This window comes from Scardinius erythrophthalmus, assembly GCF_964197995.2.
Source record: "Scardinius erythrophthalmus genome assembly, chromosome: 2".
In the NCBI taxonomy this organism is placed as follows: domain Eukaryota; kingdom Metazoa; phylum Chordata; class Actinopteri; order Cypriniformes; family Leuciscidae; genus Scardinius; species Scardinius erythrophthalmus.
The window spans coordinates 58,211,498-58,355,676 of NC_138222.1; the positions used below are offsets into that span (position 1 = coordinate 58,211,498).

Consider the following 144,179-nt stretch of genomic DNA (forward strand, 5'->3'; position numbering starts at 1 on the left):
TCAAGGTGCTGGAAAAAACACTGTTGGAAATGTCATCTTTAGGGAAAAAGTCTTTACATTCTGGACATCTTATAAAAGTGATTACGTCAAGGAGACTCGTACAGTATCAGGAACACGGATTCATCTGGCTCGCACTCCAGGCTGGAAAGGAGAGTTGCATAGATCAGAGACAACCAGAAGGGAAATTGTTCACTGTGTGCAGTCCTTATACAATACTGGCCCTCACGCAGTCCTCTTTGCTCTTAAAGTGAACTCTGAACTGCCAGAGTCGACCATCAGCACCCTAGAAAGACTTTTTACTGATGAGCTGTGGAATCATACTATAGTGATCTTTACACATGCGGAAAGACTGGGACATTGCAACATTAAGGATTATATCAGAAGTATGCAGCTTCAGTCTTTAATTGAAAAGTGTGGACAAAGATATTTTGATATCCGAAAAAATGATGGAAAACAGATTACTGACAAAATTGAAGAGCTCATTATCAGGAAGAGCTCACCAATTTGTTTTAAACTTTCTGAGAGAGAGGGCGATGAACTTAAGGCTAAATTGTCAGACTGTCAATATCTTGCTAAGAGGATCAAATCTAAAATCGCCTCTATCTCAGCCTTCAAGGAAAAGTTGCTGTCAAATCCAGAAAAACAAAATAAGGACAAAAAAAAGCTATTCAATTCAAAGGATGAAGATTTAAGGAGACTAAAAACTATTCTTGAAGAAAAAGAGGGGGAGATAAAGAGGCTACAGTCAGTGATAACTCAAGATCAACAAGATCTAATGGAAAAGGATACTGAGATAAAAACATTAAAACAAAAATTAAAGGAGCAGGATACTGAGAATGAAACACTGAAAAAAAAAATAAAGGAGAAGGATACTGAGACGGAAACACTGAAAAAAAAAGTAAAGGAGAAGGATGAAACACTGAACAAAAAATTAAAGGAGAAGGATACTAAAATTGAAGAATTGACAAAAGAGATACAAATATTGCGAGAAAAAGCTAGATATCAGAGGCCACATGCAGTCTATCGTGGTAAACTCGGACAAGACGTCACAACGGTGAACTCAAGAAAGGCCAAAATACAGTTAGAAGTTCCTTCAAATGGTAAGTACAAGTACAAGGTTCAAATTAAATTGTTGAAAATTTGTTCATTGGGTGCAGTAATCATGCATGATTAATGCATAAAGAAGAGGTAGTGTGGAAATTTATTCCCATTAAAGCAACAACATGGAACTTTTCCTCTGCGGTCGCCCTACAGGTTGGAAGCGGAATTGTCCATTCCCGCTGTCGTAAAATGATTTACGGTTACTGTATATGAAGCATGCAGGTTTTTTTTCATATGGGCAATGATAATATTATTAATCTTCCCCCTTTCATAATTTATACATGTTTAGTAGACTAAACATTTTAACTCAAACATTTGCGATTTGCATGTCGATTGCAATGCTCAAATCTGAACGAGAATGATAGCGATAGCATCCTAACCATCTAAAACTACCATGTTAGTGTTTACTAGCTACCAGATTGATAATTCGCTCATCTACTAGCTGATTCATGAAGATAAATAAATGGAGGACCAGATAGTTTCCATAACGTAGCCAGGCAGACAACAGATTAGAAAAACTAAAGATAGTATGCAAGCAATTTACAGTTACTTACTAGTTCAACAGCATGACGGCCAAGTCAGCATCGGTCTGGTAACACTCCTCCATTAGCTCACGCCAGCGAGCAAACGCTCGACCCATATTGATCCTCGTCCTGCCTTTCAGTTTATCACTCTCCCTTTTCCTCTTCCGACTCTACTCCGACAAAACCTTGGACTTCTTACGTTTCGCTGCTGCTTCAGCCATGACGAAAACAGACGTACGAAAACAAACGCGCTGGTTGGCCACATTTGAGGAAGTGTTGGGCAAAGTGACGTATGCCGTAAAGCAGTCGAATTTTGTAGTTCTTTTTGAGCGCTGGTTACTACCCGCACCCCGAAGTTACATAGTGCCAGTAAAAGCGATACAGACCCCGTCAGGCTCTGGCAGACGTCTCATTCAACCTATTGTAAGTCGATGTACTATCACAAGGGTCTTGGAAATATATTATGAAGGTTGAAAAGTTACATGTTGTTGCTGTAATAGTCGTCACGTTGTTATTGTTAATTTCCATGACCATGAAATAAAAAAAAATGTTTTTATAGTATTTGTACAAATTCATAGGTGAATGCAATGCATAATTTCATCTTATCTGATCACATTCCCTCAGGCTCAGCTCAACGCAACTGGAGTCACACTCTTCTTCATATCTTGAATGAGCTTTCTGATGATGAACTGAAGAGAATGAAATACTACTTAAAACAGAATGAAGAATACAGAATACCCATGAGCTCAATAGAGGGAACAGACAGAGTTGATCTAGCAGAACTAATGCTAAAACAGTGGGGTAAACTACAGTCAGTGCTGAAGACAAGAGACCTCATGAAGAAAATCCCTCGTAATGATGATGTCATGATAGAGCTGTTTACACCTGTCTTGAAGGAAATTGGGGAAACATGGTGATCATCAGCTATCATACAGTCATCATTTCTTTCTCAAAGAGGACTGCTTCATTTTTGTAATTCCAAATAATGAGACATTTCTTGCATCTTTATTGAAATGAGACACTGGAATATATTTATCTTCTAAGAACCCAGAACCATGAAATTTGCCTAATGAACCTCAGAATGGTCTGGCAATTTTCTCTCAAAGTTAAGAACAAATGTTCTTCCAGTAACGTTAATATAACATTTGTTCAAAGTTATTGGGTCTGCAGTAATGTTCTTATAATGTTGGCACAAAAATACTCATACATCCAGTATTTATTGTACATTTGTACATTTGTATATTGTTATATTGTGTCAGACACTTTTATATTGTAGCTCTAAGCCTCCCTGTGGTGAAAATCAGGTTTTTAATGTTGTTTATATGTCTATGTGGTGCTTTTAATATGCTTTAAGACAAACCATGTGTAAATTCATAAGTCAACACCATTGCTTAGTATTTTCTGTTTAAAACTGCAGTGAAAAAAAGACGTGGTTTGAAATCGCCTGTGTTTCTGACGTCACGTCAGGGTCCGGGCGCGCTTTAGCAAATCATCATTACAATGGGTTTTAAGGGATACAATTATTGACTACAGGGCCCAGGGGGACTTTAAGTTATTGGGCCCTATTTTAAGGATCTAATCGCATGGTCTAAAGCGCACGGCGCAAGCGCACCTAGGGCGAGTCCGAATCCACTTTTGCTAGTTTAAAGACGGGAAAAATGGTTGGCGCTCCCGGCGCATGGTCTAAAAGTGTAGTCCCTATTCTCTTAATGAGTAATGGGTGTGTTTTGGGCTTTAAGTGCAATAAACCAATCAGAGTCTCATCTCCCATTCCCAAGTCAGTTGTACTTGCAAAGGTGGATTTGCTATTTACATGACGCAATTTGCAAGTGTAAAGACTGAGTGCTTCTCCAGAGAGGAAACGGATCTGCTCGTGTTCGAGGTTAAAGATACAGCAGAGTATTTGGCTGCAAATACTTAAGATGGGTTTGGTTCATACAGGGATAAAAAAGTTCCCCATGTGTAAAATGAAATACTCTGCTGTATCTTTAATGCTGTGGGCCTAATTTTCTGCCAGAGGTCCTGGACATATTGTTCAGATACATGGCATCATGGATTCGATCAAATACCAACAGATATAAATCAAAACCTGACAACCTCTGCTAGAAATCTTATAACGGGCCATGTTTGGATCTTCCAACAGGACAGTGATCCAAAAACAAACATCAAAATTAAAACAAAAATGGGTCATTGAGCACAAAACCAAGCATCTGCAATGGCAATCCCAGTCCCTGACCTGAACCCTATAGAAAATGAGTGGGCTGAAATGAAGAGAAGAAGTGCCAATATGGATCTGGGAATCTGAAGGATCTGGAGAGATTCTGTATGGAGGAATGGTCTCTTGTCAGGTGTTCTCCAAACTCATCAGGCATTAGAGGAGAAGACATAGAGCTGTTATCTTGGAAAAAGGAGGTTGCAAAAAGTATTTAATAAAAGGGGGCAAATAATTGTTCCCAACGTTTTTTGGAGAAAAACATTTATTTCATAATGTGATTTATTTATGCAATTGTTATTGCAGTGTAAATGCATCCATGGCTCCTCTGCTTTAACAGTCTGTGTAAATAATATCTAATGCCATTCAGAGTCAGCTTCTGCACGTCCCACATCTATAAAATGCATATAGCCTACTATTTGATAAGGTTTTTAAAAATGCCCCAGGAAATCAGTTTACAGCGGAAATATCACCTCTTTATGGAGAAGTTTGTTTCTGTTGCTGTCAACATTGGCTTTGGAAGATACATTAAAAGTGCAGTTTGCTTCTGTGTACGGATCTACAATGCATGGCATAAAATGTGGTTAATAGTGGATAATTTGATGTGCTTCCGTGTCAAAGTGTCTGTTATCAGCGGATTCTGCCTATGTATGGTAAACCTATAGTTAGGGTGTTAAAGGACATAAAGGACATAAACCATGGACATAAAGGACATAAAATATGATATAAGATTCATATAAGATTAAGTCATTTATTTTGCCTGCGTATGGAATGATATTCCGGACAGTTTTCAAAAGCAATTGCAAATTGTATTTACAATTGCGTTTTCAAATTGTGGACGCATAAAATGTGACATAATCCAAACGCAAATGCAAATCGCGCATTACCGTTTGCATTTTCGTTTAAGCGAACGCACAGTGACTGCCAAAGTTAAAATGAAAATGCAAAGTCCGTTTGCAACTGTGTTTCCGATATCTAACGAGTCTTGACCCTGTCATATTTAAATAGCAATTTCAATTACCACGTCTCAGGGCCGGAGTGGGGCCACTTTTCAGCCCTGGAGTTCATGCCCAAGACCGGCCCACTTTTTCCACGGTGGAATTCCAAATTAGCACTTTTTCCAATTTGGATAAATGAAGCAACAGTTCAGTTGTTACTATTGTGTAGTTGGTATTAATACCATAGTTCAACAAATAATGTAAAGGTTAAATAATAATTCACTTAGACTTTATAAGAAGCAATTGCGATTTTATATCACACAATTCAGACTATATCTCGCAATTCTGTATTTCTGACTTTAAAAAGAAGCAATTGCAACTTTATTTCACGCAGTTCTGACTTTATATCTTGCAATTTCTGACTATAAGAAGCAATCGACTTTAATTCACACAATGCTGACTTTATAACACGCAATTGCGACTTTATATCTCACAATTATGACCATCTCGCAATGCTGACTTTATAACACGCAATTGCAACTTTATTTCAGGCAATTCTGACAGTTATATCTCGCAATTCTGACTTTATAAAACGCAATTGAGACTTAATATCACGCAATTCTGACCATCTCGCAATGCTGACTTTATAACACGCAATTGCAACTTTATTTCAGGCAATTCTGACTTTATAACACGCAATTGAGACTTTATTTCACGCAATTCTGATGTATTCCGAAATGTAAACTCGCAAGTGTGAGATAAAAAGTCGCAATTATCTTTTAAAACGTTTTATTCTGTGACGCAAACAAGCTTCCATACCTCCTGGCCTCTTCCTCCCAGCCATCCTCCCTGACGCGTACCGTTACGGTAGGGCCGGCCAGGCGCGGTAGGCGCCGGCGATGCCGCGGGCCCGCGGCCGCAGTAGCCTACCTAAAACGTTTTGGAAAAGACTGGCTGTGGACCCAACCAACTCTATAGTAGGGGAGGGGAGAACTCCCTCACATGGTACAACCCATGCAGAGGCTGCGCGCTGCAGTGTCAGAAGGCGGAACGTGTAATGTTACTAACGTGACATTGAAATGTGAAACAAAAAAAAAAAAAAAAAAAAAAAAATCCTCGACCGGCCCAAAAGTGAAGCGGCCCAACGGGAATTCTCCCGATTCTCCCGATTACCCAATCCGGGCCTGCCACGTCTGCTTTTTCACTTTCTCAGCGTCGCGTATGTAGCCAGCCAAAACTCAAATGAAATCGCAATTCCCTTAGTATTTCCATTTCCGATGCCTCACACGGAAACCTGTCAATCAGCGTCAAGGGTGGGATTATGCTATGGGGCGTGTTCGTGTTGGGACGTGACGTCACTCACAGTCGACGGTCAAGAGGTGATGCCCTGAACAGACGCCGATTTATTTTAAACAATGGAGGTAGTTGGTAAAATTGTGGAGGACCTTATGATGCTCGCGCAGCAAGTTGATGACAGTACATCCTCTACAGATGTCCTCTTACTCAAAAGCCATTTCGTTTTGGATAAGTTAAATGAGTTCGTGGCCTTGACCAACAGCAACATCAGTAATGGTGTCTTTGCCAACCTCAGTGAAGTAACGTTAGCTAACAGGCTTTTTGTGAAGGACAGGACAACTAAAGGACCTGGACGTCCTTTACTGGACATACCACAAGAGATGAGTGTCGGTGCTTGCTCTCACCCCTTCAAATAAGTGCTCTCAATTTGTGAAATTCAATAAAAATGCTGTCTGTTGCTGTGTGTGTGTGTGAGAATGTTTGTTCCACTTTACATTTGTGGTGTAGTATCAGGCTTTCATTTGTCAATTTGTTTAGATTTATGTGGGATTTAATCATTTTATTGAAAAATTAATCTCAACTGTGAAATGGACAAAAACATAATTATACATAGGCTACTTTCAGAACAATTAAATCAAACCCAGGTTTTTTGTGTGTTTAGACAAATATTGTAACAAAAGTCACAAAATTCCATGACACTGAGATAAAGGGAGCAATGTTTTTTTTTTTTTTTAATGGGGGAAAAATATCAAATGAGGTCCAAACAGAACCCAAAGACAACATGATGATTTAAGAAATATTCATTTTAAACTAAACCAAAACAAAAGCTGTTGCTGGACACAGCTGCATTTAGATCAGCGCTGAATTCTTCATAATGACGAATGCACTTATAATCCCACTGCATTACAGTCATTGTATTTGAGTTCTATTTGGACCTCATTTGATATTTTCCTCCCATTAAAAAAAAAAAAAACATTGCTCCCTTTATCTCAGTGTCATGGAATTTTGTGACTTTTGTTACATTATTTGTCTAAACACAAAAAAACCTGGGTTTGATTTAATTGTTCTGAAAGTAGCCTATGTAGGGTGAATACTGGTAAAGTGGGACACTTTCTGATAATTTACCTTCTGCATAATGTTTTATTATGATCCAAATGTCTTAGCCCCTCATATGATACTATTCTAAATAGCTTAAGTGCTCTACTCTACTATACAGAAAAAAAAAGAAAGAAACATTAAACACGGGATGGATGACTCAAACACACATGGACCCCAAACCTCATTTTTCCAGGTGCTACTGTCAAACTGGGACACCTTTATTGGTAAACTGGGACACTTCAAACACTTTAAATTGTTAGCCTATTCAAATGTAGGCCCAATGAATTAAATACACAATAACAATATAAACAACAAAAATAATAAAAATCACTTTTTTAAGGAGGGGTGCAGGTACAGCAGATTCTTTCCACCCCTCCCTCGCCTGTCCACAATATTTTGTATTGGGTTTAGTTTATTTCATATAAATTAATGAAATGTAAAGTGGAACAAACATTCTCACACACACAGCAACAGACAGCATTTTTATTGAATTTCACAAATTGAGAGCACTTATTTGAAGGGGTGAGAGCAAGCACCGACACTCATCTCTTGTGGTATGTCCAGTAAAGGACGTCCAGGTCCTTTAGTTGCCCTGTCCTTCACAAAAAACCTGTTAGCTAACGTTACTTCACTGAGGTTGGCAAAGACACCATTACTGATGTTGCTGTTGGTCACGGCCACGAACTCATTTAACTTATCCAAAACGAAATGGCTTCTGAGTAAGAGTCAACTTGCTGCGCGAGCAGTCATGATTTTACTCAGGAATTGGCAGTGTTCAAAAATGCTTTGGATCAGAGTAGGGTTATTGTTGACAAGGATATGGTCTTAAAACGTTTTCGAGGTGTAAGAGAGAGGAAAAGTCCTGGCCCGGATGGTATTGGGGGCCGTACTCTTAAAAATTGTGCGGAACAACTTGCAGATATTTTTTGTTTTATTTTTAAAATGTCATTGACTCTGCATAAGGTTCCCTGTCTCTGGAAAGAGTCTATTATTGTACCTGTACCTAAGAATAATGCTCCAAAATCTTTAAATGAGTACAGGCCAGTAGCACTTACTTCTCTGATAATGAAAACATTTGAGAGGATAGTGAGGGACGCGCTTTTGACCATGGTACAGGCAAATCTAGATCCGCTTCAGTTTGCCTATAGGTCAGGTAGGGGTGTTGATGATGCGATATGCGCTTTATTAAACATGATTTTGTCACACCGCAAAACTTTTGTACGTTTGGTTTTTATTGATTTTTCATCAGCATTTAATTGTATCCAACCTCATATCTGAGCGGAAAGGCTAAAGAATGTTCATAATATTGATTTTGAATTGATAAGTTGGCTGATGGATTTCTTAACCAATAGGTCTCAGCGTGTGAAGGTGAACAGTGTTTTGTCTGATGTTCTTTTTTCCTCTACTGGATCACTGCAAGGGTGTGTTCTTTCACCTCTTTTATTTGTGCTTTATACTAATGAGTGTCGAACGCAACTCGAGAGGCGTCATATCATTAAGTTTGCTGATGATTCAGTGATTGTTTCCCTCCTTGATAATGATGACTCTGATCATGGTTCTGTATTGGTAGATTTTATTGATTGGTGTAAACTGTCCTTTTTGGACATTAATGTATTAAAAACTAAAGAGATGATCGTAGATTTTAGGAAGAATCGTACATCCATCTCTCCGGTGGCTATAAATGATCATGCTGTTGAGATTGTACCTCATTTTAAATACCTTGGTACTATAATTGATGAAAAGTTGACTTTTGGGGCTCATGTGGATGCTGTTTGTAAAAAAGCCCACCATCGTATGTATTTCTTAGGGAAACTCTGTGGTTTTAACGTGGATAGCACTTTTATGAAAATGTTTTATTCTTGTTTTATTGAGTCAGTTATTACTTTTACATTGGTGTGCTGGTATGGATCGCTTAATCTGAAAAATAGAAACAGACTTCAGGGTATTGTTAAAGTGTGTAGTAAGATTGTCGGCACCAACCTGACTGATTTAAACAGTTTGCATAAAGCCAGGACTCTGAGGAAGGCTGAGTTAATAATAAGAGATTCCAGCCATCCCTTGCAGAATCTCTTTAAGTTGTTACCTTCTTTACGTAGATATTCTTTACCGTTTTGTAGGACAAATAGATTTAAAAATTATTTTGTACCAGTTGCTATTGGGTTTTTGAATAATTAATTATTATTATTATTTTTTTTTTTTATTATTATTTCTTTCTTTCAATTTTTTAAATTTTTTTCAATTTTTTTTTTTTGTACTGTTTGTTTCTGTGTGTTTGTGATTGTATAGATTCTGCTGGCTGCAAAACAAATTGCCCCTCGGGGATAATAAAGTTGACCTGACCTGACCTGACCTGATCATAAGGTCCTCCACAATTTTACCAACTACCTCCATTGTTTAAAATAAATCGGCGTCTGTCTGTTCAGGGCATCACCTCTTGACCGTCGACTGTGAGTGACGTCACGTCCCAACACGAACACGCCCCATAGCATAATCCCACCCTTGACGCTGATTGACAGGTTTCCGTGTGAGGCATCGGAAATGGAAATACTAAGGGAATTGCGATTTCATTTGAGTTTTGGCTGGCTACATACGCGGCGCTGAGAAAGTGAAAAATCAGACGTGGTCATTGATATTGCTATTTAAATATGACAGGGTCAAGACTCGTTAGTTATTGGAAACACAGTTGCAAACGGACTTTGCATTTCCATTTTAAATTTGGCAGTCACTGTGCGTTCGCTTAAACGAAAATGCAAACGGTAATGCGCAATTTGCATTTGCGTTTGAATTAGGCTATGTCACATTTTATGCGTCCACAATTTGAAAACGCAATTGTAAATACAATTTGCAATTCCTTTTGAAAAATGTCTGGAATATCATTCCATACCTGCGTGACCTGTAAAGTCACGTCCACAAACCTCTTGCGTATTGTTTGGTCACACCACTGTGGCCTCAAAGCTTCAGCACTGCCACTCTGAGCTTGACTGTATGTCTGAGGTAAAACACGCCCCCTCATTAGCATAGAGAGCAATACATGAATAAATAAATGTATAAATAAATAAATGTTGAGTATGTATGTATGTACATAACCCCCCCCCCCCCCCCATGAAAAAAAAAAAAATGAGACGGACTAAATACAGAAGAACTGCGGGAACTGTTTCTTCATGTAATCACAAACGGACTCGATGATAGTGAGATCAGATCATACCGGCTGTTGTCAGACTCCTTGTACATAAATAGGGAAATAAAAGTATAAATAGTAATTTATTTTAGTTTTTTTTACATTTCTTTGCATATTTATGTATTTATTCATTTTTAATTTCTGCAGGTTTGGTGTTCCATAAAGGAGCTGTAAAAATATATTAAGATGGTTTTTGGTACTTATACTGCAAAAATATATTCTTAAGGTCATCAAAACCTAAAATAAAACTTCAGAAAGGTGTACAATATGGGACCTTTAAATATTATGAGTAAAACAATGAATGGGCAAAAGTTATGGTGAAATATTTTGTATCATGTCATGATAAAAAGGTTATAAGGGTTACATACTGAGATAATAAAACTGATCTCTTCCTCTATCTAGGTCTATTGTTATTTCTGTCTGTAGAATGAGTCACATGTCTGAGAAGAACAAAGGAAAAAGAGAGGCGGGTGGTCTGCAAGGGTGTTTCTTTACAGACACGAACAAACAGACGATAAAGTAATCTCCAATTCACCGCTAGCCTATTGGTATTAATAGATTTACTCCATATATACACAACACATTCTCATACCTAAGGCGTCACTTTTTGTCACTTTCAACCATGCTTCAATATCTGACGCTCAAAGCACCCTTTAGCGTCAATATGTGACGCTTCGGTTGGGTAGGTTTAGGTCTGTGGTAGGGTTATGCGTCTCATATGGACGCTAAAGGGTGCTTTGAGCGTCAGATATTGAAGCATGGTCGAAAGTGACGCCTTGGGTATGAGAACGGGTACATATACAGTAATACTTCTCAAAGACTTGGATGTTATCCAATCTCTCATCATTTTGCTGACATGGGGAATTTCCCTTCAGCAATCTGTGATGCTTCTTGTTTTGTGAAAACATACTCAACCTAAACAGCAGCTCGAACACACTTCGAGGGAAAGTTAATGTAAGTAAATATAATTCTGTTGTCTTACTTTTAATATGTGCAAGTTTAATTTACTGTATATGATTCATGAATGATTCATTTATATGATTTGATAAATTGAAAGACTGCATTTTGAAAGCAAAAGTATCTTGACAAGCATGTCTCTTTTCTACTTAAATACATCAAATACAATTTTCCATTGAAAATTCGAGAAGATCCTAACAAAGCAACTAAAGTAATAAAATTACCTATATTACAGTTTTTTTCAATTGTTTACACGCAATTTTGAAAACTGGGTTCTTTTTTTCAAAACATAATCACAATTATCCAAACACCACACTCAATTTGCATAATTCCTAGATTGTTTGCAAAATGACACACTTCAGTCAAAACATACACACTTCAGTCAAAACATATACACATATTTGTGAAAATGCTATTAGTTTTCATTTAACCAACACAGTCCTCAATGATCAGACACTATTGCAGCCAGTTACACACAGCAGTGATAAATATAAAACACATTTGTAAAAAAACTAATTTTAGGAAATAGCATGTGCTAGATTTTTGGCCAGACATTGTTATGTAAGGGATAATTTAGATGACAAAAAAAAATAAAAAAAATAGTGACAAACCCACAACATTCTTCATGATTAGTTTGAGATATAGGGAGAATGTACACAAATAGGCCTACTATAAACTTACCAAGCACTGCACAACACTGATGCTGCAGACTGAATATTTCAAGTATTTATTTCAATACTTACACAGTATTTCTTACCATAATCAGTTACAGTAATCAACCAACAATGAAATCAATGAAACAAATTAAATCTGTAGACAAATAAAAATTACTGCATGAAGTACATACACTTTGACTCTGAAGAAAAACTACTGTAAAAGCAACAAGAATACTGTAACTATTCATCATCTCTCCGTCTGGCTGGATCAGGCCATAAGATTTCATCCACATCACAGGCTATGTCTTCAATGGCATAAGTCCTTCCCTACCTCTTCCTCTACCTAGGCCTCTTCCTCTATCTCCTTCTTCTCCTCTTCCTCTACCTAGGCCTCTTCCTCTATCTCCTTCTTCTCCTCTTCCTCTACCTAGGCCTCTTCCTCTATCTCCTACTTCTCCTCTTCCTCTATCTCCTTCTTCTCCTCTTCCTCTACCTAGGCCTCTTCCTCTATCTCCTACTTCTCCTCTTCCTCTATCTCCTTCTTCTCCTCTTCCTCTACCTAGGCCTCTTCCTCTATCTCCTTCTTCTCCTCTTCCTCTACCTAGGCCTCTTCCTCTATCTCCTTCTTCTCCTCTTCCTCTACCTACATGTAGGCCTCTTCCTCTACCTCCTTCTGCTCTTCCTCTATCTCCTTCATCTCCTCTTTGAGCTCCCCCTCTCATTCTCACTCTTCTTCTTTTTCTTCTAGCTCCTTCCATCTTTGTTGAAGACAGGTGAATTGACCTGCTGCCTTTTATAGCACACCTGAGTGCTGCGTTTTCAAATTAGCACATGTGTGCTTCCACACCTGGTGGTTGTGTTTATCCAATTTGTTCATTAGTGTTGTCATTGGCAATCATGGGCTTTGTAATGACAAGGAAGTAACCTCACAATCCTTAACTGTGTCTAAGGTGTGAAAATGTGTGTAGAGTTTTACAAATCACTGTGTGTAATGTTTTGCAAAAAGGGTGAAGCAGACATTGTGTGTAATGTTGTGCAAATCTGTGGTGGTGTTTTGCTCCTTGGAGTAGAATTTTGCAAATTGTGTGGAAATTTTTATTTTAGTGTGTAAACAATCGTAAAAAACTGTAAACAATTCACCTAACAGATCATTATGTGTGGTTCATATGGCAGCTTTCAGTTTCACTTTTGTGCCGTCATGACTCGTTATTTGAGATAAAGAGAAGAAGAACTTTCAAATTTAGCTTAAGATCCCTTTAGTTAATGTAAAGTGAGAATGTCGTGGTCTTACAGAAATGTATTGAAACAAAACGAGAGGAGAAACGGGGCACGACATAAAAATAAAAATAAAAAAATAGCCTAGGTCTACATAAACACTTGTATACACTTATAGTCAGTGGCATGCACAGGGGGGTGCTTTAATCGTGAAAGTAAAAATGCCTGTTTGGTAGTAGCGTGGTGCCCCTGGAACGCGGTTTCCACCGAGGGTAGAATGATTGATTTACAAATTTATTCAGCTAATGTTTTATTAATGCGGTGGCTTTTTTCCTCTTTTTGTTAATTTCACCACACAGCATTTAGGATAGGCTATGCTTTTATACTGGTTGTTGGACTGAAGAAATATTTTCAGTTCTGATATTTCAATAATCCTTGATTCTAAAAAATGTTTTAATTAGGAAATGTATGAACTGAAGCAATCGAGACTTTCCCTGACTGAAACATGACAAATGGGAAACAAACCATGTAAGTTGTGTGTTGTAAATAAATATACAGGCTTTAAATCTTTATAACAATAAATATTTCCCCGTAAATCTTTGATTTGAGAGTTTATACTGTATGATAATTTACACGTTTTTATAATCTTTTTTTAGCACAAGAGGACCGGGTGCACTTGTTAGAGGATGATGAAGGTGAGATTATGAATGTGTATTTAGATTTATTATTATTTAAAAAATGTCTTTGCAATACAAATTACATCCACACATATTAACCCAGACCTGTTTGTGTGTGAGTGTGTGTGTGTGCGTGCGTGCGTGCGTGTGTGTGTGTGTGTGTGTGTGTAAAAATATGATAGACTAGCATTTTTACTTAACATGTTTTTAGTAATAGCACTTTTAATCTTTCAAGATATTACTCAAAAAACAAATGCACTGCATATACTTTCTTTTTCAGAAATTCAGCCTGTTTTTAAGGAGCTTAAACTTGTGCTAATTGGAAGTCATGATGTTGGAAAAAACTCCATTGGTAATGCCATCTTTAGGAAAAAAGTCTTCACCTACTGGAAAGTTCGTAAACATGTCGACATTAAGGAGACTCGTACAGTATCAGGAAGACTGATCCAATTGACACGCACTCCAGGCTGGAAAGAAGATTTGAATAGTCCACAGAAAACCAAAAGTGAAATTCTTCAGTGTGTGCAGTCCTTATATGATACTGAACCTCACGCGGTCCTCTTGGCTCTTAAAGTGAACTCTGAACTGCCAGAGTCGACCATACACAGCCTAGAGAATTTTCTTACTGTTCAGCTGTGGGATCATACTATAGTGATCTTTACAAATGGAGAAAAACTGAATGGTTATACCATTGAGGATCATATCAGACGTCAGCGGCTTCAGCCTTTAATTGACAAATGTGGACAAAGATATTTTGTCATCCAAAATAACAAACGCAAACAGATTACTGAGACAATTGAAGAGCTCATTATCAGGAAGCATTCAGCATGTTGTTTTAAACCTAATGATCAGATAATCGTTGACAAATTAGTGTCACTTGAAAGATCTTGTTAAGAGGGTCAAACAGAAAATCGCCTCAAAACAAAATAATGACTCTATTAAAGAGTCAAAGGATGAGATTGAAAGACTAAAATCCATCGTTCGGGAAAAAGAGAGGGAAATAGAGAGGTTACAATCAATAATTGCAAGAACTCAAGATCCTGCCCTGATTGACCTACAAAGAAGATTTGCAGAACTGGAAGAAAAACATCTTATGGAAAGCCAAGAAAAGGATACTGAGATAAAAGAATTGAGAAAAGAGAACCAAATGCTGCGAGAAAAATATAGAGATAGGAGAACACATGAGGCACATGCAGGCTATCGTAGTAAACTCGGTCAAGACGTCACAACGATGAAAGATGAACTCACTGAAATACAATTATATAATCTTTCTTCAAATGGTAAGTATGAAGATAATTCAAATGCAATTGTTCAAAAGTATGTCAATTGATTAATGCAGTAAGATTAATGGATAAAGGAGAGATAGTGTGGAAAACCCTTAAAGTCGGCATGAAATCAAATTTGACAAATCTTCTTTTTATATGTAATATTGTAGTGTTTATTATAAATGATTTATCTGTGCACTTCATTATTTTTTTAAAATTCATATACCCTTATAATCTTTAATCAAATACATTACCCTTCCCTCCCCCCTCGAAACGACCTCTCTTCTCTTTCGGTCACGTGCCATGGCGAAAGGGTGCGGCCAGAGCCGATGAGGGTGCGGCTATAATCGAGATGCTCTCGAGGGTGAACTTGACTGATAACAGAGAATGTCTAATAAGGCTGATAACTTGACTTGACTCATCTTGGTTCGCGGGAATAATAAAATAAAATAAAAAATCCTTCATGGGAGGGTAACGGTGGGGAGTTCGGTGGAGAGAAATCCTCCACAACTGAATGTAAACTGGCATTCAAATCTGCCTCCATTTTGTTTGCAACCCCAACCTCCAATGATCCAATCAATTCCCGAAGGACGAAATCAAGCCCCGCCCTACATTTTTTTTCTAATTTCAGAAGCTGTTTCACTCGGATATACGTCACAACAAGGAAAAAATGACAATACTCAACTTCCGTTTCATGCCGACTTTAAGCCACCTTTTCAATATTTCCATCAGATAGACTGGAAGTCATTAATTTCCATCGGAGATGTACAGTAAATTTGATTATACTTAAAAATTTAAGGCAACAACTGATCTTAATCTAAAAAAAACTGATTTTTTTTACAATTTATAAGTCATTTCAACTTAAATTATATCAAACTGACTTAAATCGAGTTGAATCTCAAAAACTTTTGAAGTTGATATTGCTTAAATAATTTTGATGAGTTAAAGTAATGTAAAAACATAATTATGTTGCCATGATTAACTGATTTTTTTTGTTTACAGTGCACAAATATGTAGCGATTAATTCATATGCAGACTTATGCAAAACCAAATATGTGATGCATCTGCTTCTGTATTTTATTCCGTATCTCAAATTGTGAAAGAATGGTTGGGAGGGAGCATGAAGAATCAGTTTCACCCATGAATTGACACCTTACCTTAAATTCCAAGCCTTAAATTTATTGCAAGTCTTGAGTCCAAACCTTAAATTCATTGCAAGTCTTTTGGGAGACTTTACAGAGTGCTGGACACTTGCATTGTCAGTACAAGGTCTTAATCCAAAAATTGATGCACCTCTTGAGAGAAATAACATCACAACATTTATTTCCATCAAGAGTTGCATACATTTTTGGTCAAGATCTTATACTCTTGCCGAACATATAAAATGCTAGAAACATAATAATCACCACAATAATGATCCAATCATTGACTCTTAAGCAATGGCCTATTTATATCCAAACAGTGACTTTTTTTTTTTTGGCTGGGCAGTGTATAAATGTATAAATGTATAGTCACCAGATTGTTTGGTTTTCTGGTTAGATCTATATTATTCTGATTAGGTTTGGTTAGATCTTTTGGACGTGTGCTAAACTGGCTTCACTTTTATCAGTCACCACATTGCGTTGCTGCTCATTTGCATGAAATTAAAAACATTTTTGCATAACAATATTTATGCTAATTAATATATAATTTCTTCTCATATGATCACATTCCCTCAGGCTCAAATCAACGCAACTGGAGTGACACTCTTCTTCATATCTTGAATCAGCTTTCTGATTATGAACTGAAGAGAATGAAATACTACTTAAAGCATAATGAAGAATACAGAATACCCATGAGCTCAATAGAGGGAACAGACAGAGTTGATCTAGCAGAACTAATGCTAAAACAGTGGGGTGAACGACAGTCAGTGCTGAAGACAAGAGACCTCATGAAGAAAATCCCTCGTAATGATGATGTCATGATAGAGCTGTTTACACCTGTCTTGAAGGAAATTGAGCAAAAGTAATAATAATAATAATAATTCCTTACATTTATATAGCGCTTTTCTCTGCACTCAAAGCGCTTTACATAGAAGGGGGAATCTCCTCAACCACCACCAATGTGCAGCATCCACCTGGATGAGGCGACGGCAGCCATATTGCGCCAGTACGCCCACCACACACCAGCTTACTGGTGGAGAGGAGACAGTGATGAAGCCAATCAGTATATGGGGATGATTAGGAGGCCATGATGGACAGAGGCCAAGGGGCAAATTTGGCCAGGATGCCGGGGTTACACCCCTACTCTTTTTCGAAGGACATCCTGGGATTTTTAATGACCACAGAGAGTCAGGACCTCGGTTTAACGTCTCATCCGAAGGACGGTGCTCTTTTGACAGTATAGTGTCCCCATCACTATACTGGGGCGTTAGGACCCACTCAGACCACAGGGTGAGCGCCCCCTGCTGGCCTCACTAACACCTCTTCTAGCAGCAACCTGGTTTTCCCAGAAGGTCTCCCATCCAGGTACTAACCAGGCTCAACCCTGCTTAGCTTCAGGGGGCAACCAGTCTTGGGCTACAGGGTGATATGGCTGCTGGAAAGTGGTGATCATCAGCTATCATACAGTCATCATTTCTTTCTCAAAGAGGACTGCTTCATTTTTGTCATTCCAAATAATGAGACATTTATTTTCCACATCCACGGAAATCATGCATCTTTATTGAAATGAGACACTGGAATATATTTATCTTCTAAGAACCCAGAACCATGAAATTTGCCTAATGAACCTCAGAATGGTCTGGCAATTTTCTCTCAAAGTTATGAACAAATTTTCTTCCAGTAACGTTAATATAACATTTGTTCAAAGTTATTGGGTCTGCAGTAATGTTCTTAAAATGTTGGCACAAAAATACTCATACATCCAGTATTTATTGTACATTTTGTATATTGTTATATTGTGTCAGACACTTTTATATTGTAGCTCTAAGCCTCCCTGTGGTGAAAATCATGTTTTTAATGTTGTTTATATGTCTATGTGGTGTTTTTAGTATGCGTTAAGACAAACCATGTGTAAATTCATAAGTCAACACCATTGCTGAGTTTTTTCTGTTATAAACTGCAGTGAAAAAAAGACGTGGTTTGAAATCGCCTGTGTTTCTGACGTCACGTCAGGGTTCGGGCGCGCTTTAGCAAATCATCCTTACATCTTATCTCATCTACACACAGACGCAGCAGTTCTCATTTTTAGAAAACCATACATCATTACAAGGAAAAATATTAACACACGAGGGAAATCATTGTTGTGTCCATGAAGATGTGAAAAAATAGGCATAAATCTAGCTTACATATTTACCAAAATTATTATGCGCCTGTTTAACCGAAGCTAATTTGGGTGTGTTTCTCCCATTCCCATATACAATGTCACTTCTCTGTCTTTTACGGCCCTGACGAGAACGTCGGTCTCCTCGGCTGTGAACCGCTCCTGGCGTGCCTGGCAAATCCGCCGTTATAGTAGCAATCCGCTATGGAAAAAGCGCGCCTGCTCTTAAAGGGAATGTGAGATGTCGCTCTGATTGGTTTATTTCACATTACGCCCAAACCACACCTATGAATAATGAAGCTACTTCAGACCAACCCATTTTAGATTTGCGTCGGGCGCAAGAGTCATTTATCCCGCCGGTATAATAGCAACAGCGCCCAAGACCCGCCCACAAAGTTACTTGCGTTTCGCGCTTGATACTTGCTTTTCACATCGTTAAAATAGGGCCCTTTAAGTTATTGGGCCCTATTTTAAGGATCTAAGCGCATGGTCTAAAGCGCACGGCGCAAGCGCACTTAGGGCGAGTCCGAATCCACTTTTGCTAGTTTAAAGACGGGAAAAATGGTTGGCGCTCCCGGCGCATGGTCTAAAAGTGTAGTCCCTATTCTCTTAATGAGTAATGGGTGTGTTTTGGGCTTTAAGTGCAATAAACCAATCAGAGTCTCATCTCCCATTCCCAAGTCAGTTGCACTTGCAAAGGTGGATTTGCTATTTACATGACGCAATTAGCAAGTGTAAAGACTAAGTGCTTCTCCAGAGAGGAAACGGATCTGCTCGTGTTCGAGGTTAAAGATACAGCAGAGTATTTCATTTTACACATGGGGTACTTATCCCTGTATGAACCAAACCCATATTAAGTGTTTGAAAAGTAACTGACACTACTCGAACTTCAAACGGGATGGGTTCTATGGTCAGATGGAACAAAAAAAAGAAGCTTTTTTTGGCAGCAAATACTTAAGATGGGTTTGGTTCATACAGGGATAAAAAAGTACCCCATGTGTAAAATGAAATACTCTGCTGTATCTTTAATGCTGTGGGCCTAATTTTCTGCCAGAGGTCCTGGACATATTGTTCTGATACATGGCATCATGGATTCGATCAGATTCCAACAGATAAAAAATCAAAACCTGACAACCTCTGCTAGAAATTGTATTACGGGCCATGTTTGGATCTTTCAACAGGACAGTGATCCAAAAACAAACATCAAAATCAAAACAAAAATGGGTCACTGTGCACAAACCAAGCATCTGCAATGGCCATCCCAGTCCCTGACCTGAACCCTATAGAAAATGAGTGGGCTGAAATGAAGAGAAGAAGTGCCAATATGGATCTGGGAATCTGAAGGATCTGGAGAGATTCTGTATGGAGGAATGATCTCTGATCTCTTGTCAGGTGTTCTCCAAACTCATCAGACATTAGAGGAGAAGACTCAGAGCTGTTATCTTGGAAAAAGGAGGTTGCAAATAGTATTTAATAAAAGGGGGCAAATAATTGTTCCCAACGTTTTTTGGAGAAAAAAATGTGATTTCACAGCAAATGTGATTTTCCACCGACTTTCAATTCTTTTACTTCAATGAAAGGTTAGATTTTTGCTAATTGTTTTGATAAAATATCAAAAAAGGATTAACAATTCAGAATGTTTTTTTTTTTTTTTTTTTTTTTTTTTTACAGCCATCTTTGATCATATTTACCAAGGGGGCAAATAATTCTGACCAGCACTGTATATACCTCTTAACTGGTTGATTGGGTTGATTAACTGAGTGTGCTCCTCCCGAACTTTGTTAATAAAACATAATTTCTACATGTCGTTTGTTATTCACCCAACTTCATAAATTAACTCTGTGACATTATTCTGAAGTTTTCTCTAGTTCTCTAAATCGCTAATCTATGTTAACACAACTCGAAGTCTGCGAAGTCTCTGCCATTGTGAAGCCTGCTCCGACCCGCAACCAACAACGGCCTTCTCGCAGAAAGGTGGCACCGCCAGCTCACCCACAGGCTACTAAGAACCCACTAAAGGCTTCAAAGTGCACCTGAGACGGGCGACCCAGGGAAGGAGAGGAAATAGGGGAAAATTTGACAAGCTATGATAAATGGTATGTGGGGTATTTTGAGCTGAAACTTCACAGACACATTCTGGGGACACCTGACACTTGTAACACATCTTGTGAAAATGGGAATAATAGGTCCTCTTTAACATGTAGCCTATACTAATATTTTACCAGTTTTGTGTTCCAAGGTGTAGCCTACAGTATGTTAATGTTTTGCTCCACTCTAAAAAGCTTAAATGGTCATAATTCATGGTGAGATCACTACTGTTCATTTATATTAATCTATACTTATTTTTCTTTTTAAATCAGGTAAAGTTTAATTTTAGATTAATGCATTTGTGTGTCCCCTTGTTTTCGATGTTTTGTGCTTTTTGTGAAACTTTCCAGCCTTGTGCTTGTCTGTTCTTGTCCCTGCATGTTCCGGCAGTTTCTGTCAGAATGCTCTTTATAAAGGCTGCACAGAATCTGATAAGACAGCGCTTACAAACTGACTTTGTCTGAGAATTTGCAGTCTTTCTGATTTGGTCTGTGTATTGAGTGGTACAGGGATTAATTCTATAGTCTATTAATTGTATAATCATGTCATATGATGAAAAGGCAAAAACTTTATTTCGTATAACGTCCAAGACTTGACAATATTTTTTGCCACAAGTTTATCTGTTACTTGGTAGTCATGATGGATTTTTATAAAATAGTAATTAGTAAATTAACATGATTAAATATGCAGTCCATAAGGGACACAACACATTGTAGCCTAAATAAATTCATGTAAAAACTTCCTAATATTAGTGTAGCAACAATGGGTTGTACATTAATATTAATATTAGCTCAAATGATCTATAGGGAATTTTAATAATTAATCATGAATATGATTAATATTTTGTATGTTACAGTTAAATTAATTTATCGCAGCTGAGCTAGATTGATATATGAATGATTACCATAACGGGTTATGGTTCGTCATCAATACATCAAATAGTCTTATTTCAGCTCGAAGTTATGGGATAACTTTAATGGAATTAATTTAGTTATCAAACAATCTGTTTGTCCACCGAGATGATCTCAGCATGGCAAAATCACAGAGAGTAACCCTTAAGAGCCAACAAAGAAATCACATTGTAAGTTCAATTCAATAATCGATACTTGCATGGCACATGGTTCTCTTTGTATGAGGGAGGAAGGCAGGGTTCTGCGTGTCTTTCCAGCAGCGTGAAGCTGCGTTCACACTACACGCGACCAAGCGACGCGATACCATTCATTTTCAATGGGGAGCTGGCGACTTCCGGCGACACGCGCGGTCGCGACCGTTGGCGACTGGATGGGGCGTGTCTGGCGACGCGACAAAGTTGAGAAATGTTTAACTTTATGCAAATGAAGAGCGACTTTCGCGAGCGACAACCAATAGGAGTGAAGTCAGTGGAGCCGTCACTCTTCAGTGCAGCGTCTGACCGAGGCAAGATGAATGAGAAGTTTATTTTAGCAGTCAGAAACTGTCCAATAATTTATGATATGTCTCTGTGTACATACAGTAGTACTCGGCGTGCTGACTCCGAGCCCGAATGGTTTCGTGAACTCAGAAAGACCAGTATTTGCCCTTTTTCTGCAGTTAAATAGCCGCGATAGCACAGGGCACTCACTGTTTCTCATTCATATTTAATATTATGCATTTTATGTACTGATCCCATTTATATTTAGACTTTTCCTTCCAAAATGTTATCTTAGCGGCAAGAAAACAGATTTGTTGTCTACAACACGTAACATCCGTGAATGTCACTCACAAACATTACCTAGGCAACCAGAAGTGAGAACGCCCACTAACGACCTCATCGCCAGCCACTGGCGACATGCAGCGATAAAGTCGCTTGTAGTGTGAACGGGGCTTGAGTCGTCTGAGGGGAGGCGTGCGCGTGCGAGCGCGGGAGCTTCAAAGAGTCTTTCTTTGAGGTGAAGTTGCCGGGAATGATTCAGGCTAAGTTCATTCAGCTCGTGAATGAGCAGAGGTGAATAGGAAAACGAAAGAAATAAAAGAGAAGAAAAGAGAAGCAGGCCGAAGCCGGTCCGGACTTGGGTTTTGGAGGAGTAAGGAGAGGATAGGAATTAGGCCGCTGTACGTGAGCTGTATCGTTCAGTTTCGTTCCACCAAGTGGGGCACTAAATTTTCTTTTGCTCAATATGTTCAACGTTAATAAAAGGTATCCAAGCAAAAAGTTCTCCACGCATTTCCCTGCAGTTAATGAGAAAAGTGTATTTATTGGCGCACTATATTGATTGCGTATTGAGACGTCTAAAACGGTTGAGCTCGATTTTCAACCAATCAGCATCGAGAATGTAAGTAGGTCACAGCCGAAATCAAGCCAATATCACTACGCACATGTAAACAAAGGAGGACGTAAGCAGCGCATCTTCATCTGATAGCGGCGATCAAGCTCGATTAACACCCGTAAAGTGTATTCTTCATGTCGGAAAAGATGGTGGGAAAGGTCCGCAGCCCTTTACTGAAGTCCGATGGGAAAAAATCAAGCAATGTGCGTAGGAATGGCTCAAAACGTCGGACACTACGGAGCTAACGTTAGCTATTGCTAATAAACATGTTGCCCTCCTGGACAAACTGGTCTCTGATGTCCCAACAACTACGGGTTTCACCCGGCCTGATATCGGCGTTTTATAGACAAAAAAAACCCGCTTGACTTGTGTGTATGATTTCGGCTGTGACCTACTTACATTCTCGATGCTGATTGGTTGAAAATCGAGCTCAACCGTTTTAGACGTCTCAATACGCAATCAATATAGTGCGCCAATAAATACACTTTTCTCATTAACTGCAGGGAAATGCGTGGAGAACTTTTTGCTTGGATACCTTTTATTAACGTTGAACATATTGAGCAAAAGAAAATTTAGTGCCCCACTTGGTGGAACGAAACCCTATTTCTAGGCCTCTTTTAGGCTACTGACAGCGGCCTAAATGAGAGAGAGAAGAAGGAGGGTTTGGACTTTTTATCAGTGTCCTGTGTACGCCTCCTTTTTCGTGGATGACGAATCAGTTTAGGGCATTCCGAGCAGGAAGATCGTCTGGGTGTGTTAATGCTTCCCGACCCTCGTGTGGAATCACGAGGGGGCAAAATATGATATTATGCTCAGGGAATTAAAACGCATGGAACCATAACGTTTATCACAGTCTCTTATCAAAAATCTTCTTCGTCATGCCGAGGGGATCCAAACAATACTAAGGACGAATATTGGCAAAGATAGCAACATAGAGATACATTATTTTGTTGACATAAAGGCACTTTAAGATTACATTACTGTAATTCAAAAACACAACTACTCTAATATCATTCTGGGGAACATGCAAATCACCCAGAGCACTCTTTATACAGTTGTAATAGTTGGTAAAATGAAATTTTACTAGTGGAAGTCCATATATGGTAATGTGCTTGTCGGCGTGTATCTGTGAGTTTTGGAAGGTGTGTGCGTTGGAATGTTGCGCCCCCGTTATCACTGAGATCGGGTTACAGGATGCGATTCTACTGGGGGAACATTCTTCAGAGAAAAATACATTTCAGAGCCAACACTCGAAGATCATAACTATATGATCACAACAACATTAATCACACATACATACAGGAAGTTCAGATAAAAGTCTGAGTTACATTAAAAGGATATTAAGGTAAACACAACAGATGTTTGTGTGTGTGTGTGTGTGTGTGTGTGTGTGTGTGTGTGTGTGTATGTGTGTGTGTGTGTGTGTGTGTGTGTGTCATTCAGAATTCAGGCTGCTTTTGTGAACTCTTGTCCTTTCCCCCAAGGTGCAATAAAATGTCGTAAAAGTCAATTTGTTGCCGACTAGCTGGAGCCAACGTATGATTTGTAATTTCGAAGTCAGGAGGTTACAAGCTCTGATAAGCTTAGCAAAGAACGTTATGGGCAGGAATGTGCTTAAAAAACACAGAGAGTCCGAATTTGTTAATTCAGAATCAAACGAACGAATGATTCAAATAGCCCAGTCGCTACATTAGCATGTACTCTAAATACCTCATACAATATTAAAATACCTCTTCAAGTCAGACACAAGGTGAATATCGGTACAAACTGCAGTGCAAACAAAAAAAATCCAACAAAAGTTTGCTATTTGTTTGATTAAACAACTCTCTGCTTGTCCACAAATCACATTGAAACATGAACAAGTGAGTTGATGCAGTCTGTTGAAAATCGTCAATATAGTAAACAGAGGAAATATTGAATATTATGAGTGAAACAATGAATGGGAAAAAGTTATGGTGAAATATTTTGTATCATGTCAATACACTGATGTTATAAAACGTGATCTCTTCCTCTGTCTAGGTCTATTGTTACTTTTTCTGTCTGTAGAACGAGTCACGTGTCTGAGAAGAACAAAGGAAAAAGAGAGACGGGTGGTCTGCAAGGGTGTTTCTTTACAGACACGAACAAACAGACGATAAAATAATCTCCAATTCACTGCTATAGCCAATTGTCAATAGATTTAATCCATATATACATACTTCTCAAAGACTTTTGGACGTTATCCAATCTCTCATCATTATTCTGACATAAGGGGGGACTTTCCTTGTTCCTTCCTGTTTTGTGAAAACATACTCAACCTAAACAGCAGCTCGAACTCACTTCGAGGGAAAGTTAATGTAAGTAAATACAATTCTGTTGTCTGACTTTTAATATGTGAAAGTTTGATTTACTGTACATGATTCATTTATTTGATTTGATATATTGAGATACAGCATTTTGAAAGCAATAGTAGCTTATCTTGACAAACATATCTCTACTTATACACCAAATACAATATTTCCATTGAAAATTCGAGCAGTTCTTAACAAAACAACTAAAATAATGAAATTAACTGTATTGCATTAGTCCATTCACCTACTAACTGATTATGTGTGGTTCATATGACAGCTTTCAGTTTTACTTTGACTCATGACTCATAATGTGAGACACAGGGAAGAAGAACTTTAAAATTTAGCTTAAATTGATCCTCCTCCTGTAGTTAATGTAAAGTGAGACTGAATGTCATGGTCATACAGAAATGCAACTAAACGAGAAGAGAAATGGGACGCGACATTCATAAAATATAGGTCTACGTGTTTGCATTAGTCAAAGTCAAAGACTTTCAGTTTCAGTTTATATAGGCTATATATCAGTCTATATAAAAGATGATGAAATGTTTTGTGATCCGTTTTCTGAAATGACATGATTTGCCAAATCGACAATAAACTGTGCTTGATTCAAATCTAGATCTGTAAAGGTTTTGCGTAACTCAAGACCTGTCATGAATCAGGCTCCTTCCTCTTTCTCATCTCTTTCTCTCTTGCTCCCTCTCCTGGTCTCTTTTCTCCTTACACCCCTTCCCCGTGTCTTTTCTTTCATTCAGCTGTTCTCTATCTCATCTCGTTAACACTCACACCTGTTCTCCCTTCCTCCTGATTTCTCCCCCTATTTCTTCTCCCTCTTTTCCTTTGTTCCCTGCCAGAGTATTACCTGATATGTGTTACGTACCTGATGTTACTCTATCGTTCTCTAGCCTTGTCGTGTCGTGTCGTGTCGTGTCGTGTCGTGTCGTGTCGTGTCGTGTCGTGTCGTGTCGTGTCCAGTGTGATGTATGCTCTCCTGATTGTTACCTCTGATCACCATCTGCTTGCCCGCCTCTGGCTGTCGGCTCCGACTATTGCTTGAAGCTGTTCATCCGCTACCCGGAGCCCTCTCCGCACCTTGTGAGGTTTTCCAGATTCTAATCTGCGGACTCTCTACAGTTTCCTTTTTCCAAGTGACTTTCTGTTTTGAACTATTATTGCCTGTCGGCACCTGTGTTCTGGTTTTGCCTTTCAGCGCTTCTGAGTTATTAAAGAGACATTTGATCTGCCTTTGCGTTTGGGTTCTCTCTCCACACTCATCATGACAGAATACTCTGGCCAGTTCATGGACCCAGCAAAGGAGAGTCATTTCCAGTCCGCCCTTGAGCTTCAGGGAACCATGCTGGGCCATCACGAGGATGAGCTCGCTGCCTCCCGTCATGCTGTGGAGTCTCTCGTCGCACAGGTGAACGACCTTACCCAACAGATTTTGCATCTTCGTGTTGAGACGCCCGTTTCCAGCTCCCACTCACCTCCGGAGCCCAGAGTTAACAACCCGCCCTGTTATGCTGGTGAGCCGGCCGAGTGCCGATCATTCCTGACACAGTGTGAGGTTGTTTTTTCCCTTCAGTCTTCCACCTATGCCAGGGATCGCTCCCGTATCGCCTTCGTCATCTCCCTTCTCTCCGGGCGAGCACGCGAATGGGGGACCGCTGTCTGGAGCGTTGGCTCTGAATGTCTCAACAGTTATGACTATTTCAAGGAGGAGATGTTACGCGTCTTCGACCGCTCTGTCCATGGTGCTGAAGCCTCTCGACTCCTCTCCTCTCTTCGTCAAGGCAAGAGGTCTGTAGCCGATTTTTCTGTTGAATTTCGTACATTGTCGACTTCCTGTGAGTGGAATGAACCTGTTTTAGTGGCCCGTTTCCTAGAGGGATTGAATGCTGATTTAAAGGACGAGATCCTCGCCCGTGATTCTCCCTCGCGCCTGGATCCCCTTATTGATCTGGCCATCCGCACAGAGAAACGCTTCGATTTACGCCGCCGGGCTCGCGGCTTGGAGAGGTCCCTCCTCCCTGCACCTGTCTCATCTTCTCCTTCTGCCCACTCTGATGCGGAGCCCATGCAGCTGGGAGGATTACGGATTACCGCGGCAGAGCGTCAACGCCGAATAACCGAACGCCTCTGTATGTACTGTGGATCTGCTACTCACTTTCAGTCCTCTTGTCCAGTAAAAGCCAGAGCTCACCAGTGAGAAGAGGGCTACTGGTGAGCGCTTCAACTTTAGTCCCTCCGCCATGCAATCGCACTACTTTCCTGGTACATCTCCGCTGGCCGGGCTCGGCCATCACCTGCTCTGCACTCATTGACTCGGGGTCCGAGGGAAGTTTTGTCGATGAGACTTGGGCTCGCACTCAGGGGATTCCCCTTGTTGATTTGAAGGATTCCACTCCTGTTCACGCCCTCGATGGCAGTATCCTTGCCAGGGTACGCCGTTCCATGGTCCCGGTGAGCCTCACTGTCTCGGGTAATCATCGTGAGAGTCTTTCCTTTTTAGTTTTTCACTCCCCTTATACCCCCGTTGTTTTGGGACACCCCTGGCTAGTCAAGCATAATCCACAGATTAATTGGGCCAGAGGGTCCGTTCTTTCTTGGAATTTATCGTGTCACGTAAATTGTTGAGTGTCTGCCTCTCCTCCTGTGTCTTCTGTTTCTGTGTTTCAGGAGGAGCCCGGTGATTTGTCCGGAGTCCCGGAGGAGTACCATGATCTGCGGGCGGTTTTCAGTCGTTCCCAGGCCACTTCTCTCCCTCCCCATCGTCCTTATGATTGCAGCATTAATCTTCTACCGGGGACCGCCCCTCCCCGGGGAAGATTATATTCCTTGTCGGCGCCCGAACGTGAAGCTCTCGAGAAGTATTTATCTGATTCGCTCGAAGCTGGTACCATAGTTCCTTCTTCCTCTCCTGCGGGGGCCGGTTTTTTCTTCGTTAAAAAGAAGGATGGTTCGTTGCGCCCCTGCATCGATTATCGTGGGTTGAATGACATCACAGTCAAAAATCGTTATCCCTTGCCTCTGATGTCATCCGCCTTCGAGATCCTGCAGGGGGCCAAGATCTTCACTACGCTAGATCTTCGTAATGCCTATCATCTCGTCCGCATTAAGGAGGGGGATGAATGGAAGACAGCTTTCAACACGCCCTTAGGGCACTTTGAATATCGCGTCCTTCCGTTCGGGTTGGTCAACGCCCCTTCCGTGTTTCAGGCTCTTGTCAACGATGTCCTTAGAGACATGTTAAACATTTTTGTTTTCGTTTACCTCGACGACATTTTAATTTTTTCTCCCTCTCTCCAGATACATACTCAGCACGTTCGTCAGGTTCTCCAGCGCCTTCTTGAAAATCGCTTGTTCGTCAAAGCTGAGAAATGCACGTTTCACGCTACGTCCGTCACGTTCCTTGGTTCGGTCATCTCCTCCGAGGGGATTGTTATGGACCCCACCAAGGTTCGCGCCGTCACGGAGTGGCCTGTTCCTGATTCCCGTGTTGCGCTCCAGCGGTTCCTGGGGTTCGCTAATTTTTATCGTCGTTTTATTCGGAATTTTAGCCAGGTCGCCGCCCCACTCTCTGCTCTCACGTCTGCCAAGTCGCCTTTCTCTTGGTCGCGTTCTGCTCAGATTGCCTTTGATCGGCTCAAATCCCTGTTTACTACCGCTCCTATTCTCATTACTCCTGACATCTCCAGACAGTTTATCGTCGAGGTCGACACCTCCGAGGTGGGCGTGGGAGCCATTCTCTCCCAACGTTCCGTGTCCGATGATAAGGTCCATCCATGCGCCTTTTTTTCTCATCGCTTGTCTCCCGCCGAGCGCAACTATGATGTCGGTAATCGCGAACTTCTAGCCATCCGTTTGGCTCTCGGCGAGTGGCGTCATTGGTTGGAGGGTTCTTCCGTCCCGTTTATTGTATGGACTGATCATCGTAATTTGGAATACATTCGCTCGGCCAAGAGGCTTAATGCGCGTCAAGCCCGCTGGGCGCTTTTCTTTGCCCGATTTGATTTTACGATTTCCTATCGCCCCGGTTCCAAGAACCTCAAACCGGATGCTCTTTCGCGACAGTTCACCTCTCCAGAAGCGGCTCCTACACAGGAGGTTATCCTTCCTCCGGCTATGGTTGTTGGTTCGGCTGTCTGGGGAATTGAACGAGTCGTCAGACGCGCACTTTCCCACGCTGTCACTCCTCGTCTTTGTCCTAGGGATCTTTTATACGTCCCTCCGGTCGCGCGTCTCGCTGTCCTTCAATGGGGGCATTCATCTAAATTATTCGCCCATCCTGGCGTTAGGGGTACTGTCGCTTCTATTCGTCAAAGGTTCTGGTGGCCCACTCGTGAGCGCGACATTCGCCGCTTTGTTGCTTCTTGTTCTGTCTGCGCCCAGACCAAGTCCAGCAACACGCCGCCCGCTGGTTTACTGCGACCCCTCCCACTTCCGTCTAGACCATGGTCTCATCTCGCTCTAGACTTTATCTCAGGTCTTCCCCCGTCCGAGGGAAACACTGTTATTCTCACCGTAGTTGACCGTTTTTCCAAGTCCGCTCATTTCATTCCTCTCCCTAAGCTGCCCTCCGCCAAGGAGACAGCCCAAATTATCGTTGACAGAGTATTCAAGATTCACGGTCTTCCTTCTGACATTGTCTCCGATAGGGGTCCTCAATTCTCCTCCCTTTTCTGGAAGGAGTTTTGCCGACTGATCGGGGCTTCTGCCAGTCTGTCGTCCGGTTTTCATCCACAGACCAACGGCCAAGCCGAGCGTACCAATCAGATCGTGGGTCGCATCCTACGCAGTCTTGCATTTCGTAACCCTGCTTCTTGGTCTGAGCAGCTTTCCTGGGCTGAGTATGCCCAGGTGTCAGTCCTGTCCTGTCACCGTTCCTGTCCGCGTCTTGGACTCTCCCACATATAGAGTCCGTAAATTACTGGATGTGCGTCCCTGCGGTCGGGGCCACCAGTTCCTTGTCGATTGGGAGGGATTCGGCCCGGAGGAGAGAAGTTGGGTCCCGTCCCGGAACATCCTGGACCGCTCGCTGATTGATGACTTCTACCGTTCTCGCCAGGCCTCCTCCTTGGGAGCGCCAGGGGGCGCTCCTTGAGGTGGGGGTACTGTCATGAATCAGGCTCCTTCCTCTTTCTCATCTCTTTCTCTCTTGCTCCCTCTCCTGGTCTCTTTTCTCCTTACACCCCTTCCCCGTGTCTTTTCTTTCATTCAGCTGTTCTCTATCTCATCTCGTTAACACTCACACCTGTTCTCCCTTCCTCCTGATTTCTCCCCCTATTTCTTCTCCCTCTTTTCCTTTGTTCCCTGCCAGAGTATTACCTGATATGTGTTACGTACCTGATGTTTCTCTATCGTTCTCTAGCCTTGTCGTGTCGTGTCCAGTGTGATGTATGCTCTCCTGATTGTTACCTCTGATCACCATCTGCTTGCCCGCCTCTGGCTGTCGGCTCCGACTATTGCTTGAAGCTGTTCATCCGCTACCCGGAGCCCTCTCCGCACCTTGTGAGGTTTTCCAGATTCTAATCTGCGGACTCTCTACAGTTTCCTTTTTCCAAGTGACTTTCTGTTTTGAACTATTATTGCCTGTCGGCACCTGTGTTCTGGTTTTGCCTATCAGCGCTTCTGAGTTATTAAAGAGACATTTGATCTGCCTTTGCGTTTGGGTTCTCTCTCCACACTCATCATGACAAGACCTGCCCACTGCTATATCCAGCTATATTATTGGTAATATGTATTAAAATGTAATGTGTATGATGAAACACGAGTAGGGATACTTTTATTGTTATTGCCGTGATGTAATAAATTTAATGACTTAATGGAGATTAATGTAGGCTATTGTTTTTCATTAAGCCAGCACCACCTTTGTGAAACCTTCCGGTCATGTACTCCCCAATATTAGTATGCACTCTATTCTTGCTCTGTGAAACCTGTTCAAGTAAAGTTATAGTTAACAAATCTGAGACACAAGGCAAATATTTGCATGAACTGCAGTGCAAACACAAATTAGATTAGTCATTTGTTTGATTAAACAACTGCCTGTCCACAATCACATTTAAACATGAACGAGTGAGTTGTTGCACTCCGCTGAAGATTATCAGTAGGCTATATTCATGGATATTGAAATATTCTGAATAAAATAATGAATGGGCACAAACGGTGAAAGATGGTGTCTCATGTCAAGCGACATAACAACATAGTAGCATCTTTCGTCACTTCACTAGGGTTATAAAAAATGTGACAGCTTCCTCTGTCTAATTAATGGCTGCGTCTGTAAACTGAAAAATGCAGCTTCCGCAGGAAGAATATGGAAGCAGGAAGATAACAAGGCACATCCGAATCCAATGATCGTGCCACATCCTGTTTCCTGACAGCAATTTTTGAAGGCAGCATAGATGGATCCTTCCCACTGTAAGCCCGTCTATTGGTCCAATGTTACGCAACACAACAAGATTAAATGGAACACAATTCTCATATGTATTTTCTCGTTATTTCATCTGACTCCATAAATGAAAAGGTTTTAATGATATCTGTGCATCATTAAACGTGAACGAATATTTGATTATTCTTTTAACTCTGATTATAGTTTACCCGTTTAGATTAGGAAACTATATCGCTTAGCAGTCCTTCTCCTAAGGATGCACGACACAATCTCGCCAGTCTGATTTCTCAAAACAGAGGTAATTGGCTAAATATCTGAGATTTGGCGTATTCACACGTACAAAATAACAGACACTTACATAGCCCCCTTGAATGCCACCTCAGGAACTTAATTAAATTGTTTCACTTTAGTAGAGGTCATGACCACCATAAAAGACGTTAGTCGAACAACTTACTTTTCTTAAAATGGCTTTAGTTTAGTCAAGCCCGTGGTATAACCACGTACACGTATCTAAAGGAACATTTAAATGAGAACAGAGGTTATGGAACGCACCCGAATCCAGGTTGATCAAACAGCATTTGCTGATTCTGGACGGAAATAACTCGCCCCTCATTCAAGTGCACTTAAATCTGATAATCAAGTATTAGTCGTCACTAATGTCTAGCGCAGGCTTGTGGAAATATACGGATCCTATAATCTATAAGAGTAAAAACAATCTCAGAGTCAGTCAGAATAAAATCAAACGTTTACAATTTATTGACCAGGTAATGAAGCAATAATTCAAAATCCAATTCGCAAGACTAAAATCATCAGTTAATCATAACATAACAACAATTCAGGAATCGAAGAATTTGTAAAGATTATTACCTGGCAACGAAAATTACACACATGCGGTTGTGTGGGCAGTCAACCTACAGACTCCTCGAACTTTCTGCACCTTTTCCTTACCCAGATAATTCAATGTTCTTAGCAAATGGCCGTCTATCATTTTAATTAGATTTTGGTTATTCACACTGGGAGATCAGAATTTGTATTTGAATAGGTTCTTGTTTTACGTACAGGAGGTATAGTCTGAATGGAGGATCTGGGGGAGGGAAAACACCTTTAAGGGGCACATCACTTTCTCATATTTTATAACTTCTTTTAGCTTTTCATTATGGTTGGGAGAATGAGACCATTTTACCAGGCCCACTGAGACACTTTAAATGATACCAAACATGCATATACTTCTTGTACATACTTTACATTGCATAGGTTTTCAGTGTATTTCAGGTGAGGAGGAGGGGGGATGAAGGGGAGATAGTGTGTGTGGAGTGTGAACTGCACTGTGTGCTGCACCTCGAAATCCCTGTTACATATGCAGGAGATAGTTCAAGTGTTAATGTCCAGGGGGGGCCTTATGTTCCATCGAGGGGTGACCAGACATACATTTTGACCAACTTTTCCCACTTTTGATGAAATTTCTAGCGAGAAACTAGTATTGTAGTAATTAAATATTCAATTGGTTGTCGCCAAAGCTCTTTCTGTTTTGTTATCGATCATCAAATAGTTACGCTGCCTCAGAAGTCTGTCTGAAATCAGTTTCATGAGGTATCTTCATGCTAAACGCTGCCTGCTCATTGCCTGACAGGGCAGCGAGGCAACAAGTCAGCTGTCTATGTTTTCGGATGCAGCCCACGTCTGTAGAACAGGTCACGTGACTGAAGATAACAAAGGGGAAAAAAAGTTCCACCTGCTAACACACCCTAGTTGCCAGGCAGATTTCCTGATATCATGTATTACAGACTAAGGTGACTGGAAGAGACAATTAAGGATAAAGAATTCATACAAATCTACAGGCATTATTCACTTTTACAGTGAATAACTTTTATACTCTGGCGCAGTCCACCCATGAAAAAATCACAACAGCCATGATCATCTCTAATTCTGTGCTACATTGGTATTAATGGGCCTTAATGACTTTTGGACTTTCTCATTTCAATCATTATTCTGACAAAAGCAGGACATTTTCCATCTTGAGCAATCTGCAATGCTTTCTGTTTTGCGAAAACATAGGCTACGTACTCAACCTAAACAGCAGCTCTAATATAGTTTGAGAGGAGGATGACGTACAGTAAGTAGACTAAATATAATTGTTTTATAATTGTTTTATTTAGTTTATTTATTTGTTGTTTTAATATAAATATAATTGACATTTAATATATGCAAGTTTAATTAACTGTACATGATTACTTTGTGATTTAGGCTCATTGATTTGATAAAATAAAAGCATGCCTACTGCATTTTGAAAGTATAAGCAAAATATTTTGACAAATATGTTTCTTCTTAAATACACTAAAGCGGATGGAATATTTGCATTTAAAATTATAGCAGTTCCTAACAAAACAACTTAAGTGAACAAATTAGCTGTTGTTTTAATCAGTTCACCTGTGGCTGTGGTACGTAATTTGTTAAGACCAGTGTATTATCAGGAAGAGATCATCTGTGAATAAAAGCAAAATTATCAAGAGGTTTGTGATAAAAATCACATTTTTATTAATTTATTGGTTTTATCACTATTTATTTTATCAGTAGGCCTACCATCAGTTCTGATTTAATTTTAGTTTGACTTACTAATAGTTAGTAACTATAACTTTATAATAATTAGTACATTAGTAAATCATTCAGGAAATATATATAATTGAAAAAGCATCCGGTTTAAAGGAAATTGGAAACTAATGATACTAAATCAAACATATGTTTTCAGACATCCCAACCTACAAAAGTTAATTTCAGGGAGGTACCCCCCCACCCCCACCCCCTCCCCCACCCCCCAAAAAAATGGAAGGAGGACAAGGATATGACATTTCACCACAGAGTTGTTGTCCCTAAAATATATAAAAGCATAATACATAATTTCTATAGGCTATAGGCCTATGCATTTATTTGTTCATAATGTTACAATTTGTAGATTTTACTTTTAATATTTATAAGCTGCTTATACTATTCATGTAAACTGCTTTTATTTATATTCCATTGCAGCTTTAAACAGGTCTAAGGAATAATATGCACATGAATGAAATGAAACTTGTTGAACTCACCTCAACATGTCTTTTACAATCATTTACCCTGCCATGGGCAATGCTGAAGTCACTGTTACAAACTGTACAGCGTGCAAGACTATCATTATGTTTTACTCTTATAAGACAGGGGTACACTTTCATGTAGTCTGCCGTAATAAAATGTATCTTATACTTTCGTTTTTTGAATGTTTTTTTGTGGCACTCTCCCGTTGCCATGGCGCTCCTGTTTCTAGATACACTGATTAATTCGCTTCGGGAGAAGAGATAAAACCCGCCCACTCTGACAATTGATTGGTTGATTTACCGAAACAGGCCAATCAGATGCTCTCTATCTTACGTGCGCACACACGCACACACGCAAGGTCTCTCGCTCCCTCTCCCTCTCTGCTGTGCACGCGCGCTCTGGCTCGCTCGCTCTAGCTTCCGGGAGATTTTAACTCATTTGCGGGTATCAGGGAGCCGCTATCAATATGCGGGAGACTCCCGGAACTTCCGGGAGACTTGGGATGTCTGTGTTTTGAAAATGTATATTTTCATTATAATACACATGTGATGGTTGAGGTACAAATTTACTGAATTCAATTTAACATTTATCTGTATAGAATAGATTAAAAAAAAAAACATATTGTTTCAAAGTAGCTTTACAAATGTAATTAAACTATGATACAGAGAGAAAAAAGTGCACAATTAACACTAGAAAGATTCAAATTCGATCTCTAAGTCGCTGTCATCATCGGATGCCACATCCACTTGTGCTGTGCTGGCAGATGTTGTTGGTTGGGAAATCCTTTTACGGTACAGATTGGATGCCGTCATGGAGCGCAGCATAGTGTTTGTGTTTTTAGCACTTTACTGCTTTGTTTTGTTAAACTGATCTAAACTGAACTGTCTTCTTCAGCAAAACTGTAGTGTAGGGTTGACGTGCGGGCGACACCGTGTGGTGCCTGTGTGTGTGTGTGTGTATACCCGTGCAGCGAGCCTGCGAAATGATTCGGGGTCAGAGAGAGAAGCGGTAGGATGTGTGTTTGGACGAACGACTGAAAACCCTGAAATTATCGTACATTATGGGATTTTTTTTATTTTTGATCGTACATCGTACAGAGGTCAAAATGATCGTACAAATACGATAATTATCGTACATCTGGCAAACACTGGCGCCTGTACTAAGCCATTCGGCTGATATCTCTAAATAAGCTCTAACTTAAAAAATGTTCAACCAAGTGAAAAAAAGGCTTCTGGGGGGTGTTTGGCTCGATGTCATGGTGCAAAGGACCCTAGGTTGGTTTTACTCCGAACCATCTCAACACTGGTTTTTAGACTGACAAATATTTCCAGCTTTGAAATTTCTTTATTAATTAAAAATTCATTTCAGTTCATTCTAATCTATTCATTAGGAAAGGTTATCAGCTGAAGCTATCAAGACTTTCCCTGACTGGGACATGACAAATGGGAAACAAACCATGTAAGTGATACAATACAGATATACAGAAGACAATTCTTTATTGTCTCTATAACAACAAAGAATTTCCTATGAATCTTTTATATCACTATTTATTTGATCATTTATAAGTTTTATAACTGATTTATTTAGTTTATTTATTTATTTCAGCACAAGAGGACCAGGTGCCCTTGTTAGGGGATGATAAAGGTGAGTATATGCACATCTCTGTGTATTTAGAATATTATTTAAAGGGGTCATCGGATGCAAAATTCACTTTTATATGGTGTTTGCATAAATGTGTCTTTGCAGTGTGTGGAAACAACCACCATACAATGAAAAAAATTCATTCACTCATGTTTTTATCCTCAAAAAGTCTAAACACTCTCAATAATCAAGCCGTTTGGATTTTCTGAGCAATATGGTGTCATATTGCTCATGCTGCACCGACGACCACTGATGGACTGTCCCGTATTAGCATATTTCTACCCTCAGCCATTTGTATGCTTTCTGCTGAGCAGGTTGCCAAGGCAGCACTTTACATGTCTTGTGTCAACACGTCCCATGGAAGAGAGGGGTGGGGTGAGCAGTTGCTCATTATTATTTAAAGAGACATGCACCGAAACAGATCGCTGTGAACAGAGCTGTTTTTGAGGAGGTAAAAGGGTGTTGTTTTACACAACCACTGAGGAATTTTAGTCAAAGTATGTTACAAACTTTACATGAAGACCCTAAAGAATCATACAAACTTGTGGAAAATGGGCATCCAATGACCCCTTTACGAAATATCTTTGCAATACAAATTATATCCAGACCTATTGTGAAACACAGTGCATTTTGTTTTGATTTATATATTGTAACACGTGTGGAAAAATATGGTAGACTAGACTTTTTGCTTAGTTAATCATCTCAGGTTACGACTGTAACCTATGTTCCCTGAGAACAGGGAATGAGACTCTGTCATCCTCTTATCGTCTGAAGGGACTGTTCAGCAGGCATCCCCGAGGCATGGCAAAAGATGCAGCGTCTCGTTCCCTGTTCTCGGACAACATAGGTTACAGTCGTAACCTGAGACACTCAATGTGGCAAACTCTAACTCAACCTATGGGCACTGCCCAAGCTATAAGCCTCAAAGAGGCCTCCGATACAATTAAGGCTTACCAAGGCCGCTCAAAGGCTTGGAACCAGCAGCTTCTGTGGAAGGAGTTCCTTTAAGGCAGGGGTGGGCAAACTACGGCCCGCGGGCCACATGCGGCCCGTTAGGCTTTTTAATCCGGCCCGTCGAGTGTTTAAAAAATTGTCATAAGATCGCATTCATTTGGCCTTTTTCTTGCAATACTTTATATATATATATATTGCATTGCATATATTTGACAATCGGAATATCAGATATTTCATGCCATAGCTAACAAATGTAAAAAAGGAAAAATGACATAAAAGCAGATCATAATTCATTCAGCGCTGTTGTGGCTGCGGTGTGTCACGTAACAAGTAATGACGCATCACCATGGAAACCAAACAGACAGCGCATAGACTTGTTGCGGGTTGCACGTTAATGTTTTTTCCTTTTTTGGAAACTCACAGAGAAAAAAATGTTTGGTGACCGCTTGCACACCTGTTTAGTTTTTTCTTTGTCTGCTATTTAGTTTCTTTGCTCCTCTGGATTTGTGGATGTATCCTGACTGATTCCGTTTACCGACCTTTATCGCCCGGCTATCGACTAACGTTACGCTCCCCTGTCTGACATGTACAGAACCCGGTTTTGTTCATGTTCTGATCTGCCTTTGCTTTTTATGTTTTATTTTATTATTCTTAAAATAAATTTGTATATTCATTTATTTCGTTTTTTTTTCCCACAAATGTATGACTTTTGGAAGTGCAAATTGATTGCCATATGCATTTTTAATAAAGTTGAATTAATGTAACCTTCTGTCATTTTTACTTTTCTAAGTGTACACTTGCAGGTGTTTTGTTTCTAATTCCTTGTTAGGCCCATTAAATAATAATAAGGATAAACAATATTTTAAAAGTAGGCCTATAGGCAATAATTATCTAACATCTGACTAATTAAAAATTAACCTCAAAACATAACATGCTAAATGGGGGATATCCAACAGTATTGTCATAATGTCTCTCTCAGTTGTTGAATTTCGGGCAGACGTTGCCACAACATAAATGTGTTTGCTCAGCCCGATCTCATGAAAGTGTGAATACCACGAATTGTATTTGTAGTGCTTATGATACGCAGTTTTCGCGTGCATATGATACGCACTTTATGGCGTGTAATAGGCACGCACTCCGCACCCCTAATCCTGACCAAAGGGTTTACAGTGCGTAGCATGCATGCATGCAAAAAAAACGTTTTTGGCGTATAAATGGCACGAGAAATAAAATTTGTGGTATAGATACGCACTTTCATGAGATTTGTTTCAAAATCTGCTGGGCCGGCCCTCTGTCAAATTTTGAAACCCAGTGTGGCCCTTGAGCCAAAAAGTTTGCCCACCCCTGCTTTAAGGGAATATGGCCAGGGGGTCCAAAAGGAGTCCCATCCAGTCAGTTTCTGAGGGGGACAACAACCTGTCTGTTTCTTAAACAGAGTCTCTAACATTATTTGCCTCACTTGTGGAGGCATCCAATAGGGAGGACTGCAGATAGTGGCAGTAATCACTCACAGACCGGATCATAGAGATGGGCATCCTAGAGAGTAGAAGTCAGCATAACGCTTTCTAATGCTTGCTAATGAGGGGAGTAACTCTACTCGAAGTTGGATCCACACAGTGCTACAGAGCCCTGTGGAGGCTGGGTACTCTGAAAGGGACCCTTATAAAGGGAACACCTCCAGCTCTAGGGCTGACCTAACAGGGAGGCCTCGTGAGAGTCCTTCCGACCAGACTTAGGGAGCTAAGTTTTCATCCAGAGTGATCCTCAGATATATTCTGGAACACTATTCTCAACCTGAAAAGTATTGCAGGCTTTGGGCTGAATCAGGGAGGCTCTATGGGGGCCTGCAACGTGATACTTAATGCCTTTTCAATGCTAAGCATCCAACTCATTGGGGAGCCGCCTTCAAGGAGGCCTGTTAAGACCTAAATACTTGATAGCGAGTCTGTTAGCAGAGCTAGCCTCAGAAGCAGGTGCTCTCACAGACATTTCTGGTTATACTTATTTAACATTGCCAACAGGCAGTCTACTCAGCAGAAGTGCTATCGACCCTTTAGAGCAAGGGGAGTACAATCTTACGCTACCGGACTATCAAGGAGGCCTACTGTAAGGCCTGCAGGTTTGAATGGCATGGGCGTTAGCCATCCCAAATGGGAGAGAGTAACTGATCTGTCTCTACCTGAGCCTGGGTGGTGAAGGGTGATAACATACGAGCTATGGGTAGCAAAGTACTCTAAATAATGACCCTAACAAGAGTAGTACTATCAGCATGACCCTGAGGAATGTATCAGGGTCGAGGCCTATTATCTTGTTTTTTTTATTCTTTATTAAACCCAAGGGAATGGAGGCCTCAGTAAGTGGCCTTATGACTTGAATTCTTTGATTCAAGGGGCTCAGTGAAAAATTCCTATTTCAACTTAAGGCCTTGCTGGATATACTAGCTACTATACTCAGCTCTAAAGGGCAGTGGCTAGAGCATTCTGCTTTTTACTTTCTAGAGAGAAAGGCCTTACAATGCCCATGGAATATCTGTATCGGCTTTTTGAAGACAGCTGCTACATATGCTGCTATCTACCCTGTAACACCACTACCAATTTTACACCTAATGCAAAAGGCAGGCCTTGGCTAGACGACTCTTGTAGTAAGAGGAGGCTAGTACTAGGAAAACTAGATTTACAGGAATAAAATCTCCTGATGGGCTCTTGATCTAAGGAACCTGCACTCAGATACTGAGAGGCTTGAGGCGAGAATGCTTAGCAGACCGCCACCAAATTCCTAGTTACTAAGCCTTAGCCAGATATCGAGGCGGCCCTGTGATGGCTGACCATAGACTGTAAAAAAAATATGGACAACGCCCCTTCGCTCTCTTCCATTGGTGAGAAGTGAAGCCGCCAGTGTCCCGATATGGCGCTGACATCTCGAGTCTGCGCAGTAGTGATCTCGGGACCAGACCTGCGCAGTGGTGAGCAGGAAGTAAAGCCACAAAATCAATGCTCCGCCCTCACTCTCACAGAATGCACTCTCCCTGAGTGCACTTTTTTAAAAATTGATTGCAGTACGACAAGAGGCTTGTAAATAAAGTAAATACAATCTCATCATTCCTCTGAAGATCCCGAAAAAAATGTCTGTTGGTGCTTCAGTGACTACTTCGCTCAGAGAACCTGTCAATCATAGCTGTCAATCATGACGTTACACCACCGTTTTTATAGCATCACGAAACTAACTAAAAACCAACTTATTTTTGAAACAGACACTTGAACTTCAGCGTGATAAAAACGAGCTGCTCCCAATAAGTGACAAAATAACGGCAACATTTTCCTATTTACCTATTTTCCTATTTACACTTGTTGGGAGCAGTATGCTAGCTGGAGCCATTTACCTCCAGTCTTTGTGCTAAGCTAGGCTAGCGGTGGGTGCGTCAGACAGAGTTACGGCACACACGGAGATGAGAAGGTTATGTATAGACTTGAGCTAAATGAGCTAAAGTCTCAAACAGTCAGCGTGTTCCTTTATCAGTAGGTGTCAGTAAAGATTCAGATCCCTTACAGAAAAAACACATGAACTTCACATGTGCAAAAACTCATGTGGTCACATGTGACCACATGCACGTGTGATTTTGCACATGTGAAATTTAACATGTAAAAACATGTGATTTGCACATGTGAAATATGTGGATCACATGTGTTTTGCACATGTGATTTTGCACATGTGAAATTTAACATGTAAAAACATGTGATTTGCACATGTGAAATATGTGGATCACATGTGAAACGTGTTTTGCACATGGGAAATGTGTGCTTTTGGAACATTTACACATGTGATTACATGTGAAACACATGTGAAACCCATGTGATCACATGTGAAACACATGTGAAACCCATGTGATCACATGTGAAACCCATGTGATCACATGTGAAACCCATGTGATCATATGTGAAACCTATAATCACATGTGAAACCTATAATCACATGTGAAACCCATGAGATCACATGTGAAACCCATGAGATCACATGTGAAACCTATAATCACATGTGAAACCCATGAGATCACATGTGAAACCTATAATCACATGTGAAACCCATGAGATCACATGTGAAACCCATGAGATCACATGTGAAACCTATAATCACATGTGAAACCCATGAGATCACATGTGAAACCTATAATCACATGTGAAACCCATGAGATCACATGTGAAACCTATAATCACATGTGAAACCCATGAGATCACATGTGAAACCCATGAGATCACATGTGAAACCTATAATCACATGTGAAACCCATGAGATCACATGTGAAACCTATAATCACATGTGAAACGTAAAATTCCCATGCGAGACCCGTGGAATAACATTTGAAACCCATCAACAATCTATGTTAAACCTACACCCCATGTAAACCTGCAACTTCATGTGAAACCCATGTAAAAATCATTAAGCAATATACCACAGAAAACGGTAGGCCTACCATGTTCTTTTGTAGGGCCTATAGCCATGTTTCCCAACATTAAAACAAATAATTCAAATTGAGCTTTTATTTCATTTCAAAATATGCAATACAAATTTAATGTTTAAAACAAAGCAAAACCAAATTAAAATTATACATAAAAAAAAGCCTCTAAAACGATGATGTATAAGGGTGTGTGTGTATTGTGTGTTTGTGAACGTGTGTTGTCTCAGTCCTCTGTCTCCTTCAGCAGGCATCCTGTTTTGGGATAGAAAAACAATCAAAGATTAGGGCAGTGCAAACACTATCAGTCTATCCTGATAAACTAAAATTTTCTTTCTTTTCTTTCTGGATTTCAGGATTGTATCTGTTAATGTCAAGTAATGACTGGTCTATGTATATTGGCTGTAGCCAAATATATAAACAAGCAGATCCTACATCATGCCCTCTAGAAGGTTCTAAGGATTACACATTTATTAGTATCTTTGTAGGTTGGTTGGTGTTTTAACGGCATGCCAGCCAAGGTTCCTTGGCATGTAAATTGAAATGCTATAAAAGAGCAATAAAAAAAAAAAAAAAAACGTATATAAGGTCTTTAAAGTTTCCATTGGATAAAAACCTTAAAATGGATTTAGCGTCATCGGTATCTTAGCAATACCCAATCCTGTGCCCAATTATCAAGCATTTTTGAAGATCTTAATGAGTTGGTTCAATAAGTTCATAATGAGTTCATAATCGCATTGAACTCAAGAACATGAATGTAAACGTGCTCCTCTCCATCTCTGCTCATAGCAGGCTAACAGTTGGAAGGGAGGGTTAAGGATGTTCAAACCCAACTCGTCAAACAGACGTCATCAGAGAAGGGACGCCATTCCAGGGCGAAAGCAAATTTTCAGATTTTGATTAATGATTACCACGACAAACAATTTGTTTTCTGTGTATTAACTTAAACGGATGAATTGTTCACCTCAAGACAAAGTAATGTGCGCTAACAAAGTAAATACGGTCCATTTTGATTTCGTGATATACATTTTCTTTTAAGGCGGTGTTTGAAGCTGCTTTTGATTTTCACAGATGACTTATTTGCTGTGTTCGGATCTAAAGACCGTTAGCTATTAAGCCTATATATTTTTAGTGATATTATTATTATTAATAATTTGTAATTGTATTGTTATCAGTCATTAAATGTTTTGTGAATATGCTATGGAAACAAAAAATGCTGGCAAACAGCAATGTCGTTTTCATCTTGGCTTAAACAACTGTATAAAAGTGATGCGTCTTTTTTATAAAAAGCACTATTGACAATTTGTGAATATATTCACAAATTGTCAATAGTGCTTTTTATAAAAAAGACGTCTATAGATCTATAGATCACAAAATAGACTGAGGAATAGACTGATGTTGGATCATCTGAAGATTACCTTTCTGCTCGTCTCCTCAGATCTTTTAACTTTTGTGCCATGCAGACCTTGATCTCAGTGCCACCGATGTGTCTTTTTGACATGGTCTGTAAGAAATGAGATTGATAACATTGAAATTTGAAAACAAGTTTGGAATGCCAAAGAGGGCCAAAATAATCCAATAATCTATACTGTGTAAAAAAGATGTCAATGATTCATCAAAAAGTGCAAAAGTATTATTTTCATTAGAGTATGACCTCTCTTTAAATTGGAGATGTGAAAAAGAACATTTTTGTGTGCTAAAGGAGTCATGAAATGGATAATCAAAATATTCTTGATATTTACACATTTAAGAGGTGAGATTAGAAAATGATCACATTTACAAACATTGGACATTTTTAGCGCAAAACACTTCACAAACTTTATGAACTCCAGGAACAAAATATAAAATACTGAAACGGCATTTAAAGCGTCAACGATTTAAAGTGCCAACGATTTCGATTTTGGCACACTGCAGCAGCTGACCACTAAGGAGTGAATGTACAGTGAAGTGACAACGTGACATTAGGGGTGTCGAAATTAATCGTTATCGGTATAGTAATAGACCATAACCGATTATAATGTACTGACACTTTTCTGACGTCATTTTCGCGTACGTGCTTTGTCGTGGTAGCACTGAGGCGAGACGCAAGTGTAAACGCAGCCATAGTGTACCTTTAATTAAAGTTGTATATTATTTCCATGAGGATAAAGATGTTTATGTCAGTGAGTGGTCAGTGTGAAACAAAGCAAAAGGCGATACATGTATGAATGATCAAATTAAAATTGTTCACCCAAACATCTAAATTTTGTCATCACTTACTCACCCTCAAGCTTTTCCAAACCTCTTTTTTGTTTAACAGAAGAAAGAAACTCATACAGGTTTGTAACAACTTGAGGGTGCAGTACAGGTGGAACTGTAAAATTGAAATGCTTACCCACTTGCATTTGACAGTTTAATTTTCGCAAACGCCTTATCTCCTTTTTAGGGCTGCACGATATGAGGAAAAGCTGCGATGTGCGATAACATTGTTTAATATTGCGATGACGATATGGCTTGCGATAAATATTCAAATGTGAATATTAGCTATACAGTTCTCATGTCTTAGTGCTTTAATAGGTTCATCTTTGCGAACCTAAACATTGAATAGCCTATTACCACTAAATAAAGTAATCAAATAGATAATTTTTGACATGCTTTTATTGAACAAATTACACATAAATGAGGCATTATATAACTAATAGGGGTGTAACGGTTCACAAAATTCACGGTTCGGTTCGATACGATACACTTGTCACGGTTCGGTACGTTTTCGATAAAGCAGCAAAAAGAAAGAAATGCCAGAGAAATTTCCTTGATTTAATTATTTTTATTATTTTTTTATTAAGACTAACATCATAAAGTATGATATATTTTTTTTTACTTTGAGCAATTTTGGAGCTATAATTGACTCTTAGGAGCATATAAAACAAAACAGCTCCTTGGAAAAAATTTAATGTAATATTGTCTTAGTTATTATAAACAGGTTTATTTAAGTTCAGATTAACATTTGAGAGCAGCAACTGTAGCCTATTCATAATGTCAAAATAAAACCGACGTAATGTTACTTGAAGGCATTATTATTTCTGCCAAATTTCCATGGTTGCAGTTAAGTGTTACTACAGTAAATCCATGGTGAATGTTGCAGATCTGTGGACACTGGATATTTCATTCATGGCACAATGTTTCTTCCTGGTTTCCACGTCAGCGCCGTTTGATCCGTTAATAACGGAGAAATGTGAATGCTTCTCACTAGATCTCGCAGCGATGTTATTACTTCTGTGGCGAATTCAAATGCTTTCTTTACTGGATCTCTTATTTGCACTGTGTAACGGTGTCGCATGATCACGATCGGCTCGCGCTGCACTGGTCCAAACTGATAAACGGTCCGTCAACCACACAATAACGAGCAGTTTCGTTCCGCTTGCATTATGTTTGCCATTTGAGGTTGGGCAATGTTGTGCTCGCGCCGGCGTCTCGAGAGCGCTTGCATGAACGCGCCAACCATGTCTTCAGGACTAAACGTGATAGGTCAAACGTTTATTACATGCGTAAATAAACTGCTTTCCCTTATTCATCGTGTCAGGCTTGTCTGTTGCGATGTGTTCATCGCGCAAGTTCATATCGCGATGACGATGAAAATTCAATGTATCGTTCAGCCCTACTCCTTTTCCTTGGTTTTTCAGCCTCTCCTCAAGCTCCTTTACATAATTTTTGTAGTCTCTCTATCAGTGTAGAAAGAGGAGAGGTATACAAGAGAAAGAAAATAGATAAAGCAACTTGAAGTGCTGAAGAACTTTCTAGAATCTCAGATAGAGACAACTAATGAATTGTGTTTTGTTTTCTCTCACCATGTACTGCCTATTTGGTGACATATGTATGAAAAATACACTTTTGCCAAATACTCCCCTCTTCAGTTACAAATTGTTCGCAATGCATTAAAACAGATCCTTTTAAATCCTGTGGAGTTTGTCTACTATGTTTGCGATTTTTGTGCGTTTTAAAAGTTGATAATATATTTGTTTCAAATGTACAGTTTGCAAAAGGGCATGTTACAGTCTCATGTTGCTTTAGATGGCTAAACTATGTCTTTTCCTCACAGATGACACTGAACTCACAAACTGAACAACTGAATGTAGAAAACTCTCTTGCTTTTTTTTCAGAGTGAAATCTTGCCAGATGAGTCTTTAACGCACCTTTGGTTTTGTATGTAAATGCAGTGAAGTGTTCTGGTCACGTGCCAGTGTTTCAGTAGATATTGCTGTAGGAGAATTGACTGGCTTTTTGTCAGAAAACTTGCAATGACGACAGAGCATCACTTTGGCCACACCCTGATGGAGAAATAAAAGTACAATTGATCATAAAAATAAAAGTACAATGATCACAAAATAATAATAATTTGACGCTTATAAAATAATTTAACATAACTATATTAGTTAGGCCTGTTTCCTTAAATTTGTGATGAAACCGGAGTTGCAACCAATTTTCCTTCTGTTCCTTCTGTGAGCTCCTCACCTCACCTGTGTTTCCCACTTCTCTGGCAGCAGCTTTCTTCAGAAATGTTGACATTTTGGAGCTTTCCTCTGTTGTAGAGGGATTATTTGTGTTGCTGCTGAAATCACAGAACAATTTTTATCAATATTTGTTTCAGCAATTTTTAAGCACTCCATGTAAGTGACGTCACCGATTAACAGTACGTTTACATTAAATAAATTAGCTCACGTCCAAGCAAAATCTTTACAAAACTATCAAAACCTCTCATCTACACATAATAAGATGTGATTAAAGGCCAAAACTTTCATAAACAAAAGCTCAAGCTATAAAGTTAACTGTTAGCCTACCTCTTCTGAAAACGGTTGAGATATTAACGGACTTTTTCGAAGACACTAAACCATTTCTATAAAGTAAATATTCAACAGAAGCGTGTCAATTACAAGTAAGATAAGTGTCAAGAACAGTTGTGTGTATTATTTGTGTGATTTTAGAGGCTAAACTCACCTGAAAGCGGCGAAAACAACAGCGAGAGACGGAGTTTTGCTGACAGTTGCAGTAACGTTAGTGCTGTCCCGTGCCGTTTCCATGGCAACTCATCTCCGCTCCAGTGTTTGAACTTGAAGGCGGCTCGAGTGTTCACGCGCACGCACATTAAAATGCGTCAAAGTCAGACTCACACAGCATTTACAAACATAAACATCTAGAATAAGAACCTTACTTGAATAAAAATCTCATTATTAAATCATGAATTTAAAACTCATTTTGAAATTCTATGACCCATTCATAGGTGCAAATTACCACTACTGCACGTGATAGTAGGCTATTAGTGGGTTTTTTATAATTCAATTGTGAAATTATAAAAAAGCCAATTGTGGCTTTTTTATAATTTCACATTTTTTTTATTGTTGTTTTTACGAACACTCAAGCCCCATATTTCATTTGAACGCGTGCTAAAAATGCTCATATGCAGTATTTTTTATACCACCAACACTTTGCTTTTGATATTGCTACAGCTATTAGGTCAGTTTCACCATTTTTTTTTAATTCTGTGCTTTCGGATTCTTTTTAACTGTAAAAAATAAATTAAAACAAATATAGCCTACATTTATAAATTAAAGATGTCCTGTAAGCGCTCAGAAACACATGGACCGAGTCCGACTATCGGCTTGCCACTGGTGTGCCGACGGTGACCCAGCCGCGAAAAACCGCTGGTGGCGTGCCACCCAAAAAACGCTGGCAGACCGACGGGATTTTCAGATTGGTCGGGTTGCCGATGGTGTGCCGCCGGAGGTCCGACCGTGTCAAACCGCTGACTTTGTGCCGCCCAAAAAACGCTGGTGGACCGCCAGGTCATTGTTAGCTGGGATGATTCACATGTTAAAAATGAACATGTGTTTTCCACATGTGCCACATGCTCCATTATGTTCACATGTGGTGACATGTTGTTCACATGTGGTGAAACATTGTTCACATGTGGTGACATGTTGTTCACATGTGGTGTAAAGTTGTTCACATGTGGTGACATGTTGTTCACATGTGGTGAAACATTGTTCACATGTGGTGACATGTTGTTCACATGTGGTGTAAAGTTGTTCACATGTGGTGACATGTTGTTCACATGAGAACACATGTGATCACATGAGGTCACATGTAATCACATGTGGAAAACATGTGATAACATGTGAAATTCATGTGTTTTTTCTGTAAGGGATATCACCCTGGCCAGTGCAAAATAAACAGAAAATTACTGATTGCATCTTTAAAGTACATTTAAATTTCTTTCAATTTAATGCAACATTCACTCTTTCAGAAATTGAGCCCATTTTTGAAGAACTTAAGCTTGTGCTCATTGGAATTAAAGGTGCTGGAAAAAACATTATTGGAAATGCCATCTTTAGGGAAAAAGTCTTTACATTCTGGACATCTTTTAAAAGTGATTACGTCAAAGAGACTCGTACAGTATCAGGAACACGGATTCATCTGGCTCGCACTCCAGGCTGGAAAGGAGAGTTGCATAGATCAGAGAAAACCAGAAGGGAAATTGTTCACTGTGTGCAGTCCTTATACAATACTGGCCCTCACGCAGTCCTCTTTGCTCTTAAAGTGAACTCTGAACTGCCTGAGTCGACCATCAGCACCCTAGAAAGACTTTTTACTGATGAGCTGTGGAATCATACTATAGTGATCTTTACACATGCGGAAAGACTGGGACATTGCAACATTAAGGATTATGTCAGAAGTATGCAGCTTCAGTCTTTAATTGAAAAGTGTGGACAAAGATATTTTGATATCCGAAAAAATGATGGAAAACAGATTACTGACAAAATTGAAGAGCTCATTATGAGTAAGTACTCAGGAAGAGCGATTTGTTTTAATCTTGCTGATCAGAGAGAGGGCGATGAACATGTGGGTGATAAACTGTCAGACTGGAAAGGTCTTGTTGAGAGGATCAAATCTAAAATCAACTCTATCTCAACCTTCAAGGAAAAGCTGCTGTCAAATCAAGAAAAACAAAATAAGGACAAAATAGAGATTAAAAACCTACTCGAATCAAAGGATGAAAAGATAAGGAGACTAAAAACTATTCTTGAAGAAAAAGAGAGGGAGATAAAGAGGCTAGAGTCAGTGATAAATCAAGACCCTGCCCTGATCGTACACAGAAGAGTTGCAGAATTGGAAGAAGAACTTGATTTGAAAAACAGAGAGCTGATGGAAAAGGATACTGAGATTGAAACACTGAAAAAAAAAGTAAAGGAGAAGGATACTGAGAATGAAGAATTGACAAACGAGATACAAATATTGCGAGGAATGGCTAGCGATAAGAGACCACATGCAGGCTATTGTAGTAAACTCGGACAAGACGTCACAACGATGAACTCAAGACACACCAAGTTAAATGATATGCCTTCAAAAGGAATAGAGTTAAATGATATGCCTTCAAAATGTAAGTATGGAGTTCAAATTAAATTGTTGAAAATTTGTTCATTGGGTGCAGTAATCATACACGATTAATGCATAAAGAAGAGGTAGTGTGGAAATTCGATCCCATTAATAGTCGTCACATTGCTGTATTTGTTCATTTCCATTCAATTATACATGTTTTTATTGAATTTCAATATTTGTACAAATGTATTCGTGAATGCAATGCAGCGAATTAATATTTAACTTCAGCTTATCTGATCACATTCCCTCAGGCGCAGCTCTAAGCAAATGGAGTGACACTCTTCTTCATATCTTGAATCAGCTTTATGATAAAGAACTGAAGAGATTGAAATACTACTTAAAGCATAATGAAGAATACAGAATACCCATGAGCTCATTAGAGGGAACAGACAGAGATGATCTAGCAGACTTAATGCTACATCAGTGGGGTGAACGACAGTCAGTGCTGAAGACAAGAGACCTCATGAAGAAAATCCCTCGAAATGATGATGTCATGATAATGCTGTTTACACCTGTCTTGAAGGAAATTGGGGAAACATGGTGATCATCAGCTATCATACAGTCATCATTTCTTTCTCGAAGAAGTCTGCTTAATTTTTTATCATTCTGAATGTAAATCGTGCATCTTTATTGAAATGAGACACTGGAATATTTTTGTCTTCTAAGAACATACAGAAACATGAAATTTGACTAATGATTTAGTTAGCAGGCAATGTTTTCAGAATGGTCTGGCAATTTTCTCTCAAAGTTAGTAACAAATGTTTTTCCAGTAACATTAATAGAACATTTGTTCAAAGTTATTGGGTATATACTTTAATAATGTTCTTAAAACATTTTGTACTAACTACTTAACATTTTTTAACTACTTAAGTAACTACTTATTTTAGAAATTTCAGTGACCATTCAAAATAAATGTTCTCGTAATGATAAAATTGATTCATAATTTAAATAAAATATATATTTTTGTTACCTGCATGGATATGTCCCTAGATCTGCACAGAATGAATGGTGACATTTTTAATATTTTCAGCTCCTGCTATTTAAAAACGTTACAGCTAAATTCAGTCTTGACTCAAATATATTAATTCATCTATCCAGCTTTAGTAAGTATGTCCCATTCTAATAATAATAATAATAATAATAATATATATATATATATATATATATATATATATATATATATATATATATATATATATATATATATATTTGCTTAAAGGACAAATCCAGTGAAAAATTAACCTGGGGTTAATTAACACATGGTTACCGAGTCGATCGTTCCCTGCGATGCGTTTTCATGAAAATCGAATGTAAAGAGTTTTATCTTTAAAAACATTTTAGCTCATAACAGTAGTATATGGGGCACAGAGTAAGTAAAAATAAAGATAGAGATTAAAAACCTACTCGAATCAAAGGATGAAAAGATAAGGAGACTAAAAACTATTCTTGAAGAAAAAGAGAGGGAGATAAAGAGGCTAGAGTCAGTGATAAATCAAGACCCTGCCCTGATCGTACACAGAAGAGTTGCAGAATTGGAAGAAGAACTTGATTTGAAAAACGTCTCGGGTTACGTATGTAACCCTTGTTCCCTGAGAAAGGGAACGAGACACTGCGTCGGTGACGACACTAGGGGAACGCCCTTCAGCGTAGCACGTCTGAATTCATGAATGAAAACTAATCCAATCCTATTGGCGTTGCGTGATGACGTAGCGTGTGACGGCATAAGCGGATGTATACAAAAGCACGCCGGCACACAGAAATGTCAGCTTTTGCTATGAAGCAAGTGCTCCAGGCGGGGTGAGGTGTGGCGAACCGACGCAGTGTCTCGTTCCCTTTCTCAGGGAACAAGGGTTACATACGTAACCCGAGACGTTCCCTTTCGAGGGAACTCGAACTGCGTCGGTGACGACACTAGGGGAACGAGATACCCACTATACCACAACAAACCCCGCTCATCCTAGTGTGAAGCTGTCTTCAGGCACAACTTAGGACGAAAGCACTCGTGCACCGGGTGTAGAGGGAAGGTCCAGACTGTAAAACCTCATGAATGTGTGCGGAGTGGCCCAGCCAGCCGCCTCACATATGTCATGGATAGAAACCCCTGAAAGGAGGGCTCTAGAGGACGCCATGCCTCTGGTGGAGTGAGCTCTCACGGCCATAGGTGAAGGCAATTTGCGCACCTGATAGGCCAGGGAAATAGTCTGAACGATCCAGTTGCTGATGGTCTGTTTAGAGGCGGGAAGCCCCTTCTTGGGCGACCCAAAACACACCAGCAACTGGTCTGACTTCCGCCATGAGGAGGACCTCTGAATATAACACTGCAGTGCTCTGACAGGGCAGAGCAGAAGAAGTCTCTCCTCATCCGCCGTCACGTGAGGTGGAGGATGAAATGCCTGCAGAACCATAGGCCGTGCCATATTAGATGGCACCTTGGGCAAATAGCCGGGCCTGGGATGTAAGATGGCCTTAATGTTGCCTGGAGCAAACTCCAAGCACCCATTGGAAATAGAGAGCGCCTGGAGATCTCCTACCCTCCTCAGAGAAGTAATGGCCAACAAAAAGACCACCTTAAACGAAAGGTTCTTGGCCTCAGCCGACTCCAGTGGTTCGAAGGGAGCCTCGGCCAGCCCTTCGAGAACCACTGCCAGGTCCCAAGAGGGAACTCTGGTGCGAGTCGCAGGTCTCATCCTCCAGGCTCCACGTAGGAAGCGTACGACCAAGTGATGCCTCCCCAGCGGGCCATCACTCAGGGGAGCGTGGAAAGCCGCAATGGCAGCCACATAAACCTTGAGTGTGGACGGGGTAAGCCCGGCAGAAAAGCGGTCTTGGAGAAACTCCAGTACTGAAGCCACTGGGCAGTTAACTGGGTCCAAGTCACGCTCTCTGCACCAAACGGAAAATACATTCCACTTAAGGCCGTATAACTTCCTCGTGGAGGGAGCTCTGGAAGTTAATATGGTTTCGACCACTCCAGCTGACAGGCCGGCTTCTAGGTACTGTGCCCCCTCAGGGGCCAGACCCACAGTTTCCACAGCTCGGGTTGAGGGTGGAGAACTGAGCCCTCCGCCTGGGACAGCAAGTCCCTCCTCAGAAGGATCTGCCATGGCGGGCCTGCCAGGAGTGAAATGATGTCCGAAAACCATACTCGGGCCGGCCAAAACGGGGCTACTAAAAGTAGACTGACTCCGTCTCGACGGACCCTTTCCAGAAGTGCTGGGAGCAGAGCGATCGGGGGAAATGCGTACAGACGCAGCCTCGGCCATGTCTGCATCATGGCGTCCAGCCCCAGCGGAGCTGGATGCCTGAGAGAGTACCACAGTGGACAGTGGGATGTCTCTTGAGATGCGAAAGGATCCACTTCCACTGGGCCAAATCTCACACACATGGCTTCCTCTAGGTGGAGTCGCCACTCCCCGGGCCTCAGCCCCTGCCTCGACAGGACGTCTGCTCCCTGATTCTGGTCCCCCGGGACATACATCGCCCTGAGAGACGATAGTCTCCGCTGGGACCACAGGAGGATCTGATGCGCCAGTCTGCACAGAGGGCGCGACCTCAGACCCCCCTGGCGGTTCAAATAAGACACCACCGACAAGTTGTCGGTTCTCACAAGGACATGGCGACCATGGAGGTCTGGCAGGAAGCTCCTCAGAGCCCGGAACACCGCCAACATTTCTAGGCAATCTATGTGCCAAGAGGAATGATGGTCCTGCCAGAGGCCTCTCGTAAAACGGCCGTCCATGAACGCGCCCCAGCCCGTGAGGGAGGCGTCTGTCGAAATAGATACTCGGCGACATAACGCTCCCAAATTGGGACCCTGGGACAAGAACCAAAGCTTCTTCCAAATTGACAGGGAACGAAGGCATCTGCGCGTAACCCTTATCAAGCGGAATGGGTTTCCCCTCGGGAAAACCCCTTGGTTCTTAACCACCACTGTAAAGCTCTCATGTGTAGCAGGCCAGAAGGTATCATGCTGGACGCTGCTGCCATGAGACCCAACACTCTCTGAAAGTGTTTGACAGTGACGGCCTGGCCTAGCTTTAACCTGGACACTGTGGTCAGGATATACTCGATCCGAGCAGGAGACAACTGAGCCCGCATCGTGACTGAGTCCCACACCACTCCCAGGAACGTGGTTCTCTGGGCTGGTGTCAACACGCTCTTCTTCGTGTTGAGTCTTAACCCCAGGCTCTGGATGCGGGCGAGGACGACATCTCGATGCCGAATCACCAGCTCTCGCGACTGGGCCATTATTAACCAGTCGTCGATATAATTGAGCACCCTGATGCCCTCGAGCCTCAGGGGTGCTAGAGCTGCATCCATACACTTGGTAAATGTGCGAGGGGAAAGTGCTAGGCCGAACGGAAGAACCCGATATTGGTAAGCTTCGCCCCCGAAAGCAAACCTCAGGAACTTCCTGTGAGATGGAAGGATGGAGATGTGGAAGTAGGCGTCCTTTAGATCTATCGTGACAAACCAATCCTCGGATTGAATTTGACTCACGATGATGGGATTAGTGAGCATCTTGAACCTGAACCTCCTCAGAGACCGATTCAAGTGCCTCAGATCTAAAAGTGGACGCAACCCTCCATCCTTCATCGGAACTATGAAGTACCGGCTGTAGAATCCGGACTCCCTGACTGGCGGGGGAACATGCTCTATGGCCCCTTTTGCCAGCAGCGAGTAAACTTCCTGTTCTAACACCAGACCCTGCTCTGGGTCTACTGCAGTCCAAACCACCCCGTTGATACTTACCTCTTTTTTGGTGGGTAGCCTGGACCTGCAGCCTGTACCCTATTTCTACAGTGCGCAGGACCCATGGAGAAATATTGGGGAGACGTTGCCATGCCTCGACAAAATTCAGCAAGGGAACCAGCCCCTAAGGGTTGGTGTCAAGTGTCTTGTGAGAGCCCTTGACGATACCCTGAAGCGGAGGACCGACAGGGAATAATCGAAAACGACTCTCGGTGTGCGGACGCCAGCGCTGCCTGGCCGCAAGCTCTTGGGGCAGACAGAGCAGCGTGCGTTCGCTGGAAACTGATGTGTCCCGAAGCGCAATTAGCGGCGGGATGCTGACACCAGTTTCCTGAGGGCCCGGTGAGAGGGAGTGGGGGGGGGGGGCAGCCCTCCAAGGTCTCACATAAGTTAGGACCTCTCTCCCGACACCTTCCTGGCCTGAAGGACAGTCCTCAGATCCGTCTTCTCAGGAGGCTTGGGCGAGAGCGCCGCCTAGAGTCCCAAGCTCAGCTTTTCCTTTTTTTTTTTTTTTTTGAGGGGGACTTCTAGAAGCGACACTCTCCTTCAGATATTAGGCTGAATTAAAATATCTAACCAAGTTCTAAAGTCAGATAATATTTTAATTATTTTAATTCCTCAGAATTAAATGCAGCCATAAACACTGGATAGTGCACCAGAATACTGTTTAAATACTTATTTATACGATCTACTACACGCTGCCTCGGCAAACGCGAGCCGTTACAAATTGGCTTTCATCCCTCGAGAAGAAAGTCAACAGGTGCGAGGCTGAAACACCCGAAACGCACGACTGTGTGCGGCGAGTTATTTCACAATGAACAGCCTGCCAGCACCCTCAGGAGCTGACTGTAAATGCCTCGCACCCAAACAGTATTATTTCTCAGATCGCGTGTGTCCCTTTTATTGCAGACCCTTAACGCGCTGTCTCAACAAACGCGAGATTCGAGTCGTTCACAATAAATTTGGCTTTCATCTTTCGAGAAGAAAGTCAACAGGCGCGGCTGAGACACCCGAAACGCACTGTGTGCGGCGAGTTATTTCTCAATGAACACAGCCAGCACCCTTCAGGGACTAACTGCATGCCTATAGCACCCACACAGAATCTTTATTGCAAACTGCAAATAGACTCGTAATCAACGCGCGCCTCGGCAAACGCGAGATGAGCTACTAGATTCTGTATTGCAATGCAGACATTCAATCTACGCGCTGCCTCGGCAAACGCGAGATGTCAGTCATAGAATCGTATCGCAAACTGCAAAGTAGACTCGTAATCAACGCGCTGCCTCAGCAAACGCGAGATCCGAGCTACTAGATTCTGTATTGCAAAGCAGACCTTAAATCTGCGCGCTGCCTCGACAAACGCGAGATCCCAGCCACAGAATCTTATTGCAAAGTACACTCGTAATCAACGCGCTGCCTCGGCAAACGCGAGATCCGAGCTACTAGATTCTGTATTGCAAAGCAGACCTTAAATCTGCGCGCTGCCTCGACAAACGCGAGATCCCAGCCACAGAATCTTATTGCAAAGTACACTCGTAATCAACGCGCTGCCTCGGCAAACGCGAGATCCGAGCTACTAGATTCTGTATTGCAAAGCAGACCTTAAATCTGCGCGCTGCCTCGACAAACGCGAGATCCCAGCCACAGAATCTTATTGCAAAGTACACTCGTAATCAACGCGCTGCCTCGGCAAACGCGAGATCCGAGTTACTAGATTCTGTATTGAAATGCAGAGTTAACAGGACATACAACACCAAATAGGACAGAATTGTTTCACACACACAGAGCGCTTGCTGAATAGCAAAAAGCTGACATTTCTGTGTGCCGGCGTGCTTTTGTATACATCCGCTTATGCCGTCACACGCTACGTCATCACGCAACGCCAATAGGATTGGATTAGTTTTCATTCATGAATTCAGACGTGCTACGCTGAAGGGCGTTCCCCTAGTGTCGTCACCGACGCAGTTCGAGTTCCCTCGAAAGGGAACAGAGAGCTGATGGAAAAGGATACTGAGATTGAAACACTGAAAAAAAAAGTAAAGGAGAAGGATACTGAGAATGAAGAATTGACAAACGAGATACAAATATTGCGAGGAATGGCTAGCGATAAGAGACCACATGCAGGCTATTGTAGTAAACTCGGACAAGACGTCACAACGATCGAATGTAAAGAGTTTTATCTTTAAAAACATTTTAGCTCATAACAGTAGTATATGGGGCACAGAGTAAGTAAAAATAAATCGCTAGTTAATACCACTAACAAGGCTCAAAATAGCCTCACACTAACACGGTAACATAATGAGGGTCCTTACACAAACCGAAGCATTGAGAACTTTGTAAGTGTACAGACAGTTTAATAAGAAGATACTTTATAAAGACAGTACATTACGCGTTGACATGCAGGATCCATCTTGGAAAACAGTCTCGACTAATCGAGCCACGAACGCCGTGCTACGTTATATTTAACAAATGTAATTCCTATCAACCAGCTATCCTATCGACGGCGTTCGTGGCTCGATTAGTATTTAAGGCTCGATTAGGGAAAATATATTTAAGCATTTTGTTAATCGACGGCCAAACTAGTAACGTTAACCCAATCCGATCGCGACTCTCCCGGTGTTAGTTCTAGTAAAAGTAAAAGGTAAAAGCAGGGAACATCACGGGGCTTGCCGGAGATCTCCAAGGAAAAGGTTGGTATGCAAACTTAATCAGTTCATAACAGTAGTCACTTATGTGACCCACGACATGTGAGCAGTAACGTTAGCCTGGCGCACTACAAATATAAGCGGGAGAATGTTATCATTGCAAAGTGGTCAGGCTAATGTCTTGTGTTTATTCCACAATACATATGGATAAGTTGTTTGATTTATAAATATTAGAATATTTTCACATTTCACTTACCCTGCTGGCGTAATTTGTGTGTTTCCCATTTGAATGGTCAGTGTATGAGGCGTTGCTGCTTGCGCTGGGACCTAACGTTATAGACTTTAGCTTAAATTTTGATGAAATTATTCTCTAATCGTTTGCATATTATGTGGTGGATATATCCCTCGAATGCATACTGCAGTCTTGTTCTCTCATATTTTCACCTGTTCGCCAAAAATGACTAATTATCTCCTTGGGAATGTCTGAAACCGGTGCATACATACTGTAATAGACGTGCCAGGCGCAAAAGCTTGACAGGCGTAGCAACAGTAACTAAGGAGGGCGGGGCTTAGCGAAGGGTCAATTGATGGATAAGCACTGATGTTAGCCAATCATAACAGTGGGCGTTAACACTGAACTCTTAAAGGGGAAACACCCCCAAAACAGACTGTTTGAATCAGAGGATGAGAAACAGGGTGGGAAAAGGTCATAAATCACTCAATTTTAAACGTTTTTTGTCCAAAAAACTATAGTAATACTATAATTGCACCTAAGGGAACATGATAAAAGAAAAGAAAAAACCATGTCATGACCCCTTTAATGTGTTAAAATAATTTTATACAATTGATATTTTTTTAAGAAATGTGAATTCATATTTAACATTTAATTAATGTTTAACCATGCCAATATGTAAGGATTTTTTTTTGATAACATGAAGATTTTTTGTAATAAAATTGAGGTCGAATAAAAAAAAAATGATTTTAGAGATTTTAGAACTGTTTAAATGAACTGAACTGGGGTGCATTTCTATGGTCGCATGTTCCTTCGTTACCAACACAATTCAATGGAACTTGCGACTATAGTGGGCTAACATTGCTTTTGTGAAGCACCCTGTGTCAGGTTTCAGGTCTGCAAACTTTGGAACTACATTGGAGCAAATACCAGTGCTGTTTGTTGCAAATTCTTCTTTGTCATATTTATATTGTGTGTTGTGGCTCTATTTTAAAGTCCCCCTGTGGTGAAAATCAGGGTTTTAATGTTATTTATATGTCTATGTGGTGTTTTTAATATGCTTTAAGACAAACCATGTGCAAATTTATAGGTCAACACCACTGCTGAGTAGCCTAGCTGGATGCCAGCCGAACTTAGCTCCGCCCACAACAGTTTTAGGTCGGAAAGTTCAGTCTGGACTTGATCCGTTGTGGAGCAATTATGCTCAAACCAGAGCTGTTCAGACCAATCAGATTGTCAGGGCGGGCTTTATACGATGATGCACAGATGATCAACCGTAACATAATCATCCACGTCACCAAAGAGCGCTTGGGTTGAATTTGTTTACAACAAAGATGACTGCCACTGGAGAATTGAGATTTCACAAGTTCACACTTACAAATAAGTCAGATAGAATAAATGCATATTTGGCGTGCTGTCCGAGGAGAGGGCTCGGGCTCGGTATTCGACCCGAACCCAAAGTACTCCCCCCGTATTCCTCGCTGTGGAAGAACAAGCCAAGAGTGAATGGAGGGATGCTGAAAACTGTAAAGGAATGTTAGGTGAGTTGACAGAGTGAATAAATATATGCTTCCTCTCATGCTCATAGGGTAGACATGGTAATTGTTTGATGACAAGTTGATTGGATTGATTATTTGAACGTGCTTCTCCCGAACTTTGTTTATAAAAACATCGATCATGTGTTGATTCCGCCATCGCGTCTGTTATAGAAGATATTGACAGCACATGCATTTTAAAAGAGGAACAGAGAACTGCGATCAAGGCATTTGTCGATTGGAAAGATGAATGAAGAACATATGTCACTTACTCTGTTACACTGATTGGTTGTAGGTCTATCCAATTGAGTGCAGAGGCATTTTCTTTCCTGGTTTGGTTGAAACAAGCCCCTTAATCACAGCCCAATGGAGCAGTATCAGACTCACATTCTGACAAGAATCTGAGTATGATGACGTCAGGCCAATTGCTGTGTATTTTCTCCTTAAAACTGCAGTGAAAAAAAGACGTGGTTTGAAATCGCCCGTGTTTCTGACGTCACATCATTACTATGCTGTGAAACAGTGGGGTCTCAAGAGAAGCCAGGTTATTTAGGTTGATTGGGTCACTTTTTGCCATTGAGACTGGGATAAAGTGTCCCAATTAACCTGAATTCACCCTATATTTTTCTGTTGATATGAAAAATCGTTCACGAGTTCACACTTACATATAATTATATGGAGTAAAGCTTTATGCATATTTGGCGTGCTGTCCGGGGGGAGGGCTCCGAGCTCGGAATTTGGCCTGAACCCAGAGTACTCTCCCAAAAACCTAAAGAGCAGATTTAGCCATCTGCATGATTTAGCCATTTGACCAGGATGGCTCTCGCAGCATCCGACGGGAGATCAAGATTCACAGCATCGGATGGGTAAGCCTCGCCAGTGGACAGAAAGTAAAGCATTGATGTTCAACCTGAGAGTTCTCGCAGCATCCGACGGGATATTAAGACTCATGGTATGTTTAGCCGATGAGGGTTTGATGGGCTTTTTTGATGTGGAACCGGTTTGTTCTGATGTAACTTTGGAAAGTGTCTGAAGACCATCTTCCGAGAGTCTGGATCTGCTGCTTGGAGAGGCCTTTTTGGGCTTCTGAGGTTGCTGCCCTGATGTGGAACGAGTGACTGGAAAAATTCTGCACTGAGATGCCTGATTGCTGGAGAACGGATTTGAGATGTTTTTAGAACCAAAAGCGTGCAACGGGTTTGTTGGAATCGTCAATAAAAAGAGGTTCAAAAGGAGATTTAGCCTGTGAGTTTCTGAATTGGATGAATGCAAGGACGGTTTGGTATGGTTGGATTGGAGAAATTATAGATAAAATGGCCTTTTTTAGGTTGGTCTGTTTTGCTTTGTTTGATTAAAGGGGGGGTGAATTGCTGTTTCATGCATACTGAGTTTTTTACACTGTTAAAGAGTTGGATTCCCATGCTAAACATGGACAAAGTTTCAAAAGTTAAGTTGTACGTTTGAAGGAGTATTTTTGTTCCAAAAATACTCCTTCCGGTTTGTCACAAGTTTCGGAAAGTTTTTTTTTCGAGTATGGCTCTGTCTTACGTAAGATAGGGCGGAATTTCCTTATATGGGTCCTAAGGGCACTTCTCCGCGGGCGCGCGCGCACTCGTAGACCAGAGAGAGAAGAGAGCGAAAGCAGTACGTTACCTCAAAGCGCTATGCTCGGCTTTTAGGGAAGTCAATGTCACCAAAGAAGTGGGTTTTTGGTTGCCAGGGCAAGACAACCCTGCACAGATTCCCAAAGAACCCAGCGTTAAGGGAACAGTGGATGGAGTTTGTTTTTTCAAAGCATCAACGGAAGTTGTGCAAGACTCTTTGTTCCCTGCATTTCGACGATGATTGTTTTATAAACAAAGCCCAGATCGACGGATTTGCAGATCGTCTAATGCTTAAGGATCGAGCAGTCACAATGATAAAGGTTCGCTGTCGCATGCGGTGAGTAAACTACTTCAAATGTCTCTCTGTGTTGTTGTTAGCTCGGTTAGCACAGCTAACTTATAGCACACCGCCCACACGGCCCGCCCCCAGTTTTGGAGATATGAAGGATGCAATACTACTCTATAGGTACTCAAGATTAACAGGAGATTGAGTGAAAACTAGATGTACCGCATCACGGTACAAAATATGACCGCCGCTCAGGCCTGCACTGGCTTTCCACAAAAATAAATGACGTGGAGTAATTTGGCTGTATTGCGTGTTTATGTATATACCTAAAAAAAGTAATAGTATGTGCATGTCTGTCTGTGTGTGTGTGTGTGTGTGTGTGTATGTGTGTATGTGTGTGTCTGTGTGTGTGTGTGTGTGTGTGTGTGTCTGTGCGTGTATGTATGTGTGCGTACATGTGTGCGCGTGTGTGTTTGTGTGTGTGTGTCTGTGCATGTGGATTTGTATGTGTGTGTATGGGTGTGTGTCTGTGCGTGTGGATGTCAGTGTGTGTGCATGTTTGCGTTTGTTTGTATTCCTGCATGTGTGTGTGTGACAGTATCATCCTAAACCAGCAACCCTTCGCTCAACAGCACCATCTACAGGCCGATGAGTGTATAGTCACTAAATGTGCACATAAATGAATTTATTTTATACCCCCCCATCAGTGGTGGAATGTAACGAAGTAAAAATACTTCGTTACTTTACTAGTACATTTTTCACGTATCTGTACTTTACTTAAGTAGAATCAATAGTGCATACTTTTGACTTTTACTTCGTTACTTTTTGCAGCAATTATTATACTTTCTACTCCACTACATTTCTACAACGTTTCTTTACATTTTCGTTACATTTTCTGATCAGTTTTTCCCCTTGCCAAAACAGGGATTGAAAAAAATCTCCATGTTTTCGGTGCTGACGCGTTCATGTAACATGCAACTGTGGCGCTGCCAAGAAAGCTGTCACAAAGAACCGGCAAAAGTAATGATTATGAATATTTAAAATATAACAAGGAGACATTTTAATTGATTCTGACGCGCGATCTTTGCAGTGAACGCGCCAGAGAGAAATGCACATTTCATACGGATTACATGCAGAAAACAGTCTGTTTTCTTTCGTTTTGAATTGTTCTGTTTAAAAGTACACATTTCAAGTTTTCTATATACATCTCAGGTCTGTGAGGCAAGTACAGACCTGAGTTTCGGTTCATGAGTTTCACCAGTTCACGCGCCCGCGCCTCCGTGTCCTGATCTATTTTCTGCTATATTTACTTATTTATTAAATCCATGAAACATGAATGAAATATTGATTAAAATTAAGATACAATTAATATGAAACGAAATTCACTTTAAAGAAGGGCTTTTGAGGTCTCTGTGAACGTTTTAAAGCAGTATTTTAGTGCCGCTTTCAGAGCGCTCACGTGCGTAATGGAGAACGGACACGTCCGTAACATTGTTTTTTCCTCATAAATGTGAACACAAAAAAATAAAATGAATATGATATGTTCTGTGATATGTTCTTCATCCGGTGGTTATTACTTTTGGTTTGCACAGTGAAATTCACAGAATTACTAAAAAATATTTTGCCACCTAAAAGTTAAAGATTTTTTTTGTGTGTCACGTTACGGATTTATATTTCCCTCATATTAAAATATAAAACGCATGTGTCTGTAGACTAGTATTTTTCTAATGTCTGGACTTCTTTATTAAGGGAGTATGGATATATAAACAGTTTCAATTTGAGAATTTACATTTCAAGTTTTTACTGCAATTGTCACGTCCATATAACGCTGGGATTGCCCAATTTTAAAGAATTTATCCAGGTCTACGTATTGTATAATGTTAACTTCAAATAAGGTGTGTGTTGCGATTCTGCCTTCTCACACTCACACCACGACACAGGTTCGTGGGTCCGAGTGTCGCGATTTCGGTTTCATATTGCATATTGTTACAGCCCTAATTATTAGAATATAGACATTAAGAGAATAAATTGTTATGAAAGTACTTTTACTTTTAATACTTAAAGTACATTTAAAATCAGGTACTTTTTCTTAAGTAGGGTTTTCATTGTGGTACTTTTACTTTTACTAAAGTAAATATGTCTCTGGTTATTTGTACTTTTACTTAAGTACTGAGATTCAGTACTTCCTCCACCACTGCCCCCCATGGATGAAATTCTACAAAACTTAGCAGAGGATACCCCCAGAGGATGTCAAGTTAATCATACACATGAAATATGGTGCAGTTCTGAACATCTCCACTGAAGATAGGGGCGATTAAAGCAGAATAATATTGCATTTTCATTTTTTATGGGAGGGGCGCAAATCACAAATGAGTGATTATGGGCTAGGTTGATGTGGGCCCTTAAGAGCAACATACCATAAAAATTTCTTCATCCTCGGTGCCACGGTTCAGGTAGTTATTTAGGAAAAACTGCATTTTTTGGGGTTTGGGGGGGCCCAGCGCGGGGGGGGGGGGAGTGGCCCCCGGGGACCAAACAAAATTTTTCCGTAGAAGTCTAGTGGGGCTACATGCCCACCAAATTTCATGTTCCCCGGTGTTTCGGTGTCCCTGGTATCGTTGACGAAAAATTTACGGGGGCCCCAGCGCAGGGGGGGGAAGTGGCCCCCGGGGACCAAACGAAATTTTTCCGTAAAAGTCTAGTAGACCAACATACCATAAAAATTTCTTCATCCTCGGTGCCACGGTTCAGGTAGTTATTTATGAAAAACTGCATTTTTTGGGGTTTGGGGGGGCCCAGCGCGGGGGGGGAGTGGCCCCCGGGGACCAAACGGAATTTTTCCGTAGAAGTGTAGTGGGGCTACATGCCCACCAAATTTCATGTTCCCCGGTGCTTCGGTGTCCCTGGTATCGTTGACAAAAAATTTACGGGGGCCCCAGCGCGGGGGGGAAGTGGCCCCCGGGGACCAAACGAAATTTTTCCATAAAAGTCTAGTAGACCAACATACCATAAAAATGTCTTCATCCTCGGTGCCACGGTTCAGGTAGTTATTTAGGAAAAACTGCATTTTTTTGGTTTTGGGGGGGCCCAGCGCGGGGGGGGGAGTGGCCCCCGGGGACCAAACGAAATTTTTCCGTAGAAGTCTAGTGGGGCTACATGCCCACCAAATTTCATGTTCCCCGGTATTTCGGTGTCCCTGGTATCGTTGACGAAAAATGTACGGGGGCCCCAGCGCGGGGGGGGGAGTGGCCCCCGGGGACCAAACGAAATTTTTCCGTAAAAGTCTAGTAGACCAACATACCATAAAAATTTCTTCATCCTCGGTGCCACGGTTCAGGTAGTTATTTAGGAAAAACTGCATTTTTTGGGGTTTGGGGGGGCCCAGCGCGGGGGGGGAGTGGCCCCCGGGGACCAAACGAAATTTTTCCGTAGAAGTGTAGTGGGGCTACATGCCCACCAAATTTCATGTTCCCCGGTGCTTCGGTGTCCCTGGTATCGTTGACGAAAAATGTACGGGGGCCCCAGCGCGGGGGGGGGGAGTGGCCCCCGGGGACCAAACGAAATTTTTCCGTAAAAGTCTAGTAGACCAACATACCATAAAAATTTCTTCATCCTCGGTGCCACGGTTCAGGTAGTTATTTAGGAAAAACTGCATTTTTTGGGGTTTGGGGGGGCCCAGCGCGGGGGGGGAGTGGCCCCCGGGGACCAAACGAAATTTTTCCTTAGAAGTCTAGTGGGGCTACATGCCCACCAAATTTCATGTTCCCCGGTGCTTCGGTGTCCCTGGTATCGTTGACGAAAAATTCAGTAAGGTGACGGAAAAAAAAAAAAAAAAAAACTTTGACAATCCCTATATGACCACTTTCGCTAGCTACGCTAGCGGTGGTCATAATGAGCATTTCACCCCCCTATGAGTATTATGAGATTGTTTCGCTGTATCACACCAGGATCTCAGTGTTTTTGATTGGAAAGATTTCATTCTGTTGTTTGAAAATGTTTCCTTTTTTGTGCCTTTTTTGGACAGGATAGTGAAGGTTGACAAGAAAGCTTTTGGGTGGGGAGAGAGGAATGGGATCAGCAAAGGACCTTGAGTCGAATTCGAACCCGGGTCAGCTGGAGACATGGTTGCGCCAGATGTCAGTGCGTTAACCACCTATTTGGTTTCCTTTTTGATGTTTTTTTTTTCAAATTGGACATAGATGCTGATTGGTGGAATATGTTGGTAATGTCACGTAGTGCCAGATTTATGCCTATTTTATTTTCTGGATATGTGTTAATTATAAATTTGTCCAATAATAATTTGGTAGTTTGACTTTCTATTGCATTTTGATATTTTTCTGTACTGTTTTTCTCCACTTGTCGGATTGTTGCAGCCTCAGTAAAAAGAAGACTGTCTGCATGATTCATTGGTTTGAGTTCGTTTTAGATATAGTGTCATTTTACAGTGGTCTGACAGGTGTTTGAGGCCTGACTGTGAATCAGGGACGTCGTTAGGCCTATTTTAGGGGGGCTGAAGCTACCCCAAAATGTTCCTAAGCCCCCCTAAATCAAAATAAGAACAACAATAACAATTCGATTTATCAATAACCGTATCCTCATTCATATTTAGACGGAACAAATTATATATACAATACAGCTATAAAAAATAGCCGAAAAGTCGGAAGTTGGACTGAAGTACAAAGAGTCGTTGTGCTATAAAGATGATGCACCGCACCGTCTCGTTGCATTGGTGTGAACTGTGGCAGCTTTCAGAGCGTTGCAGACCGGAGCGCTGCAAGAAACTGGAGGATTCATCTCGTCTCGTCGTTAGTCTAGTCTGAAGTTGAACTTGCTATGCACCCCTCCCCCCCTCATCACGGTAAAACACAATGAAACGTGCATCACTCTACTTTCGTTTTCAGTAACGTAATTCTCTTCAGGGAAAACCAATCAAGGCAAACATCGAACATATCGAAAACAAGGACTCGACAATACCGCTTTTTTTTCTTTTTTGAAGGGAGAAAGTAAGAATTGTAGCCCATCCGGACAAATGCCCTGATTAAAACAATTTTTTATATAAAAATAAAAAAACTAGGGAATCACCGAAAACGTGAGGAAGATTCTGTTTTATTTCATTTAATGTAAGTGGCGATTGATAGCCCTATAATGTAGGCTACTGACGGTCATAGATAGCCTATTTATGCCCACGGTAACAAAGTTGAGCTGTTGAGGCTCGCGCTGTTATTTATAACATAGGCTATTATAGTTAAGAAACAATATATAGCCTAGGCTACACACGACCAGAGAGCTGTTTTCCTGAATGCCATCAAGATTGAAACCGAGACTGATTTCATAACAGTTCAATAAACAAATAATTAAAATTAAGTCACTTACATGCAATGACTGTTTTTGTTCTGTTTCAGCATCAGCGAAAATAGTTCCAAACAACAGAACCATAGCGCATCTCACAGCAAACTCAGCCGTGTTTCATTAATGAATGATTCAGCATTTTAACCGAATCTATTGAGTCAAAGATTCAATTATCCATTCATAAAGTGCCTCATTCTGAATAAATCAGCCTTTTGAACGAATCGTTTGAATGAATGACTCAATGACTCGCTCATTAAGACGGTCGCCTGCCGCCTCCTACTGGCGGTTTAGTTTCATAAAGTAGCATTCTTTTCAACATTCCTTATTTGTATATTCAAAAATATTTAAAATAATCTCATTTAATACAGTTATAATTTTTCAATGTAAATTATTTAATTTGATTGGTATAACTAACAGCCTAGTGTCTTATTATTTTAATTGAATATATTGATCAAATTTAAGAATTTGAAATGAAAGATGGAGCAAACATTTAATAAAATTAGGGAAAAATGCCCTTTATAAAGGAGTGTTTTCAAACAGTGATGTAATGAAACATTGACAATTTAAGTTTGAAGGGAGTAAAGCCTCTGTTTGGGCTATTAAGGAAATGTAATTTTGCCAAAAGAAGAACTTTTATTTTAAATAAATGTTCATTTTAAATCAGCCTTCAGTGTGATATGTTACCATATTATCATGCTTAACACTGAGAATTTGAATAATTGTAATGTGATGATCAGATGCAGATATCTAAATCAGAGAATATGGGTGGTTTGCGGGTGGATTATTTATTTTTAACAGTGGATTCGGGTGACTCAAAGACTGCACCAGATTAATGAATTTATCTTTAAAATGTACAAAATTTTCTTCCGGGGGGGCATGCCCCCGAACCCCCCTAGAGGTACCAAGCTACACCAACAAAAATAGTGTGAGAAACACACCAGGCTATATGATGATATACAAAAAATACAAATTTAATTACCTTATTATTAAAATACATTATTAGGATTTTACCACGTCCGCCTCGTTTTGAACCAGGAAAAACCCTGTAAAGTGTACCCTGGGGGCTAAGCCCCCCCTTTCTTCTAATTCTAGTGACGTCCCTGCTGTGAATGCTCTGAGATGCACTGGGTCAATGTCTGTAATAATCTATTCCGTATGCGGCCGTTCACTATATACAGGCCCAGTGATCGACAGAGCTCTATAGGCTTTTCCCACTTTTGTTTGTGAATTTGTCATAATTATTTCTGAGGTGGTATGAGGGCAGAGGGTGCATGGCTGGTGTTTGTAATATATTTGTCTCCCTGAGGGATGACAAATTCTGGTTTGTTTCCGGTTCTGGCATTTAAATCGCCACATATTAACACATTTCCTTTTGTCTGAATATGGCAGATCTCCTCTTGCAGGATGGAGAAGATTTCTTCATTGTAATAGTAAGTTTCAGCCGGGGGTAAATATGTTGCACACAAGAACGTGTGACGGTCTGTGGAGACAATGTCTTTTTGGGTTTTTAACCAAATGTAAAATTTTCCAATTTTTATAGATTTGATTGAGTCTATGAGTTGTGTTCTGTACCATATCAGCATTCTCTGCCCTGACTCTCTGCCCTGAGTCACCCCTCTTAGTTTGGTTTAGCTTAGTTAGAACTATTTCCCTAAATACAATTGGGCAGCCAGTGGACACATCTCTTACATTTAATGGTTTCTTGCTGTATTATAATGTCAGAAGGTTGAGTAGAAGTAGATTTAGAGGGCGCCACTTTGCGGTTGATGTGTATATTAAAAAAAATAAAAATAATCCAGTGCTAACAAATTTACAAACTGTTTAATTCATAAAATTTTATTAAAATAAAACAATCAATTGATTAACAGAATTAATGAACTAAATCCATATAATGATCACATGATGGGAACCCCTAAAAAGTTATATTTATTAAGTGTCTGGCAGAACCCTTTTAATGTTTCTTCTAAAGAGTGAACCAGAGATGCATTACAAAGTATTATATCCAGTGCAGTTTTATTGGTATTTCTACTTAAGTATAAATATTTTTGTTGACTTTTATTTCTTAACATTTTAATTTTGTGGTGTTTTTATCTGTTTTGCTTTAACCTCAGGATGCACACATGCATCATTACCTGTAACTTGCAAAAAAAAAAAAAACACATTTGAGCTATAGAAGCTGTCAGATGCTGTTAAGAATCAATACTTAATCGAATCAGATATTTTGTGTCTATTTAATTCCTCTCTGTTGCTCTGACTCTCTTCTTTAAGTTCAGGAAGTGTTGAGTCTATAAGACTGACTGTGTTTGACAGCGTGTCATTAATAGATCAGGATGGAGCTCAGTTCACTTCCTCTAATGATCTGTGAGTATTATTTTCTCATTTATGCATCAGTTGTGAATTTTGTATAATGTTGTAGTGAGTTCATCCGTATTAAATTGTTTTTTTATTCATGCTGCTAATACGAGTATCAAATCCATCAGTAGTTCATGACATCTGTGTGTTAAAGTAAAAAACACCTGATGTGCTGAATGAGATCAGTGTATTGATCATTACTCTGATTGTAGTTCAGTTTAGTTATTCATGTGTGAATTGAACATGCTGTCATGTTCTGTAAAGTTGTCTTTGTTTTCTTCAGATCTTCACTATCTACATTTAGTCTTTAATTGATGTCGGAAACTCAGATGTTGATTTGATGTCAGGTTTTGTTGTTCTGGAAACTCCTGGAGTTTAGTAGTAGATGTGTAGATGATGTTGTGAGACGGCTTGCGTTTCTTCAGTCTCAAACTCTGACCAGTGACGTTAATGACCACAATGAAGCCACTTCCCGTATGAAGCACTGATGGCATGGAAAATAAGATCTTCAGACTGTGGTTTCAGCTCTGTCATGACAGCATCAGCAAACTATTATTGAACATAGATGTTTTCTTCACTCTTCCTCTTTCACCCTCAATCTCTCCACTTATTGACTTATATAGATCTGGAAGAATATATAGAGTTGATTTGATATGATAGAAATTAACAATGTTGAGCTGATGGAATAGAAAATGAAGCAAGTTCATACATACATACATACATACATATATATACATAATAAATAAGTTAAGATTAAAATAGCATTTTCCTAGTTTTACATTGGATGTACTATCTAAAATGGAAAGTGTACCAATTTACCCATACTTGAAAGTATCTATTTTTCTCAAAAAGAGATTTACAAACCTTTTCTCTCTGCCTCAAGGATAAATTGGGGTCATTTGGATGTTTCATTATCATGTTTACTCTTATTTCTCTTCATAATAAAAGACCCATGTTGTCACCCTGACATCTGACATCAAATCCTGGACAAAGGTTTTTCAATTCTCTTAACAGTTTTAAACTTCTGATATTTATAAAATTTGTTTATATGAAAGGTTTCAATTAGTCTATTCTTGTGAATTTCCTCTTTTTAAAACACCGTTTTAAATAGTTTTCTTAGTCTGTTCATTTGTGACGGTTGCACAACATAGACATTTTGGGGGTTTAAGATACCAAAACATAAAGTAATATTTATTACTTGAATATACTAAACATTTATTCAAACTGAATAGTTTTTATGGAATAGAGTTAAATGTCATGAATTTATCAAATTAAAATGGAATAATGCACTTGGACACAAAATTGTGCACGTCATGTCATTGACCCTAATGTAGTTTTTCTAAAGCATTTACTGCCATGAGAACTCTATACTAACCCAATAACACAGTCTGTGTTTGTCTGAAAGGACCTTGTAAATCGGTGTCAAAAAAATAAAAATAAATAATAATTGCATATAATCAGCAGACAAATTAAGCCTTTTTTGGAGAGACTGATATTGTCAATCAATATTGTATTTTCTCCAGAATGAAGTTGTGAGGATGCAGCTGGTGTGTGTGTTGATTCTCCAGTTCTGCTCAATGCCACAACAGAGATCTCAGCATAAACACATGATCAGTGTTTTTATCAGAATTGTTTATTTTTACATGTCTTTGTTACATTTAAAAATATAAGCACACAAGTGTTCTGTTAATGAGCCTGTTTTATTATTTCTCTGCCACCTTATAACCATCATAAATTTTTCAAATGCTGATTTAAACGCATTTATGTATGAAAATGAATGAAGCAACAACAAATAAATCAATGTGTTTTGTCTCTTTTGATTTGTAGTGCTGATTTCAAACATCCATTCTGGACAAACTCAAGGTGATTTATACATTTCCTCAAGTCTTCACACACATTACACAGTGGAACAGAAACAGAAAGTGTTTAGCAGTGTGTCGAGTACAGTGAGAGTTTGTTGTTTATGTAACAGATGCTGCTCCATGTTTAAACTACATCTGTTTATGTGATGTTATAGAGAGACCAAAGGCTGTAGTGATTATAGAGCCTGACATACATGAAACTTTCACTGTCAGATGTGAAATACCAGGAACTGAAGACGACTGGACATACAGCTGGTTTAGAGACGGATCATCTCAGTCCTTCAGCTCTGACAGAGAATTCAGCTTCAGAATTGGTGTATCTCAGAGTAGTATCAACGTCACCTGTAGAGGAGAGAGAAGAAGTGATGGACAGAAGTCAGAGATCAGTGACGTGGTTACACTGACTGTATCATGTGAGTCTGATCCTCTTCACTGCAGAAATAAGTTACACTGAGAAGTGATGACGTGATAAGACGGGCTTTTATTTGCACACAGAAGAAAAGAAGGTGGTTGTAAATAAAGTGAGGTTATTGTTCTCAGCGAGCAGGGCATGATGTTTCAAGAGGAACAGAGCGGTTAGATTTGTAAGCTCGCGCTCAATCGGCCCAAAGTTCGGCATCCGACCAGCGCAGAAGGTCTTAACGTGTCACTGTCCTTTTCTCGAGGCAAAGTATTTTTTGATTAAATGCAATACATTTGAATATGTATTCTCTCGTTATTTCATCTGACTCCATAAATGAAAAGGTTTTAATGATATCTGTGGATCATTAATTATGACCAAATGTTTGACTATTCCATTTAACTCTTCAATGAAAATAATGTCAAAGTCAGTTAGAATAATCAAATGTGACAATTTATTATGTCAGGTAAATGTATCATGCCAATTTCATAATCAATTCAAAGATAATACAAAACATCAAATGCTCTGGAATAGAGAGAAGATGCAAACCCAACATTAAGAAATACATGAGGCTGAGAGATCTCACTCTCAGCCTCACGGGCGAATCTGAGATACAGAAAAGGCCCCGAACTCCCTGCTGCATTTCATTAAATAGCCAGACCTCTTTCACATGGAAACATGTGCTAACAAAAGAGATTTGCACTCAGAGGTCGCACCTTTGGGTGTAGGGAGACTATTTGTCAAGAGGCCAACCCCTCCTTGTGTGCCAGTTGTCCATAAACTCTCAAAAAACTTATTACCTTTTGTTTTACTTATTTGGAAATGGGACATTTGCACCAGTCACACTGTGACATTTTAAACGATACCAAACATGAAAAATACTCTGTGATAATCATTCACATTAAACTATACATTTTCTTGGGTGAATTCAGGTGATCATCTGAGCATGACAGAGAGGGGGAGAGGGAGTGAGGGGAGAGGGAAAGAGATGTAGATGAAGATGATTCGGAGGTGAGACTTTCGCCTCGATGGTGCACGAGAGCCAGTTCAAATGGTAATCTCCAGAGAGGTCCTTTTGTCCTCTCAGGGTCTAGTCACCCCCAACCAGACTGTCCGGCATTTCCTAATTTATCAATTCTTACAGATTTATTGATATTTTAATTGTATTGCACTATTACTGGACAGACGAGAAATACATTTTCATTATCCTCTTTTATTCACTTTTCTTGGTTTCTTTCTAATGTTTTATCACAACTTCTGTTTGTGCAGTTCTTCCAGAGAGACCTAAAGCTGTTCTGACTGTTCAGCCTGAACCATCACAGATGTTCAGAGGAGAGACTGTCACTCTCACATGTGACTTACAGGGGGAAGGATGGACATACAGATGGAAGTGTGGAGATAGAGATTACACATCTAATAAGAAAGAGTTCAAGATCACTGCAGAGATCAGACAGAAGTGCAGGTGTAGCGGCTGCAGAGGATCAAACTGCTCTTACTGGAGTGATGAAGTGACTCTGACTGTGTCGGGTGAGTGATCATCACTGACTGACACCAGGATAATGCTCAGATTGTATATTATAATGTTTGTGTTCAATTATTATTATTAACAAAATGAGAGTAAAAGTTTAGGCTTGATTCACTGTAGATCAGATGAATCCAAGCCATTTTCAATAGCAATGTGTCATCAATTTATTTTCTAATAGAATAGAATAGAATAGAATAGAATAGATTAAATTGTTGTTTAATAAAACATCAGATCAAGCCTTCTGCCTGCGCTAATAATTATCATGAATATTTGATTAACATATCTTTGTTAAAAGATATGATTTGTACCCTGGAAATCACAGATGTACCTTTTTTTCAGTTGCACCCTAAAATGCAAATATATGCATTTCTTTGTTAACTATAACATAAATGTTAGTTAAGTACTATAAAAAAAATAGAAACAACTGTATGCATAATGCAATCTGTCCATTAATAATCATACAACAACAATAATAGCACAAAACTATGAAAGACATTTGAACTATAAAAAAATGTTACATGTTGATTAATGTTTTATTTATTTTTTTTTGTAAAAAATGGTATTACAAAAGTATTTTTTTAATTATAGTTCTAAGATCAATTTATTAAAAAAAGATCATTTGATTCTTTGAAGCACTGGATTTGTCTTCATGTACTTTCATTCTGAGAGTTTAAAGTTTAACCTCTTGTGTTTGATGAACTTAAAACAGCATATAATTACATTACTCACAAGAACAGAAAAAGTATTAAAAAAGTATATTAAATATAACTAATATAAATGGTAAATAACATAAGCAGTGATAGATGATGACTGAAGACTGTATATTAACTCAAGATCATTAAATATTTACAGACAAACCCAGAATAACTGTGAAGCCCCAGAGTTCAGTGTTCACTGGAGACACAGTTACTCTGAGCTGTGACGAGAGACGCTCAACTGGACTGAGGATTACCTGGTACAAAGACTTCAAGTTAATAAAATCTGTTGATGAGACTGTAACACTGAGAGATGTGAGAGTCTCTGATGGAGGAGTGTACTGGTGTGGTGTAATAAGAGAAAACAACTCCACAACACAAGGTCATAGAGTCATGCTAACAGTCAGAGGTAATGTGCCAATCTGATTTAATAGTAACAATATTATTCAGATTAATGTCATCCATCAAAAGTATCATGTTCTGTCAGTTAAATTAAACACAGTTAATGTCTCACAGAGAGACCCAGAGCTGTATTGCGTGTTCAGCCTGATGGACGAGTGTTCAGAGGAGAGACGGTCAATCTCACATGTGACATACAGGAGACAGACGTCACTAGCTGGACCTACAGCTGGAATAAAGATGATTCAGAGATTCATGTCAGTCAATCACAGGAATACAGAATCAGTTCAGTTAGTGAATCTCACACAGGTCAGTACAGCTGTAGTGGAAGAGAGACGCGAGGATCACGACACACACACACCAGTGATGAAGTTACACTGACGTTTTCAGGTGAGTGTGAGAATCTCTCCTTCACATCAGTCTGATTCACATCCATGGAAAAATTACCACTGAGATCAGTGTATCTTTTTTATACAAAGTGCTTTTAAAACACTTATAAAGACCAAAATGAAAGGAGTATGTGGCATAATATGTGAATTGAAGGATAATTGTATGATGCACTTAAGTATAAAATATGTTGGATAAAATTTGTCAAACTCCAAAATAACAGTCAGTGAGCAGAAATACAAATATTACACAATATTTATATATTTATATATATAACTGAAGAAAAGTAAAATCTGAGCAGTTGGTGGCACTAGACTAGACGGTACATTATTTTTTATTATAGATAATAAAATCCATTTGATGATGATGAAATGATTTGGTTGTTTCATTTTTCAGGTTCAGAAGCTCCATTGCCAGTTCTCTCAGTTCTTAAACTGCTCAGTTTTCTACTGGCAGCTTCTCCATATCTGCTCGTGACCATCATTATAGGAGTCAAATGCTACAGAGCTCATGGTGAGATTCTCTCTCTCTCTCTCTCTCTCTCTGATCTGTTCTCTGATAGATTAATTTAACCAGATCGATTATCGTTATGAATAATTAGAATGTAATTTTTTCAATATTTTGTGTTTTACAGCTCAGTCTGATGAGATCAGTCAATATGCTGTAACAGAGGAGTGAAAGTCGGCTGTCCTGATGAATAAATCCCATTCTGTTTTTTCTCTTTTTAAACATTATTCACTTAAATTCATGATGTGTCTGATTGTGACAAAAAAAAAAATTCTCAAATAACTCTGCCTGAGCTACTGCAGCTTTGTTGTATCATTGTATCTCTATCATATTGTTTCTTCTGTTTTTCAATGTTCTGAATGTTGAAGTAAATTGTCAAATGTTTATCCTCATTGTTTGCTGAAATTATTTTGTAATTAATATGAAGATATCATTTTCAATTTTCAATTTCACATTAAGTCTTTATTTGTTTTACTATGTCTTGAATATCTGCTCTGCTTAATAAAGCAAACATCTTCAACATCTCATCTTTCCCAAATATATATATATATATATATATATTTAAAAATCATCACGTCGGAGTTGGGTGAAGTGACACAAAATTAGGTTAAAGACCCTATTATTCTATTTTAAAGTTTCCTAATTTTGTTTTGAAGTCTCATACAGCAGGCTTACATGCATCAGGTCAAAAATAAAAAAAACGTTAATTTTCTCATAATATACATTGCACATCACCATATTTTTCAATGATTCTCAAAGACTTTATGGATGAATCAGTCTCTCTAAATCCCTCCTTTTCATGAACTACTCTGCTCTGATTGGTCAGATGGCCCAGTCTGTTGCGGTTAACTAAAATCCTATATGTAACGCAAGTAACACCATTTTTTAAATAAATATATTTACAGTAATTGGATTATTAAGAAAAAAAAAATGAAAAAACAAAATGTAAATAATGGTCATGGTAGAGATATGTTTTTGTGCCACATACCAGCATCTAGAGGAAGCTGTAGGAGTGGCAAGGGAAACCACAGTCTGTAAAATGAGCCGAAGCAAGCAAAAGTGAAAGTATGTCAGAGCACCTATATTCATGTCAAAGCCCAACACAACAACAGATTAAAGATGGAGAACTACCAGCACACTGTGTTTTTTGAGGCGAATGATCTCTCTGATGTGGAAATTAAACAAATACACAAATACTTTAGCATCAGGAGAAGATCAGGAGGAGAACAGTGTGAGATCAGCAAAGTGGGTGACAACACCTTCAAGATAAGTTTTATGAACAAAGAAGGTAAGCGTGTTTTTATTATTGCAGGGTTTTTTTGCACCTTGTTACAATCAGTGCTGTTCTTTTATCTCACTCAACCTTGTCAAAACAACTGTAATAATAATATTCCATTTATAATTATGACTGTTCGTTAGTTCTTTATGTTCATCAACATCCATTTGTATTCAAAGCCCAGGAAAGAGTGCTAGCCCGAAAGGATCATGTCATCCATATAGCTAGACGAGAAGATCTCCGTGTTTCATTACGCTGTGACAATGTTGCTGAAAGCAGCAAACAGCCTAAAGCATCTGCTAATCAGGTAAGTGGCACAGTCATAAAACAAACAGATATTTAGCTTAGATTTATATGCCCGCTCTACATTGTTTTCTGCTGATACAATGTAGTCAAACCTGTTTGTCCAGAGACACCAACCCTCTGCGTACAGTAGATACTATAAATACATTGAGTAGTTCTAGGAAATCCCCTGCTATTTGAAGCTTGACAATAAGGTTGGCCTGGGACTTGTAGTGTGTAATATTGACAAAAAAATGACATCTTGATATTTTCTGTTATTTTGTCAAAACAATAATTTTGCTGAGTGTGTTTTTGTGCTGGTACCTTGGCTGGTTTAGGCCTGTCGGGGACCACTATCTACCAAAGATTTTCATATTCTTCATGTTCTGTGCTGTCACTGGTTCATAAAAAATGTCAAATTAAAGGTCCATAGTTGCCTCTTTAAATTTATTTTAACCTTTATACGGTATTTTATCTTATACCTTATTACATGTATGCATAATATTATATGTCAAAATCATACAATAAATTTAATTAGAAATATAGCTGCAATTATTGGGGCCAAGCACAAAGAACACGATAAGTCATGCCAACATGGCTGGGAGCATCAGACCAACTGCAACAATGAGCAATTAAAGACATATTAAGATAATTTTAGGCAAAATGGCTGAAAAATCACTTGTACAATCATCAAAATTGTTGATGCGGTATACAAAAACGGTTTCATCCATCGACCCAAAATCAATAACTTTTTGTCGGTATGGCCTGGAGATGATACATTTCGATTTTGGTGAAAATCGGACAAGGAGGAGTTTGAAAAAGTAGATTTTTTAAGAAAAGTAAAAATGGCAGACAGGAAATTCTCGGCATGACCCAATGAATCTATAAAGACCAGTTTCATTACAATAGGCTAATAAAATTAAAAATGATTAGCATTTTTGGAAATTTCATTATAACTTTTGACCACAAGGTGGCGCTGCCAAGAAAACTTTTTGAGTACCTTCAGGGCATAGTGATGAAGACATACTAAGTTTCGTAACGATACGCCAATGCGTTCATAAAATCTAGCATTTTTTTTTTACAAAATTCGAAATGGGCGATGGGGTGTCATATGACTCGGCATGCTGAAGAGACTCTAGAGAGACGAGTTTTGTGAATTAGTGAAAGCGGCCATTTTCAATGTCTCCTGACAACAAGGTGGCACTGCGCCAAAACTGTTCAAGAAGTCTCAGATCATGTTTGTCATATCACACTCCAAGTTTGGTCAGAATACGCTAAAGCATTGTCGAGATATTGCCTCACTTTCATTTTGGCATGTTCTTCGTCGAATTCATTTGCGCATTATTCGAGAACGGTTTGACGAATCTACTTGACTTCCACATCTTTCTGTCAGCATGGTCTGAAGATGACCTGGTTAAATTTTCGTGAAAATCGGAACAACGGCCTAGAAGGAATTTTAAAAAGTAGGGGTTTCGCAAAATGGCGGAAAAAGGGGAATCAGAGGTTTAAAATAATTTTGTTTGTAGCCCTTACAGTTAAAAAGTTATTAGCATAAACGTGCAAATTTGGACAGTTGGTGGCACTAGAGGGATTGAGTTAGAGATTCCAAATTTGCTATGGTGACAGTTCAGACTGTCCTCTATCTGTGTGCCAAATTTCATAACTTTTCCACAAGCGGCTCAATGAGCTGCCTTAGACTCAATAGCTGAGTATATCTAAGAATAAGAATAATGCCAACAGATACAACAGGTGTCTACGCAGCCTCGGTGCTTGGCCCCTATACTGTATCTTTATTGTTAATGGTGATGTCCAATTCATGAACAAATCAGTCTTTTGAACTGGTTCACTGTTTCTGGACGTGCCTGGCAGTCACTTTGACTTGAAATGAGCCATTATAGAGGATTATATAATCCCATGATGCCATTTCAGCACTCCAGTTAGTTCAACAGTCCAACTGAGAACAGAACAGACATCTCCAACATGCTGAAAACTGAAAAAGCAAAAAGTATAACAAATAAAATATATTGGAATTATAAAACTGATCTAATGGCAGTAGTTCTCGAGTCATACACTTAGTCAAAAGTTAATGGTTACGACAGTTGTCAAGTCATCAGTACTGAACTGAGGAAACAGTTTGGACTCGCACATGTCTGTGGAGAACCGATGATCTACTGATACGAACCAAGCAGTTGACTTAATTGAGGGGGACAAAATAAAAGTTTTTTATGGTTTCTCGTAGTATATGTAAAAAGGTGAGTTGATTAAGACTAGTTTATTCACTTTATATGCTTTAAACATAAGTGTTTCATCTCATTGGGTGTACATGATGTCATTGCGTGATTGTGTACACAAACCGTTTTTTTAACTGGTTCATTAAAACTGCCCGCAAGAACCAGTTTGTGGAAATGAATCCTACTTCCCATCACTAAGGGGAAGTATCACTTCCCATCACTCGCTTGCTTTGAATCTTCATTATGAAGCATTTTGTACAATTAATGAATGCATGTCTTTATCATTTGTTCTTTTCTTCTTCTTTTTTTTTTTAGAAATGTGCAAGTGATAAAAGTATGGAGAAGGTTTTTAAACTAGACTTTTATCTATTACGCTACCTCAGCGAATGTAAAAAGCCGAATTCAGACTTAAAGAAACTTCTGTCTGCGCTCTACAGCACCTTTGAGATCCACATTGACTCTGAAGAGGTGGTGGTGAAGAGGGATCCGGCAGCTGAGGACATGTCCCTGAAGAAATGGGAATTTGGGGTTGACCAAGTGTTCGAGACTTTAAAGTCACGTTATAATATCTACTTTGAGGTTGATAGGGAAAAATCTGAAATTCTGGAACAACACCTTTACCTCTCTGGTGAAGACTTACAAATCTATTGTGAAGGAGTGACGTGTTTAGCCGTCGTGGTTGGAGAGCAAAAACAAGTGGAGAAGATTTTAAAATTTGTAAGTGGCTTGCATGATCAACAGCAGATTCAAGAAGAGTGTCATGTGTCTGAGAAGCAATTCACCCTCATCAAAGAGCAGTTTGAGTCGTACATAAAGTCTATTTTGCCTGCACTTCAGATCGCTCAGGAAAAAACGGGCATTCTCCTTTTGAAGGGTCCTGAAAAAGAGGTCCATGCAGGCAAAGAGGAGCTTTTAAACTTAGCAAAAGAAATCAAAGAGAAGAGGATCCCATCACATCGTCCTCTTGTGACCTTCTTGGAATCAAGTGGTGGTATACAGCACTTCCAAAACCGATTTCAGAAGAGCCTCCGCAGCCCAGTTATGCTCGAGACCTTAGGTTCAGATCTCCTTTTGTTGAGTTTGTCCGACGGAGCGCTACATGAGGCGGCTGCTGCCGTGCAGAGAGACCTGTGTTTGGAGACTGTGCGCCTGGAAAACACTCAGAAATCATCTGCGTTTAATACGCTGAAGGAGGATTTGAGTGAAGCTGTCAAGCAGGCCAATCGTGACAGTGTTAAAGTGGAGCTTAAATACCTGGATGAATCAAGTTTTGACCCCAAAGTGCAACTGGTGGGCTACACTACTGAAGTTAGTAGGCTGAAGGACATTCTACTAGAATACAAAAGAAACCATCAGAAACATCATGACTCCCTGCCTCTTTCCAAGCCAGAAATGGCAGACCACTTCCCTGAGATCTTGTCGATGGCCGGTGTAAAGAAGAGCAGTGTGGAAATAAAGTCAACGAGGTTGCCTTCCCCATGCGTCCACCTCACAGGACCTCGTTGCGAAGTTGAGAGTTTGAAGGACAGCCTTGAGTCATTTCTTCTGAGTCTTGTCACTAAACGATTTGAGGTGAAAGGACCTGGAGTTCAAAAATTCTTTCAAAGTGATGGTATAGAGACTTTGAAATTAGTGAAAACTTCTTATATGGTTTGCATACTGCCCATCGATGATGGGCGTAAAAGTGGTAACATGCCCATATACATGAACAGTATGCCTTTTCTGAGCTTGCCAGCTGCTGCATCTGCCCAATACTCTCTGGATTTTGACAATGAGATAAACATTAAAGTTGTGGTTGGTAGTCTTGAGCAACAACAGGTAAGGCTAACAATTTTTTTTTCTTAAATACTTAGCTTTAAAGGGATACTCCACCCAATTTTTTTTTAATTCTTCCATCATCTCCTCACCCTCATGCCATCACAAATGTAATGACTTACTGTACTCACCAATGACGGTTTTCAATGCCGCATTTGGCGTTTGGCGGGTTTTAATTTTAGGCCCAGTAAACACATATAGTTCTGCTTCAGAAGACATTGAGTCATCAACTGGAGTCAAATGGATTACCGTCATTTTCTTTTTGTGTGGTTCTTCAAGCATCAGCTTTGGAGATCCCGCACACTTTCAGACTCACACAGATAGATAATTTTCTAAAAATATTAATTTGTGCTCATCTAAAGAAACTCGTATACTCTTATATGGGATGGCATGAGAGTGAGTGAATGAATTTCTCATTTTTGAGTGAAGTATCTCTTTAACGAGTAAAATAGACCAGTATTTATTTGTTATATCTCTCAACAGCACTACTAATTTTTAATGATTTGTGTCATTAATACAGGCTGATGTGTTTGTTGCTCCAATGATAAAAACAAACATGACCTCAACCTTGATTGGATCATCCTTGTTGAAAAAAGCAGGACATCAGCTTCAGACTAACTTCAACAATGCCAAGGGAAAGCGCACACTTACGCCTGGAGACGTGCTGGCGGTGGATGCGACACCAGCGTTGGGATGCTCAAAGGTTTTCTTCGTAGAATGTGTGCCCAAAGGAAAAAACCAAAACAGCGAAAAAGTAAGAGGCAGTAAGACATTTAAAAAGGGTTAAGATGTGTTTTGACTGAACGGATGATTGATGGATGAGATTTACAGAAAAGATTTAGTAGTTTTGCCATCAATATTATATATTTTGTTACAGGCACTTCGCTGCGGACTTGGCCGAGTTTTTGCGCTATGTGAGCAGAATTCTTGGGTTTCAGTTGCACTGCCAATAATAGGACCTGGCATAGTGCTGTCGATACCGGTCAAAGATGCCGTTAATATTCTTACTCATGAAATCTGTGAATTTTTATCTCGATCCACTGGTTGCCTTCAGACCATTTGTATCACCATAATGCCTAATTACGCTCATTCTGAGGAAGTAAGCAATCTACATATTATAAGCCCTCTATGAAATTAAGTTTATTGCAACAATGTTTATTCCTAACCCTATTTTGGAAATATTTTGCAGATGTTCCAGACAGTCTGTGCGGATCTGAGTGCAAAAATGGTGGACAACACGGGACAAGGCAAGAGATTCAAAAATTATGTATTGCATTCTTTGATCCATCCTATTTTGACCCGCTCCCAACTATCAACAATAATTTATTAGAAAAGAGCAAAAAATTAAGTTCACTCAACAAATCAGCAAAAAGTCTAAATGGTTTCTTCATCTGCATGTCTTTCACTGTCACCACAGCTCTGTTTCACTCACTGACCTCTGACCTTGATGAGATCATCATGCCAGTAGATAGGATTGAACTCCATCTTGTGTTTGGTGACATCACTAATGAGACTACTGATGCCATCGTGAACACCACTGACTTTAAGGACTTCCAGACAAGTGGTATTTATGCAGATTTCTAAATAACCAAAGGATTCTTGATATCAAATTAAACTATTTCAACCAAGAGAGTGTTTACTTTTGACCTAATCTGTCACAGGAGTGTGTAAAGACATCCTCACCAAAGCAGGACCTCATGTCCAGGGTCAGCTGACAGGAGGTAAGAAAATAAACCACAGTCTTTTAAGCTTTTGATTTATTATTTTATTAAAAGAGTTTTCAAATACTGTATGTTTGAATGCAGTTTAAAAAGCCTTTGTGTGTAAATATCTGAAGTATTTTTTGTCAAAACGTTTTATAGTATCGGTAGATAATATCCACATTAGTTTGGAAGCCAATGTCTCGCAAAAAATAAAAAATAAAATAAAGATCTTCTAACCCACATAAAACAGAAGTTCATGCCTTCAATGGAGATGGTGTGATTCTAGTAAAGCAGGAGAAACTACATATCCTTAACTAGGGATGTCCCGATCAGGTTTTTTTGTCCTCAAGTCCGAGTCTGAGTCATTTGATTTTGAGTATCTACCGATACCGAGTCCCGATCCGATACTTCAATAATACATACAAAAAGAATAAAGAAGAAAGAAAAACAGATACAGGATGTATGTATTATTTTTTATTTAATTCACCTTATTTTAACATTCAACAACTCTGTAAACAAACAGAGCACTTCTGTGAGGTAGCTTGAACAATCAAGTAATAAATAACATAAATTCTTCACTTTTGGACTTAGTGTAACAGTAAATATATATATAAAAAAAGTCAAATATATAAACAAATAGCACCTCAACTTAAAATACCCAGCAGGCATGTGAACAAATAAAAAAATAAAAGTGCCACAGTGTTTGCAAAGCCAGTAATGTGCTTTTAGGAACTGCACTCGCCGGTTTCACACTGCACGCGTTTGTATTGTAAATAAACATCTCCAGTTAACTAGCAGAGCATTCAGTTTGTTCGTTTGTTAAATAAGAGGCGATCTAGAGCTGAAATGTGTTGTCTTTGAAATCAAGTAATCAAAGTGCTCATTGCCGCTGCGATCAGTGGCGCGGAGACTGTGTTCTCTTGTGGCTCGCGCACAGTCTTCACTCGGATGCGTGCTTCAATCCATTGTGGAGACTCTCTATTCGTTCTGGTGAAATTACAAAACAAAATGCACACAAAACATGTCCCTGCCTGATATACAACCACTGATAAACATAATCGGTTTTGATGAGAAAAAAAAAAAACCTATACAAGTGTGGATTAGAACCCAGAACTTCTGACACGCTTTGCAAAGGTTCTGCCACTAACAACATATATTAAACCTCATTAAATGACAAATCAAACCCAATGTACTATTTAAATCAATTGCTGGACATCATAATGTTATTGTACATACATCTGATTTATGATTTAGACAAATCGCCATAGCAATACCATTGCTAATTGGATAGCATTGGACTCGGTATTCTGCACTGAATCAAAAGAGACCAGTTTAATGTTTTTTGGGCAAACTCTTCAGGTGTTAAAATAAACATTTGTCATATCTCCTGTCCATTATGTAGCCCTGAACAAGAGGAACACATTTTGTTTGTAGCCCTTAGGGTTCAAGAGTTATTAGCATGAACATGAGAGCATCTTTGGACAGTCCGTGGCGCTGGAGGTTTTGAGTTAGACTTCAAATTGGCTATGAGGACAGATCAGACTGTCCTCTATCTGTGTGCAAAATTTAACAACTTTCCTACAAACAGTTCTGTGGGCTGCCATAGCGGAAGAAGAAAAAGAAGAACAAGAACAAGAAGAACACTAACGATTGCAATAGGTGCTGGGCCCCTAAATATGCATATATATATATATATATATATATATATATATATATATATATATATATATATATATATATATATATATATATATATATATATATCCCTTTCCATAACAATTTGGCCCTTGTCAAAGTTACTCAGATCTTTATTCCTGCCTATTTCTCCTGCATTCAACACATTGATTACGAGAACTGTCTGCTTACCATCTAATCTACTCAGGCCTTGTTAGGAGATGACCCGTGACCTCTACCCGTGAAGTTTCATGTTTTGGCTGATCAGTGTGTGTTTATCCGTGCATTTGTGTGTGTGGTGTGCAAAATGTGATTTCTCTTTGGATGAAAGATAGATGTATCTTTAGATGTAAAAGGCAGTAATGATATGCAACATGTCATCTAACCCTATACCCTTTATATATGTTCTCCAGCTCAGGTAACGAGTGGACAGATCTTTACAACACCGCCAGGAGGATTCCCATGTAAGACAATCATGCATGTTTGTGGAGAGAGGGACATCAGTGTTATCAAGACCTTGGCGAAAGAAATAGTGCTTCAGAGTGAAAACGGCCGCTACCAGTCTGTGGCCATTCCTGCTATCTGTGCTGGTCAGTAGCTTCATTTTTACTTACAATGCAAAATAATAAACCATTTGTCTTTTAAGTCAGTTTGGTGTATGTTGACATGTTTTTTTTTTTTTTTTTTTTCTATTTGCTGGAAAAAAATACTTGCAGGACAAGGAGGTTTGGATCCAAAAGTGGTGGCCAAGTCTATTCTAGAGGGAGTAAAGGACGCTGTTCAAGGAGCTAATCTTAAATATCTCCGAACTATTCGGATCATTCTGCTGAAGATTAATGTTTTCCTGGAGTTTAAAGCGATGGCACAGCAAATCTTTGGTGGTAATACACAGTTGACAGGTGAGGATAAATCTGTGGCATGCAGAGGCAATAACAGTTTTTATTACATATGTCCATCTCATGCATTTAAATAAATATATATTTAGTTTTTGTTAATGCTTTTACAGTGAGACACTCATGTTTTTGTAAGTCAACACAGACATTAGCATCACCCTGGTTTCCTTATCAAAAAGCAAATAGGATTTGTCCTATAGGCTATGTTATTTGTGTTATTTAAAAACATTCCCTGAAAGTTTGAATTAGAATAGTTTGCAAGAGCACAATTATAAACACAATGAGGTTACAAAAGTGAAATAGTCAGTAGAGGACTTTAAGGTAAAAGCTTTTTAAAAAATCACAGGGGAGTATTACTAATGTATTTTATGTCATAGAATAAAGCGTGAAAATATCTTGAGCTTGACATTATTTCAGATATTTCACCACAAACCCACTAAAAACAACATTGACATCTGGACGATGGAAAGTGCTAAAATGCTAATTCTTTTCCCAGTTTTGGCCTACAAAAATACGTCATTCCTTCATCACTATATTGACAGTATTGCACTTTCAACTTTTTCAGCTCCTGCACCACTTGTACCAACAAATGTAACCTCCAGAGGGCGCAGTGGATCAACTATGTCACGCAGAACACAATCATTTTCTTTACAACACTCTCTTGACTTGAGTTCTCTAGTCAGAGCTTTGCCAGTCACAAAGAACACAGCATCATTTCTAGTAGTCGGTCACACAGATAATGAAGTGTCTGATGCCTGCAGAGAACTTCAGCGGGTGTATGAGAGCCAGTGCTCCACACATCCTTTCCACCCAGAGGAGATTGAACGTCTCACTCAGGATGAGATGAAACAGCTGCTCTCTAAAGTCGATTCACTGCACCTGCAGCTGGAACAGAGCAGCTCTGGAGGATGGGAAGTGAAAGGGCTGAAGGATGGTGTGAATGAGGTGGTTAGACTGACAAAAGATGCACTTCGCAGACAGGTGAGAAAGACAACATTAAAATTAAATTAGTGCTATAGACAATCACCTAAGCATATAATGCATATAATTTGCATACAATATAATTAAATATAGTGCATATATAATTTAAATCTAAGTTTGAGCAAATCACCTGAGCATGATATGCATATAAAAGTCACATAGTAATAAACTTAAAACCATGGCTTTACAAATGAGCAAAGACAATTTTGTAAATAAATAAATGAATATGCAAATTTTTCTCTCAAACTCTAAGGTAAGAGAGAAGGAACAGGCATCCCTCTTCACTCAAGTCACATGGTGCATTCTGGGACCACGTGGCATTTGGCAGAAGGTGCCCGTAGAGGTGAATTATAAGCTTGAGAGAGGAGACGTGAAAGATGGAATTATGGATGCACAGGGTGTGAAATGGACTGTGGATATGAGTAAGATGGAGGCCACAACATGTGATTCAGGACAGGTGACGTCTCTCAAACGACTGGAGAACCTTGCAGGTGAGGACGCTTTCATGAAATATGAAAATATGAACTCAGATTAAAACCACTGATCGACATCTATAGTATGAAATTAAACATCCTTGAAAATAATCAAACTGAATCAAAACCCTCAATTTTTTTGCATTTCAGATTTCTCTTTGCCCATTAACTGGGACAACATGAGTCACAGTGACCCATTAAAGGTGATTGATTTAGATCAGCAATCTACGGAGTACCAGAACGTGAAGGCAGACTTCAAGAAGACCGTTCCAAAAACAGTGCTCAAGGTTTGACACTCAACACCAAAGTGTGCTTTACATGACAAAAACCATCCTGAACAACATAAAATCCTTTTAAAGAACCACATTATGTCTAAACAAAATCATATCTTAACATGCCACAACTTGTATTTCTGGGTTAGAGTGTCTACAACAAGGCATCATCATCATCATCATCTATACATTTTGTTTTATTTAAAACCTTTTGAAAGTGTTTGTCTATAATGTACCATGTTTTGATGCAGTATGGCAGTATAGTCCTTACAGTTTGCTTCTATGAAGAACAAGAGATGTGAATGTAATGTCCATCAAATATATTTGTTCATGGTTGTTTGTGTGCAAATGTGTTTCAATAGATCGAGCGCATCCAGAACATGGATCTTCGGCGGTTATATGAGGGACGTAAAAAAGAGCTGGAGAACAGAAACGGTCTCCCTGTGGGAGCAGGAGAGAAGATCCTTTATCACGGCACATCAGAGGCGTCCTGCTCGTCCATCATGAAGACAAACTTTAATCGCAGTTTGGCTGGGCAAAATGGTAATTGTTTGTTTTTAAAGGTTAATTAATTTAAATAAATAGTTCACCCAAAATTGGGAATTCTCTTACTTTTTCCTTGTGACCGATGTCGAAAAGGCTGATATTTGCCATTTTTTAATTATGTAGGTTGTTCTGTTTGGCCGATGAATCTCATTAGTGGGACTTTCTTTTTTTTTGACGGCACTGACGCACAGGGCACTCTGTATTATTTACGTCATATTCACTGCATCCTGTACATAAACATTTAAAAATGGAAATTATATATCACCTGTAGAGGCCAAGCCCAAGCTTTAAGCCCCTGAGCTGTTATCCCGGGGGTTAAGCATTTGACGCACTTTTACCTTATTTGATGAATGAAAGTCCAAGTCGTATTTGCAGTTAAAACCATGGGTTCAGTTTATTTCCATCCATCGCCATTGTTTTCCAGACAAACTTCATTACACGTGTGTGACTTTGTACTGGTATATTATGGTGTGTGCGTAGGTGGATGTGGATGTGGTCAAAAACTGTTTGTGCTTCCGGGTAACATCTAAGGAACCAAAGACTGATTCCTATTTATACTAAGAGCGCTAATTGGCTCTTACATCACCAATTATATTTCACCTATACATAAATATTCACTTTTGAATATATTAGGGGTGTAACGGTACACAGAAGTCACGGGGAGACAGCGAGTGAAGCGGCACCTGAGGCTTCCCATTTCCAGGACATGTATTCATCACGTATATTTTATCACTGGACTTTAATGACTCAAATCGGCACAATGCCAAATGACTTGTCTCATTATAAAAGCAGAAACAACTTATAATACTCTGTCATTTATGGTCATAAAGATAAGAGTAAGACATCATTCGAAAGGATCTATTTTTATTTGTGTACACTCACAATAAAAACAAAACATTGTGCTTTTGTAAAACAAAGAAACAAACAGGATGATGCTTTCTGCCGTCCCGGTTTCCTTTCCATGAAGTTTGTGAAGCGCGTCACAAAAATGAATCAAAACTCGAGCAAGCTCGTGTGCCACCTGAACTCTTGTTTTGGGTTGGTGATCGTCTCTTCTTCTGCCCTTTTCCTGTTGTGGTTCTTAGCAAACAGCGTTGCATTACTGCGCGCCCCCTTCTGGATTAGAGTGTGTATCGCCTGTGACTGACTGAATTCGTTGTCTGACTGTATGTACCGAACCGCGACGGTTTGGGACAAATGCATGTACTGTTACACCCTGGGTTTATTTTTTGGTGTTTTTGCTTTTTATTAGGATAGGACAGTAGCTAGACAGGAAGTGAGGTGGGAGAGAGAGAGAGCTATCGGCGTCACCTGTTTTTGTTTTTTAAGAATTGCAGCTCTTTTCCAAAATAGCGAAAAGGCTGTCAGGGTCCAAAAATGATAAAAAAAGTACCAAGATACCATATGAATCACTTATCATCATGCAATAACTGTGGGAGGAACAAACCCAAATTTAGGATGTTGTTCATTGAACAGCAAATCATGGCAGAATTGTAATTTTTGGGTGAATGTTACCATTATTATTTTATTTGATGGACTATCCAACTGATCAGTCACTGATGATCTCATTGGACTCACACTGGTGACTTTTTATTTGTTCTCAGCCATCTTCTACGGTCATGGGACGTACTTTGCTTTGAACGCCAGCTATTCTGCCAATTCCTACCTACCTATCGGCACCAGCTGTTTTTGCTTTTTAAGAATTGCAGCTCTTTTCCAAAAAAGTTAAGACTGTCAAGGTCAAAAAATGACAAAAAGCACCATAATCCATATGACTCACTTATATTCTTCTGAAGTCATGCAATAACTGTGGGAGGAACAAACCCAAATTTAGGATTTTATTAATTGAAGTCATGACAGAATTGCTATTTTTGGGTGAACATTGTTTATTTCATTTGAAGAACTTCCTCTTTATAGTTTAATAATCTAGCCAACTAATCAGCAGAGGATCTCTTTGGTTGTTCAATTTGAAGACGAATCGGTCAACTGATTTTTAACTTTTTATTTGTTCTCAGCCACCGTCTATGGTAATGGGACGTACTTTGCTGTGAACGCCAACTATTCTGCCAATCCTACCTACGCAGTTCCTGCAGCAGACGGGACTCAGCGCATGTTTGTGGCTCGTGTGCTTACGGGTCATTACGCTCAGGGTCAGGCGGGCATGAAGACACCCCCTGTTCGCCTCGCGCCTGACCACAATTATGACAGCGTGGTGGATAACATCCAAAATCCTTCCATGTTTGTGGTTTTCCACGACTGCCAGGCTTATCCAGACTACCTCATCACATTTAAATGAACTTCAACCAAAACCAACCTTGGTTTGTTCCCTGTAAAGTCAACCGGATGAGCTCTGGATGATCTATGAACCATTGCTATTTTCTTAGTTGCTTTTACATTTAAATATAATCACTTTTATTCAAAGGTTAGATTTAGTTATCACATAGTAGATAGATACCTATTTACGCTATGTCATGCTCATTGTATGAGTGTTTTAGTGACCAATATAATTCAAATTACACAATTTAATGATATGAGAGCAGAAAAAGTGCAATATTAATTGACAAAGCTGTTTATAATGGGACATTTACTCAGATGAAATACTTCAGAGAATCGCACAGCTATTTTCTGACTTGTGCAAACCACTGACTTGTGCAAACCACAAACCAAAAAAAAAAAAAAGGTTTTGACAAATGTGGTCAAATTACAGCTATTCTTTCTCAGTTCCCATGTCCCCTTCAGGCACTCATTATCATGATGAAACCAACTGACGTTGTTTCGAATGAAATGTAGGAGTTTGCGCAATATTAATTTGCTGGCACAGCAGTGCAATACTTAAGGGCAACATGGATGAACCCAAGAAAAACAGTCTTTATTGTAACAGAAGTTGTTTTCTTGTTTTATTTAACTCAGTTTCTATTTTAATTTCATTTTCTGCTATTAATTTAGCTTAAACTGCAGAACAGACTGATCAGCCTCTATTTTATAGAGGAAGCCTAATCTATTGACTTATAAACTTTCAAAATGTCTACAATTCTAAATCCATCCAATGGCGATGATGTCGTTGTGATATTTGCATACTGAATTGTGATTGGTTTTTGCTTTCCTGTCCTTACAGCACTTTGTTTCAAGTTGAGTCGCTTATTATTCTTACATGCACGAGAACTATAAAATGATCTTTATCGAGAACGATAAAATGTTCATGTCAAAATTACATTTTTCTCATTACTACAAGCGTGCCACACAATAAAGTCTGCAAAGAGATGCCAAAGCATCTCGATCGCCCCCAGGTGGTTTGTCCCAGTATAGGTCATAAAACCTGCCCTCTCCGTAAAGTCCAATGGGACGTGAGGCAAACTAAACAATCAAATTATCACCCTTGAAATAAAAATTTTCCTTAGATGTTTTCTGTCATTTTTAGGTAGTTTTTATCATGCTGATGTAAGTTTAAGTGTGCTTTTTTTTTTTTTTTTTTTTTACAAATTTGATCTTAGTTTGTTATTTAAAGGGCAACTAAACCCTAAAACAACTTTTTTTAGTTAGTGATTTGTAAGACTGGGGCTTTATTAGTGCTGTTCATTGATTCAAGTCTTTTTCTTTTTTTTTTTTTTGACATTTGGGTTTAAAGTGTTTTAATTCTACAATATATGGTGTAAAAACGTCTGAGCGCTGCCCTCTTCAGGTTGAACGGTGGCTACTGCATTTGGATTTTCCTTTTGGATGTTGTGGTACTGCGTGACATTAGGTGTGTTTGACATAGGCTGTGGCTGGATGTAACCATAGACAGTAAAAGAAATGGACACAGCTACCCCATTGGATTCAACGGAGAAAAGTGAAGTCAATTAGAAACACTCACTTCCTGATGGCTGAGCGTTCTGCGCAGACTCAAACTGAGCTTGACGACGTAGATGTGACGTGAGCAAACTGTCTGTCTTCTAGTAGCCGTGTCAAGAGAAATCTGAATCATTCCCTTCCGAAACTTGCAGAGATGGAGAGTGTGAGTAGAAGCTGTCCATGAGCTAGGAGCAGGAGCAACATTTGCTAAGTATTCTGATGAATTATTTTGTCATTTTGCCTCCACGTCCCCCCGATTGCGTGCAAGCTTCTCCTTCTGTCCATACGGTAATTTCCTACTGTGCGACATAGAGTCGCGTGGTTATGACGCAATCGTTAGCTTATTTTTACAAAAACTGTTTCTACGGGGCCATAACTTAAGATACAATGTAGGCCTAATGGAGACTTTTATACATTTTCGTGTTTCTTTAGAAATAAACAATGGACGAATGGAGTCTTTAAACGCCTCAGATGTAAAGTTATTCGCTGTCAAAGTGACGCCAAAATGAATGGGAGTCAATTGAATGCTAACAGCAGGTGGGGGTTCGCTAATCAATGGCGGCGCCCGGGGAAGCTTCAGTGTTTTCCGGAACACTGCCCCCCTGGATCTAACCAATCGGCGAGAGTAGCCGTGTGCAGGCGAGGAGGAGCTACAAACGGAGACATGAATTCGGACACTTTCTGGTTGCCGTAATGAGTGTTGGCATACTTTACCACAGCTGAAATGAAATAAATGCAATATTTGCCAAATAATACACAGATGTTTCAAAGACATTTTCGTTCAACATAAGCTATCAATGAAGTGGAGTCTACTTTTTTTAATCAGTTTTAATTTGATAAACATGGCACAATATAACATCGCAACTACATGAAAAGAGTGTTTACTGTTATAAAAATACTGATTTGTGAGCTTTAGAGGAACTAAAGGTGTTTGAATAAACACGAAACACACATGATCGTTGTCATGCGGTGAATCTGCCCAATCGTGGAACAGCTGTGTCGTCATCAGCCCTCGCGAAGCCCAGTGCAGCCGCTCTTGAGAAGCTGCGCTGGCTGAGCTCTCCGGCTACTCTCGAATCGCTCTCGCGGTACTTTGATGGCATACGTCACAGTCACGTGGCGTCGGCGCTGTATCAAGTCGGACAAAATTTCTAACCGGCATGCACTGCTTCAAATCAGCCGCCGATCGGTCTGCGCAGAGCTGCATGAAGTCGAACAAGCCTAACATCTTGTTTCGTCAAAACCACTGTATCGAGTCAGGAGTTGGAATTGCAGTATTGAAAACGATCAGGATAGCGTATAGCACCTAGTTAGCATAACATTTATATAGTTATTTAGATTATTTCGTGTAGCCTAGGCAGTTAATTCGCAGTTAGTGTAGTATTGTTAGAGGTATAGTTAGTTAGTAGCATAGTATTACATCAGTTAGGATAGCTTCAAGTTAGCGTATATTTTTAACATTAGCTTTATTACAGTGGTTAGGATGGGACGTATGTGTAGTGTTGCTGGTTGCAACAGCACTGCTCGCGCTGGAAAGCGACGCAGTGCCAAACGCTGCTCCTCCTGCTTGGACTCCATCACTGCAGCGGCGTCTTGATGTGAGTGAGCACATATTTTTAGTCACAATCCTCTTGTGACGACAAACGCGCCGGCACGTTGTGTTGGATTTTTTCCAGCCCGTTCTTATCCTAGGGCGTCATATATTGACGCTCTTGACATTACGTCTACATCGAACGCACATGGCACCCTTTAGCGTCAATATGAGACACAGATAGAAATGGGCCAGAAGGCGCCTCCTAGCGGTCTAACCCTAACCCTACACTAGACCTAAACCTACCCATAACCGAACAAAGCTCTGTGCGTCTCATATTGACGCTAAAGGGTGCCATGTGCGTTCGATGTAGACGAAATGTCAAAAGCGTCAGTATTATGACGCCCAAGGATGAGAATGCGTTGATTTTTTTCACATAGCAGCAAAATAAACTTAAAATACTCCGTCATTTATGCTCACACAGACTTAAGAAATCTGAAAAAATAAACTGTTAAATGTCTATTTTATTATGTGTCCACTTACAATTGAAACAAAACATTGTGCTTTTGTAAAATAAAGAAAATAAACAGGGCATGCTTTCTGCCTCTCCGCCTCCGTGAACTATTTTTCTGGAGCACGTCTCTAAACTTAAACAAAACTTCACCCAGGCATGAGCAATATACTTGCTTGACTAATGATGAGCAGGATTAAAGCTGTGCCGAGACAATACATCTGCTTTTGTTTTCCATGGGAGAGCAACATCTAGGTTTGGATGTGGGTGAGCTAACATGACTAAACTTTAATTTGTGGGTGAACTAATAATTGATGTGGATAAGATAATGTTTCCATTGTGTTGCAGTTAGTGGTGTAGGCAGCGTGTGATTTAGTGACGCATCTAGTCATCTTAAACATGATTTTCTGATCTGATATCTGTTCTCACATGCCTAGATTCCTGATACGTTCGTCATCAGACTCTGAAATTCTGGAGTTCTCCAAACAGAGAACGCAATAAACAAACTGGAGATGAGAAAGTTCACTTTTATCTGTAGAGGCCATAGAGAAGTTATTCAGTGGAAAGATGATGAAACTTCTGTTTACACATTTTCCGCCACTTACTCATAAACTGTGTAGCAGAAATTGGCACTGTTTGTAAACTTTGTTATCTGATGTTGAGATTTAAAATGATACAAAAGAAACCGTAGCTCATCTTGTCAGCACAAACACTTTGTTGAATTCAAACACAATCAAATTCCCGTCCAATTCCTGATTGTACAGCTGTGCAGTGCCAAAATTCACATCTGAAAATGTTCCCTCTAAGGACACATTCACCTCTGACATTTTCTCTCTTTTATTTTTTATAACTGCTTGGAGTATTTCAATTAGTCATTAGCAGTTTCAGTACTTTTGCATTGTTGCAATGTTTTTCCTAAAAGGGACTGATGAAAGAGTAAACTGACACAAGCAACAAAACTTCAGGGGCCTGTACCATGATGGTAGTTGAACAAACTCGGGGTTAAAGGATTAGTTTTGAGTCGACAAAACCAAACCGATGCGATCAGGCTTTATTGGTACCATGACGCAGCTCATCAACTTTCTCTGTCAACTCAGGCTTTGAGCTTTAAGCTATGATCACTCCACGCGCGCGTGCACATACCAAAGTCACGTTGGCACCGAACAACCAATCGCGTTCGATATGGATAGAGCGAGAGCGATATATTTTTCCGTGGAGGGGTAAGAGATAATCATTCAGAATTACCATGAATTTAAATATGTATTTCAAGCTCGAAACACGTCTGCTGCCAAAGAGAAGATAAGACTGTTGGAGAAAGATTGCTGATTGTGTTAATATATAAGTTAAACAAATACGTTGTATATGCTATTCATGTAAAATGATGTATATATTTTAGCCTATTTTTATAATATATAAAAAATTTGCATGTATATACTAAGAAAGATTCATATTAATAGATTTTTAGATGCAACCCCAACTCCAAACGTTCTTGACAGCAGATAAAGACAACATATAAAAATATAATTCAAAAGGGTGAGTATTTATTACCACAACCTTTTATTATTTCTGTGAACATTTTATCACAAACACTTGTTTGCAGCAAACAGAAATAAAGAGTTAAATTCAGAAAACCGGTGGAGGGCCACTCTTCCAGAATACACTGGCGGAGGAGTTGGCTCTGAGTAGCAATGAGGGACGGCCGATTATGGATTACAGGTGCTGTACAATCTGACCCTGGTGCTGGCTCCTCTAAGCAAGTAACACTGGGTGTGCAATACATGAATACTTTTTGAAGTTTTAAATATGGCTGACTGTATGTTCTGCAGTAGAGGGAAATACAGTGTCCCTGTTGAAGCCAGCACACACACACACACACACACACACACACACACACACACAGTCTCCCACACAGAGGTCAGTATGCAGCAGACAGAACACCAAACATAACCTGCTTTACAACAGTTATGCTTTATATTGGCCTACTTTTATTTATTAGGGTGGAGGAAATGATGAAGACACTGTCTGTGTGTTCTCAGACAGTTGCTGAGGTGAATGCACAGGCTTTTTACTATGGCAAACATTTGAATGTGTGGCTAAAAAAGGGACTTGCCCTTACACATCTCTTTTATTGTAGGATTTTTCACAACCTGTCCCAGAAACTGAGGCCTGTACCTCAATGGGCTTCAGAAGAAATGTGAACAAGTTAAGGATTTAAAACCCTTGACATAAATTACAGTCAGTCCTGTGTTTGTAGGAAGTCAAGGAACTTTTTGTGATTTGATTAGCCTTCAGAAAACTTGTAAAGATCATGTTTGTGGTGGAATTATGTTTCAGGAGGAAACACTTGAACTACTGCACACTAAATGAGTTTTAAACTAGACTGCACACTAAAGGAGTCTCAAACTAGACTGCACACTAAAGGAGACTTGAACTAGATTGCACACTAAAGGAGCTGGACTGTGAGCTGAGGAGGCTCCAAAAAAAAAAAAAAAAAAAAATTGGAGATCAAACAGCTGGATAAAACGTACTCGGTTACTAATGTAACCTCGGTTCTCTCTAGAAGAGGGAACGAGTATTGCGTAAGGTTAGCTTACGCATCGGGAAAGTCTTCTTTCTTTGAGATCTGAAGCCAAAAAATTACCCTTAATTTTGTATACATTGTCAACGCAGTGCAGCAGCCGACAGACCTAGGCAGGCTGTATAAGCGTGCTCATTGGCTGCTCGGCGGCAACTGCTTAAGCCTATCGGTGAGCGCTCTGAACGCGGCAACCAATGAGGGCGCTTTGCGCCCTCCACACCCTTCTAACCGTCAGAATGGGTGTGGCCAGCGTGTATATATTCAGCGCTCATAGGCTAAAATTCTGGTTTTCGCAGTCTGAAGCGCAAAAGCTCGTGGCGCGACACGGCAGGTTACGCAATACTCGTTCCCTCTTCTAGAGAGAACCGAGGTTACATTAGTAACCGAGTACGTTCTCTTACGAGAGGTCTCTCGTATTGCGTAAGGTTAGCTTACGCATCGGGAACCCTTTGTCAACGCCGTGTGCGCCGAGCATCCAGCCCATGAATCCCAGGGAAACCGGGGAAAACACTCTGCTGGGAAATGTGGCCGGTCGGAGAGACGGGCCAGCGCAGTACAGGCACTTCATGCAGCATATGAAATAGAGCGGCGCGGCCGGTCTATAAACATATAACAGTACAAATAGTAGGGCCGGCAGAGCGAGCCCATACAGTACATAAGCACTCATAAGGGTAGGAGAAAAACGACATAGTCGGTCTCACATGAAGGGAAAAATTCCCGCGCGACAGAGAATAATACGGGCGGCCAGCAGCGCGGGCCAGCACCGACAACAGCGCGTAACGGGAAATAGGAAACAGAGCGGATCAGCCGGTCTGAGTCAAACACTTCACCCTGAGTATAGTACCAGAATAGCGCCAGCATATGAACGTAGTCTGCACATGAGAAATGGGCAGAGCATACATGTCACTTATGCTGACAGTATTTTTGCCTGTAGGGCAGGAACTTCCAGGTTATAAAACCTCACGAATGTTGATGGGGAGGCCCAGCCCGCCGCCATACAAATACCGTGATTAGAAATTCCGCTGGACCAGGCCCACGACGAGGCCATGCCTCTAGTGGAGTGGGCTCTGAAGCCCAGAGGGCACTGCAGGTGTCTGGAGGCATAAGCTGCTGCTATCGCGTCCACTATCCACCTGGACAAGCTCTGTTTCGAGGCGGCAAGACCCTTGGTGCGTCCGCCGAAGGAAACAAAGAGCTGCTCTGAACGCCTGAAAGCGGCGGAGCGCGTGATGTAAACTCTCAGCGCCCGGACAGGGCATAGGAGGCTATCACTGTCCCCACTGTCGGATGCTGGCAGAGCCGAGAGGGACATAACTTGTGCCCTAAACGGGGTTCCAATCGCTTTGGGGATGTAACCGTGTCTCGGTCTGAGAATGACTTTCGAGTCATTCGGCCCGAACTCAAGACATGCAGGGCTAACAGATAGCGCGTGCAAATCACCCACTCGTTTGACTGAAGACAGAGCTATCAGAAAAACGGTTTTAAGCGACAGATACTTTAGATCCGCGGATTCAAGCGGTTCAAAGGGAAAAGCCTCTAGGGCCGCTAGGACCAAGGACAGATCCCACGAGGGAACCGAGGGGGGCCGCGGGGGATTCATCCGTCTAGCTCCTCTGAGGAAGCGGATAATGAGCTCATTCCTTCCCATTGCCCGGCCGCGCGTCGTCTCAGCGAACGCTGCAATAGCGGCCACATATACTTTGAGCGTGGAAGGGGATCTGCCCTTTTCCAACAGCTCTTGTAAGAAGGAGGGCACCCGCGGGACCCCGCATGCGCGCGGATCCAAGTTTTTAGTAGCGCACCATTTAGAAAACACCGTCCATTTAGACGCGTAGAGCCGTCTCGTGGAGGGGGCTCTCGACTGTGTGATCGTGTTCACGACCCCTTCTGACAGGTCAACGGGTATCCGTTGATTACCCATGCATGCAGCGACCAGCGCTCTGGATGGGGGTGCCAGATCGATCCACCGGCTTGGGAGAGGAGATCCTTTCTCACCGGGATCGGCCATGGGGGTGAGTGCGACAGCCTCACTAGCTCTGGGTACCAAGTTTGGTTTTCCCATCGCGGGGCTATAAGCAGCACTGAGTGGTGCGTTTCTCTGATCCTCGAAATGACCTGTGGCAACAGGGAGATCGGAGGAAAAGCATACAGCGGGAGGCTGGGCCATGTCTGGGACAGCGCGTCCTCGCTCTTCGAATAAAACTTCGGGCATTGAGCATTGTCTTTCGACGCAAAGAGGTCGATTTCCGCTCTGCCGAATAGGCGCCAGAGAAACTGGACTGTCTGGGGGTGCAGAGACCATTCTCCCGGGGGAATGTTGTCCCTGGACAGTCTGTCTGGACCGACATTCAGGTGGCCCGGCACGTGCGCGGCTCTCAGCGAGCGCAGCGAGCGGTAAGCCCACACGAGAAGGCGTTCTGTCAGCCTGCACAGATTCCTGGATCTGACACCGCCCTGTCGGTTCACATAGGATACCACGGACGTGTTGTCCGAGCGGACTAGCACATGGTGATCGTATGAATGGGAGGAAGCGCCTGAGCGCGTTCTCGACCGCTATCATCTCCAAACAGTTTATGTGGAGGCATTTTTCCCGGTCTGACCACAGGCCAAAAGCCGGTTTGCCCTCGAACAGAGCGCCCCAGCCTGAGGTGGAAGCGTCCGTCGAGATAACTTTGCGGTGTGAGATAGCTCCCATTGTCACTCCCCGCTGGTACCAGTCGGCCGCTAACCAGGGCTTCAGAGCTGAAACGCAGCTCTGAGTCACTCTGATGCGGATACCGCCGGAAGCCCATGCTCTGTGAGGCACTCGGGCATTCAGCCAGCGTTGTAGCGGGCGCATTCGTAAAAGACTCAGCCGAAGCACTGCTGCGGCTGAGGCCATACAACCTAGTAACCTCTGAAATGTTTTGAGAGGTACGGTGCTGCCCGGCTGAAGGGACGCGGCCAGGCGTCGAATGCAGCGCGCGCGCTGTGTCGACAGGCGGGCCGTGTACTGATATACCTGACCGTCGAAGGCGAATCTCAAGAATGGCCTGTGACGGGGTATTATCAGGATCTGAAAAGCACGCGTCTTTTAGATCGAGAGATAAAAACCAGTCCCTCGGGCGAATTTGCGCGAGAATTTGTCTGGTTGTGAGCATTTTGAACGGTCTTCTCATAAGAGCCTCGTTCAAACGTCTCAGATCCAAAATTGGTCTGAGGGCTCCGTCCTTCTTGGGAACGAGGAAATAACGGCTGTAAAAGCCCGACTCGCTCATGGAAGGGGAAACCGGTTCTATAGCCCTTTTGCACAGAAGTGTAGCTATTTCTGCTCGAAGTAGATGTGCTACTTCCCCATTCACTCTGGTCTCGATACGCGCTTGAAAGCGCGGAGGGCGGCGAGCGAACTGCAGAGTATAGCCCTGTTTTACTGTGCTTAGCACCCGTTTTGATGCGCCTGGAATAGTTTCCCACGCTTTTGCGTGTGCAGCCAGGGGCAGAATGGCCTCCGGGCTCCGATCGCCGCGCATCGCGGGCTCGAGAGCTCGAAACGGAGGGGCGGGCGCGGCGCGCGCGCTCTTGGTGCTTAGATACGGCGGTTCGCACGCAGCGATAGCTGGCCGTTTTACACACAGTGTCCCGGTGGCTTTAGACGGGGAACATAAAGTGTGAGGCGCAACGCGCGATGGCGGCGTCGGGGGCGAAAATGTTCGTTAGTATGTGTGAGCGCTCGAGGGCGGGCACAGGAGTTACATTCAGGGGCGGGCGCGGCGCGGGCGCGGCGCGCGCGCTCTTGGTGGTTAGATACGGCGGATCGCACGTAGCGATAGCTGGCCGTTTTACACACAGTGTCCCGGTGGCTTTGGACGGGGAACATATAGTGTGAGGCGCGAAAATGTAGTTAGTATGTGTGAGCGCTCGAGGGCGGGCACAGGACTCACATTTAAAACATGACCGGTCGTGCGAGGCCGTGTGACAGAGCGGGCAGTGAGTAGGTGTGGGCACGGAGAAGTGGACCCGTGACCTACTTTTAACACTAAAGCGGCTTTTGCCTGCTTCATGAGAGTGGGCTCTGTGAGAGACACGGGATGTATAGTGCTTGTGTACAGGGGTGAGCACAGAACGTGGGCACATTAACTGTACTAGAAACACATACGGCGTCAGCCGTGCAACCAGACATTATGCTCTTTTGAAATTTTTCTGGGTTGCCGTGAGAACGGCGGATGCGCGCAGGCGAGCGAGTAGATACCGGCTCGTTGACTGCGGGGTAAACAGCTGCAGTAGCCGTGGCAACGGGGACTGACAGAGCGTTAAGCTTCGACGGTGGTCCAGCCGCAGGGCTGCGGGATTTAACCGTCTTTTCTTCTCTCGTGTTTAGACGCTCAAAAATACTCGAGCACCCTGAGAAGGTGTGGTGCGAGAGGCGGGTTCGCTTTCTGTAAGTAAGAAAGACTGGCCGCGAGCTCGGAGAAGCAAGCAGCATAAATTTTATTTTCCCCGAGAGCTGGGATCGAACGCGGATCTCTCGCATGAAAGCGTATGATTCTGCCACTGAGCCACAGGGGAAACACATAAGCTTTCAGTTAGTGCGAGCATATAAAAAGCGACCTCATGTGTCGCGTCGGCGTTTGTTTGCAGGCGAGCGTGTGTTTAAAACAGGCTCGTTTACTGCAATAGTAATATTTCCAGTCGCCTGAACTTAAGAGGGGACTGAGAAATGTGTGAGGATTGGCGGTTGTCCAGCCGTAGCGAGACTAACACACTCTCTTCTCTTTTCGCCGGTGAGTGAGGCGCGCACGCTGAACGCTGCTCGTGACCGTCCGCTTTGTCATCCCTTGAACGGCGCAATCTGCGCGGCCCAACGAGGGAGAGAGCGGGCTTGTTTTCTGTATGTAAGAAAAACTGGCCGCGAGCTCGGAGAAGCGAACAGCATAAACTTTAACTGCCGCGAGAGCGGGGACCGAACCCTGGTCTCTAGCTTGACAGTCTAGGATTCCGCCACTGAGCCACAGGGGAGAATACATTAGTATCATGTCTTGTGACGGATTATGCTTGCAGGCGAGCGTGTATTTATAACAGGCTCGTATACTGCAATAGTAACAATTCCAGTCGCCTGAACTTAAGAGGGGACTGAGAAATGTGTGAGAATGGAGGTTGTAGTCCAGGCCACGGCGGGACGAAAACACTCTGTTCCCCTTTCACCGGTGACGCGCGAGGACGGAGTAGCTTTCTTGTAACGTAAAGAGAGCTTAGACCGCCCGCTCCTGCCATCCCTTGTGAGCGGCGCAGTTTGCGCGGCTCGAACAGAGGGAGAGGAAACTCGCTCCGAGACCGTCCGCTTCTGCCATCCCTTGTGAGCGGCGTATTGCTCGGCTCGAACAGAGGGAGAGTACGGGTATCTATCACATTCGCCTCATCTCCTGACGCGGCGGCGGCGCGGGCAGAGCCGGCGGTTGAGCGGCCGGGAGGGAGAGGGCGAGAGAGAGCTCGAGGGAGAGGTTCCGGCGAGCTCCTCAGTCACAACAGTCTCCGGTGGTCGCTGCGAGCGGCGCTTCTTATTGCGCGGCCCGGCAGGGACAGGCGGAGCGACAGCTTGGTCGAAAGCTTCAAGTCGAGCCCGCAGGGTCGACATTGAAAGCTCTTCGCACTCGGAGAGTGCGGTGGCGGCGTGCCCGCGACCCAGGCGGAGAGCGCAGAGAGGTGGCGGTCTCCGTTGCTGAGCGGGGCGCGGCACGAGCCGCAAAAACGAGGCGTTTTTACAAAAACGCCTCGTGCTCTTTTAGAGTACACACAGAAACAGTAATAATGTAAAGGATATGTCGCCGGATAGCGTAGCAGGCATGGATGGCTGAAGGCGGCGAAGACGGCCGGCTTCCTCAGGCGCTGTCCTAAGCTTGCTGGTCGCTGGTTTCAACGGCGGCGGCTCTCAAGATCCAGCGATGCGAAGAGCGTCGCTGAAGACAAGAAAATCAGAATTTTAGCCTATGAGCGCTGAATATATACACGCTGGCCACACCCATTCTGACGGTTAGAAGGGTGCCCTCATTGGTTGCCGCGTTCAGAGCGCTCACCGATAGGCTTAAGCAGTTTCCGCCGAGCAGCCAATGAGCACGCTTATACAGCCTGCCTAGGTCTGTCGGCTGCTGCACTGCGTTGACAATGTATACAAAATTAAGGATAATTTTTTGGCTTCAGATCTCGAAGAAAGAAGACTTTCCCGATGCGTAAGCTAACCTTACGCAATACGAGAGACCTCTCGTAAGAGAACTGACCTCAGTATGTGAACTTATTTAACAAAGTAACACTTTAGTATAAATATTTATTAATGCAACTTTCTCGTTCTCTCTTTCTTCCTCCCATCCCACAATACCAATAAAACAGTTTGAGGCCTATCTGCAGTTTCAATGTGCTTTTATTAAGTGTAATATTGTGGTGATTGCATTTACATCTGCACCAGCTGGGTGGTCAAGTGTGATCGGGTCACACTCATCGGGGAGAAGCTGGTTTTGTGGTGGTTCTCACTCTGTTCTCTCCCAGAATAGCACATGCAGCCACTATCTGTGATGCCCGCTCTGGTGACTCTTAAGGGCCGAACACAGTTGAAATGTGCCTTTAGGATGCCAAAGGTCATCTCTATCTTCACTCTGGTTTGGGCCACACTGAAGCGGTGCTGTGGCCCTGTCTGAGGGTCATGATAGGGGGTTATTGTGTATAGGTTTTTCTGTCCTAATTCAAATTTACAGTGTTTTGTACTGTACCAAATTTAACTTTCTTTCCTCAAAGCGCTGACACAACACAGACTCACAGAAAATTCCTGGTCATGCACTGGAGCCAGGCCATTTGGCATCCAAACTTGTGATCATACGTTCATGACCACAAGTCGTCTGCGGATGAAATGTTTAGTAGATCATTGTTATATCTGTTAATGTTACTATTAATTCATCTCACAGAAAATAATCATCTCACATGTAGGCCTACTTGAACATTAAGGCTGCAGCTGAAAGGACTTCCTATTAACATAATGTGCCTTACGTTCTCCTAGAGCAGTGGAGATTGCAACATGTGCGCAGTCTATTGCTCCAATAACTCTAGGGAATCATATCATAAGATTACCATAATAACAATAAAAAAGATTTAAAATAATTCTTAACATGTACTGTATTGTATAGTATACATTTTTGAAATGTGCTTTTTGAAAGAAAAAAAATGTGTTCATGTGATGTCGCCCTATCAATATATCTTACCGGCAATTTTATAAAAGCCCTCTTTTATGGACATGGTCGATAAATGTCCGGGGAACTCTATGAAACAATTAATGCACTCCTGCAGAGCGAAGACCACCTTGTGAAAAAACGCAACGCAATACCATTTGCGGTACAGTAAGTGCATGACGTGTCGTTCGTGCAGTTCGACGTGTCAAATTCTTTATGCGGCCCAAGAAGTGTGCAAAAATAAGATATTCCTTCCGCGGAAAATCTGTATCTTTCAAACAAAACTCTTGAAACTCTTTCTCTACGAAGTGCTCGTCTAACAATTTGCGATGAGATGTCCACAGGGTTTGGAAGAAAAGGTGAAGACATTTTATTTTATTTTTTTTTTTGCTTATGAACAATCAAATAACAAGTAAGGAAAAAAAAATTAAAAGGTGAAGACATTGCAACAGACTCTGGGAATAAGTTACGTCACCTATATGTTTCTTTGCTCTCAGCTGATTGGTCAAACTTCAGTCTGAGATCTTGAATCCAGAACATAACCTGCCCCGGAGCAGGTTAGCCGTGCAGCGTAAGATACCATGGCAACGAACACCGATTAAAGCCAAGCTACTTTCATAGTACCTAAAACCCAGGGTTGGCGGAAACTAGCCTGGCTAGCCACCTAAACCGGCTTCATGGTACAGGCCCCTGCTTAACTGAAGTTTGGCAGATGCAACAAACCAATCGCCTGAAAATATCACTTTAAAAGGTTTTTCCAAGCATGTCTGTTTGGACTATCAATATTTATGTTAGAGTAGAATAAAAAGCAAATCATTCAGAATTATATACATATATATGTTTTTATGTATGTTTGGACCCAGTGGCATGTATAAGCTTTCATAATAACTTCACCCAAAAATGAAAATTCTGTCATCATTTACTCACCCTGAAGTTGTTCCGACTAAACCTGCATGAATTTCTTTCTTCTCCTGAACACAAAAGAAGATATTTTGATGTTTTTATTTTGAAACAAACATGTGTATGAGCGTAGGAAAGATGTTTTACAGAATAGCAAACTAATAGATGAAAAAAGTGTGTAAAGCCACAGTTCACTTTCAGGTCAAATGGTCCAGAACGCAAAAGGTGTAACAATTGAGTGTAAAAGGTTGTTAAAAAATAATTTATCTTAACACACTTAGAAGATTTCATCTTCATACTAAAAATTATGGATTAAAAAAATAAATAAATGTATTTTCTGGGTCAAAAGACTCTGACAATAGGAAATGCAATAGGAGAGTTTATGGCATCAAATGTTATTCAGAGGCCCAAACTGAGCTTTTTTTATTATTATTATGAAAGCTTGTAATGCAAATGAATGAGATATTTATAACAGTATACCAGATTGCTCCCATAAAATGCATATAAATATCAGTTTTCACTTGATATCTCCCAATATGTCTTATAATTAGATATTTAAAAGCTTAGTTTTATGATCAAAGCTCTGTAGTTTGTATCAATACAATAATGATTGAGAGAAGAAAAAATAAACATTCCTCAAAAGCCTGATGGATCATTTTTGATACTCAGATTTTAACAAAATTTATGTATATTCAAGTAAACCTTAGTTGCATCAGTCTTGTAAATGTTCATCTTGAAATATCACTAAAGTTAATCTTATGTTTACTTTATAAAAATCAGTAAAGATTTCACAGCAAAAAAAAAAAAAAAAGAACCACAAGCTAAAGCTGGACATTTTTACAATTACACTAAAAGGTCTTCAACTTGCCAAAAAAAAGTATGAACTATCAATCAGACGACAGAAGGACTGTAGTAGATTGTGTGCAACTGCAAGTTTCAGCAAAGTTTTGATCATGATGATGGCTTGATCGGAAATTACAGCTGAATAATAGCCAGAGAGCGATATATAACCATAACTGAGAGCGAGAGCGAGAAAGATAGAGTTCCTTGGAAGAGAAGATCAGTCAGGAATCGTAATTGCGCAACACACTCTCGTGTCATGTGGGAGTCTCTCTCTATAAAAGGGAGAGTGCAGGCCTGTGTTAGACTACAGCAGACGCTCACTTCATACGTTTACTGGCATTTCTTTGCACAACACTGATTCAGAATGATGAAGTTCACCGTAACAGCCTTGGTGTTTCTGATCTCCACCGCTGCACTGCTGTCCACAACAGAAGGTAAGCAGAATATAACATTCATAATGATGTTTTAAATCAATTCATTTGCAGATATTTACACCAACTCTCTCTCTCTGTCACTGCAGGAATACCTCTCATCAGCAGGCGCTGCCAGTGCATTCAAACACATTCAAACCCACCAATTCGTACTGGAAGAATACTCTCGTTGAAGGTGATTCCTGCTGGACCACACTGCAAAAATGAGGAGATCATGTGAGTGTGAAACTTACTAAAACAACACTTCAAATACAGACACATTATTGCTTCTTGTTTCCATCTGTCAAGGTTCCACACTCCTCTTCTTCTTCTTCTCTTCATCATCTCAGGAGTTCACATGTGTGGTGGACACTTGTTGATGCTTTTTTCACTAATTTGAATGATTTAAGCCTTCATATTAAAAGGTCTTTAAGATCATTAGAGTGGCTGGTAGCGTGTGAAAATTCATAACTGATGATGATACATGGATGTTTCATCTGAATGAATGAATTTGAGGCTTATTTTACTCTCCTTCATGTTGTTTCAAACCTGTATGGCGTTTATTTTCACCAGATGTTTAGCAGAATGCCTGAGCTGTTCTTCTGTAAAATAAAATAAAATAAAAGGTCATGCTTTATATGGAAAAGAGCAGCTTGGATATTCTGCTATAAATAAATACTTTTGTGTTCTACGGAAGAAAAAAAAGTCATACAAATCTAGAAAAGCATGAGAGCGAGAAAATAATGAGAGAATGTCAAAAAAAAAAAATTGGGGGGGGGGGGGGGTGAACATAATTTAACGATAAAATCATGACTTACCAGAATGTCACATATTTTTTTCCTTACAGTGGTCTTTCAAAATAATAATAGATTTTAAATAATTATCCATTTGTTTCTTACAGTGCTACATTGAAGAAAGGAACGACGTGTCTCAATCCTAGTGAAGACTGGGTGATTTCTCTCAAGAAAGAGTAAGTTTGTCATGATGATGTTTTGCTTTTATTATCTGCTTTTTATAAGTGAAATCATATCATGCTAATGAATCATTTTAATTCATACTTTTAAACTTGGACATTGCAGCACCTTTCATCCTTCAGATTGTGTAATGTACTGTATGTCTCTTCATGTTTGCAGGATTAACAAGAGGAACATCACAAACAGCAACTAAAGGAAATGATTAATTCAACTATTACTACTGTAATATAGAATTTTCTATTTAATGTATCATCTCTTGGTGATAAGTATCGAATGTGAAAACATACTTTTGTTTAATAAACTGTGAATTGATGTTTTTTTATTTATATTTATTGTCTCACTGAATTATAGTTTTATATGTTGATATGGTTTTGCATTGTTTTTTAATGATGATGCTTATACTAGCAATAAAAAATGTTTTAATTGTCAAAATGGATTTTTTGTTGGTTTTTATTGTGCCATTTTGTCATCTCGCAAAACATTACCAGGTTACTGTAGATTACAACATGAATTCAGTATTATTCCCTGAGCTATTCACCATCATGTCATTCCAAACCCGTATGACGTTCTTCTACAGAACACAAAATGAGAAATCTTGTAAAGGCCATCCATTGGCCCAACGACGGAATCCAACGTTGTGGGCGAAGGTATAATGCGTATGTCTTTTCAGTTTTCTGTGAAATTCACTCAATTTGTAGAATTTAGTTTTGAATCTTAGTTCAGCTATGCACTTAATCTGACTCCAATTTCAAATGATTATAAAATTTTGATTGTTTTTCTTATTAGAAAATATTGATTATGATTTAATTTAGATCTTTGATTATTCTGGGTATCTCATACTTTCAATTATTCGTTCATTAAGGGACCCAGTATCGCTTTGAGACTGTACGTCGGCCAAATATCACGAGCTCACGGACATAAAATAGCAAGTTCTGAAATAGTCAGAGGATGCAGTGTGAACTATTTTACCTTTAAGTGGTCGCTCTCTGCTGACTCATAACAAAAAGTGTAATTTTTAATAGTCGTGGGCTGCAACGTGCCACAGTAAGTCAGTGATAGACAGAAATCAGAAGGTCTCCTTAATGATGTGCTCCATGCTCCATTCATTAGTGCCTTCAGTTTGAGGTAACACCAGACTCCACATTGATCTATACTAGAAATAACAATTTCAGAATAATGCTAAATAAATGAAATATAACATTTTATTTGTCAGGTAAAAGTGTATCATGCCAATTACACAAGTAAACAATTAAAAGCCAATTCAGAAATAATAAATACATGACATCAATTGCTCAAAGATGACTCTAAGAGTAAGAAATGCACCTGACAGAGACACAGTGGTGTGTGTGTGAGTGTGTTCAAAGTGTTAGACTTAAGAAGACACTGACACAGGACTGCATGGGGGTTTTCTGGTTACAGGTTCCCAAAGACTGCTCTGCCATTTACCCTTATGTATGCAGACCAGAACAAAGGCTTGTACAAATATTTTTTAGAGTAGTTTTGGGTCTATTCATGTATACCGGAGAGAATTATCAGATATCTTGAAGAGACACACCCCAAAAATGAGAACAGAATTCTCCTAAGTTTTCAATCTTTCTCATAATACCGATGACTGACAGCAATGAAATTAAGACCATTTTACCAATTGCACTGAGACATTTAAAATGATACCAAACATAAAAAGGAAAAAACAATAGGTTCACGAGATGCATAATATGTGATATATAGACATTCTCAGTGAACTTTAAGTGACGAATCAGGGGAAAGGAAAGGAGGAGGGAGAGAGGAATGCACAGATAAGGAAGGAGAAAAGTTTGGACATGGTGATATTAAAAGCATCCCAGAACAGACTTTCCGAAATACTAACAGAAATGAAAGACTTTGCCTTTAGATTAACTTTATATTTTCTTTCCTCGCTGATACTTCTAGCTCTGACATGCACCTTGCCACCTTCTTCGCACGCCGTCTTCATCCAATAGCCTACGCTGGAAATCGTCACATCCGTTTTTTATTTGAATCGCGAAACTAAACCCTTTACATTAGTTTTACATTAAATTTATAATTAAGTATATAGATGAATATCAGATGATGTCACCAACGTCTCCTCACTGACGTCACTCACTTCTAAAACTTGCCTGCCGCCATCTTGAGTACCTGATTCACGTCAGTCGCAAAGGAACTAGCTAGCTATACCTTCAATATGGGTGCAACAACAAAAAGGAGACCCCAAAATATCCTTTTACAGGCTACCTCAGGATGAAAAAAACCTAAAGCCTTTTACAGGCCAATCTAAAGATAATAATATAGCCTACGAATTTATTAAGTAATCAGTGTGAATTGGTTCATATACTGTCTAACAGCATGAGTTTATCGTCAAAGGTCAGTTTATCGTTTAATCATCACATCCATAGGCGTAATTTGTGCTAAGGCGTAACTTTTTGCTAAGGTCGATATTGTACCCACCACTTTTGAAACATCTCGCGGCACGAATGTACCAATACAAATAAACAAAACATCTCCAGTTAACTAGCAGCAGAGCATTCATTTAGTTCGTTTGTTAAATAAGAGGCGATCTAGAGCTGAAATGTGTTGTCTTTGAAATCAAGTGATCAAAGTGCTCGTTGCCGCTGCGATCAGTGGCGCGGATACTGTGTTCTCTTGTGGCTCGCGCACAGTCTTCACTCAGACGCGCGCTTCAGTCCGTTGTGGAGAGACTCTCTATTCGTTCCAGTGAAATTACCAAACAAAATGCACACAAACGTGTCCCTGCCTGGTATACAACCACTGATAAACATAATCGGTTTTGATGAAAAAAAAAAAAAAAAAACTATATGAGTGAGGATTAGAACCCAGAACCTCTGACACGCTTGGCAAAAGTTCTGCCCCTGGACCATTTAAATACACACTTAAAATATTCAGATCAACATATAATAGGCCTCATTAAACGACTAATTATCATTGAATGCCAGGATTGGTAGTTCGGTAGCAGCGGACAGAGGCTGGAAGTACGCATCAGGTATCGTGTAGGGATCACATAGGCGTAATTTGCGGGTGGGACGGGTGGGACATGTCCCCACCACTTTTTGCTAAGGTCGATATTTTCCCCACCACTTTTGAAACATCTCGCGGCACGAATGTACCAATACAAATAAATAAAACATCTCCAGTTAACTAGCAGAGCATTCATTTAGTTCGTTTGTAAGAGGCGATCTACCGCTGAAATGTGTTGTTTTTGAAATCAAGTGGTCAAAGACAGTGCTCGTTGCCGCTGCGATCAGTGGCGCGGATACTGTGTTCTCTTGTGGCTCGCGCACAGTCTTCACTCGGACGCGCGCTTCAATCCGTTGTGGAGATCTCTATTCGTTCCGGTGAAATTACCAAACAAAATGCATACAAACGTATGCTTGCCTGATATACAACCACTGATAAACATAATCGGTTTTAATGAGAAGAGAAAAAAAAACCCTATACGAGTGTGGATTAGAACCCACAACCTCTGACACGCTTGGCAAAAATTCTACCACTGGACCATTTCAATATACACATTTATATTATGGATTTACTCACACCAACATATCAAACCTCATTAAACGACAAATTAAACCCATGCACTATTTCAATCGATTGCTGGACATCGTAATGTTATTGTACATACATCGATTTATGATTCAGCATTCATAACCCCCCCCCCCCCCCCCCCCGTTAAAAAAAAAAATAAACCGTCCCACCCACTTTTTAAAACAAAGTTACGCCACTGAGGGATCACACCCTAACAATGATATTTTTTTAAAGTAGCGTTTCTTTTCATGGCAGTCGAGGTGCGATATGTTGTCTTTCGTAGCCATTTACTGTATCTGTACGAAGCTGTAAATCGTAGCAAGCTAGCTAATGCTTGTCAGTACCATAGACAGTACTCGGTACTCAAGATGGCGGCAGTCAACTGGAAAAAGAGCGGATGACGTAAGAGGTCACTTGACTGATATTCATGTATTGGAAAATTATTCAGGATAAGTTAATTAAACGCAACACAATAGTGTTTTGGTGTTAAAATAAATATATGTGTGTTACTTTAACAAAAAATATTTGGGTAAAAAGAACAGTGCCACAAAACCATTTTTTTTTTTTTTTTTTTTTTTTTTAGTGTGTACTGTGCTCTTTGAGGTCTTCTCTCCAGAGTGCGTTTTATTGCTTTATTGCAGAGTACGTTTTATCTCAGCTACTGTATTGTCTTGGCAGGAAAATCAAGTTTTCTCCAAAACACGCTGGTCATAATAAGTGACAACAACAAATGAGTTGTCTTAATGTATTTAAGTATATTTATTTTCATTATGATATTTTCCATTGTATCCTTTTATCTTTTTTTATCTTTCCTTTACTATGTTTGAGTTGTTGTCTGTATGTTTGTCTGTCTTGTATTGTAAACTCCGCCCACTGGCCCAAAAACGGTATCCGGTGTCGTGGTCGAAGGGAATTCAGTAAGCATGTCTTTTCGGGCGCTTCTGGAAAAATCACTTTAATTTATTAAACAGTTGATTTCCAATTTTAATTCTGACTCCATAAATAATTTAATCTGACTCCAAATTAAATTTTTGCTGATTTTCTATCTTAACAGCTGATCAAAAGATTAATTGTGATTTAATCTAGATCTTTGATTATTCTGGGCATTTAATACTTTCAGTTATTAATTCATTATGGACCTAATACCGCATAGAGATCACGTCGGCCGGATCGTGTTTTTCCCGGACACAAACTTGTCAGTTCTGACTTTAGTCAGTGGATGCAGGGTTTGCTAATACCTCTTAAGTCGGTTGCCTACTGCTCACTCGTACAAAAAAGTGTAGTTTATTTTAGCCATTTCCATACAACTTGCTAAATCAGTGATAGACAGAAATCAAAAGGTCTTCAGATGACGTGCCTCCTGCTCCGTTCATACATGCGCCTTTAGTTTGACCTACCCTAACTAAGATTTGCGGTAGCACCAGCCTCCTTATAATCTACTAAAATAATGATTTCAGAATAAATCAAGATGTAAAATTTATTTTTCCAGGCAGAGTTAAACATCAATTAAAAGGATTAAAAAAAATACACAATACATAACTGATCAGCATAAAATACAAACATAATTCAAAATGCAATATCAAAAATAGTTTAAAAGAGTCAGCAAATCTGGCAATAGAGACACACAGCAACAGTGTGGGAAGTTCTGTTCACAGATGCTTCCTTGAGTGGTTTGCAAATTCCCTTTAAGTACCCAAGTGGAACAAAAGAACAATAAACATCTAGCTCCCAAATATTTATTCAGCTTTCGTTGGACTCTTTCTCGTGCCCCAAGTGGTCACACCTGAGTTTTGGGGATAAAGACAAATGTTTATCAACAATCTTTATTGGGGAATCTCCCACATCAGAAGAACAGGCATTGTTTTCTTTTTTCTGACTGTTCTGCTGCTGCGTGAATGAAACCCCTTTACCATTCACACCAGTAGTATTTATTTTGACCTCTCATAAAACAGCTGGAGACAGTAGGTTTGTGAGATTTGCATGACTGAATGAGACCTGTAGGGGAGAAGATAGTGTGCAGAGTCAGGAGGATATGTTTGGTCGTCAGCATTCTGAACTCAGCGCTTTGTTCAAGTGTTTGAGATCTAGGATGGGTTGGAGACCGCCATCCTTTTTCGGGACGAGGAAATAGCGACTGTAGAAACCCGACTCGCTTTGTGAGGGGGAAACTGTTTCGACAGCACCCTTCTCCAGCAGTTTGAGCACCTCGGTGTGGAGAACGTGTGAAACGTCTTTTCTCACTCTCGTCTCGACCACGGCTGAAAAATTTCCAGCATGAGCTAGAGGGAAAACTGATACGGGAACAGTTTTTATGTGTAGAGGTGCGCACTGAAGAGTGGGCACACAATCTACGTTTATTGTCTCTCCCGCGCTGGTTGGGGGGAGAGTGAGCGTCGAGTTCACAGTGTTTGTGTGTAGGGGTGCGTGTTGTAAAGCAGGCACGCTCGCTACTTTTATTAAACTTCCCGCGTGAGCTGGGGAAATATTTATGGCTGTGGGAACAGTGCTTGTGTGCAGGGGTGCGTACATGCACGCGCGATACATTTATGAAACTTCCAGCATGAGCTGGGGGAATGTTTGAGACTGTGGGAACAGTGCTTGTGTGTAGGGGTGTGTATATTGTCGTGGGCGCGCGACCTACAAGTGAAATAGACAGAAAAGGGCTCTTTTCGTGATTTATGTGAGTCGCTGTTAAAACGGCGTTTGTTTGCAGGTGAGCATGTTTCGTAACCAGCCCATTGACTGCAATATAGACATTTCCAGCCACCTGTAAAGAGGTGACTGGGGAATGTTTGAGAAGCTTTGGGGAGATTGGTCCGGCCTCGGCGGGACTCAAACTCTCCCTTTTTCTTCCTGTGGCTAGGAAGGCTTGCGAGGCTCAGGGTCCAACACAATCTTGGGTCGGGGTCCCCACCTCTCAGGGAACTGTTGGCGCCTAGCGGAGCGAGATCGGTGACGGACTTCAGCCGCTGGCTGGGGCTGAGTGGCCGTCGGTGCTGCCTTCACATGCTGAGGCAGTGGTGCCTTCTTCTGGCGGCTCGACGCAGAGCTGGAGTGCTTCAGCAGAAAGTGATGCATTGCCTGCAATGCTTTCTGAGCCTCGGTGAAGCGCTCGGCGAAACCTTTGACGGCTGGACCAAACAGCCCACTAGTGGAGATAGGCGAGTCAAGAAACGCCGCCTTATCTGCGTCTTTCATCTCCGTCAGCGTGAGCCAGAGGTGCCGCTCGAGTATAGTCAGGTTCACCATGCTGCAGCCAATGGTCTGGGCTGTTGACTTTGTGGCTCGCAGGGCCAGGTCTGTGGCGCTGCGCAGATCCTTGAAAGCCTCCGGGTCAGGTCCAGACTCGTCCATAGAACGGAAAAGCTTGGCCTGAAACACTTGGAGGACAGCCATCGTGTGAAGTGCCGATGCGGCAGCGGCTTATGCACGGCCGGTGAGAGCTGAAGTAGTGCGGCAGAGCTTAGACGGATGAGAGGCTTTTGCCTTCCATCCAGCAGCAGTGGACGGGCAGAGGTGAGCGGCCACGGCCTCATCGAGGGGAGGAATCGCCTCATAGCCTTTATCCTTCACGCCGTCCACAGAGGAGAGCGTCGAAGAAAAAGAGTGCTTCAGGCGAGCTGAGTGTGGCGCCTTCCACAACTTAGTGAGCTCGTTGTGTACTTCTGGGAAGAACGGGGTGGGTCTCTGCTGAGGGGCCTGCCGGCGCCCCTGCAGGAACCACTCATCTAGTCTGCTGCGTGCAGGCTCGTCCGGGGAAGACCAGTCGATCCCGAGGTCTTCGACGGCCCTGGAGAGAACACGAATGATCTCAGCGTCCAAGCTTGCTCTTGTCCTGGAAGCCGTCGTCCTCAGACCTGCGAAGTCCGTGGAGTGGAATGGCGCAGCAATCGATGACACCGAGCAGGTCCTGCTTACTGGCTAGTGGAAGCGAGGACACTCGCTCAACGCAGAGATTATAGAATCTCATGAAAGTGTTGGGTGTCGCCCAGCCTGCAGCTCTGAAGATATCTGTTAGCGAGGATAGAGTCCAGGAGGAAGCCACACCCCTGGTGGAGTGTGCCTTCACCCCTAGGGGGCATGGTCAACCTTGCAATTGGTAAGCCAAGACAATGGCGTCCACTATCCATTGAGACAACCTTTGTTTGGAGAGAGCCTTTCCCTTCAGCTTCCCACCATAATAGACAAAGAGCTGATCTGAGGTCCTGAAACACTGCGTTCTGTCTATGTAAGCACAGAGGGTGCATACTGGACAGAGCAGTGCCAAGGCTGGGTCTGCCTCCTCTAAGGGCACCGCTTAAAGGTTCATTACCTGATCCCTGAAAGGAGTGGTGGGAACTTTGGGCACATATCCAGGGCGGGGTCTCAAGATCACGTGAGAGTTAGCCGGCCCGAATTCCTTCCTCAGTGGAATTGGTCAGGGAGGGGCTGTCGCGAGGAGCACCAGTTCGGAGAACCAAGTCCCGTTGGGCCAATGAGGCGCAACCAAAAGGACCTGCTCCTCGTCCTCCCTGATCTTGCACAGGACTTGTGCAAGAAGGCTCTTGGGCCCCGCGGCCAGCTGTGCGCTAGTGCATCCATGCTGAGGGTCCCCTCGGTCAGGGAACAAAACAAGCGGCAGTGGGAAGAGTCTAGGGAGGCAAACAGATCTACCTGTGCGTCACTGCACTGTTCCCAAATCAGCTGAACCATCTGGGGATGGAGTCCCCATTCCCCAGGAAGTGACTGAAACCGTGAGAGCTCGTCGGCTGCACGGTTCATCTCTCCCAGGATGTGAATTGCTCAAAGCGACCTCAGATGCTTCTGACTCCATAGGAAGAGATGGCGGGTGAGTTGCAACATACGGCGGGAACGTAGACCTTGTCGGTTGATAGACCACCTTGTCGGTTGATATACGCTACTGTGGCCTTGTTGTCTGAATGGACTAATACATGTTGGTCCTTGAGCAACACCCAGAAGCTGTGCAGAGCCAAGCGTACTGCCAGCAACTCGAGGCAATTGACATGCCAAAGGCGCTGGGGTCCTGTCCAAGAGCCCCCGGCAGCATGCCCATTGCACATGGCACCCCAGCCCGTGGTGGAGGTACCTGTTGAGACAACAACATGCCTGGAAACTCGTTCTAAGGGGACTCCGGCCCGTAGAAAAGAGAGGTTCGTCCACGGGGTGAAGGTCTGACGGCAGGCCCGAGTAACTGATACCCGGAGCGTGCCCTGTTGCCATGTCCATCTCAGGACTCGATCACCAAGCCAGTGCTGAGGCGGTCTCATATGAAGCAGTCCGAGCGGTGTGGCTGGAGAGGCCAGCCTGGGATATGGGAGAGTCAAGGGACCGGGTCCGCTCGGACTCGCATATCAGCCAGGTTCAGACAGAGTTGTCTCTCCTGGACCAAAGCAGTGGACATCACCTGACCCAGGGAGCGTGCAGTCACTTTCGTTGCCTGGAGAGCGAGGTCGGTGGCGGCACGCAGCTCTTATGAGCCCTGGCTCAGCTCTACCCTTGTCCATATGCCTGAGCATCCGGGCCTGGTAAACCTGCAGGATGGCCATGGCATGCAGCGAGGCAGCGGCTTGCCCTGCAGCTCTGTAAGACTTTGCCACCAGGGTAGATGAAAATCTACAGGCTTTGGAGGGGTGCTTAGGATCACCACACCAGGTTGAAGCGCTCTGAGGACACAGCCACATCACAACAGAGCGCTCCACCGGGGGGACCCCAGTGTACCCTTTAGTCACAGCCTCATTAAGGGAAGAGAAGGCAGAGGAGGCAGCCGAGCGATCGTGGGAAGACAATGGTGACTTCCAGGACCTCTTGACCTTCTCATGCACCTCCGGGAAGAAAGGTATTGGGGGCGGGTGCTGACGGGCATCAGCACTCGCCGCCCCCAAAAACCAATCATCCAGCCTGACTTGTGATGTGGCGATGGACATGGTCTCATCATCTGGAGCGTCGAATGAGACGCGGGGAGCATCCGAAGACGGACCCGCAATCTCACTCTGAACGCTGGCGGGTTACGGTGCGCAAGAGGGGGGTGTGGCCCGAGGAAGCATCGTCGGGGCTTCAGGTCACCCTCAGGTCACCCTGGCCACCAGCCAATGTACCACCTCTCGCGGAGGGGATAGATTGGGGTGTGGCAGAGTGGACTATACCACTTTGGAGGTCATCATGTCTCAACCAGAGCGTCTCGATGGTCATGTTCCCGCAATGACAACATGAGTCATCCACAAACGCTGCCTGAGCGTGATCTAAGCCCAAACACACTAGACAGCGATTGTGCCCATCAGAGGATGAAACGGGCCGACTGCATCCAGAAGTGCATGGGCGAGACATCTTTAAAAAGGCATGCCACGTGCAAGCTCTTTTGTGAATGAGAGGAAATACTCTGAGAGTGTTAAAGCGCCCAAGGAGAAACGCACACACTGATGGCAGATCACTGCACAGATCAGCAGCAGGCAATGTGATCTCGCTGGAACGCGCCGTTACACCAATACACTGGAGAGCCGCTCATCTTGTAGAACCACGAAGAACTCAGAACAGGCTTGTAGGGAGTGAAGAGGTACTCTTGGCTCCGAAGCAAAAACATGATGCGAGATTGCCGGTGTCCTCCTTTTATACCCACGCGGTCGGGCGGATTTATGCTATGCAAATTCCGCAGACCCATGGCATTTCCATTGCCATTGGCTCGTTTTCTAGAACTCAAAGGTGATAGGCTTCTAAGCGAAACCCCCATTTCGTCATTCACTGAGGTAACTCGTAGAGACTGAACGAAAGGGAACAATAAATTCACGAGATGCATAATATGTGATATATAGACATTCTCAGTGAACTTTTAGGGAAGGGAGGAGGGAAAGAGAGAGGGATGCACAGGAGGGAGGAGGGAGAAAAGTTTGGACAAGGTGATGTACTGCTCTCTTTCTTTAAGATCTTCTCTCCAGGGTGCGTTTTATTGCTTCATTGCAGAGTGCGTTTTATCTCAGCTTTTGTCTTAGCAGGAAAATCAAATCTTACAATCTGGAAAAATGTTACATGCAATTACAATAAACAATCTTTGATCTTGAATCTTTCAAGCTTTCAAAAGCATCATAAATATGTCATAAATGTTCTTAATGGAACCGTAGAGGCCAATAAAGAACCTTTATTTAAAAGAGTGTGAGAGAAGTAGTGATGTAGCATGTAAAAGTATAATTATTTTTCAGGATCACACTCCTGATCCCAGTTTGATTTTTTTACATGCGGCATTACATTTTTAAAATTTTGTGATTAGAATGTCACGGAATGGTAAAACTTAGTGATGTGATGTTCACCACCAACCCAGACAGGAACATAGTGTCGGCCCAGATCCAGCCCACATCTGGTACATGTGGATTCCACACATACCAGATGTGGGCCGGGTCTGGGCCGACACTATGTTGCTGTCTGGGAAGGCTTCGAAGCTTGTATCAAAAAACCGAAACATCTCACATTGAAGCAGTGTATCGGAGCTTGATTCGTTTTGCCATAACCACATGATCTGTGACGTTCGAAGCTTAGTTTCCACACACAGTCACGTGACTGCTTCGTATTCAGATTCAAAAATAGCGTGAACCCCTTGAGCAGGTTTCGAGTGTCATGCTCTTCGGTAGTAGTAAATACAAAAAGAAATAGATTTAGCCCTCACACTGTTGAATAAGTCCTGTTCCTTAATAAAAATCTTTAATTTATTAAATTACCCACAAAATAAAATGTCACCTCCCCAGTTTACAAGCACTTTACCATTCCACATTCATTTTATTTTATTTTGACTAGGCTATATATTCCTACATGAGCCTTGCCTATGAACTCGTAGGATTAGGACTGAGGCTTAAGTTGATGTAAATAAGGCTTCATTAATTCATTTATAGAGTTGTTTGTTGTTCATTGCGTAATAACTACATCAACACTTACACATGAATTATCAGGATTAATTTTACTGCTTTGTGGTTTACAGAGCACAAAGTGATTTATTACATAAAAAAAAAAATGGATTAGTCTTCTGGGACAGAAAGGCAGCTTTTCCACCTTTTGACCACAAGATGTCGTTAGTGTGCAACATGTTGAAAAGCTTCGAGTAATGAACCATTTAACGAGACAGTCGAGGGGGAAAGGCCCAGTGCTTCACAAAGCTTCATTTCACCATCACTAGTAAAAATAGTGAAGCGATGATTCATGTATGGGAAAGAAGGAATTTTAATAATTAATCAAAACTACAACAAAAACTCCCCGTAGGGGAAAACAAGACAGGCATCTGTCATAACTGGAAACACAAGGGAACATAGAACAATGAATCAGCACAGGACTGCAAACATAGGGAGACTAAATAGGGAAGCAAACAAAAGAGGGTAACGATGAAAGCAGGTGGGGCAAATTAATCAATAATCAGGTAACAAGATGGGAGGGGCTAGACAATTGACAGGACAGCACATGGCACAAGGAAATACATGGCAGGCCATGTGCTCACAACGAACCAGACTATACACAAACACGTGATAAACCGGGGGCCTGTTTCAGAAAGGAGGTTAAGTGAAAACTCTTGAGTATGTTAACCCTGAAATGAGGGAAACTCTGAGTTTTCTGTTTCAGAATGGGAGGTATGTTAAACCTGACAAAGCAGAGTAAGTCAAGCCCGTTTCTGAAAGAGAGGTAAGTTATACTCAGAGTCAGTTACCATGGTAACTTACTCTGTGAACCTAACCTGGGGTGCGTTTCCCGAAAGCATCGTTGGCCAACTATGGTCGCAAGTTCCGTCGTTACCAATAGAGTTCAATGGACATTGCGATGAACTTGCGACCATAGTTGGCTAACGATGCTTTCGGGAAACGCACCCCTGGTCGGGAGAAGGTTTTCTTCGGTAAACCCAGAGTTTCTATCGGTCTCCTCCCATTTTTTAAAGGGGAAGCGGTGTTTAAACACCTCATTCATTCTTTCAGTACATTTTTATGAATAAAATTAATATTTTATTAATGAATAAAATATTGCTATTTTTACTGCAGTTTTTTTCTATTTATTTTTTTAATAAGATGAAGTCTACAGTATATAACTCCTTAACTGGCAACTGAAAATACAGTAGTAGATTAGAGTTACATAATGTAGTTCTAAACAAATTCTACAGAATTAAACTGTGGCATTTACTGGAAATCACTGAAATGTGTTCATCTGTGCAACAGAAGTTGATGGACCGTCCTCCTGCTGTTCTTCCACACTCTGGGGGCGCGGGAAGAGATAAGAATACCCTTTTATACTTAGATTTAAACTTAGATTATCCACATAAAAATTTGAAAATATCTGAATGGGTAGATTGTTTGATGTGTAGACACATAATATTAACATTACCTCTGTAGGCCTCTCTGTGGCAGCAGAAACTATTTATCCCCATCGTCCTGTGAAGATGAGCATTTGGTCGAGTGCACTTTATAACACTATTTAATTTCTGGTGTATTGAGTAGGCGACTTACAACTGCCTGGGGTTCTGTTGGGACAGGAGGCTCCAAAAGACAGATATTGCCATCAGAATCTGTTAGGACCAACAAAAAACCCAACCTCAAAGTAAAATAAATGAAAATATCAAAAATAGCCTATCTAAAAAATAACACATATGTAAACCTCTTACATTTTATGAAGGCCCTTGGATCTTCGGAAGTGACTGGCTCTGAAGTCCCTCCTGGAATTCCCTCAGCCAAAAATGCTGCTGCACTGCTAGACACTGGATGCTATTTAGTAATTTAATATGTCAAATGTTTATAAAGTCAGGTACCCTACACCCATGATATGCTCAAGCCTTACTTGATTGATTTATGTTTTTATATTTAATTTTCAGCTGCTGCCATGTTCTTTTAATGCCTGCAGGATTGCTCCACATGAAAATTAAAATTAGGTTGAATAACATATACTGTTCTTCCAGTTTCACCTCTGATATTATAACAGTTGGGTAAGTTACTCTAAAATAGTTATCAATGTTATCTTCAACAGTGTTATTAGATTAATGTAATAATTACTATCTTTAGAAAGTATTGGTCTACTTATTACTAATTACTAAATCCCATATCAACCTCAACCACTTGAACAATACAAGGATAGACAAGAAACTTAATGCTTTCAAATAAACAATATACAATTGCATGAACTATTCTTGAATTGACCAAAGTGTGTAGAGGGAAAAGGTTACATAAAAAATATACCTTTTAAAAATGTATGTTAAATCCACTATTGTTTTATACAGAATTGTTCTCTATAGTCTATGCAGTAGCCTATTTAATGTAATTACATCAGATTTTATTTTAAAGGGCACCTATTATGGAATTTTGAAATTTACCTTTCATGTAGTGTGTAACATCCCAGATAGCAATTACATTTGGCCCGGATCCGTTTTAAGCCCCTTGCCTCCGTTTCTATCTTAGAGACGTTTTCTGATTGTGAACCAGATCCGTGCCAGATAGAGGTTTCAGCTTAAACATTCTAACTGCCATCAGTTCAGTATTTATATCATTTTACAGATCTGGCCCAGATCACTTTTCCCATAGGTAACCGAAAGACATTAGCTGTGTCTGACACTGATTTGGTCCAGATCTGCAATATGAATCTGAGCCGATACTGTTTTCACATATGCTACACTGGTGTGGCCCGAATCTGTGATACATATCTGAGCCGACTGCATTTAAAAAAGGGCTAAAAACTGCTCTGGCCCATATCTGCAAAACGGATTTGAGCCAACACTGTTTTGACAGAGACTACCTGATGTGGACCACATCCGAAATACTTCTCTCAAACTGTGTGAAGAACTCCGTGGAATAAACATTTTCAAAACAACATGGATACCTGTCTGCATTTTTTTTTTCTATCTAGAGCATGAGATAAATGCATTGCCATTAAGCTGAGCAATATTATCAGTGTTTAAAAACTATACAGCAACATTGTGTGATGCTATAAGGTCCGTTACAGCACACACTGTAAAAAAAAGAGTAATTTTACAGGTAATTGTCTGTATTTTTTTACAGATTTTTACCGTTTTGTCATTATTATAGCAAATATCTGTAAAATAAAAAGCATTTGCTGTAATTTAAAGGTCCACTGTTAAAGGAACTTGTCTGTATTTTTACAGAGTTATGTGTAATTTTACAGAAATTATTAGGTAATATTTTACAGATTTTTTTCTGTGAAATTAGAGAAACGAAGTAAAGAAGGTATAACTGCGGAAATCAGCATCTATTCAATATGTTTTCCTTACAGATTATTAAGCATGTGGAGTTAAAGTGAGTTTTTTTAAGGTTAAATAATAGTATTTGTACATACAGTACCCTACATAGGCTACAGTAGGCCTGTATTGAATTATTTTTTATTTCACATTTTATTTTATACTCATTTTGATCATTATTTCATTGTCTTATTCTCCCATAATTTCATGTATATTTTATGAATATTTTTCCAAATCTCCGTTGCTGCACATTCAGGGCTTTGTGTGTGTGAGTGCGCGCGCGCGCGATGACGCAGATTCAAATTCGCCGCCATTACTTTTCCACTGTTTACTCCCACCCACAACGGTTAACGTTAGCTGATCAGTCGAGTTTGGGCAAGCGGGAGATTTGAATTCAGTCTACTCTCGTGAAGTGGATTGTGAGATCAACAGTGGTTCAAAGCAATCGTATTCGTCAAGAGCAGCTCTGTGAGCAGGAGCTGTTGTCAGTCAGTCTGTTGGATTCTTCGGAAATAAACGCCCTTTTCAGTGAGCCTTGTTCATCACAGCGGACATCATGCCAACCGGTCACCGCCTGAGGTAAGAGTCTCATTATACTAACGTTACATGTGAACGATATTTTATATTACATTTGTGTTACGTTTACAGTTTTCAAGCTAACGTTAGCATTCTTAAATTATGTTCTGTCATAACTGGCGAGAGCTGGAGGGCAAAACACTGAAAATGTAGCATGCGTCTTTACATTTTCCATCTGTTTTAAAGGAGAACTCCGGTCAATTTTAACATTGAGCTCATTTTTTTGTACATTTGGAGTGCTGTCAATACAGAGAACAACGACAAAAATCGGTGTTGCCTACACCGAGTTATTCTATTTTTAAAATTTGCACCCTGTTGACTTCAATAGGGCAAGTACTAAACCTGCTTTTAGGCTCTTAACATCCTTGATGTGTCATTACAAGTGCACAGAAAATGTGAGTGATTACTTCTGAGTGAATACGAGTGGATCTGACTGCAGTAGATGTGAAAGATATGTATAAAAATGATGTTATTTAAGCCAGCGCAAATACCTGTTTACATCCTGTTTTTCGGTTGAAGTCCAAAGTAGTCGATTGCCGAGTTCACGCGCATAGGTTTAGTTACCTATGATCACGCACGTGAACTCGGCAATCGACTACTTTGGACTTCAACCGAAAAACAGGATGTAAACAGGTATTCGGAAATAATATACCTATATATTAGAGTATAAAGGTATATATAAAATATACCTATATATTAGAGTATAAAGGTATACAGCAATTGTCTTTTAATGTGGATATTTGTACATGTTCTAAATTATATACTAAGCCTGTATTTCCTATCATTCACATATCTTGATGTTCAGTGTTTGTTTAATGAGTAATACTGTAAATGTGCAGGTATTCCGTACTTGTACGTTTAGTTACTTTAACAGAAATTGACTGTACATTTGCTATTATTAAGTACTTAATTAGAGATTGGTCAAAGTTGTGAAACTGGATCTGCAAAAATTAAAACTGTAAATATACAAACTTTGTATTTGAATTTATGTACTTATTGCATTTTTATACATAACTTCATAGTTATTATACATAGGAAAAACTATATGTTAAAAGATAATTACTGTAGATAGAGCATTATTATAAATAACTTTATGTATGCCTAGGTAGCATAGGTTACTATGATACCCTAACTGACAAAAATGCCGAAAATAAGGCAAAAGGACAGTCCAGTTGTGATTTAAGCGGAATCGTAACACATCCGGCACAGCTCCGATAGGCGGAATCGTTTCACGCACCCGTTACGCATCTGTAACGGGATGATCAGGCGGTGCTGGATCGGCGCTGGCACATATCCGCAACAACCCCTAAAAACAGACCAGAAACGGCTTTGGCCCGATGTGCGTTTGGACTCAGGAACGAGTCCGTGAGGCGGATGCGGGACAGACCCGGCTCTATCGTTTTGCGGTTGCGGCCCTGTTCCGTTACAGCGTCCAGTGGCTATCTGGGATAGATCTAAGTGAACAAAAACATCCTGCAAAGTTTGAAATATGAAAGTGCACCGTATATAAAGTTATTGTCTTTCAAAAGTAAGAGTCGACTCCGAGTCGTTTTTATGAATCGTTAGAAGACCGAAGCTTTTTCTCTGATTAGATGACGTCAACTTGTCAAGTTATTTGAATACGAAACGCCCACTTATTGCGCTCCAAGGCCAGGGAAAACTTGAAAACATCATGGCGACGAGACGCTAGGTGTGTTCGACATCGGCTGCGGCTGGATGTAACCGTTTATATACTGTCTATGGATGTAACCGATCGGCGAGAGTAGCTGCGTGCAGGCGGGGAGGAGCTGCGAACAGAGACGTGAAGTCGGACACTTTCTGGTTCCCGTAGTGACCGCTCAGGTGGTGTTTGCATACTTCACAGCTGAAGTGAAATAAATGCAATATTTGCCTAATAATACACAGATGTTTCAGAGACATTTTCATTCAATACTTTATGTATTGCTTCATACAGCTTCTGTTTGAACAAGAATAAAGTTCAACATAAGCTACTATCAATGAAGTGGAGTCTACGTTTTTTAATCAGTTTTAATTTGATAAACATGACACAATATAACATCGCAACTACATGAAAAGAGTGTTTACTGTTATAAAAAACGGATTTGTGAGCTTAAAAGGAACCCCGATTATTAAGACACATAGGCCTAAATATGCTACAATTGCTCTCTCCTACAAAATACATAGTTATAAATACATAAAATATTTTCGTTATTTAAAAAAATCCTCAAAGTGTTTTGCAGAATTTGAGCTACGAAGGCAGCCATTATTTTTGCGCGCGCAGTGCATTCTGGGTCGATGACGTGTATTGGTTGCGTTCAGAGCAGAGAGAGGTGAGCTAATGGCGCTGTAAACTGTAGCTACATCGTAAACGTTAATATAATGCCACATTGCGCAGCGTTTGGTTGCAATTTCCAATCCAAAGGAAATAAGGGGAGTGATGTAAGCTTCCACTGCTTTCCAAAGGAGAAAAAAATACGAAATAGTGGGAAGTTGCTTGTGGACGAGTACAACTCCCTAAAGACCCACGGCTGTGTTCCCGTCACTTCAGCCCTGATGCATTTGAGGCATTTAGTCGGCTAAAAGAGTTCACAGGTGCAGCTGGTTACAAGCGAAGGCTAAAACCAAATGCCGTGCCTTCAATTTTCCCCCACAAGGAGCCTAAACGTCCGCGCGTAGCGAGTGAAAGCCGCGCTAACAAGCGTCAAAGGCAAGAGACTCTGGACACTCTCCTGCTAAGATGTAAACAACCCGCTCCTTTCGTCGCGGAAGACGAATCATCGGACACTACGCCGATCATGGAGGTAACCGACAATCCACCAGATGCTGTTAATAAATTCGTAACTGTAGGCCTACAGTGTTCTCCAATTATGACCGATGCAGCAACGCAGACGGATGTTTACAAGTCGGATGCAGCGGTACAGTGGTCAGCTGATGTGGACCAGTCGGTAAAAAAGGACCATACTTACACAGGTAAACATGAAATTGAGTTGGGCAAACCTGTACAGGAGGATGACGTTGACAACTCCCAGGATCTGTTCCTCTCAGATGATGAACTTAGTGAACAGAGTCAACCACAGTACAGTCACTGTGATCCGGAATACATTGCAAGTTCATCTGAGTTTTCTCAAAGCACCCAGGGATCACAAGCTTCAACTAACACACATAAAGAAAATAGGCTTTTTCTAGTTTTTGAGGAACAGTTAAACCAATTGCTTCAGCGTTGTTTAAAGTGTGGCTCCCTGATTGTCCAGGAAGAAGGAAAGAGCTAAAAAATGAAGGATCACAGTTGACACTAGAGCTCACATGTGCTAACAGCTGTAGTTACAGATGGCAGTCTCAGCCTACTCTGAGTGGGACTAAAGGGACAGGAAACCTGCTTTTAACAGCATCAGTTTTCTTCAGTGGCATCCATTTTGCTAAATTTGAGCGTTTCTGTAGTAACATGAACCTCAAAACAATAAGTGAAGACAAATACACATCACTGAGGAAGAAGTTTGTGTTTCCTGTCATTGAAAAAATGTGGATTAAAGAGCAGAGTACAGTGTTAACTAACATGAAATCGCAAGAAGTTGTGGAACTCTGTGGAGATGGCCGGTGTGACTCTCCGGGGCACTCAGCAAAATACTGTACATACACTTTTTTAGATGCACAGATTGAAAAGGTTGTGGACTTCAAGGTAATAAGCTGCACCCAAGTTTCGAGCTCTAATACCATGCAAATCAAAGGTTTTAAAGATGCTCTCAAAACCATAGAAGAAAATGGAGTGAAGGTCTCAACCATCTCCACTGACAGACATCCACAAATCGTCAAAGAAATGAGGGTCAGTAATCCAGAAAAACACCATGAATTTGACCCTTGGCATGTGGCAAAAGGAGTGTCCAAAAAATTGGCAACTGAAGCTAAGAGAAGGCAATGTGAAGGCCTGGGACAGTGGATTCCATCCATTATAAATCATTTCTGGTGGAGTGCACAAACCTGTGAGGGTAATGCCGAAGTGTTGAAAGAGAAGTGGATATCTGTAATACACCATGTTACCAACCGACACGACTGGCCAGGGAACAGGCACTATCACCAATGTGCTCATGAGCCCCTTGATGAGACGAACCAGAGAAGAAAGCTTTGGTTAAAGCCAGGATCTGAAGCACACAACGCACTTGTGAAGGTTGTGAAACACAAGCGGCTTTTGAAAGACCTGGATCATCTGACAAAGTGCATCCACACAACAAAACTAGAGGTATGATCAAATACAGACATATTTCAGGGCTCCAGACTAACTTTTTTTATTAGGAGCGCTGTAGCCCCTGACTTAAAATTTTAGGAGCGCAAGCAGAAAATTTAGGGGCACACCTTAAATCACCTTGCAATGCAATTATTCACATTTTCCCCCAAAATAACTATTACTGACAAATGCTTTGATAATAAATAGCCTTAACGTACAGAAATTACAATGTGCAGTTTTATTTTAAGTTCACAGGGCTCCAGACTAACATTTGAGGGCAGCGGCACTAAGTTCTACAGAACGTATTTGGTAGCACTGTGGGATGACAAAGCACTGAGCTTAATTTGAGGTGTATAGATAAAGTTAACTTTAATTATTATCATTCATAATGTCTTAATATTAATTCAAAAGCAAAATGAGTGACAAAATCGATATTAGGGAGTGAAAATAGCCAGTAAGCGTCCTCTGCAGCTATGTTTACAATAGTAATTTAATCTTTATCTTTATCTTTTTTTTTTTTTTAAATAAGTGTGAGTTTTCCTACTTCTTGAAACTTTTAGTTTTATAAATAGGTACAATCTTTAAAGGAAGAACAAAAAATGTTTTGGTCAACACATTAAAAAATAACATTTAAATATGATAATATGGTTTTGAAGTGCTGGAAAAATATGTGTAGGCTACTGTTATAACCACAGTATACCATAGTTACAGTTGTTACTACATTAAATCCAAGGTGAATGTTGCTGATCTGTGGACCTAAAGCCTTCTATAACTTGTTCGCTCATTGCACATGTTTCTCCTGGTTTCCACGTCAGCGCTGTTTGATCTGATATGGTTTATAACAGAGAATTCTGCGTCAAATCTGAATGTTTCTCACTGGATCTCGCAGCAATGTTATTAATTCTGTCGCGAACTCAATGGATTTCTTCACGGGATCTCCACGATGTAACTGTTTCGCGTAATCGCGATCGGCCCGCGACTGGCGAGAGGAGCTCTGCGCTGTCTATTATTGGTTCGAACTATTAAACGGTCTGTGAAGCAGAACGAGTGCTGAGTAGCGCAGTTTTTTTTCCACTTTCGTTTTGTTTTTATTTATTAACATGTCACGGCACACTATGCTTGAGGCTGAGATTGAGTGTTTAAACTGCGAAGTGCCTGCACTGTCTGCAAACTTCGTTTTCCCCGCAGTTCTGGGGTAGCGACTGCCACATTCGTAGCTCATGAAGTTCATCTCCTTACAGTACCTCAACCAGCTGAATTCTCGTAGTCTTCCCGAAAATAGTGGGTTCAGGCCTTTATCACCTTACAAACCTCTGACTCTGAATCATCATCATCCGACTGTGTCTGTCCATGACATTGATATTTGTCTCCGTCTCCTTCCCACTGACGTTTACGCGCGCTGGATTATCTCTAGGACCCTCCCCCTCCACACATTAGCCAGTTACAGTGGCCATTCCCTTTTCTTCTCACACTCATTGGCCTGCCACACATTCGCGCCCCTTCCATGTTTAACGTGAAAAAATTAAAAAATAAATTACTGGTCGCACATGTGCGACTGGGTGTAAAATTCAGTCGCACACTCTCAAATTTTGGTCGCAAAATGCGACCATTTGGTCGCAGTCTGGAGCCCTGTATTTAATAAATATGCCATTCATTATGATGTGACTCACATATTTTAATAGTTTAATTTCACATTCAAATTTGTTTCAGGTGTATCACTCCATGTACCTGAAATACCTCCCAAAGAGAACACATTTTGGATATGATGTGATGATCCATGCCTCCATGCTTGCTGCTCTTGATCATAACAACAATGTGAACAGAGAACAGGTGTGTGAACTGTAATAAATCCTATCATTTGCCATTACTATGGCTGCGTTTACACTTGGCATTAACATGCGATCACCGTGATCCGATCATTAGCCAATCAGGACACGGTGCGTTTACATTTGATCATATAAAGTAGCCTCTGTATCTGGATAACGATCGGATTTCTGTTTCCTGACTAATATTTAAAGGGATACTCCACCTTTTTTCATATTAAACTATGTTATTCCCTTAACTAAGACGAGTTGATGCATACCTCTCTCATCTCAGTGCGTGCACTTAATCGCTCTAGCGCGCCCGAAACTTTGATAGCACTTAGCTTAGCCCAGTATATTCAGTGGTATCTAACAGCAATGAATTTAGAAGTGACCAAACACTTCAACGTTTTTCCTATTTAAAAACAGTTACACGAGTAGTTATACGACCAAGTATGGTGACACAAAATAAAACGCGACGCTTTTCTAAGCGGGTTAAAAAGGATAACTATAATGGATGGCGGAATAGCACTTTGCGAGTACTTCAACTCGGCGCAGTAAAAAGTCACGCCTAATCCTCTTCCTCTCACTTCTGTCAATAGTGGGAAGAGGATCAGGCGTGACTTTTTACTGCGCCGAGTCAAAGTACTCCCAAAAGTGCTATTCTGCCATACATTATAGTTATCCTTTTGTTTTTAAATAGGAAAAACGTTGATGTGTTTGGTCACTTCTAAATTCATTGCTGTTAGATACCATTGAATATACTGGGCTAAGCTAAATGCTATTAAAGTGTCGGCGGGCACCTGAGCGATTAAAAATTCTGTCATCGTTTACTCTCCCTCAAGTTGTTCCAAACCTGTATGAGTTTCTTTGTTCTGCTGAACACAAAGGAAGATATTTGGAAGAATGTTTGTAACCAAACAGATCTCGGTCCCCATTGAATGCCATAGTATATTTTTTTCCTACTATGGAAGTCAATGGGGACCGAGATCTGTTTGGTTACAAACATTCTTCCAAATATCTTCCTTTGTGTTCAGCAGAACAAAGAAACTCATACAGGTTTGGAACAACTTGAGGGTGATTAAATGATGACAGAATTTTCATTTTTGGGTGAACTATCCCTTTAAGGGAATAACATAGTTTAATATGAAAAAACGGTGGAGTATCCCTTTAAATATTAGTCAGGAAACAGAAATCCGATCGTTATCCAGATACAGAGTCTACTTTATATGATCAAATGTAAACGCACCGTGTCCTGATTGGCTAATGATCGGATCACGGTGATCGCATGTTAATGCCAAGTGTAAACGCAGCCATAGTGACACTGGATATTGCACATCAAACTGTTTCTATCACCTTGTATCTATTTTCCATTTTTCTGTTTTTGAACAGGCTGTTTTTCAAGATGGGGAGAGTGTTGGAGAACCTAAGTTCAAAATTGCATGGAGCAAAGTCCACAAGGCATTCAGAGCAAGACCAGTGCCTGTTGAAAAGGACTATAGCTACATGACAGCTATGATTGCATATGTTCTCTCCTCTGTGTTAGATTCAAAACAAGTCATGGGCATGAGAGTTATTCCAACACACGTCATGGCTCCACAAGACAGACTATCCAGATCACAGATCATTTTTCAAACACAGCAGTTTTCACGTTTCAAGTAGCTGCATCATTACGAACACATGACGTACACACCAGCATAGTTCAAATGTACAATATCTTTAATTTTGTATTCTAGTCAAGCACATGTAGTACTTCAAACATTTAATATTGGAGTACATGCAACATTTTTATTTAAACCATAAACATTTGGTATGATACCCTATTTTGTTGCAAGCATAGCTTGTGCTCTTGCCAAAATGCCTTCAAATGTCAACTATCCAGCTATATGTTATTAAAATCCCTCCATGCCTCATCTACTTCTGCACGATCATTGTCTTCATATTCAAACCCTGTATAGATTCCACTTGGTTCAGAGTAGACGTTTCTTATTTTGTTAACAGCACATGATGGAATAACTCTGCGGACTCTTCTCCCTAGCCAGCCATGCATCCACCATGTAAACTGACGATATGAAGCATATCTGTAAGACCTAAAAGGCAGAATTTTGAAAACAATTATACTATTACGTTATGAAATAATGATTTAAGCTGCTTGTCTTAAGCAATAAAACAACTGAAGCCTTCACTGAAAGCGCATAGTCCAGTTAACTTTTTTTTCCACTATTTGTAGGCTACAGTGTAGGTAGGCTACTATGTAGGCATGCTCAGATAACCATGTTCACGTTTGACTTGCCTATTAGTGACCTGGTTACGATTTGGTAGACCAGCACTATGCCGGTCATGGAGGCTGACGAGGGCCGCCCATAAAACATCTTTATTGAGGCAAACTGCATTAAAGTTTTCATGTGCTGTGATACATGGAGTATCTGTAAATACAATCAAAGCATGTTGTTATAGCATTTTACTTTGTTTTCATCAGAATCACAATCAGCTTTATTGGCCAGGTTTGTGCAAACAAACAAGGAATTTGACTCTGGTAATATTTGCTCTAAAAGTGCAACACTCACTTAACATATAAAGAATAAATACATAAAGGTCAGTATGAAATATAATAATGAAAAAAATGAAGTATGCACTATAACAATACTATAAAATTTAGAAATGTACCAAAAAAGATACGGTAACACTTATAGTGTCCTTGTTACATATGTTACATGTAGCCTACTTACCATAGTAATAACAGTAAAATATGCATAATTACATGCAACTAACCCTCAACCAAATCCTAATCCTATAACCCTATAGTAAGTACATGTAGTTGCTTAATATTACTCAGTACTTAAATGTTTAATTACACTGTAACAATGACACCCTAAAATAAAGTGTAACCAAATATACAATAACAATTGGAGAGGGAAGGAATAGTGCACATCAGTATAGTCTTGAAATGTAAGTTTTTAAATATGTAGTGCAAGGCAATTCAGTGCAATTGTAACAATTGTAAAAAAAACAATATCGTAATTGTAAGATTTTAAATGTACATGACGTAGGTGAGCAAAACAGTGTTGACTTTGTTCAGTTTAAGGGGGGGGGGGGGGTATTTTTTCGCGTTCAACATAGTGACTGCTTGGGGAAAATAAAGCAAACGAGGGCGGTAAGACTTATTAAATTATACTGATAGTACGATTGTCTGATCTAGCCTGGGCTTCTATACTCTTTGCCTATACTTAGCCTACCCTGGACAGCTGCTGACAAAAAGTGAAGCTCTTTACAGCAAACGCTTTCGTTCTCGCTTGGCATTGGCAAGCAGTTGCCGCACAGACACCATCTGTTTTGCCCCACTCTCGCTTCCTCAACTCTCTGATAATCTTCAGGCCCATCGTCTTCCGCGCTATTCTCCTGATTTAAGCCTACGGTGAGCTCGGGTTCAAACTGAAAAGGCTGAACGGCAGACGTGTTCATCTCGCTAGTCGTTACTGTCAAAACTTAGCTAGCTAGCCGGTACTGCTGCAATCCATTGACAGTAAGCAACCTTTACACATCACTACCCAGAATGCATTGAGACGTAAATAACTATGGTGGCCTACGAGTGAACGGATTTTCGTCTTTTTTAATAAAAATAAAACCATTTGAAGTGTTTTTGTATCACCTTTTTATAGCTGACGCCTACGTTAATCTTATAAGGCCAACATGCTGCACTAGTCGGGGTTCCTTTTAAGAGGAACTAAAGGTGTTCGAATAAACACGCAAGCTGCATGAAGTCGAGTTCTGAAGTGCGACAGACACAAAAGCAAACTTTTTCTGCACAGAGTAACGTTATACTGATCACAACTGACTGGGTCATATAACCAATCACCGCAGATTAGCGTCTTGCGCGTGCGCCTAATGCTTCCTACCGATTGAGCCAAAGTAAGCCCAAAGTAAGCCCACGGGAGCCAATCGCGTTTCTCTCCTGTGGCTTACTTTTGACCAATCGCGTTTCTCTCCTGTAGCTTACTTTTGACCAATTGCGTTTCTCTCCTGTGGCTTACTTTTGACCAATTGCGTTGCTCTCATGTGGCTTAATTTTGACCAATTGCGTTTCTCTCCCGTGGCTTACTACTTTTGACCAATCGGCGGCCGCTATTATTGTCATCTATTATTGTCATCTTTGCAACAGCAACAGGTAAGGCTATTCTTCATTACTGTATATTCGTTCATTATTTATTCGTATACAGTGTGTATTTTGGGAAAATAAAACATGCCAATATAGCTAGCTAGCACACGTTTTCTTAAGTACCTGTGAACCTGTAACTTTTCCCATGATAAATACAGTAAAAAACATGTCACTACTGTCAAGTTAATTAGCCGGCCGCTAATTAAGCTATGTCCTCCTGAGACCAATTTTTTTTGTGTGTTAATTTAGTATTTTTTTGTGTCATTACATTATTTTGATAATGCATAAGAACACTTTTTACAAAAAACTTTTTTTTTTTTAAATAATGTTTTATTCATATATATGTTATACTATGTCCTCTGTAGAGGACACCAGGACTCATTTATTATTATGATTGTTATTTTATTTAAAAAGACATGAATAGGCAAAAACAATGTTTGTTTTTTTTAAATCACCAATAATTTTTTAGGTTTCAGGATTTGATATACCAAACTTTGTATAAAGATGATTCTCAACTATGTTATAAAAGATATGCCACAAAAGCTAAACAAAACAAAACGATTTATGCATTTCATGATACCAGCAAGATTGTACCAAGAACTATTTTATGTATAAAATAATAGTTACATCCCGGCCTTGATGCTGTCAAGATACTGTGGGTAGTACAACATAGCTAAATATGATAAGATGCTACTACAATTACTTAGCGACTCCAGGGCAGCAGTGAATGATTTGTAAATGAATTAAGCCCACCATTGTAAGTTCATTGAATGCTGAAAGGTTTTATAAATCCAGTGTTTCAATTATTAAATGATTTACAGTCATATACGCAATCAAGACAGTTTATTTGTAGAGCACAATTTGTACACAAGGCAATTCAAAGTGATTCACAGTTGTATAAAATAACAATAATGCTGGTAAAATCAATTCATAAAACATATGATCATTAATTAATTACATTAAAACCAAATGGTGTAGTAAAATACTTTCAGTTGGAATATGACAGCTATGTAACGTTCTGTTATGCCTGTGTCCTTTCAGATTATGTATGCATACCCGGTTTTCCGAAAAACCTCTGAGGGTCGACTCCTAATGGGGCCAACTGAGGAGGCCAATAGGAGTCAGATCGTGGTGGCAGGGAGGGCCAGGTGTAAGGAGGAGGTCCTGGCTGAGGCCACTGCCTTTGTGAGGCAGAATGGAGGGAATCCTGGAGACCAGTTCCTGGTTCTGGCTCACTGCAAGATCCAGTTTGGGAAACACCAGGGCCAGAGGTTCCTGTGGCTGCTGGAAAACTCACTGGGGTATGCCGTGTATCTGGTCAGCAGCATTTTGGGGGAGGAGGAGAGGGACAACCCGCTGTCGGCCAACAAACACATGTTCCTCAGATACACCTCGCAGATCAGGGAGGTAGGCGAGGCTGTGGAGGTGTATCAGAAAAAACAGGCCATGCTGCAGGAGGCCCAGAGGACGGGAGACTCTGGATGTCTGATGGTGGAGTTTGGTGATTTTAAGGGTAGGTCAATGAAGGAGGTGTATGAGGACCCAAGCAAGGAGGCCCAGGCTCTCATCACCTACCTGAAGAAGGCAAAGGCCAGGCCCAACACCAACATGGCCCTTTTCAAAGCATACGTGCTGAAGAGGCAGGCTCCAGCCCACGTGCCCACCACCACTGTGCCCGCTGCATCTGCCCCCACTGCTGCTGTGCCCACTGCCACTGTGTCTGTTCCTCCTCCACCTGCTGCCACTCAGAACAGGCCACTGCTGGCTACCAACGTGAAGACCCTGTTGGCGCGGGGGAAGCATTTATCTGCTTCACAGCTGGCACAAAAGATTTTGTCTCCAGCCAAACCCTGTAAGTGATTTGCAAGCTTTAAAGTCATTACAGTATATATTATGCAGTATATATGTCTAACGAAAATACGTGTTTTGTAAACAACAGCTGCAGGACCACGTTTCCCTCCTGCGTCTGAGTCCGCAGCCCGGAGACGGCTCTTTACATGTGGTGAGTATCACTTTAACGCATACAAGTGTGTTGGTGACATGTGCTTAGTGTTTTATGTTATTTTACAGACTCTGCTGCTAGGGATTTTTTTGAGGAGGAAGATGACGAGGAGATGGCAACTGTAGCCTCACAAGCTGAGGAGCAACTTCCTCAAGGTATGTAAATCTTAAACAATATTTTACAAACAATTCTGTGACAACAGTATTTTTTAAATGACATCATATTCTTTTATTTTACAACACAGAGGAATGGCACTTCTCAGGTGTCAATCTACATTCACTCTTTGAGTGAACATCTTCAAAGCAAAAAGGGAATTTAAAGGTGTATGTAAAAGGTTTTTATTTCATTTTTTATCATAATCACTTACTAAAGCTCATTCTTGTCATCTCACACGTCCCCCACTCCCCTTGGAATAAGTGGCTGTTGTAGTTAGAGGCGCTCACAGTGTTTGGGCTGCTTTGCTTCACACTTGGCTGATCCCATCTCATTTTTCTTCTTGTATTTGTCCTAATGGTGCTTGGGTGAAAAACAGGATGATTTTCACTGCTTCCTTCCATCGTTTCATCATCATGTCGCCTGTCTACTAATCATACATGCTTTGCACTAAACCTTGTAACCGCAGTAGCTGTCCAGCAGAGATGAGAAAGTCATGCAGTGAAAGTCTAAAACAATAAGATAATTATGTTGTGTCTTTTTACGCTCCAGCCACTGCGGCCTCGAGAGGCCCTGCTCCTGCCCCGGCTCGTGCTCCTGCCCCTGCTCCTGCTCCTGCTCCTCCAGCATTGTGGACCCCTGACCAGGTATCCCATTCGCCTGCAGAGCTTCCTGTCCACTGGAATGAGCAACTCCCATCTTTCCAGCAGGACTGGATCGGGAAGACTCTGTTCAGGGCCAACACAAAAACAGGGAAGCCTGAGCTGACGCCACATCCCAACTTCTGGTGGTACCCTCCCCAGCCCCCGACCGTCTTCACCCAGCCCCCTGCTTCTCCTGATATCTTCTTCTGCCGCCCTCTTTTCCTCTGGATGCCACTGAAGATGTGGTCCATTCCACTTGTCTGTGTCAAGCCAGCCTGCAATAACCACAAGCTGACAGCTGCTGGCCTTTATCGCACTGTGCGCAAGGTCCTGGACATAGACGGGTGGTATGACATGGCCACAGAGTATCTGGAGTGCAAAGGGTGCAAGAAGAAGTATCCAGCCTGGTCTGAAGACATCCTGGGACAGCTCGACATGGGACACCGCAGAAAATTCCCCGCCATTCTGACATACAGGTAGAACACATTCATATTTAGAGCAATGCACTGTAATTTGTTGTACTGTATAAAATCAAATACATTGCTTTACTGACATTAACATTGAAATAACAAGATGTGGCACTGAACAGAATTATTTGACTGTCTGTAGGTACACGTGTGACTACCGTGTAGTCATAATGATGCGGGAGAGGACCCGGGGCAACACTGTCACGCAGCTTCACAAAAAGCTGCAGGAGCAGCACACCTCAGCGTGGTCACAGCGGACGCTGGAGTACCTCACTGTCTGTGAGCCCTTCACAGACTCCTCCATCATTGAGCCTCCAGTCTTTTCTGCGCCTCCGCCCCTCCCACCCATCCCCAAACCCAAGTGGCTGCTGTCTGTGTATGCCAGGGACGTCCTCTCGCGGCTACCTGAGGTCAAGGCCAAAATAACCTCTGTCTTTGGCTCTGTCCTCAAGATGGACTCCACCAAAAAGGTATAAAAAGTCAAGTTTGAATAATAATAATTGTTATTATCTTACATTTTTCTTACATTTGTTTATTCTACTGTTTTTTTTTTACATAGGTCACCAAAAAACTGGCCGGTGCTGCTGCCAACACTGCTGGTTGGTGCACTAATGTAGGCAATGAGCACGGCCAGGTGTTGGTGTCAGTGCTCACAGCGGCAGAGGGGCATGGACTGTGGCCCATGGCGGCGGGTCTCATGAAGAGGTACAGGGAGGCGGGAGTGGCACCGCCCGCCGTCATGTATGTGGACAGAGACTGCTGCAGCCCACACGCACACGGACAGTCGCAGGTCAGAGCCATGTTCACAGAGTGGGATGAGCTCCAAGTGCGCCTAGACATTTGGCACTTCATGCGGCGCTTTGCAGCAGGTGTCATCACGGAGTCTCATCAGCTCTACGGCACCTTCATGACTCGGCTTTCCAGGTACATCTTTGAGCTGGATCCAGATGATGTCGCTGCTCTTCGGTTGGCCAAACAGGGGGAGCTACAGGCCAGAGGAGCTTGTCCAGTCTCAGAGAAGGCCCTGGATAAGCTGATCACCAGGAAGGAGTTGGCGCTGCACTGTCGCAAGCGGACCAGAGGAGTGGAGGAGACCACCAGGAGGATCAAGGCGCTCATTGAAGAGATGGACAGTGAGAAGGGGAGGGACACTCTGGGTGTACCACTGCTGGACCACGAGCGCATCCAACAGATCTGGATGGACCAGCAGAGGCACATCACCTGTATTCAGGACCCAGAGGGCTTCCCTCTGTACCAGAAGACAGGCACAGTGAAGAAGGGTGGTGTGGAGCTCAGCTGCTATCGCTGTGCTCGTGGCTCCACCTCCTTGGAGTCTTTCCACCTCCATTTAAATCGCTTCATCCCAGGTAGGTTATAACTTTTATAACCTGCTAAAAACTTAAAACTTTTATAACCTGTTCTGCCGTTCTGAATACATAGATTACATATATTTGCCTTTATTTACCCTCTAGGGACCAGTGCCAGTGATGCACATTTCCAGGCCTATCTCCTGGAAGGCCTGATGCGCTGGAACCAGGACCGGATGGATGAAGCAGTGAGGGGAAAGACTGACCTGAGGACCTACAGCAGCGCTGAGAGGGAGGCAATGGACCGGCTCAGCCGCAAAGTGCTGAAGATGTCCCTGGATGAGCGCTACCAGCCTCCAGGGGCTTACACAGGTGAGAATTATTCATGTTAACTCAAACAAAAGATTATACATTATACAGGTGTATGAGTGTTTGAGTGTACATTTTTATATTTTATTTCAAATACTTCAACTATTGTTGGAGTTATTTGTACTTTGTTTAATTTAGGCTTAATTTGAGCCTTTATAACCTAATTTCTTTGCTTTCTTTTGCTAAAGTGAATTTGCTTTATTTAGCATTTATGCTTATTATTTTCTTGTTTATTATTTTCATTTTTTGATCTGTTAAACTGCGTCAAGCCTACAAACGATCAAACTTTGAAAGGTTTGATTGTTTGTTTGTTTCAGTTTGTTATGGACAAATAGCCACTACAGCTATAATAATGTGAATGTGCTTTGTATGTGTGTTCTTTTGCAGGGGAGCTGCTGGGTATGGAGTATCTGTACAGTCAGTCTGGGAAATCCCTGACTATTATGGATAACCCAGAAGAGGAGGATCGGCTGGTTGAGCAGATGGATGATGAGGTGGTGCAGGACGAAGGCTTCGTTGAGGAGGAAACTGAGGATCTCACAGTGCCAGTCCTCTATGACCCCTTTGAGACTGTCCCAGTCCACAGCAGCGGCCCCCAGACCTTCAACCCCTGTCCCTCTGCACCAGGACCATCCTCACTACAGCCACCCACATCCAGCCAAGGACTGCAGCGCCCTGCCCAGCCTCCTCTGCAGTCTCCTCTTCTGCGCCCTGCCCAGCCTCCTCTGCAGTCTCCTCTTCTGCGCCCTGCCCAGCCTCCTCTGCAGTCTCCTCTTCTGCGCCCTGCCCAGCCTCCTCTGCAATCTCCTTCTCTGCGCCCTGCTCAGCCTCCTCTGCACTCTGTCCAGCTTCCTCTGCAGTCTCCTCAGCAGTGCCCTTCTCTGCCTCTTCTACACCCTCATCTGCAGCGCCCTGTTCACCCTCCTCTGCAGTCTCCTCCACAGCCTTCTGTCCAGCCAAGTGCTGCCTCTGCTCCTGCAACATCAACTGGGTCCAGTGTTGCAGACCAGGCTCCTGTAAGTAAGCTGCTCATTATTAGTTTCTTTTTGCTTTTACACTCTGACATTTAACATGCTGTGTATTTTTATTGTAATGCTTCCCTGCAGGCTCCTGTTCTTGGACCCGATGGCGTTGCGGGCTGGGATAAGGTGCAGGATCTGGCTGAGTACCTGGTGTCCCTCCGTCAGGCACTCTACCTGGATGAGCAGCAGGTCACAGAGGTCATCCGTCTGTGGACTGCTCTTCCTGATGGGGACAAGAGGAGGATCCACTATCAGCCCAGACACCAGCCCAAACTGACCCACGGACGCTTCAAGGTAGAGGGCTGCATTGGGATTGAGTCCCGCCGGGTCCCGCAAATCTCGTGGGAGCGGGCGGTTTGAACTTTGCTGCGGGCGGGAATGGGCGGCTAAAAAAAAACACTGCGGGATCGGGAGGTAGCCTTGCAACATGATGGAGATGTCAATAATGGCGCTTTTCCACTACACAGTACCAGCTCGCCTCGGCTCGACTCGACTCGCCTTTGTTTGGTTTTCCACTGTGTAAAAGTTGTAACTGTATCTGCTTCTAGGTACTTTTTTTCGTACCACCTCCGGCGGGGTTCTGGGCAAGCTGAGGCGATACTAAAATGTGACGTGAAAACACGGCAGACTGCTGATTGTTCAGAGAGAAGCATCACTATTCACTGCGTCATCATTGCACGCGCAAGACAGAGTATCCTGAATAAAAAAAACAGCAAAAACGAAAACAAAACCATCCAAAAACAGCACACTCGATTTCCTCCATTATCCTGTATGTGTCCAGTAGGCTATGCCGCCCAGGGAAACGAAACAAACAACCCCATGAATCTCTTTAATAATAGCAATACAAATATGTGTTTTTTTCCTGCGGGACGGGAGAAAACACAAAATCAATGCATCTCTATTATTGTGCGGGAATAAATTCTTAGAGTTTTGCGGGTGCGGGCGGGAGTGGACATACATATTGCGGGAGCGGGCGGGAGTGAAACACATACGTTGCGGGAGCGGGCGGTAATGGTCAGAAATTCGGCGGGCGCGGGCGGGAGCGGGATGAAGAAAACTTGACAGTAGTGACATGTTTTTTACTGTATTTATCATGGGAAAAGTTACAGGTTCACAGGTACTTAAGAAAACGTGTGCTAGCTAGCTATATTGGCATGTTTTATTTTCCCAAAATACACACTGTATACGAATAAATAATGAACGAATATACAGTAATGAAGAATAGCCTTACCTGTTGCTGTTGCAAAGATGACAATAATAGATGACAATAATAGCGGCCGCCGATTGGTCAAAAGTAGTAAGCCACGGGAGAGAAACGCAATTGGTCAAAATTAAGCCACATGAGAGCAACGCAATTGGTCAAAAGTAAGCCACAGGAGAGAAACGCAATTGGTCAAAAGTAAGCTACAGGAGAGAAACGCGATTGGTCAAAAGTAAGCCACAGGAGAGAAACGCGATTGGCTCCCGTGGGCTTACTTTGGGCTTACTTTGGCTCAATCGGTAGGAAGCATTAGGCGCGCCGGAGGGGTTTGGAAAAATGAGTCATTGAACGAATCATTTGGGAGTCGGTGAGCAAATCAGGTAAAAATAAATGCATATTATACAACAACAAAAGTGTTTTTTGTCATTGCATGCATGTAAAACTGTTGTTGGGGACTCCCAAAACAATATTAGGAACATTTTAAATGTCATAATAGGTGCCCTTTAAATTACAGAAGAATTAAGAGTTATCCCTTTAATTAAATCACAATATTTAGATTACTTGGTAATTAATTACACCCAACACTGTATAACAGTAATTCCTCTTTTTGTTTGGCGCTGTTGCCATGGTGACTCATAATATCTGCGCTTCATTGATAATGGCTTTTTATAGTTGTGGTGCACGCACTTAACTCAGAGTAGGTCAACTCAGAGTTGATTGAACTAACTCATTTCAGCTGTTCTGTAACCGAAAACTCAGAGTTTCCCATCTCAGGGTAAGTCAACTCAGAGTTCAAGTTTTAACTCAGAGTTGGTTGAACCTCCTTATTGAAACAGGCCCCAGGAGTGTCAGAGCTCTGTCACCAAACCAAGATACAGACCAGACAGAAGTGACAGAACCCTGACACAGAATTTCTGTCCATCCAAAAAGTGTCCATGTGCAGTGTGTACATTGTCCCTGTGATTTTGCGTCATTCCTTATGTGGTAACTTGGTATGAAAAGACCACACAAGAGAGAGGAATGCAGGAGGGTAGGTTTACTAATAATTGCTCTTATTTTACAGGATTACATCAGCATGACCTGGATATCCCACAGAACCGAACATACTACAGCAACAGGTAATTCCCACACAACACAAGCATATACAACCTCTAGTGGTAAAACTGGAACTGCTAAAATGAACGCAATCTACTACACCTTACTTTTTTTTTTTTTTTTTTTTTTTTTTTGGTAAGCCAATATAAGTGTTTATTTTAGTTTATGTTTAGTTTATTTCCACAATTTCACACATTGCATTTGTTGCTACATCAGAAGCATTGTTGGGGGTAGCATATTACAAAAGTAACAAGTTACAAAATATACTTTTTCAGCAGCCAAGGATTACAACACATTTACCCACACAAAATATGGTAATATATCACAATTCAAGCAACTCGAGTTACAAACAAATAAGATGCAGCATGCCAACTCAAGCTGGATACTGGTGTACAAGATCTGCAGGAGCTTATAGCCAATGTCAAAAAAAAAAAAAAAAAAAAACACATGAGAGAATGGGGAAAAGGAAATCTTTGACTGCACCTCGGCACGGTGGCATCACTACCATTTCAGTCCATATCTTGCCAAAGGTGTTAAGCAATTGAAAGTAGTTACTCAGTTACTCAGCTACATTTTCGAAGCAGTATAAATTATGCAGTACAAAACACATTACATTTCAAAGCTGCAGCTACTACTATAGTAACCACAGTTCAAAGTAACCTGCCCAACAACTGATCAGGAAAAACAATTGTGTTCTATTGTGAAAAATGGACTCCCAAAAAGCAACAGCTTATGAATAGGGGTCCATCCCACCACCAGCACCACCCCACCCACCTGGCAAGGATTATGTGAGCGGTCCAACTTTAGATACTAGGACAACCATTCTTTAAATTGTGGGTATTTAGAACACAGTTACCTCAAACAGACAAAAATTGACAGTCACTGTACCTTAGTACCTCAATTTGAATTAATCCTTGTACCAAGAGAAAGGGGTTTAACCCTCAGCCGCAAATCCCTCGGGATTGTATCTCTCCAGTAGTTGTTGCTTTAGTTTCTTTTTAAATATAAATAATGAGGCAGATTGTTTTAAATTAGTATCCAGCTTATTCCATAATTGTGGACCACTGTAACATATACTAAACCTAGCACTTGTTAGGTTCCTACATTTACCTTTTTAGGAACAGCTTATGTCTAGTGTGGTGTGTGTGAGAAGATGTGTATAATGGAATGAGCTCACACAATCTAATGTTTAACCTGTTGACAACATTTTACATTGTACATGCATTTTGATAAAAGATACATTCAGGAAGCTTTAGTAGGCCATGTCTATGGAAGAGAGCATTTGTATGAGAGTTACGTGTGGACCATACAATAGCTCTTAATATGGCTTTCTTTTGTAATATCAAGAGTTTCTCAGTATAAGTAGGGTAAGTATAATTCCAAATAATATTACAATAACTCAAATTAGGCTCAAACAGAGTCCTATACAGGGACAAGAGCACGTCTAATGGGAGCATGTCTCACTTTAAAGAACAAACCCACAATTTTAGATAGTTTTTTTAAAGGGGGGGTGAAATGCTCATTTTCACTCAATCTCCTGTTAATCTTGAGTACCTATAGAGTAATATTGCATCCTTCATATCTCCAAAAAGTCTTTTGTTTTATTATATCTTTAATTGAAAGATAGGCTGTACCGAGTCTTTCCGGAAAAAAACGAGCGGCTGGGGGCGGGCCGTGTGGGCGAAGCTTAGCTGTGCTAACGCGCCGAGCTAGTGACAACACACAGTGACATTTGTTCAACAGTTTTACTCACCGTTCCAACGCACGACCGCGAACCTTTATCATTGTGACTGCTCGATCCTTAAGCATTAGACGATCTGCAAATCCGTCAATCTGGGCTTTGTTTATAAAACAATCATCGTCGAAATGCAGGGAACAACAGTCTTACACAACTCCGTTTATGCTCAGGAAAACAAACTCCATCCACGGGTTCCTTAACGCTGGGTTCTTTGGGAATCTGTGCAGGGTTGTCTTGCCCTGGCAACCAAAAACACACTTCTTTGGTGACATTAGCTACGTTTACATGGACACAATCGGAATGAAATCAATCCGATTGATGAATCCGAACAAGGTGTTTACATGAATGATAAATAAAGTAATCGGGTTGATGTGCGCGTTTATATGTCACAAGTTTCAAATCGGATCTGATGTTTTGACATGCGCACACTGCACGAATATACAGACTTTCCCGCATAAATATTCTCATCTATTGGTTCTTTATTTGTTTTAAACAGCAGACGTAATATTAATTCGTCTCTGGTCATAATTTAGAGCATATTAACCGTTTTGCCGTGCTGCTTATTGATCATGCAGTAAAAATGCCCCTCCCCGCAGCCAAAACCAGTCGTCTGTGGATGAGAATCCAAAACAAGCACTGGTGGGACGTTGTCCTGATTTTAGAATGACGGGAAACTTATTAATATGACACTTTATTCAACAGGAAGAACAGCTCGTTCCGCGCGTCATACGTCATTACGCTATTTAACGTCATCGCACATGCGCAGTCCTTTTAGTTTCGGTTTTCAATCCGATCAAGTGTTTACATGTTCTCTCGATCGGATTACAAAAGGGATAAACCACCCCTTTCAATCGGATCGAAATTTCATTCGGATCGAGCTCAATCGGATCGATTAAGGTGTTTACATGAGGTTTTTTTAGTCCGATTGAGCCGTCAGTCCGATTATAAGTGTCCATGTAAACGCAGCTATTGACTTCCCAAAAGCCGGGCAGGGCGCTTTGATGGCGAACTGCTTTCACTCTCTTGCTCTAGTCTACGAGTGCGCGCACGCCCGCGATCTTACCGGAGAAGTGCCCTTAGGACCCATATAAGGAAATTCCGTTACATCTGACGTCACACATACCCATACTCGAACAAAACTTTCCGAAACTTGTGACAAACCGGAAGGACAATTTTTGGCACAGAAATACTCCTTCAAACGTACAATTTAATTTTTGAAACTTTGTCCATGTTTAGCATGGGAATCCAACTCTTTAACAGTGTAAAAAACTCAGTATGCATGAAATAGCATTTCACCCCCCCTTTAACCAGCTCATTAATATGTTCCTTAAAGTTTATGAATTGATCTATATGGATTCCAAGAAATTTTATTGCATCCACTCTTTGAATAGCCCTACCATCTATGTTTAAATTAATGTCACAATCACTCTACTTATGACTACTTGATCGAAAAACAATATAAAAGGTTTTACTAATGTTTAGCGATAGTTTGTTTGAACAATGTACAAAATCGTTAATGTAAACAATGAACAAAAGAGGCCCCAGAATAGATCCCTGGGGAACCCCAAATACTATATTTTTCAATCCAGAGTCAATACCATTTAAGATCACATATTGCCGTCTTCCATAAACATAGTCCCTGAACCACTGGAGAGCCACACCCCTGACCCCGTAGTGTGACAGTTTTCCAAGTAAGATTTGAAAGTCAATCGTGTCGAATGCTTTTGAAAGGTCGAGAAAGACCCCAATATCGGCTTCTTTTCTTTCAAAAGCATCATTTATTTTCTCTACAAGATCTAAAATGGCCATACTTGTGCTGCTATTCTTCCTAAAGCCATATTGCAAAGATTCTAGTATGTTATGTTTATTTAAGTAATCTACAAGTCGTGAATAAACCACCCTTTCTAGTACTTTAGACAACGTTGGCAGGATTGATATGGGTCTATAGTTTTGAAAATCACTTTTGTCCCCAGATTTATATACTGGTGTTATCTTTGCCACCTTAGTTTGTTTAGGAACTATGCCATGCTGTAATGATACATTAATTAGGGTGAAGTCAGGTAAAGTGGGACACTTTTTGGTAAATTGTATTTTAAACAACCTAAATCAGTTATAATGTATTCAAATTGTATGTGTTTTGTTTAAATAGATTGTAATGAAGGCCACTATGGTGAAATTTTCCCAATTTATGTATTTATTAACAAACAAAGTTCATCTTTAAACACCATCTGACACCCTCTTCAGCAAACTGGAAGCAATCAGGTTGAGTGGGACACTTTGTTAGGGAAAGTGGGACACTATTTTATGGTTAAAATGAACATGAGAAATACAACCCCAATTCCAATGAAGTTGGGACGTTGTGTAAAACGTATATAAAACCAGAATACATAAATGTGTGGCGCATTATGAAGCACAAAATACAACAACGGAGACCTTCAAATTAATTAATACTTGGAAGGATTTTTTAAAAATGCATTTCTGGAACTAATGCAAAAATTGTAACATTGTAAACTTCACTCTACATTCAATGAATGGAACTGTCATTAAGCCTACATCTTTGTACAATTTCAGTGAACACATCTGAGAAAGATGAAGTCATCTGGAGGTGAGGGTGGCGCAGTTGTGAGTGTGGATGCATGGGGGGCTGAATTCATGGGTAATTCAGGATAATAAGGTTGATAATTCTGCCACTTATGATGTAACAATACAACTTTTGCTTTTACATACATTTATACATCTAACTGTTTAAAATATTTGTGAAAATTAGATTCACAGCACTGTCCCACTCAACCTGAAATGCACTGTCCCACTCAACCTAACACTGTCAGGTTGAGTGGGACAGTGCTGTGAATCTAATTTTCACAAATATTTTAAACAGCTAGATGCTCATTGTTATTAATCTCTAATACACAGACAATGTATGTAAAAGCAAAAGTTTTATTGTTACATCATAAGTGACAGAATTATTAACAACATTATTCTAAATAGATTTACACTTGCCGAGTGGCTTGCCATGAGGTCCCAGGAGTCAAGCAATTTGAAAAATAACAACTGGACCACATCTGTGATATCACACCAATCACAACCTTTATTTCATATCCAATAGACATTCAGCTACAACACAGTAACAATTGTTGTGATTGGCTTACAAAATTAACCCTTTACAGTACCCAAAAGCTTAAGTGTCCCACTCAACCTGATGTCCCACTCTACCTGAATTCACCCTATATAGGCGAATGGCTCAGCTATTTCATTCACTATGGCTTTGAGGATCATACTACAGATTCCATCAGCACCAGCTGTGTAAGAGCATTTCATTTTATTAATAATGTTAGTAACTTCCATTTTACAGGTAGGTCTAAAGTAGCTAGAGCTGGGATAATTATTCCTCAAGAATGTTTTATAATTGGCACCCCCTGGTGGACCAAATTGTTGAGACAGATTCTTTCCAACAGAGGCAAAGTATCTATTAAACAAGTCTGGTAGTGAATCTTGTATTGTATAATTATTTGATTGGGTTGGCACAACGGTGTCAGGGATGACTGAGGATGTATTACTGCGGCCAAGTATCTCATTCAACACCTTCCAAGATTTCTTCTGATCCCCCGAGGCAGTTTTAAGACGATCAGTGAAGTAACTCGCTTTGCTATCTCATACTAAGCTTGTTAATTTATTCTTATACTGTGTATATAAGGTTTTGTTATTACTATTTGGATTCTTCCTGTATTGTTTGTAGAGTTTATCCTTCTTCTTGATAGACTTTAGGATTCCTTTGGTGATCCATGGATGAGTTTCCTTTTTATGTTTGATTATCTTTTCTGGAATAGTCGCGTTGATAGCATCGGTTATTACATCAATTAAGAAATTATAAGCAAAATTGGGATCTATGGCATTGTATATTTCATCCCAGCTTTTACTTTGGAGGTGTTGAATTAGATTTGCAAGTGTTTTGTTATTAAGAACTTTCGCCTTCCTATTAGTACATGGACCAGATACTCTTTTTATCCAGTTTGTAAAGAACACAACAGGGTAGTGATCAGAGATGTCAGAAAATATTACACCCGATTTACAACCAGTATTTTGTATATTTGTTATAATATTGTCAATTATAGACATACTTCTCTCTGTAACACGTGTGTGTTTATCAATAGTAGGATAGAATGGTGAGGAGTAAAGGGTATTTAAAAAATCAGT

General features: G+C 41.0%; 4 protein-coding genes across 5 annotated transcripts; all 4 read left to right on the forward strand.

Moving 5' to 3' along the window:
* The first annotated feature begins 34,921 nt into the window (after positions 1-34,921).
* On the forward strand, positions 34,922-74,080 carry LOC308687244 (B-cell receptor CD22). Of its 2 annotated transcripts, XM_081359612.1 has the most exons (9): positions 34,922-35,848; positions 35,965-36,032; positions 36,180-36,218; positions 69,615-69,650; positions 71,319-71,576; positions 72,427-72,678; positions 72,786-73,058; positions 73,452-73,568; positions 73,690-74,080. In XM_081359612.1, exons 2-9 carry the CDS (start codon positions 36,017-36,019, stop codon positions 73,731-73,733), a joined length of 1,035 nt encoding a protein of 344 aa, XP_081215738.1. In that variant the 5' UTR covers positions 34,922-35,848; positions 35,965-36,016; the 3' UTR covers positions 73,734-74,080. The 2 variants fall into 2 exon arrangements, with proteins under 2 accessions (XP_081215738.1, XP_081215737.1); XM_081359611.1 differs by lacking the exons at positions 34,922-35,848; positions 35,965-36,032; positions 36,180-36,218 and adding exons at positions 67,777-67,796; positions 69,805-70,062.
* LOC308687245 (uncharacterized protein) lies at positions 47,607-50,005 on the forward strand. The gene is made up of 2 exons (XM_081359613.1): positions 47,607-49,033; positions 49,284-50,005. The coding sequence occupies exons 1-2, from the start codon at positions 48,331-48,333 to the stop codon at positions 49,574-49,576; spliced, it is 996 nt and encodes a 331-aa protein (XP_081215739.1). The 5' UTR covers positions 47,607-48,330; the 3' UTR covers positions 49,577-50,005.
* A 534-nt stretch (positions 74,081-74,614) lies between the features above and the next one.
* Positions 74,615-89,104, forward strand: LOC308687419 (protein mono-ADP-ribosyltransferase PARP14-like). Its single transcript, XM_081359972.1, has 15 exons — positions 74,615-74,850; positions 75,018-75,145; positions 77,667-79,169; positions 79,687-79,920; positions 80,044-80,265; positions 80,356-80,413; positions 80,584-80,730; positions 80,828-80,887; positions 82,957-83,133; positions 83,260-83,442; positions 84,002-84,417; positions 84,671-84,908; positions 85,041-85,177; positions 85,525-85,705; positions 87,724-89,104. The coding sequence occupies exons 1-15, from the start codon at positions 74,682-74,684 to the stop codon at positions 88,002-88,004; spliced, it is 4,134 nt and encodes a 1,377-aa protein (XP_081216098.1). The 5' UTR covers positions 74,615-74,681; the 3' UTR covers positions 88,005-89,104.
* A 14,169-nt stretch (positions 89,105-103,273) lies between these two features.
* Positions 103,274-104,911, forward strand: LOC308682962 (permeability factor 2-like). The gene is made up of 4 exons (XM_081352999.1): positions 103,274-103,526; positions 103,613-103,739; positions 104,404-104,472; positions 104,636-104,911. Exons 1-4 carry the CDS (start codon positions 103,457-103,459, stop codon positions 104,667-104,669), a joined length of 300 nt encoding a protein of 99 aa, XP_081209125.1. The 5' UTR covers positions 103,274-103,456; the 3' UTR covers positions 104,670-104,911.
* The last annotated feature ends 39,268 nt before the right edge of the window (positions 104,912-144,179 follow it).

Bases quoted from the DNA above. Each gene is read 5' to 3' on its own strand.
- LOC308682962 (XM_081352999.1), top strand. From the start codon at position 103,457: ATGATGAAGTTCACCGTAACAGCCTTGGTGTTTCTGATCTCCACCGCT. The intron at 103,527-103,612 runs GTAAGCAGAATA...CTGTCACTGCAG, and splicing joins ACTGCTGTCCACAACAGAAG to GAATACCTCTCATCAGCAGG. The intron at 104,473-104,635 runs GTAAGTTTGTCA...TCATGTTTGCAG, and splicing joins GTGATTTCTCTCAAGAAAGA to GATTAACAAGAGGAACATCA.
- LOC308687245 (XM_081359613.1), top strand. From the start codon at position 48,331: ATGCAGCTTCAGTCTTTAATTGAAAAGTGTGGACAAAGATATTTTGAT. The intron at 49,034-49,283 runs GTAAGTATGGAG...ACATTCCCTCAG, and splicing joins AAATGATATGCCTTCAAAAT to GCGCAGCTCTAAGCAAATGG.
- LOC308687419 (XM_081359972.1), top strand. From the start codon at position 74,682: ATGGAGAACTACCAGCACACTGTGTTTTTTGAGGCGAATGATCTCTCT. The intron at 80,414-80,583 runs GCAAGAGATTCA...CTGTCACCACAG, and splicing joins GGTGGACAACACGGGACAAG to CTCTGTTTCACTCACTGACC. The intron at 80,888-82,956 runs GTAAGAAAATAA...TATGTTCTCCAG, and splicing joins CCAGGGTCAGCTGACAGGAG to CTCAGGTAACGAGTGGACAG.
- LOC308687244 (XM_081359611.1), top strand. The intron at 69,651-69,804 runs GTGATTTATACA...GTGATGTTATAG, and splicing joins CCATTCTGGACAAACTCAAG to AGAGACCAAAGGCTGTAGTG. The intron at 72,679-72,785 runs GTAATGTGCCAA...AATGTCTCACAG, and splicing joins AGTCATGCTAACAGTCAGAG to AGAGACCCAGAGCTGTATTG.